This window comes from Choloepus didactylus, chromosome 1, assembly GCF_015220235.1.
Source record: "Choloepus didactylus isolate mChoDid1 chromosome 1, mChoDid1.pri, whole genome shotgun sequence".
NCBI lineage: Eukaryota > Metazoa > Chordata > Mammalia > Pilosa > Megalonychidae > Choloepus > Choloepus didactylus.
This window is the reverse complement of record NC_051307.1, coordinates 182,679,952-182,801,847: the sequence shown is the minus strand read 5'-3', so window position 1 is coordinate 182,801,847 and position 121,896 is coordinate 182,679,952. Positions and strand designations below refer to the sequence as shown.

The 121,896-nt window shown below is 39.5% G+C and overlaps 1 protein-coding gene across 5 annotated transcripts; it reads right to left on the bottom strand.

The window, feature by feature from the left end:
• Positions 1-2,381: 2,381 nt before the first annotated feature.
• TGFBR2 (transforming growth factor beta receptor 2) lies at positions 2,382-99,408 on the bottom strand. Of its 5 annotated transcripts, XR_005218396.1 has the most exons (11): positions 98,939-99,408; positions 85,551-85,625; positions 65,893-66,061; positions 60,987-61,177; positions 28,588-29,384; positions 26,790-26,931; positions 14,808-14,935; positions 5,409-12,402; positions 4,660-4,703; positions 2,811-2,996; positions 2,382-2,716 (listed from the first exon to the last, which is right to left on the bottom strand). XR_005218396.1 is itself a non-coding variant. In XM_037846434.1 (8 exons), exons 1-8 carry the CDS (start codon positions 99,030-99,032, stop codon positions 12,223-12,225), a joined length of 1,776 nt encoding a protein of 591 aa, XP_037702362.1. In that variant the 5' UTR covers positions 99,033-99,408; the 3' UTR covers positions 2,382-12,222. The 5 variants fall into 5 exon arrangements, 1 of the variants encoding a protein (XP_037702362.1); XR_005218392.1 differs by having other exon boundaries at positions 2,382-2,996; XR_005218397.1 differs by lacking the exon at positions 98,939-99,408 and adding an exon at positions 91,986-92,286 and having other exon boundaries at positions 2,382-2,996.
• Between the last annotated feature and the right edge of the window lie 22,488 nt (positions 99,409-121,896).

Below are 121,896 nucleotides of genomic sequence, written 5' to 3'. Positions count from 1 at the left end.
AGTAGTCTAGTCCTGAGCCCCACGGACATCTTCCCTCATCATGGTTTCTTTGTCTCCCTTCAACTGAGGGATCGTAACTGCTGTAGGTGGTTGTGGGACAGTAAGCCTTATTCAGATGCTTCCTGTCTTCCTCCTTACCCTGATTCCCTACAGGGCCTGGAACTTGATATGAAAAAACACAAGCTTCTCAAATTCAAAATGTTTCTTGCTTTTCAACTTTAACAACCCTACCCTGAAACAATAGTTGCCCCTCGATCTAGCCTGAATGGGCAAAAGAACTATCTGTGAATAAGAAATTTACCATTTAATACATATAGATATAGGTCACAAACACTATCCAAAATCCTTGGAGTCAGGTAGGTTTGGAAATCCAGATTTTTTTGGAATTTCAGAAAGATGATATGACGCATACTATGTGACACCCTACAGTGGGGTGTAGGCGACACCACCATGATCAAAAACATTAATATTTCTGCCACAGAACATGTAATACGCAACCAAAAAAGTGATAAATAAAGACTTCAAATAGCCTCATATCAGTTTAGGTCAGATTTAGGAAACGAGTTAGAAAATTTATTTAGATTTTCAGAACATTTGTATTTTTTAACTGAAAATTTTATTGAGATAAATTCGTGTACCATATAATCCATCCAAAGTATACAATCAATGTCTCACAATGTCTTCACCTAGTTGTGCAATCATCATCACATTCAATTCTGAACTGTTTTCAATACTCCAAAAAGAAAAATAACATCGATATAAACAAGAAGAAAACCCAAACACCCCATACACCTTACCCCTTGCATTACTGACCCCTACTATTGATGTGGTACATTTGTTAATGTTGATGAAAGGATATAAAGATATTATTGTTAACTATAGTCCATAGCTTGCAATAGGTACTTTTTTTCCCATATACCAATCTATTATTAACTCTTTGTATAAGTGTCGTACATTTGTACTAGTTCATGAAAGAATTTATTTATATACGTAGTGTTAATCTTAAACAATGTCCACCTCAAGGATCATTGTGTTATACAAGCCCATATTTAACCTCTAGCTTTCCTTCTGGTGACATACATGACTATAAATAACACCTTTCAACCGAATTCACCTACAATTCTGCGCTCTGACTTACAATCCCAATAATGAGCCATCCTCACCTCTATCCATTTCCAAACATTTAAAGAACATTTGAATTTTGAAATGCAGATAAAGAATTTTGGACATATATTACCTCACCTCGATAATAAAGGCCAAGTCTGCCATTTGTTTTCTTTGATATTTCTTCAGTGTTATCAGCCATGAAAGAGACTGGTCATGGGACCCAAGAGATTTGAGAAGCAGTTGAACACAGACTCAAGAAAACTATCAGATGGAAGTGTGATTCCCTTTATTATACTGTGGGATATGCAATGCATATAAATAAGCCTGATGTATTCTTTTGTGGCAGGATGTGAACATTTGCTCTTAATATGGAAAAATAATCATTTGGTTTTTCTTTCACTTCTCTGAAGCACTGGAAAGACAGATGCAAATATTTCCTTCTCCCAGGAAGATTTGAAGATTAAACGAACTAGTTACTTAGTTGCTAACGATTCAGGCTCCAGGATGATAGGCTTCCAAAACCTACTGAAAAAAGGGACAAAGGAGAAGGTGAAGGGTAGGGAATCCCTGGGACTTCAGAAAGCGAGAGTCACGGTGGTGTCTTGAGCAAAGGGCCCTGGCAATACGGTGGGTTTTCAGGGAGTAGCCAGTGGAGAACCAGGAATTATGTCTGGACCTGTGGCACCTAGGCTTTCCAGGGAATGATATCAAGCCCCCAGCAAGGCAATGAACCAAAGGAGAGTCATACCCGAGCAAACCAAGCAAATGAAATAATGGGCATCTCAGGGGAATTAAGGTTTGCTCAGAACTGAGAACCGTAACTTGACCCATCCCTTGCTCCTTGTTCTCACTTCAGGAAACCTGGAACAATGGCACAATCTCAGACATTAGTGGGGAAGGTAGCCCCAAAAACAAAGGGCTGAACTTGCTACCAGTCCAGCAGGATAGAGGTTCAGAGGCAAAATTAAGTAGATTTATAGAAAAATAAAGACACGTCAGCTTTCTTGTACACCTGAGTTTGTAATTGCAAGTTAATAAGCATGGTGATTTAATTAGAGTATTAAAGTTTACTGGTATATAGCATGTTTAGTTATAATGGCAACTGATGGCTCTCAAAAACAAGGTTCCAGGATGTAACTCTGAGAAAAAGATTCCAAAATGATGTGCTGGTTGGTTCACCACACTCATACACACAGACTCACCAACACCTCACACAAACACACATAAAACATAAAGCAATTCTAAAAATATATGCATATAAAAAACTGAGAGAGTACTGAAACAGCCCCTTTTCTGTTTTATTTTTCTTCTGAATTTTATGTGATACAGTCATATAATTTTATAATATAAAAGAGATGGCACATGAATATTGACATAGGTTCTGTATGATAAGATAATTAAAGGAAAGTAATCCATAGACAATACGTACAAGAGAGGCCTTAGAGAGTATGTGGTCAAATTTTACAAATAAGAAAACTGAGGCACCAATAATATAAGGTACCTATGGTGGTTTTAAAACATTGCCCCAAATCCTTTGTCACTTCTCCCATTGAGATGTGGGGGTCTATGTTCTCTTTCTTTGAATTCTGGTGACACATGACTGTTTGATCTGAAAGAATATGGGAGAAGTGATGATAGGTGACTTCCATGTCTTCATCCTAAGTATCCACGCAGTCTCTACATGGTTCTCTTGGTATACTCACCTTAGAGGAAGCCAGAAAGAACTCTATTGCTTTGACACTTCCAGCTGGAGAGGCCACACGTAACTGCTCTAAGTGACAGTCCCAGCAGAGCCCTCAGCTCGCAACCAGAGCTGTGCCTGAGTGAAGCTTCTTGGATGTCCAGCCCAGCTGAGCCATCAGATGATTCCAGACCCAGTCAACATCTGACTGCAATGGCAGAAGACACCCCAAGTGAGAACTGTCCTACCAAGCCCTTCCCAAATTCCTGACCCACAAAAGTTGAGCAATATGAAATGGTTGCTTTAGGCCACAAGTTTTGGAGTAATTTGTATAGTAAGTCAATGATAACTGTATATAGTTAGCAATGGGTACAATGCATCAATAGTAACTGAAATATCCAAATTTATGGAGCTAAAGAACTTAGTAACAGGACTTGGGTTAGAACCCAACTTCCCATTCTCACCCAGTGTATTCCTGTGGGCCAAAGCAATGAGATGGGACATTGGAATAAGGCAAATATTTGCATTCCCATAGTCATAGTTCATTTCTAAGTTAGCTGGTGGTGATCCATTTCATAATATTGTTTGAGGGCCATGAATTGCTCCCCACATTGTGTCAGGAACTGTTGAGGTGGGAAAAGGGTTGCCACCGTCATTTCATCCCCATCCTGTTGGAGGGGGAAAATTATAACTTTCGGAAAAATGAGATATGCCAAAAATATGTGAACTCATCAAAATAAACAGTGATCCTTAACCATTGTTTTAATTATTGTATAATGTAAAAGTCACCATTTTTTTCATTAAAATAGACAATGAAACAAAGTAAACTTTGTGAAGCCATCAGAATCAACTTTGGGAATGTCTCAAGTGGGCAAGGAAGAGTCTTGGGCTTGGAATCTTTTCATCTCAGAAGAATCCAGCCAAGGGAAATTGGCTAAAGCTCTGTAGTAAGTTGAATGGTGGCACTCAAACCATATATCCTACATTCTAACCCTGGAAACTGTGAATGCGACCTTATGTGGAAAAAAGGTCTTTTCTCTGCAGATGTAATTAACTTAAGGATCTCAAGATGAGATCATCCTGGATTCTCTGGGTGTGCCCTATAGCCAGAGTTAAATATCACTAAGAGACCCACAGAGAAGAGGAGCTGTGAAGACAAGGACAGAGATTGGAGTGATGTGGCTACAAGCAAAGAGACACCAAGGACCACCTGGAACCACTAGAAGCTGGAAAAGGCAAGAAATGGATTGTCCCTTGGAGTCTTTGGAGGGCTCCTGGCCCTGCTGACACCTTGATCTCAGACTTTAGGCCTCCACAACTATGAGGTAATAAACTGCTGTTGTTTTAAACCATCAATTTGTAATGGAAGCCCTGGTAAGCTGACACAAGCTCCTTGACAGAGAGAGTTGTAAGAGATTTGTAGGAGAAAGCCATCCTCTCAGGGGCAGTGCTGGTAGCTAGAACACTATGTCCCTTTGGACAGCATGTGGGGCTGCAGTCAGGCTCACACTAAGAGTCTCTTTGCAGAAATAGCCAGGCATTTTCAGCCTCAGGCTGTTTCATTGTAAGAGTCATTACCGACTAGGACATCCTGATCATGTACTGTTTATTTGTATGTGTCTGTCTCCTCAGCTGCATCATGAACTTCTGAAGGCCAAGAGCCTTCATTTCTTTTTTTTCACAAATATTTATTCAAAGACTGTTATATGCTCCATTCTGTGCTAGACGCTAGGATATGATGCTGAGTACAACATAGTTCTTGCTTTCAAGATGCAAGAGTCTTGGTGTGGTTCACCACTTTGCATTAAACTAATGTATATTAGATAAGGAAATAAATAAATATGGACAAAACAGCTTAGAAGAGTGGATACCTTTGTACTGAGAGAGACTTGGGTTGTTTGCTGAATTTCCTGAGCTGTAAAGTGGAGAAAATAACCTTAGTTTGTAAGGTTGCCAGAATGATTAGAATATATGTATACATATACATATATATATAAAACTATATGTCACACATGTAAAATAAATATTGTAAAATGCTTTCATAAGAGGTACTTGATAAATGTTGACAATCATTTTAATTAATCAATGAAGATCTAATATTCCAGCAAAGTTTCAGTATACATATCCATGTCAAAAATCTAATAAATTTTACCTTGCATTAATAATATTTACCTCCATTTTTTTAAAAAAAAATGTGTTTTCACACTTATTGTCTCATTTGATTTTTCTTGAGGGCAAGTGCAGGTAAGATTGTTCAGATGGGGCAAAAGTCATGGAGGAATGGAGTGGCAGGTGGTGGAGCTGGAGTAAAACTCAAGATTTCATTTCTTACAGGGTTCTGCATTTTCCAACACAGCCATGCCACTCACACTGGGTAAAACAGCACACAAGGATAAGGGGTGGCCTGCTTACAATTACAGGATAAACACAACTCATCGTCTTCAAGAGTCAATTTTACCCATAAATTTGTGAACAATACATCTTAAAAATTGTCTTTGATTCTCGGCTGCTAAGACAAATACCATACAATGGGTTGGCTTAACAACAAAAGTGTATTGGTTCATGGTTTGGGAAGCTAGAGGGCTTGCTTCCTCCTGGGGTCAGTAGCATTCTGTCTTACCAGCAATCCTTAGGTTCCTTGGCTTTTCTGTCACATGGTGATGTCCTCTCCTTTCTCTTCTGGTTCCATTGACTTCCAGCTTCTGGCTCCTCCCCATGGGTCTCTCTTTACTAAGGCTTCCATCCATAGGATGAAGACTCATTCTGGTTCAGTTGGCTGCACATTAACTAAAAATGACATCTTTGAAACATCTTATTTACAATACAACCACAGGAAGGGGATTAAGTTTAAGAACATGTTTTTTTTTCCTGGGGGTACATATTCAATTTACCAGAAAAATATTACAACAACACAGCTCCATTTTAGAGTAGAATGTAAAACCTTAATAATAACTACTACTAATGCTTATATGCACCAGTCTCTGCTCTGACCATTTTAAAAAATTAACTCAATTCTTTTAATAATTCTTCCAGGTAGGCCCTATCGTAATCCCCATTTTACACTCTAACAAACTGTATTAGTGTCCCAGAATTGCTGCAACAAAGTACCACAAAGTTGATGGCTTAAAACAACAGAAATTTATTCTTTCACAGTCTGGAGGCTAGAAATCCAAAATCAAGGTGTTTTGGCATGACCATGTTCTCTCTGAAGGTTCTACAGGCGGAATCCTTCTTTGCCTCTCCCTAACTTCTGGTGGTGGCCAGCAATCCTTGGCTTTCCATGGCTTGTAGCTGCACAGTTTCAATCTCTGCCTCCGTCCTCACATGGTCATCTTCTCCCTGTCTCTCCTCCTCTTCTTATAAGATACCAGTCAGATTGGATTAGGGCCCACCCTAATTCAGTGTGACCTCATCTTAACTTGGATACATCTGGAAAGACCCTAATTCAAAATAAACTCATATTCACAGGTATTGAGAGTGTTGGCACTTGAAAATATCTTGCACAAGGTCATGCAAGGTCATACAGCTAATTAGTGGCAGAGCTAGGATTTGAACCCAGGAGTCTTGCTCTGAGGGTCCCAATTTTAATCACTTTGTTATGAATGTTTAGACAAAACATGAGATTTCAAAGAAATTTCATCTTTATTGATGCCCAGTGATGCCAGGACTAGTTTTCTGTGTCTACCATTGTGGGAAGAGGTCAAGGAAGACTTTGAGGATAATTTCAGGAACATTTGTGCTGCTCAGACTGCATGCAGAAGTGATTTGAAGGATCAGCTCTGTGTGTTTGTGTATGTGTGCATGGGGGACAGGGAGTGAGAGAGAAAGAAAACACAAGCGAGAAACCAAGCATTTCACATTCCATGCAATTTTAGCTTAATTAGAACAAGAAGACTATTAACAAGTTATTTTTAAATGCACTGAAGATCAGGAAGTGTATTAGAATTAAATTACACTGGGTGAGGCTGATTGGCAGCCCATGTAATATGAGCAAGTTCATAATCTTATCTTTATCAGCACAGATTGCAAAGTAGGCCTGAAAGCCATGGCTTCAAACCCATATAGTGTGACACCATTATTATCCAAGTAAAAAAAAAAAAAATTATTGGAAATGTGATAAGCAAGGACTAGGTAGCCTATTTCAGGAGGAAATCGAACCAAATGAGCAGATGCCAATTGCGGTGGCTTTTGTGAAAAAGATGGACATACTTGTTTAAATGAAAAGTTCCCTGTCACCTAGGGAAGGGATTTCTCTCAGGACCAGAACATTAGCATGTCATTTGCATAGAGAGCTGGAAAGAAAACAGCCACCACCAAATAGAAACTCCTGGGGGACAAAGAAAGGCTGCATTCCAAAGCTGCTGCTGACTGGTGCAAAGGACCAAGTCCCTGCTGGGGGCACAGGGAGACTTACTGCCAACAGAGAATGCTCCTGACCTTGCAGCAGCAAAAACTGAAATAACCCCCAGCAAAATGGAGCCTGGAAGAGGCATCAGAAGACCTTGGCTCCTGTTTTGGCTGAAATTCTTGGTCTGGAGCCCAGAGTCTATGTGCCTTTGAAGAATAACTTCCTCTCTCTGGGTTCCCTGATTGCCAACCGCTCCCCTCCAGTACAAATGCATTTTCTTCCTATGTATTTTAGACTGGCATCTCAAAACCTCTTGCCCTCCAACTCCACCTTCATCTCTTGTGTTCAGGATAAGAGTGTGTGCTCCAGTCTGACTGCTTGAGTTCAAATCGAATCCTGGTTCTTACAATTGCCAGCTGTGTGACCCTTAAGAAGACCTTGCTTCTGCCTCAGTTTCCTCATCTATAATAGGGAGGTAACACTACTTCACAGATTTGTTGTGAGGGTTAAATAAATAAAGTAAAGCACAGAGAAAAATTTATGGTACTTACTAAGTGCTCAAGAAGTGTTAGTGATTAACATGAATTTGTTTCTTCAGGAGAGGCTCCCTAACTTCAGTCATCCATAGTCACATCTCCTGTAGCTAGCATGGATAAGTACCATTATCTACTTAATCAATTTTAAAAATCAACTCAATTGTTATTTTTGTGGCCTATTTTAAGCAATAATATTTGTGAAACCCCACACTTAAGAGTGTTAATTATTTTTTCTAATACATGTTAAAATACAAACAGATGCATTAAAATAATATTTTAAAAGTTTGGCACAATCCGAAGTCTTCTCAGATACCAGTACACACTGCATTAGGAAACGTTGCTTGCACACATTCACTCATCTTTCCATTGATCTCTCAGCAAAAATTTGACAACACTTATGATGTGAGAAGAGGACAAGATGAGGCAACAGAGGTGAAAGAGCACCTCCCCTGCCCCCACCTGAGCAAACACACTGATAGGGCGAGAGATGAAACCATGGTTCTGACATGTTTTCATCATGGCGTGGTTCTCTTGTCTCACTGGGCAGGTCAGTTCCCTCAGGAGGCTGCGTAAAGTAGAGAAAAGCATTTCAGTCATTCCAAATTCCAGTTCCAGGTCAACTTGGCTTTGCACCCAGATTCTGCCTTCTCTGAGACCCTGGGCTTCTTTCTTGTGCTGAGCATCTGATTCCTCATCTGTAATACAGGTATATCTACCTTGAGGTACGAATGGAGGATTAAATCTGATGACACAGCAGATACTCAGTGAGAGTTCTCCTCAGATTAACAAAACTCACACAGAACAGAAACTTTCTCATCCTTCAGGTCTGTAGTATGTGTCTATTCTCTGTGTTGTAATGCTCACTAGGATTTACCACAAAGTTTGCCTATTTGTGAAAGCAGCCCTTGACAGCAAATAGTAAACTAACTTAATATTGGTCAATATGTACTGAAGTCTTTCCATGTGCAAAACACAACTCCAAAAGCTTTGTGTGTATTCCTTAACACAACAGTATCCTGCATATGATGAGGTCTGTAAAATCCCCATTTTACACATGAATAAACCAAGGCAGAGAGAGGTTGAGTAACTTGCCCAGTCACACAGCTGGTAAATGGAGGAGCAGGTAACCATTAAAATGAGTACCACCAAAATCACCAAGCTACTAGTTAAGACTGGATTATAACTAATGTCCACAATAATACAGGACCACATTATCTAGCTCAGTGATTCTCAACTGAGAATGATCTTTGCCCTCCAGCGGACACTTTCGGTTGTTGCAACTTGAGAGCACTACCGGCATCTAGTGAATCGAGGCCAGGGATGCTGCCAAATACCCTACAATAAACAGGACAGTCCCCCACAATGAACAATTATTCAACACAAAATGTCAGCAGAGCTCAGGTTGAGGAATCCCAATGTGGGCACTCTCTGAGAGTCTTAACTATTCAGACCCAGTTAAGGTCTCAGAAGCCACAGGTTCTCTGCAATTTAAAACAGGTAGCTCAAAGGGCAGAAAAAAAAGGGGCAGAAAAATTGCATACACTATGTTACAAGGAGCTCTCCAAGCAACATCCTGGAGCCAAACCCCTCAGGCTGTTCATCTGATGACACAGATAAGCCGACTGAAAGCACCACGTTGCATGCCATGCCTGAGATGGAAAGGAATAGCAAAGATGAATGCTACACGGCAGGAGTCGAAAAGATGGCCAACAGCCTTGATTGGGACAATCCCCGGAAGAAGCTGCCATGGAGATGGAGGCAGGTCCTGTGGCCATGGGAGGAGGCTAAGATGGCGGCCGCAGCTCCTTGTGCATATGCAGCGGGAAGCCGAGCCGGGATACCCAGATGAGGGAAGGGCAGGCCGCCCACGGCGTCTGCTTCATCTCATATTTTTGGGCTTCTGTGAACATTTATTTTAAAAAGGGACCTGAGACAATAAATATGGAAAAGTTGGAGATTTGTCTTATGACTTTTTTCTGCACAAACTGCAAAATGGATTTTGAGGCAAATGGCTTTAGCTACCATGAATAGGAACGGGAAGCAGGAAGCTGACCTGAGTATTTTTGCTTTATTCAATCTAATAAAACATTTTATTTATATAAAAGACACACATTGGATAGAATGAAAATAAGTGCTTTTGAGACATTTGATATAAAAAGAGTATATAGCATTCACATTCCTATTTTAATACATGAGTATGGCTGAAGTGTTTCCATAAAAGAATAAAACTTTCCCTTTATGTGTAGTAGTAGCAGTAAAAAAAAAAAAAAAAAGTATATTTAGGAACTACAGAATGTTATTCCTTGGTCTTTTACCTTGAATAAGGACAAAAAACAAAAAAACAAAACAGGCCACAGTATCAACTGATACTACATTCCAGTTTATGCTGATAATGACCCAGAAGTGATAAAGCTCTTCTGAAACTATGAAAAGCCCATGAATGGATCAGTATTCTAGAAATCCACCACTAGAGGTCAATGAGCAACAGCTATTGGGACGGCATCAGCAAGCCCTAAAGCGCACATGGATTTTCCTGGCGCTTCCATGATATTGCAGCCAAACTGCCCTTAACTCCCAGCCCACCCCCACTGAACAGGGTGCCTAGAAGTTCCACCTGATCCCAAACTTCAGGGTGTCTCCTAAAACCTCAATGAGATGAGATCTTCCAAAACCCAAATAGAGCTGATTTCCTCACTACTAGTCCTTCTCTAATATTCCTAATTATTTGGCTGAACCTAAGCAGCTTCAAAGCATTTTTAAAACATTACTTGTTTGTGGATTAAGTTTCCAATGGAGTATTAAAGATCATTCTTTGTTCTTGCCCGTGTGAACACAGATTTCCTAACTGCAAATGGGACTCTCGTCTCTCACACTGAAGTCCTCGTTAGCAAATTCTACAAACATTGGAAATGCTGGCATTATGGAGAGACCAATAACCATGACAAAAACTTGCAGTAAAGGGCAGTAATCAGAGGGGAACCCTGTAAGAAAAAAAAGCTTGGGTTAACCAGGACAACAGAGAGGAGGTCCCTCTCAGTACAATAAAAGGCTAACTTCAAATCTTAATACCAGGTCTTGTAGAGGAAAGGGTCAAAATCATATTATGTAGCTACAGACTGACTATGAATGTATGTTTCTTACAAGGGACCTTGGTTAGGTCAAAATTAATTCCCAGATCAGGGTGGGGCTGGTCAGTGTCGATTCAAATGTGTACCATGAGAAGTGATACAGCTTTCTAGGTGTGCACACACCTTTATTTTGTGAATGATGTGGACCGAAGAGAACTGGAAACCACTGCTCTCCTCACCTGGGATCCAGATTTTTGGACAAAAATCTCCAAATATCTAAACACTGGCTCAGTTTTTTTAAATACGAGCTGGCCAAACAAAACATACATTTAGAGTGCCTAAGGAAACTATCCCGAACATGGCAGTATTGTGTAATTCAAACCCTTTCCATCAGGACATGATGTACTTGAGCATTTAGGAGCCCAGGGAAGACAGAATTCACTGGCATTTGTATAGAAATCTGGAGACTAAAACCAGGTGTACTTAAAAATTAAATATGAACCCTAGAGGGGTATTTGGACCCTTTTAGAAAAACGTGAGAGGCCCTTTTAGAAAAAGACTGGAGAATAGTAATACAGTACAGGTGGGCAAATGAAACAAAGAACCTTCTTCCATTAGTTGAAGGTGTGGCAAATACAAGACATCTATCTAATTTCATGGGTTGGGAAATTTGTTCTTCTGATTTTTCTATGGCCTGTGTAGTAAAAGGTGACTCCTTAAACTGTTAACACTATTAGAGATGGGGCAGAGTTTCTGAGCTAGATTGAAGGACATGGTTCACAAACCTCATATGGGGTTTGAAAAGTGAAAAGTCCATGAGAAGCAACTGCACATAGGAACCCCAGGAACACTGGTTCCCAAGCAGTGTGACTGTATTTAGCAACATAGATAGGAGAGAGCCCACTTGGAGGAATTAATATTTTGCAAAAGCGAATACAACATGCCAATAGCAGGCTCTGAGACGTGGAGCCTGTCTCCCTAATGCCAAGCTCCCCCCACCTCCCCTTGCGCGTATGATTGTCAAGTGCTAATGCTGTCACGGATCCCTTCCTTCTCTGCTCCGTTCTGGAGCTTTCCTTTTAAACCAATTTCCTGGGAATATGTGTTCTTTTTCCTTGCCTCTTTTCAGAGTATGGCTGTATACATAGATATAGACATATATAGATATATATAAAACATAGCTATTCCTTATTTATATACAGGCATTAATAAAGTGCAAATGTTATTGGCTATTGTAAAAATCAATCTCATTTCCTGAGGAAGTGCTAACTCAGCTTATCCTATGACAATGTCAAAGGCATAGAATGCTTTTTGTCACCCCTTCCCTGCTGCTGCTGTTTCTGCTCATCCGCAAAGCCCACGGGGAGGGAGTGACCCCCTGGTTTTCCAGGAAGCATCAGTTCAGGGGCAGCTTCCTGCTGCCTCTGTTCTTTGGCGAGAGGGGTGGCCTCTATGGACTTGGCCCAGCCTGCCCTGGAAAAACTATTTGGTAGTGTTCAGTGAGCCATCTTCTGGAATCTTCTCCTCGGAGCAGCTCCTCCCCGAGAGTCTGTCCAGGTACTCCAGCTCACTGAAGCGTTCCGCCACACACTGGGCTGTGAGCCGGGCCTCCGGGTCATGGTCCCAGCACTCGGTGAGGGTCTCACACACCATCTGGATGCCCTGCAGCAGGAGAGAAGCCCAAAGGGCAACGTAAGCGGTGGGCTCTACGGAGAGCCAGGTCGCCTGCTGGACCTTATCCCTGCAATGCTGGTCAGGTGCAAAGGACACTGTGCACTTAGCAAGTTCTGATGAGTGCCCTTGAATGCCATTTTCTAGGCTGGGGCCAGGCAATTCTATATGGAAACAAGGCGGGGGGGGGGGGGTGCTCTGCAGGCGGCAGCTGCCCTGGGACGCTGTAGGACCCATTTGCTTTGGCGCTCTTTGACCACAATAGGGCATGGAACAGAGAGACTCTCCACTAGGCTTCTGGGGTACAATAGCATTCCCAATACCAGAATATTCCTCATGAAGTGGCCCCTACTACTGATTTCACACCTTTCTATCTTAACAGGGCTGAACACCCCAGTCAGAGTGGTATATGAGCATTTGCCTGGTTTCATTTTGTCAAGTCCACATGTTTTGTATAGCTATTCAGTAGTAACTTCCAATAGCTGCCAAGGATGGCCTCTGCTATGCCCCATTACTCTCCAACAACATTAGGATGGACCGTAGGAAATGGCCGTCGTTGTATGTCAGACGTGCTTGACTCTAGTAGTTTCATAGGATTCCACCTAACCTCAAAAAAGGCCCTGTTTCAAAGGGCCCATCCTCGAAATGCTGCCCAGGATGGAGGCAAGAGTCTTCTCTCACTGTCTTAATTTTTATTGTGCATTGCAAGATTTTGTTATCCATTTCAAGTCCTTTTTGGGACTAAGGCAAGCAGGAGTTAAAAAGTTAGACTGATAGGCAGAAAGAGCGGAGTGCTTCTGCCAATTAGTGGATCAGTGTCAGACAAATATCCAACACCAGATTGGAGAGCTGGCACTTTCCCTTTTTGCCCTCTAGTTCCAACTTTCCCAACACACCTAGAAACCTGTCTCTCCCTTCCCAACCCGGGAGCTCATGATGTTGAATTAATTGTATAATTCCCCTAATTGACAGTATTGATTGATGGCCCTGTTAAGAATGGAGTGCTATTGTTGGTATACAAGTAACATTTATTTTTTTCTGGCACTATAATCACAGGCAGTAAATTAAATTAAATATAAAGCATTAACTTGAAATCAATAAGGCAACAAATCTCATTAGGAGAAAAAAATGTATTATGCAAATTCTTCCCAGAATTTTATCATCATGAATAATGGCTTCATTACAAGAACTGTACAGCAGAGAAGGCAACAGACTTTGAATGAACCATAACACCAGGGTCTTCTGATTTCAGAGTTAATGCAAAATAGTCTTACATTTTCAGAGTCAGAGAGTCTTTGCCCCATGCACCGGGGAAGCCCACCCGAGCCTGGTTCCCTCTCTGCTCCCCCTTCATTAGGGTCTGCTCACTGAAGCGGCTCTCGGCTAGGACTGGCAGAGCCCCAGGCTCCTGCTCCATTTGTCTTCCTGATTGCAGCTGATTTGTTGTTTCTGATTCTTATCTGAATTTGCCTTGCCCTTAGGAAAACCTATGACTTAGCCCCAGCCTTCATGGGATGAGAGCGTTTATCCAAAAGAGGCAATAAAAGGTTTCACCCAGTAGGAAGAACAGTTTGGTCAGGGAGCTAAGGGTACACTTCACTCTCTCTTCCTTTCTGGGTGTGTCAGACCCACAGCCAGTCCTCTCCCTTCTTTTCCTATCGTTTTCTTCATTTTCTACGATCTTTGCCCTCATAAAAATGCTCCCCAAATAAAGAATTTGGGCAGACTGCCCTGTAAGTCCAGAGCCACTGCCCTGCTATGAACAGCCTTATCTACCATTTCTTGAAAAGAAAAAATAAGAAGCCATTAGGATGTTCCCAACAGACAGGTTTCTATGCGTTCACTTGAATTTTCCTTTTCTTTTTGCTTGTGTTTATTCTGGAGTGATGAGCCCCCCTTCCCATGCCCACTCACATACCCTTCTCCCGACTCTGTGTGCACCCTCTGCACATAATCTGTGCAAGCTGCAGTCACTTCCCAGTCCAGATGCGCGATAAACCCTGCTATTTCTCACTCTGCTAAGTATTTTCTTCTGGAACTGAAGATCCCGAGATAAAACATTTGGGACCCAGAAGGGAACAAAACTTAAGCTTCCTATGTAAAGGCATGGGGGTGAGTGGCAGAGGCTGCAAATAAAACATTTTAACCTAGAGCCAAGGTGGCTTGGAAAATGTGACAAATGTCCTTTGAAATGACTATTTGTGAATGCTGGTTAGAACTTACAATAACAGGGTCATCCCAGTCTTCTGAAAGTTTCTTTAGAAGCCAAACCTAACAGGGTAACAGAACACAGAAGGAACTACCCTCAGTTTAAGCCTAATATCCCAGAATTATCTCCCTCCTAAGAGGCTGCTTTCCGTGAATATTATCTGCCTTTGAAAATAGTCACTACTTACTTGGTGGTTGAGCCAGGAGCTGGGAATTTCTGGTCGTCCTCGATCCCTCAACACATTGTCCTTCATGCTTTCGACACAGGGATGCTCCCGCACCTTGGAACCAAATGGAGGCTCGTAGTCTTTTACTTCTGTTAAGAAAGCAGGCACACATAGGGCTATTGAGAACGGTGCAGGTGGCTGGTGGAAATGGCTGGCTGGGCAGCATGAAGCACTGAGTGTCAAAATACATGTATAATTAATTTCAGGAGCAATTTTTAATAATAGCAGCCTAAAAAAGAAAAGAGTGGTTGTAGAAGGAGCTTGAGAAGTATTCGTGATTATTGAACGTTTCCTATGTGGTAGGTATTGTGCTAACAATGGGGAAAAGCAAAGAACAAAATGGACAAAGACAGAGCTTACAATTTAATGGATACATTCTCATCATGGGTGCTACTGCCCCTAGAGGTGCAAAAATTGGTTCTTGGGAGGTGGAAAAAATCAAATAGTACAATGAGTTTTGTCCCACCAAAGGGCAACATACATAAACAGATTTAATATTTGGTATTAACTTTTCATGGGGAGGAGTGATTAGGAAAAAATGTCTACAAAGGCTTATAACGATAGTAATAATTTTAAAAATATTGGAAAACACTGTTTTAGTGGGATGAGAAGGAGGACAGTTTAACAATAACATCAACAAACAAAATTTAAAACGATAATTTTCCTTCCATGACACATGGCATAAAGAAAATAATACAGGATTTTGTAACCCTTAAGGTCAATTCCTCCATGAAATTCCTTCAAGCCATTCTTGCTTAGATGGCCTGGGCAGAGCTCTCTTTTAGCACTCATATTTAATATAATTTCCTGTTGATTTGTCTCACCAAACTAGACTATGAGGAGGTAGGGGCAGAGTCATTCTCTTATTCTTGTATCCCTAGCACCAATGGCAGGGTTTCTTAATAAATTGTTTGTTGAATGAATGAATGAATGACTATTAGATTGTCCAAAGTGGCAGTGCATAAACTGGGCAAATATTAAACAACACACTAATCTAAGTGGGTGGACCAATATACATGTTGATGCAGCAGAGGCCAATTTAAAAGACAAAACACTCAAGAACTAAAACATGTATGAACTGAGAAAGGGGAGAGTGGGAGTGGGTTAGATTCAATATTTTTCTCTCCAAGGCAAGTAAGATCTTTGACTGACTGTTAGCTTCAAAATAATCTAAATGAATTAAAAAAAAAAAGGAAAGAAAAACAATCTCAATAATCTGTCCTTCACAGGCTAAGAACTGAAGGGAGCTCTCACGGCAAAATGGCATTTTGAACAGGGATGGCTTCTTCTTGGTTTTGTTTTTTTTTCTTCCCTTTCCCAGAACTTGGATTATTTATCTTCAGCCTTGCTCGGATGGAAGTGTCAGGATATTATCTTTATTTATAGTTTGAAATATAGGGAAATTTGGGATGAAGACTACCCATCATGGTGAGACAAGCACAAACTGTTCTTCTGTTGTCCACTGTTGCCTTCAAATACCCAAATCACTTAATCCATACTGCCCTTGGGGGTGAGATCTGAATTTTGATTTGCATAATATTTATGCATCTTACTTCTTTCTTATTTCGCTCCATTCTCTTATCTTCTACCAGAAAGTGACTGTCTAAGGTCGCAGGCAGGGGCTGAGTTTTGTCTTTAAATTCAGAGGCTAAAGCTATGCCTTATATAGAGTAAGCATTCAATAATGTGACTTTGGTTGATTCAGGAAAAAGCAGAGAACTGGGAATCAGAGAAACTTCTCAGTAGTGGCTCATTCTGACCTACTTTTTGTCTTCTTTAAAATGAACTAAATGACCTCTGTGTTTCCCTCCAGATTTATCCTTAATCCAATCTACTCAAATAATAGGATGCCTTCAAAATACCATGTGTTGAGTTATGTATGATATAATATGATAGGACAGGACATGTAAGGTGCTGCTTAGAAAATGTATGGGTTCACTGACTCTTGATTTCCAAACTTTTTGGCTGCTGTAGCAGATGTGGTTGGTGTGATGCCTAGATCCCCTTTACTGGGCCAAATGCAACTGTCCCCAGCTGTTGTAGATGTGGGGTACTGAGTGCTCACACCTTCACCCTTCTATGGAGGACTGCCCTTGGCTGATGGGAGCAACCTGGCTTGGAGATTCCTAGAACATGACAGTCCCACCCTCAGGGGCAGCTTATAGCCAAAAGACTGATTAATGTGGTAATTTAACGGTCCAGCCCCCTTACCTCTGGCTGGGATAACTCTGAGATGCAATTCATGCTCCTGAGCTTCTTGTGAGATCAGATTGAGGCTAAACCCACCTGTAACTACAGTTTGCTTATCTCCTTCTCCTGCCCCTTCCTGCTTCTCTTACTCCCTTCTCCTGAGAGCTTATCCTCAATAAATCAGAAATAAGAAAGAAATAAGATGCATAAATATTATGCAAATCAAAATTCAGAATCTTTGTGTCAAACTCTGTTACCAGTGAACCTGGCCTAAGACAACTTCCAAGGAAGTTCTTTCTCCTTTGTCCCCAGGTCTATCTCTCAGCTAAAATGCACCATCTGACTTTGGTTGTAAAGCCACACTGTAGAGGCCCTGGTGTAGCCCCTTCTTGGGAAGCCACCAACAATCCCCATCAGGAATTCCCATACCACAGTTAATACAATGTTCGCAAGTGAGGAACACAAAACAACAACAAAAAACATGACCACAATCAGGGAGGGAAACACTGGGATCAGAATCAATCCCAGGTATCTCCCTCATGGCTGATGTTTCTTGAGAAAAAAGAAAAAGTTTCCATAGTTGAGATTACAGCCCAGGACTGATTTATTTCAAGTCCTAATCTTCAAAATCACATAAACAACAGCACTCATTTTACTTTTATAAGGTCTGAGTGAACCAAAGCAGGTTTCTGTGGGGAACGGGGAAGGTGGGTTGGGAGAGCACAGTCCCAGATACGGGAATATTTTTTCCTTGAAGAAAAAGCAATGAATGCTTCTATGGAGAAGATGACACAGGCTATAATACTTTCCCAGAGAAAAGAGGATTGTAACTAGGTCACTTCCTGCTTTCCCTAATACCATGGAAAGCTGTGAGATTCCCCAGTGTTCCTTAGACATAGGAGGCCTGCTTCCCATCTTCGACTTGTGCGAGATCACATAAGGAAAGGAAGTCAGTGGTAGTCCAAAAGTTGCTGGCAAAGAAATGGAGTCCCTGAGCTATACTGGGAGAATCTTTCAAGTATTCTGCTTCCCTCTAAAGAAGACATATCTAGGATTATCCTCATCTGACCCAAACTGGCAAACTCCAGTCCACAGCTAAATATATTTTTCCATTTTGTTTTATTATGAATTTTTCCAATTACCCTTTCTGTGCTCTTATCCCTCATTTTGAACACCCTACACACACACACACACACACACACACACACACACACACACACACACACAAATATAACCTTACTTGTAATAAACACAAAGATTAGTTAATGCTTGGCAGTGTGTATCTATTTGTCTCTCCATCAACAGCTTTATATTTGATTATTTGATTAAGCCAGAATAAAAACCACCCACAGGCAGCACTGCTTTTTTTGGTCAGCTTTCTTGGCCTGTAAGGCAATTCCATTCTCTGGGCCTCCGCTGGGACCTGGAGGATGACTTTTACAGACAGTATATTTGAGGCCATCTACTGGAGGCCGTTGACTGTTCTTCAGTTCTTCTACGAGTCCTACAGAATACCATGGACATTTGCTTTGACTGAGCAGAAGGAGGTGACTACAAACATCTAGGTGGGTTCTGAGCCCTGGGAGAGGAGGTTAGAGGAGTAGAACCCCCTTCCATGGTCCTTCCCAGGGCAAAACTGCGTGCATCTAAACACAGGCAGTCCTGTGGAGTCAAACAGCGCTGGTGACTCACAAGAAGATGATGGCCTGGATGTTTGCACATTACAATATTCTCCGCATGCTTTTGGGCATCTAGAGGCTGAGATGCTTAATCTTACAGTTAGGCAAAATCACTGGGTCCAAACTGCATATCTTTTATCCCTATCTATTTATTTTCACAGAGGTGCTTAAAATATTTTTATTTTAGAAAAGGTGTGTGATTAAAAATATGAAATTACTAAATAAATGCATGTAGAGAAAAGCAACACACTTCCTCATACATAACCCCTGTTTCATTCACAAAAGTAGTGAAGGTTGAATGGTGGGATTAAAGATGATTTAAATTTTTCTCTTATTGCTTATAAATGTGTACTTCTCAATCTCTTTTTTAAATAACAGACCAGATGTTCCCCCCCTCTCCCCTGCCCTTAATCCATCAGGAACTGAGTCTTTGGTAAAACATATTAGAAATGAACTACAAGAAAAATAATATTCCACTTGGGTGCCATAGAAATGTCAAATTGCTATTAAAATTTCTAAACACCTCCTCTCAGTTTCTGGACTTATCAGCTCACAGATCTGGAACAACCAGTTTGAGGACCAGTTATCAGTCCAGAGGCCACATTTTGAGCAGCACTGCTCTAAATGAATTGCATTTTGATGGAATTAAAAGAAAACAACCTATTAAACATATTCTAAGGGTTTCAAATGAATCAGACAGAGAATGTGGAAGAGTCTTTGGAGACATGATCCAAACCCTCATTTTATAATTGAGAAAACTAAGGCCCAAGAAGTGCACTAGATTCCAGGAAGAGCATTCTTTTACTCTGATGAAACTGCTTTGCCTTTTTAGGAAGCGTTCATGCTTTCTCCCCTCTATCAAGCGTTGCATGGAGTTCATTCTACCCCAGCTGGAGCAAGCACAACTGGGGCGGCCTCCGGGAGCAAACATGGCTGTCACAGGCCATGTGTAATTAAATGTGTCTCTTCCTGCCTTGGCTTTGCCCTTCCCACCTTACAAGCCCGTGGCACCTGTTTGATGCTATGGTTTGTAATATCTAAACAAGCTGCTCAAAAAAACATTAATTACAAAGAGTAGTCCTCTCAGCTGCTATTATTTACTGACATTAAATCCAAACGCTCATCTGTTCTGGGGTTTGGGAAGTAGTAGGAATGGTAGTGGCAGAGGTGGGGAAAATATGCAACAATCTCCTTTTATGCTGTAGGCATCATACTCAGGGCATGGCTGGCAAAGTTAAGACAGTATTTTTTAGAGTTCCTCTTTGTGCATTTAATCAAATGATGAACAGCCTCAGACCTCCCTTCTGTGATGAACCGCAGAGAAAGCAAATGTGAAGGTTTGTGTGGGGTTGGTCCATGCAGGCAGAATCCAGAGAGAGTGCAATTCCTGGCTAGCCTATAGTAAGAACCAATAACAACTTAAAACAACAACAACAACAAAAAAACTTTAGAAATGCCTCTAAGGAAAAAAAAAATCAAGGAGCTCAGAGAATAAGATTGAGTTTAACATGTTAAAAAAAAAAAAGTATTGAAAATATGCATCAGGAGTAGGGGTATTGTTAGCTGTTTTTACCCTGGATCCATCATGAACCAGATACAGAACCAAATCTCAAAAAAAGAGATTTCAACACTTTGTGCCTCAATTTCTATATCCACAAAATGAGCTAAATCACATCTGCCCTCCTTCAGTGGGACAGGTTGGGAGTATCGAGGAATTAGCCCTCCCATCCTGTTCCCAAGAGCAGATCCCAACCAAACTAACAGGAGTTGGAAGACGAACACCCTAGTTTCCTTGTGAATCAGCTGTTATGATGCTGAGGTGCATGTTCCACATTGCACCCAGAATTTCCCAAGAGCTTTGTCCCCCAATTGCCCACAGTGGTACCCATTTGATAACATACCACACGTGGGCTTCCTTCCCTTTCCTGTCTTCCTCCTTCCCTTACCAGCATTTCCTGGGATCTCTTTCCAAATCAACTGCTTACACTCAAATTCTTACTCTAGGGTCTGGTAACCAAACCCAAGCAGGTGCCCATACAGCCGAGGTATTTAATCAAACCAAGTTCCTGTCTCACCCTCCCAGACTGCTTCCCAAATAGACGTACTGAGGCTGCACACCTTGGTATTTCCTTGAGTGCCTCAAACAACATCTTTTCTAAGTAACTTCTTTATATCACTGCTGGAGAAAAACTTTCTCTTCCCTCAAACTCTCCTCCCCTGCCTTCCCCCACAGTCTTTTCACTGAAGGAAGCCACTGACAACTCTGGGGCCCTGGTAGCTTCTTTTAATTTCTTTCATGAGGCTCTCCAGAGAAATTACGCTGGCCTCTCTCTTCCCAGTTCTGCAACACTCAGAGGGCAAATCTTTGGGACAGTAATGACATTCCTCTGAAAGTCAGCATCTGGTACACAGCTGTTGTTTTGATTGTAGTTCCAACTTAACAGTGCGGCAAAGTTGTTGACAGTTTTCCACAAAGCAGTACCCCTGAGTTTTTATATCTGCCTTCCAAATCATACTCCTCTGAAATCCAGGAAAATGCAGCGCTTCAATCTTGGTCTCTCCTCAGTCCCTCTCCCCCACCCCAACTCTTCTTTCCTTTCTTTTAGGTTCAATGGCACTTTTTGTTCATCTCACAAGAATGCAGCAGCCTGACAATACACTAAGAAACCATTCTTGGAGTTTAAAGTTACTCCTCTTGTGCAATACTTGCTCAGTTGGCTGCTATGTGTCAGCCTCTATTGAAAGGCTTAAATGGCTAGGGATTTAGAAGTCAGTTTGCTTGTGGGTGAGTTTTGGCTGGGGATGACGTGAATACTGTGCCTGCTGGGTTCACCAAATAGGGCCCTGAAAGGGATCCCGCCTCCGTCTGCCTCCCACACACCACACAAACACTTGCACGAACACCAAACAAACCCAAAGCCTGGGCGGGTGGGACAGAGATTCCTTTGTAAAAAAGAACAAGTCTCTGGATCTGTCCTCACTAAATGGCAATTTCAGTAACACACAATCACCTCCTTCTCAACCCCTCTTCAATCAACTCTGAAAAGTCTGTTTTCTTGGCTCTTCTGTATCCATTCTGATGAACAATGTATCTAAGATAAAATCCCCTGTCATTTTCTATCCTCTAACCTTGTTTTATTTTGCTTTATAAAATCATCATATCCACCTTCCTGGCATTAAGTTATATACCTATTTATTCATTATCCATCTTTCTAGAATGTCAGCTTTTCACTAGACTCTCTGGCCTTAGGGAAAGGAATTGTTTTATTCACTGCTGTATTCTTAGCATTTTGAATAATGCCTGTCACACAATAGATACTCAGTAAATATTTGTTGAGTGAATAAATGAATGAATGAATGAATGTCTCTTTGGTGAAATAAGGAAGTTATCTCAGACTTTATAACTGATGCTGTGACTTCCTACGTAATTTAACAGACTTGGTTTTCTGTTAACAGAGATTCACCCAGAGGAGACAGGGAAATAAATGAATGGAGACCTTTCAGAGTGAGGCAATCACTGAATGTTCCTGAAGTGTGTGATTGTCTCACCAAGGACTTCTAGAAAGGCTTCAAGTTAATACCCAGGGCACTTAGAGTAGCACTGACCTCCTCATCCATCATAATAATTGCAGTTGTAGTTGCCATTTATTAAACACACTCTCCATTAATCAGCCAGCATTATACTAGGAAAGTTAGGGGGTGTAGATTAGAGTTAGGCAACATGGCTTTGGTTCTTGGCTCTTAAATTTCCCACCCTTCTAAGTCTCAGTGTTCTCATCTGTGAAATGAGGCTAATAGCAGTATATACTTCAGAGTTCTTGGTAAGTTTCATGAGTTGATCCTTGAAGCAAGTGCTCAAGCAATGGTAGCTATTATTCCTTTGTGACTATCTTCATCTGGATCAAACCCACTTCTTCCAGAAAGCCTTTCCCTTTTTGACCACACTCTTCAATTACTGCAACCCATCTCCTGTTGTCCCCAGTGGAATTCTGTGCTAAATGGAGCTGTGCCCACTGGCTTCAGAAGGATGCTACTGTCATCTGTTTACATTTTCTTGCCTGATAAGAGTGACACTTCTCTCATGAACTGCTGTATCTTTCCTGTTTCCCCTATGCTGCCCTGAACAGACGAGGGGCTGGCTGATAAACAACAATCTCAAGAGGCAAACTCCCGAGTCTTCCTCTTCATTCAAGAGCTGACCTAACCCTCATTGCCTGACTCTGCACTGGACTCCCTTTAGCCAATCTGGGCATTCAGTCCTCTGCGCATGCTGCCTCACCATCCCTGCAGCACTCACCTGCCTGTTTATAAAGTCTACTTCAGTGTTCCAGTCCCAGTAAATAGCAGGAGGCAAGAGCTAGAGGTGACTCCAAAAAGACATTCATAATTACTGGAGTGGAGAAGAGAGTACCTTGTAGAGATGAGCATAGAAAGGCAAGCAGGGACCAGGTTTTTTCATCAATGTGAAGACTTTGAGCTTAGTCACACGATCAAAGGAGAGTCAATTAAAGGCAGGAGTGCTGGGATTTCACGTTTGCCAACAAGACTGTCTCCTAATGCTTAGTATCCTACTTCATTCAGTTTGAGGTTCTGCTGTTCAGAATAAACTGGATGGAATGTTAGTTCACCTAAGTTGTAAAGTAAAATATGCATCATACCAAGATAAGCAAAAAAGCATATTTCACATCTCTTGTTTTGAAATTAGACTGTCAATGAAAAATAGTAATTATATATATTGTATTTCAAGTCACAGAAAGTCCTTTGACATTCTGCTCTCTTTCTTAGACCTTATGAATTAAAGCCTAACATCAATTAGATGGAGTTATTATTTATTTCATTTTTAAGATAAGAAATGCATTTGCAGGTAGAAATTTCTAAAAAGTAAAGGAGAAAAAAAACCCTATTTCATCAATAGACTACAAGCTTCTTGAGGGAAAGGCTGTGCCTTTCCATTTATGTTTTCACAACAGCTAGCACAATGACAGAACAAGGAAGGATATAGTTGGAGGGAACACATATATTTTCAAACTTTCAAGGGATTGCGTAAAAAGGAAAAGGAAAGTCTCTGAAAGTAGGAATGGGCTAAAAATCTGTCTTTAACATTTCTAAGATGTATCAAACAGAAGCAAAGCAAAACAAAACCTAATCTTTTGGAAAGAAGGGGCTTAATATGTGAGTTCACACACTGAGTCGTGTAAAGAGCTTTCTGTTAGAGGAGCGATAAATAACCCTGATTTTTGCAGCCTGAGCAGAGATGGGAGAAACAGGACTTCGGGCTGAAGATCAAACAAAATGAGAACCGGGATGGCCTGTTTCCTCTTCCCCAAAAGCTTTCTCTTCTTATCCCAAAGGTTACGAAAGGGTTTTTGAGTCTAGCTGAACAAATGAGATGCTGTTCCTTCCTTGGGAAAACTTGTTTATACTGTATCTGTTTTTAGACATTGTAAAAGTTGGTGAACTTGATTCTTCCCCATTAGCTCAAATTCTTCCACACTCAGCAAATATCAACAGGAAAGGGCTTTAGTCACTGATAACAATGAAAGCTGGGAGCTACGTAGGGCCTTAATAATCTGGTGCGCTGACAGAGAGAAAGATAGAGACACAATCTCTAGCTAATGTTTACAGAATAACGGGTTGAAAAGGATAGGAAAAGATAACAAAATCTAGGTAAATTTATTCTGACAGTGACAACAGCATCATCTCTGACAGAACTCACACTGGTCTATGGATTCATTTTGGAACTGTCAAAACTTCAAGCAGAAAATTATTCTCAGTGGCTGAAACTTGGTTAAACAAATTTCACTGTGCAAGGAAAATCCAAGTTACTTTTGGAACTGCTGTAGGGGAAGAAATCGCAGGTGACAAACTGGAAAATAACAGCATCAGCCGCAGAGGAAGTGCCATCCCATCCAGGGACTCGGGAAAACAGGTGATGGGTCAGCAAGCTGCAGAGCATGAGGGGGTGACCCGGTCCCACCCTAGAGAGTCAGCTAAATATGTTCTAAAAGGGACAAAGAATCAGAGCCAGCAATGGGGCCGACTGAATCCTTCTCTGGCAAAATTTGGGGTGGTTTAGCCCAATGACCAAAGTTAGGATAATCTGAGCAACAAAATTAACAATGACAGTATAGGATAATAATCCATGATAGAATAAATATCCATGAATCCATATTGATATAATAGATAATTAAATGAATAAGTAATAGGGAATGGGGATAGAGGCACAGATCTTCCTTAAGTAGAACACCCACTAATAAATGTAGAAGGACTGAGAAAAAAAGAAAACCACCATTAGGCAAACATTACAGTAATAATCACTGCAGGTGAGGAATATAGATGGATCCTAAAATTAGTGGGTGGAATTATGATATGAAACAGGTCTAGTATCTTTATTGCACAGGTGTTTGGTTTCTTTAGAAACAGGTCAAAGTCTCTTCTGACAGGATATATTAAATACAAAGGGAAAAATAGTATCTTTACAGTGGAGAAACAGGCAGACACCTAAACCAGTGATCAAATTTAACATCACCAGTGATAAGACACACTGACATCAGATACACCTAACATGATGCACTGAGAAGGGCACAACTCCAGTTCTGTGCTTTTCTTGCCCAAAATTAACAATCTCAATCTAATCATGAGAAAACAAAACATCAGAGAAACCTAAAGTGACGGACAGTCTACAAAAAAACTGGTCTGAACTCTTCAAAAGCATCAAGGTCATGAAAGACAAAGACAAACTGAGGATCTGTCACAAAGTTAAAGGAGACTATGGTGGCATAGACACTAAATGCAATTATGTGGGATCCTGATTGGATCCTGTTTCAGAAATGGACATTACTGGGAACTTGACATTTTGGACAAGGTTTATAGGTTGGTTCGGAGTGTTGTATCAGTGTTAATTTTATTTTCTATAGCTGTACTATGTTTAAGTAAGATATTACAACTAGGAGAAGCTGGGTGAAGGATAAACAGGAATTCTACGAACTATTTTTGCAACTCTTACGTAAGACTAAAATGACTGAAAAACAAAAAATTAGAAATAATATTGGATTAGCTTGGCTTGATTCAGCATCTAGCTAGTACTAGGTTGGGATGCATAAATTTTGAAGATGAGAACTAGGGTCCTGAAGGAAACCACTGAGAACAGAATCAGAAAAGGCTATAATGGGGTAGACCTCAGTCACTTGTATCCCGGGGAAGGTCAGGGGGCAATACTCCCTAAAACAATGACATCCCTGCTCCAGCCAGGTGTTTGTAACTTCTGCCCATCTTTATCCTGATCCATGATAGCCTCTAACCATGAAAAAGCATCAATATGCCACTTGCAGAGAAGATGCCAGGGAGGGAATCTGAGGAAGCCATGCTCTGTAGTGTGGTGTGTTTAGGGAGAAATGAAACTAAAAGAGAAAAGAGAAGTAAGTGGTTGCACTTGGGAAAAAAGAGCAAGCTGGCTGGACAACCTAGGATTTGCAGAGGAAAAGCAGGAGAAAAACAGGTGTCTGAATCAGACCTAGAAGGCTTCACCAGTGAGAGGATGACATTCCTCAACAACCACTCTTCACTAGACTTTTCAAAACCTAAACAATATACCAAACTGTTCTGCTTGTTTGCCTAAGGAAAAAAAGTCATGTCCCTAGGAGTAAATTTTGAGTCAAATCTAGTTCTCAAATCTTATAGTTCTGACCACTATTAAAATACAAAAAGAAACAAAGATCAGATACTCATTTGAATCATATAACCCATTTAGTAAATAGAAATTATTTATATAAATGTCATTAGAGTTCATGTCTTGCCAGATTTTTAAATATCTATGGTAGTGTATACGAAACGAAAAGCAATTATACGTCAGGCATGGATATACGAAGCTTTATGCTCTAAACACAGTTTTCAGCTCAAAAACTTAGGTTTTTTAGCATAATTCCAAACAGTTCTGGAATGGCTGTCTACCACCAGATCTTGACTAGCTCTTACTGAAGGGAGTAGCTGTTCTGTCGCCTCCTGGGATTAGTCTTAACACGGTACCATCTGGGAGGCGCATCCACCGCTGCATGTGACGGTGGTCCATACGTACCTCCCACTGCATTACAGCGAGACGTCATTTCCCAGAGGACCAAAGCCATGGAGTAAACATCGGTCTGCTTGAAAGACTCAACGTTCTCCAAATTCATCCTGGATTCTAGGACTTCTGGCGCCATGTATCTTGCTGTTCCCACCTAAAGCAAAAACAGACACAGAGGCCCATCATTCAATTTCAGCTGCATTTTTATTTTTAAAACATAGCTGATGTTTATGGCCAACATGTGCAGATGATCTCTAAAAAGTCACAAGATTTTGTTGTTTTTTTAATAATGAGACATAAGCCAAAAAGTACAGCACAGGTGATTATTTTTAAAAATAAGTGTTCTTTCCATGGCAACCCTTTAAAGGCTATAAATGCAGCACATCAAAATAAAGAAACGCCCCTGATATATGACATCACATTATTTGTTAACATCTTTACAAACAATCTGGGAGACAATATTTGTGATTTTTAGATGTTTACTTTTGCTTTTGTGAATTAGTTTTTAATTATTAACTATGTTTTTCCATTCCTGAAACTTCAAGATGATTTATGGTGAAAATAATAACTGCCACCATTTTTTATCACTGAAGAACTTTGTCTTAATCTTCTTTGTTTGCACCATGGCACATTCTAAGGTGCTGAGGATGAAGTATAAATTCATCAACTCGCTACCACTGTAAGTTTTATGAAAGTATTTACACAGTAAGAAATCAAATTTGGATCATTACGTAATTTTGGTGGGCCTGCTGTGTGGTTTTATTTTGACTTTTGGACCTGTGCTAATCTCCATGACTGATGATATGCAAGCACAAATCCATAGGGAAAAGAGAAGAGCATTTTTAGGGAATGAATCACTTAACTTTTACATACTGCAACATGCAGAGCTTGACTAAATAATAACACAGTCCTACCCTCCTAAGGCTCTAAGGAAGGTCAAGTGAGTTGATATTACTAGCCCAGGGAACATTTCTTATTGGTGTGTATCAGAAGACTGCTTTTTTTTTTTCCCTTTTGAACAAGTTATTCCATGATTCATTACCCTGGCATATTAACCTGTCCTTATTTCAACATGTTTATGTCAACGATGCATGTCCTGCATGGACAGAGAGAGATGACTGAACAGTGAGTGCTTCATAAACACATCCCTCCACCTGGAAAGAAAGATGACAGCTCTCTCAATGAACTCCACTCTAAATCACAGCCATGCTTTGGTGTGTGAAAACATGAGTCCCCGTCATTCATAAAGTATGTCTTGGTCATTTCTAACCACTTTACGGTTGCTCCTTAGCCAAAAAGGTTTCCATCTTATTCCACAAGAGTGCTTCAAGAATACTTATTGGTCATTTCAATTGTTCAAGGCATTGGGCTAGATGTCTTGAGTGACCTATTGGACGTGTACTTGGCCTTCAAGGAGACTGTCTTCAAGAATGGAAAAAAGAAGCCCATTTAATTATCAATAATATAGAGTGAAAAGGGCCAAATATAACCATAAGGGAGGAAAAAAGTAAAGTACTAACAGTGCTTGAAGCATAGAAAAATCATTTGCCAATGGAAGAGAAATGAGGATTGAAACAGAAAGAAAAAATAACTTCCCTGGGTTGGGAAGGATTTGAGAAACAGGAGAGAAAATGGTATCTATTACCAGAGGTACTTTGGCAGGAAAGCTTGGGGTAAATTCCCACTTTGACTAGATTCTCCAGACAAAGAGTGTAGGATTGTTTGAGAAGAGAGACATGAGATATGGATGAAAAGGTTAGCGTGGGCCAGGAACACGGGAAGGAGGATCCAGACACCTGCTGTAACTTACCTGCCCACTGTTGGCTAGGTCATCCACAGAAAGAGTGGGGTCCAGGCGCAGAGAAAGCCCAAAGTCACACAGGCAGCAGGTCAGGTCGTTCTTCACGAGGATATTGGAGCTCTTGAGATCCCTGTGCACGATGGGCATCTTGGGCCTCCCGCATGGGGTGTGGTCACTGTGCAGGTGAGCAATGCCCCGGGCGAGGGAGCTGCCCAGCTTGCGCAGGTCCTCCCAGCTGATGACATGCCGTGTAAGATACTCCTGTAGGTTGCCCTTGGTGTGGAAGGCAGTGATCAGCCAGTACTGCTTCCCCATCTCCGTCTTCCGCTCCTCGGCAGTCAGGAACTGGAGTATGTTCTCATGCTTCAGGTTGATGTCTGAAAAGATGTCCTTTTCTGTCTTCCAGGAGGCATACTCCTCGTAGGGGAAGATCTTGACCGCCACGGTCTCGAACTGCTCTGAAGTGTTCTGCTTCAGCTTGGCCTTGTAGACCTCAGCAAAGCGGCCCTTCCCCACTAGGATGTCCAGCTCAATGGGCAGGAGCTCCGTGTTGTGGTTAATGTTGTTGGCGCACGTGGAGCTGATGTCGGAGCGGTCGTCCTCCAGAATGATGGCACAGTGCTCGCTGAACTCCATAAGCTTCCGTGGCTTGCTAGTCTCCCAGGATGGGCTCAGCTTCTGCTGCCGGTGAACGCGGTAGCAGTAGAACGTGATGATCACGGCTATGGCGATTCCCAGAGGTGGAAGGAGGCTGACGCCCGTCACTTGGAATATAACTAACAACAAGTCAGGGCTGCTATTATTTTCTGATGTGGAAACAAAACAAGGGAGACAAGGAGCTGAGTTGAGTAAATTTGCAGTCAGGAAGTGGGTCCAAACCCAGGAATCTCTAGATCTTGCCATCTGTATAGTTTTTGTGGAGAATATATTGTGAATTTTTATTCCAGGGATGCTAGTATGCACTTGTCTGATCCTCCCTGCCTCTGGCCACCCCTTCAGTGTTCCCCTAAACTTCAGCGTAAACATCACTCCCTAAGGAAAGCCCAGGAAGAGCTGGGAAAAAAAATACCTTATTCTATATATTCTTATGACACTATACTTTTCCCATGTAACAATTTAGCACAATTTTAACTAAATGATGATGACTCCACTTCTTGGTTTCATATCAATCTCCTCTGCTCTTCTCACCCCCAACAGACTGGGAACTCCATGCTGGCAGGGACCATGTCTTTTTTCTTCACCACTGTTAACAGCACCCAGCACACAGCAGGTCCTCAATAAATGTGTTACATAAATGGGCACAGTATTTACTGAGTGTTAACTAAGCTCAAGACGTTGCAGGAATGTAGAAAGAATGGCACATCTCTCGCCTCCAAAAAGTTTGCATGTATGGTAGCTAGTAAAAACAGAGACTGACAACAGTTCTGCCGTAGTTTTTGCTCTTTTTCAAACTCCAACTGCCCTGATCTGATCTAACATCTGGGCTACCCTGAAATATTAACTCCAGATCTCTCAGTGGTGGGGAGAGGAATCTGGGGGAAGGGTCTCTTCTGAAGAGACTACAATATCCGCCCAATATGCTGTCTTTAAGAATGCATGTGATTTTTAGTTTCGTAGAATACATGTGTTAAATAGCAATGTTGGAAACATTTCTACAAAGTGTGTTAAAGAAGGAAGTGCAGCCAGTCTCTCTTGGTTGGGAACACGGAAGCCGGCCCCTGCGAGTTGATGGAGCAGCATCCTTAGCACCAGCAAGCAAACTACAATGTCTTGTACATCAAACTATGGTTCGTGTGCTGGCCTTGATTGGCTCTGGTGAAGTAGTTTTCCTCTTGGGAAGGATATGGATGGAAATGTTCAGTGGGCAAGAGAAAAATTAAAGGGTAGTTATAGTTCAGTGAGATTCTTGTACTGGGCTGCCTCCTTTGGGCAAAATGCCAAAATTCTATTGCTTTGCATATCATTTATCCATCTTCAAATGTATCCATTAACAAGCAAGCCTAATGTTCTGATGCTGGATTCACTCCTTAAACATATCGTTACTGATACCTACTATAGGCACAGTGCCAACCTCAACGTGGTTATAATCCAGCAGGAGGCAGGGCATGTATGCAAATGCCTAGCAACATATGGCAGAATGGGATGGGAGCTAAACGTGTGGTGCAATGTAAACAGTGGTGGAGTGGGAAAGCTTAAAGAAACATGGAATGCACAGAGGCAAGGGCTTCCTTTGAGTTGGTCTCTGGAGGACAGGAAAAAGTCAAAGATGCACAGAAGGAATGTTATGAAAGAAGGTGCAGAAGTAATAAAGTATAACCTGAGGAAGAGTAAGTCTCCCAAACTAACTGTTCTACACAGGGGAAAAGATTGGCTGTGCAGGTGGTATGGAACCAGACTGAACATCAGAGAGATTTGTAACTATTCAATTGGCAGTTTGCACTTACTCCAGGTTTTTGAGCAAACAACAAAAAAACAAACAAAAAAAGTGATGTGAATACAGTCCAGGTGGAATGGGAATACCATAGTCTTTTGAAGGGAACTGACCACCTACATCATATTTGATACAAACACTTAACAAAGTAGGAAGATAAATGAAGCTAGTACCATGTTTCTTTGGAATGTTTAGATTTACTGTGATCCACTACCTGTTTTTAAGATATATTCTAAGGGGGAAACACCAACTTCTGAAGGTCTATATATTCTAGATGAAAACCTTAGTCCTCATGATACTGCCAAAAATTGGAAAAGTAATACCAAACATCAGAATTTTAGCAACCAAGAGAGAAAAAAAATCACCATTTTGAGGAAAGATAGAATAATGCATCAAAAGGAATAGAAACGGAGATAAGATTTGGTGATTGATTCATGAAAACCCAAATTCTTATTCATAATGGGAGGCGTGAATAGGGACAAAGGAGAGGTGAAACTAGGGGTGGAAGCAGAGGTAGAACAAAACAATTAAAACAATTGAAACTGCAAAAGAAGAAAAAAAAGCTCTTGCAGAGTAGTATGGACTCTCCCTGTTGTCCAACAAAGAATGAATCTGGAAAACAAAATTAAGAGGACAGACAAAACAACATTCAGGTGCAACTTCAGATCACTATGCCTCTTCCCCTGAAACTCCACCTCTATTATCTGAAGAATCCAATGAATGTGTTGGCTTGAAGCATGCCCACTTGTTTCAGTTCTCCATATCTGCAACTACATGAGATGCCTTATAATCTTAAATATGTTTATCTGTTGTTTCTCTCATGAGACGGTAAGTTCCTCATGGTAAAGGCCAGGTAAAGTTTGAGCACCATTATATACCCAGCACCTGGAGCAGGTCTGAGCACTTTATGATACTCAAAATGTTTGTAATAGAAGGTGTATGAATGATTGGCTTATACAGAAATTCCTCACATTTTTATGTTCTATTCTAGGGGTTGGCCTGTTTCTTTATAGCCTTATGGGATAAGAATGGTTTTTACATTTTTAAACAGTTGTAAAAAACAAAACAAACAAAACAGCTAAGAAGAGCATGCAAACGAGATTGTATTTGGCCAAAAAGCTTAAAATATTTACTATCTGGCCCTTTACAGAACAGGTTTGCTGACTTTTGTTCTATAGATGTTATGTTAATAATTTGTAACACATTGGCAGAATTTTGAGAGATTTAATTTTGGTCCAATGTGAATATTCTTTCACCTATTGGGTAACAATGCAATTAGAAAATTTAAACAAGTAACTGCATGATTACTTAGCTGTGTCTCCAATTCATTAAAGAGTGGAAAGCATCCAATGAACTATTCACTTCTTGCTGATAATTTATTTTATAATTCCTGACCATATATGAAAAGGGTCTTCCATGCAAATTTCAATTCCTTTTCAGGCTAAGGGAAATACAAAAACAGAAATCCCCTAAAGTTTATGTGTGGGCATTGATTCTAGAAGACTAAAAATCCCCAGTTCAAGGTCAGAAACCAAAGTTTTACTTTCCCCTTAAATTTCCTGTGATTTCTTTTTGAAAACCTACATGAAAAATTTTGAGGGGAAATTACTGAATAACATCTGTCAATCTTAAAACTTCAAAGAGATGGTGAAAAAAACTGCAACAATAGCAAACCAGGCTGAAAGGAAGCTTTGGGATGTGGCTTTAACTAAACACAAGCTACCCACACCCTCTCACAGTATTAACCCTTGGGCTGATATTATAAGAACACTAAACTTACAACCTAGCACCCCCTCTATTCAGAGACAAGATGGAAATATTTCTTTTTTTGCCAAACCTCCAAACACAAACACAGATGCATGCGTGCACGTACAAATATACACACACGGAAACTCACAAACTGGACATTTAGGATGTATCTGGCTGTTGTTTAGGGCTTTATATAATATTTATATTTAATTGACTTAAAAACTCTATGAGGCAGATACTGCTATTATCATAAACCCAGTTTTACAGAGAGGGAAGTTAAGGGTCAGGCAGTTTAAGTAATTTCCCAAGATCATAAACTTAGGCAATAGTAAAGCTGATATCTGAAATGAGCTCTGTCTGATCGGACAGACCCCAGCTCTTAACCCCATACCATATCTCTAAATTTCACATTGGTGAGAGACAATTAAGACTTCATGTAATCTCTCAATCTGATATGATGGTTTTCTTCAGTGTGGGCTGGATTAAATGATTTTACAACAGTCCATTAAATGATATCATGCCTAAAGGAGCACATGCTGGTGTACAGACCATTCCCCTTGGTTCTTAAGTACGAATCTGAGTTGAGCAGTGGCTGTACAAATATGGCTCTTTTCCCTTGATGGAAAGAAAAATGTCTTACATGAGGGCAAACCCTAAAATCTTTCTCTTTCTTTTCCCAGGACCTATCGAACATAGGGTGGCTCAAGACACAACTGTCAAACTGTTGGAAACTTACCATGAATTATTTCTACATAGGCAACTGGTAGGTGCTTCATAAAATATGTTCACATTATACTCCCTTGTTATGTAACCAGACATAGTGCTGGGGGGAAGGGCATTACTAATAATTGCCAAATTCCTCCAAGGTTCATAAAAATTGAAGCTCTAAACATAAGAGCACAAATTCTTAGCCTGGGCTCCATAGAATTCAGTGGGTTTGTGAATTTAAATGGGAAGAAATACACATTTTGTTATTTTCACTAATTTTTTACAAAAGCTTGCATTTCCTAGTATTAGCCGTACCTATAACTTTGCACCAATAAAAATCACATATATTTTCATGCAACATTTCATTTGTTACAGATATCTTGGTGTATTGTTTATACTTATCATTAAGTTCATACTTATCAAAAGTTCAATTTTTTTGGATTTGCTGCTTTTAAAGCATTACTATAGAAGCATATATTGCTATGTTGCAAATTTATTTTTAAAAATAGTTGATAACTGCATTTTGAATATGATTGGTTTTCTTTGAAATCCTGTGTATTTTATTTTATGCATTTAAAAACATCACTTTGAGAAGGGGTCAACAGACTTCACCAGACTTCCAATCAAGTCCATAGCTCACACACAGGAAAACATCTAAGAGCTCTCAACATTCAAGCTCCAGTCCCTTTGCCAGGATTTCCTAGAGCAGAGATTCTGAGATTCTTTTGTTTCTTTGGGAAGTTGGTAATGGAGGAAATTTGTGCCAGTGGTAGGCGGATACACTTGGCTCATGTGTTGTATTTCACTTTTGCATTTGTGGATTCTGTCAAAGCTTTTGTCTTGCATGAAGGGAGTTCTGCAGTAAAGAATGAAGGCACACACTGCCCCCCTACCTAGAACTCTCTTAACAATAATTAACATATAATGTGCTTATGAGTTCTTGCTTCAGAAAGAAAATACTTCATCCATAGTATCCAGATTGCTGTCTTGAGATAAAATTTTCAATACAAGAAACCAGAGTTTTCTAGAGAAATGGCCAATTCTAGGTCTGGGGTAGGAAAGAATGCATCTGGAATAGTTGGTTGCACCAGATAACAAGGAAACAATCAAAGACTACTAAGGTCATGGCAAAAGGACTAAGGAGAGGTCTTGAAGTGCCTCCTACTGGCCAAAATAGGACAATTTGATATTTAGTAAAGATAAGAAAAGCAATGCACTGGAATCTATAAAGGATGCTTAAATTGATTTCATAATGATGAAAAAAAAAAAACTTATCGACTTCTGAGGATAATAGGATGTCAATTATTTTATGGAAAACTAGTAAATAAAAGGAAAACATTAAGCATTTATCTTGCCTTTCCCAAAAGAACCAGAACATTGTGTAAACAAGGAGTTGAAGGAAGCATCTACTTATTAAATTATTCTTGCTAGTAAATTAAAATGAATTGATAGAAAAATAGCACATTACCCTTTTGCAACTCCTAATTAAGTAAACAGATCTAGGCAATGGGAATCAATGCCTGCTAATATTTCAAAACAAGAAACAATCAGACATTATTACCTCTTGATGGAGGAACATAACCACACTTACAGACTTGCCAAAGGGATAGAACCTGAGTTTGATCAAGTCTATGGATCCAGCTGCCGATTTGCAGGAAATACAGAGGACAGATTAACACACTGAGCTTCACCAGGAGTGTGCAATCAGCAAAATCCAGACTGCGAAACAATACCTGTAGGGGGGGTTCTTCAATAGATACATTGTGAGGACAAGAAAGGAATGGTGGGGGAAGGGAGTAGCTTAAAAGAAACCTAAAGGATATGAAATTATCAAAATGACAATCATGATGGAGATGATATAGTCTAAACCACAGAGTTCACACATGCACACTTGGGTGATAAAATCATCAAAAAATGCAAGGAAGCAATAACCAAAAGTCAGGAATAGTGGTTACTTTTGGAGGGAGGGAGGGGGCTGCGCTTGGGTTAGGGAACATGAAAGGGCTTCTGGAGAAGCTGGCAAAGTTAACATTTTTTCACCTGGTCAGCGGTTACAAGAGTGTCTGCTTCATACTAATTCACTAAGCTAGACATTTTAAATGTGATTTTTTTTGTGTCTGTGCTATATATTGGAATGAAAAAAAAATTTAAAAGGAAAGAGGAAAATCATAACAATAATTTATGAAGGTCATGCCTAGCTCATGGGCTAACTTTATTCTTTATTGTTTTTTTAATCACCTGTGTGTCAGGAACTTCAGAAATGAAATCTCATCCAATACTCAGAATCCCCCTTCAAAGTATTAGCTCCATTTTAGGGGTTAAGAAATTAAGGGTTAAGGGTGACACATCCCAGGATACCCAACTGACAAGCAGTGGGGCTCCCCTTTCACTCAGGTCTGAGTGACTCCACAGCCTGTGTTCTTTCCATTCCACCAAGGTGTCTCCCTAGCACTGAACCCAGAGCTTCATCGGAAAGTTTCCAATCAAATGTGTCTCACATAGAGGTCAGACTTAGTTGCAAGTAAGGAGCCATTTGCAAAAGTCAGTCAGTGCCTTAAAAAATCATTTTTTTTCCAAAGAAAAGTCAAATTCTTTTATTTTTTTATTTTTTGGTCTCTCAAAGATAAATGCTAGCATGCCACTAAAAAATACAAATTGGCAGAAACCTCAAGAGGAAATCCCCTGGTTAACTTTTGTTTGGAGTGACTGAAAAGTAAACAAGTTGTCTTATAACACACACACCAAGAAATCAACATTGAAAATATAGGTTGCTCCCAGACACTTTTAAATCCTTTGTTATGCCAAATCCAATACTGGTTTCTAAAAGGAACTTAAAACTGAGTCTCTGTAATTTATGATTTTAAATGAAAGTATCATATTCAAAAAAATATTATACTAAGGCCAACATAATGAGAACGTATACGTGGACTGCATAATGTACCTTGATAAAAGCCAAATCAGTTGAGTTGAATTTGAGAAATGGGCTCCTACTTAAAATTTTAAGCTGTTTGGCAATTCCCCCACTCAAAAAAGGAGTTTTGTGCAAAAATTTACTGAGATACTAATTTATCTGAGCAACAGAGTAGGGCACAAAGGATCATTTCCCTCACCTTGGTGCACTGTTATACTAATGGGCATCAAAGAACAAATAGGCAGAATCTTGTGGGCAGTGACACTCTAACCACACATTTTCACACACCAACATGTTCTCTTAAAGCAACAGGAAATATACGTGACTGGCAGGGATCCAAAGAAGGAAACTGTGCTAAAGAGCGATATGCTGGGGGATGAGGAGGGGGTGTAGGGGGAATGGGGGAGGGGGTCCTTCCTGACTCAAGTCAATATGTTAATTATACTATTAAAAAGTTGCCATTCATTTACTGAGCAGCTACTAAATACCAAGAATTGGATTTGACAACGGATTACTTTGAATCCTTGTAGCCACACTGCAACATATGTATTATTATTCCCATTTTATAAAAATGGAAACTGTTAAAATACACATAAAATGAGCTGGGGTCAGAGCAGGGGAGCCTTGCATGGCAGTCAGTGGGGACAGTTGGAGGTTAGGGTTTCCCTGAAGAAGGATTCCTGTGGTGAATGTCAGGATCTTAAGCCAACAAAGGGTTCAACATGAAAAGTGAGAAAAAGGACAAGATTATAGAGCCAATGAAAGTAGGATGAAGGAGACAGTAAAGAAGAAAGGAAAAATCATTGAAATTGGAAACAAAGAAACCAGAGGGGGAATAAACAAAAGCCCCAAACTGGTACTGGAGAAAGACTAACACAACACACAAACCTCTGTGAGACTGATTATGGAACAAGGAGCAAAGGTCCAGAGGGAGCCTAATTACAGGTACAGCAAAGATCCAAAAGACAAGAAAATCTTTTGCTAATACATTTGAAAAAAGATAACAAAGATCAAAGTCCTAAAAATATATGTGCATAACTTACCAAAATTTACACAAGAAAAATTATAAAACCTGAATCATACATGTTTTGAGGAAATTGAGTAGTCAAAAATCTTTCTACAGTATAATATTCTAAATTTTTATCCTTTTTAAAGTCTTTTTCTGTCAAAAAAAAGTTTTCTTGATACTAATGTGACAGAAGGCAGCTGGCAAAATTTCTTTTTTGCAGAACTGTCCAAAATTCTTTTCCTACAATGAAAACACCAATAGAGTCCTTAACAAAAATGTTTAAATGGAATTTAAGCAAGTGGGAACCATCAGGGAAATTTAGAATGCTCCTCTGTAAAATAAATGACCTGGTCTATTCAAAGTCAATGTCTTGGAAAAAAAAAAAAAAAGGCACACTAAACAGGCAAAACAATTGTGGCCCTTGACTGGATCCTGAATTTAAACAACAACAGACCCCTAGTTTGAGGGAAATTTGAATATGGACTGTATAATACATCTATATCTATATCTTGATCTCTCTCTCTCTCTCTATATATATATATATATATAGAGAGAGAGAGAGAGAGAAGCGAGAGAGAGAGAGACTGGTAAAATGTTAACTACAAATGGGGAACCTTAGAGAAAGGGTATACAGGGTTCACTGTACAATTCTTTCAATTTTTCTGAAGGTTTAAAATTGTTTCAAATTAAAAGTTGAAAAAAAAAAGCAACCCAAAGATTTGGCAACACTGTTCCCCCAAAAGCCCCAAACACATACTAGTCCCAGATGAAGTAAAGAGCTACAAACTCCCAAGGATTAGGTTATTTCAATTTCACATATACTCTTCCAGTGAATAGGAAAAGTATACAATGCCAAAATCCATTCCATGAAGACAGTACAACCAAACCAGACAAAAGAATATGAGAAAATTACAGAACAATCTCACTCATGTACAATGATAAAAGAAAAATTCTAAATAAAATAATAGCAAGCTGAATGTAGCAGTGGATTCAAAAAAGATAAAGACAGCAAGATCAGATTACCAGGCAAATGTGTTTTAGCATTAATAAAACAAAAACAAAATTACCAATGTAATTAACCACATTAAATGTTTAAAGGAGAAAACCCATATGATTTATCAATTCAGTAGACACAGAGAAAGTATGGGATAAAGCTAAGCATCCCAATAAGAATATACAACAATCCTCAGCAAATCTTATTTTAATGGGGAAATGTTAGATGAATTCCTTTCAAAAACAGGAAATAGACACTGATGCCAATTATAACTATTTCTATTCAGTAGGAATTGGAGGTCCTCACCAGAACCATAAGACAAATTGGAGGGGCCTGCCCTACCAGATATTTATAAATACATAGTAATTAAGATAATGTGGTAAAGGCACAGGGATGAACAAGTTATAAATGGATCCTTACTTCATTGTACACAGGAGAAAACTAATTCCAAATGGACTCAAGGCCTTAAAAATGAAAAGTGAAAACTATAAAATCTTTAGAAGAAAGTATAACAATATTTTTCTGATTTTTTCAGGATGTTCTAAAAGAAGATAAAAAAGCATTAACCATAACAGAAGAAACTGATATATTTGATTACAATAGAATTAAGAATTTGTCAAAAAAACACAATAAAGTGAAAAGACAAGCTAAATAATTGGACACGATATGTATAAGATATAAAACAGACAAGGATTAGCATCTATAATATATTAAAAACTCATGCAAACCAACGAGAAAAAGACAAGCAGTCCAACAGGGGGTAAAAATAGGCAAAACATTTCAAAACACAGGCATTTCACAACAACCACACAAGGTGGAAGTAATATAAGAAAAAGATGCTCAACCTCATTTGCAGTCAGAAAAATGAGAGGGAACATCACAATGAAATACCATTTAAGCCTACACATATATTACATATAGACTTTTGTATATCTTGAACCCACATTACACATATTCTTTTTCATAGTTCTAATATATTAAAAATAGAAAATAAAGGCAAAGTTAAACCCATATGTTAAGTCACATCTTTACCACAGCCAGAATATCTATGCTGTGAAAAAGAAATAAAGAATAAAAGGATTATGCATTTTAAGTCAACTTCTGCTTGAGAAAACTTGAAAAAATGTCCATCCTTCCATGTTTTAAACATTAACCCATATAAGAATTGTATATTCAACCTGAAGTGTTTCAAGCCAGTGCTACTGGGAAACCCAAATAAGAAATACATATTTAACCTGCAGAATTTTAAGCCAGTGCTACTGGGGATCTAAGATACTCTCTTTTATGTTTTCTAGTTCACTGAATTCACTGAGGAATCCTAGTGTTATTGGTTCATGCTTTGCAGTTGTTAAGATTAAAAACAGAATCTGCTTCAGTCCCATCTAGCCTGCTCCTTGTACAGTCGTTTTCAATGATTCTTAGTCTCCAGATGTCACTGTGCTAGTTCTTCTACTGTATAAACAGATCCACTAATGTGCAGCTTATATTCTGATGTCTGACAATATAATTTATATTTAAAGGATGATCTAGGCATTGGGAAGAAAGAGAGGTTCACATCTATTAAAAGTGATTTTATTTTCAGTCAGAAAGCTATGATTTCCAAAAATAAACACAATGTGTATTTTGTTATAACAGCTTACTTTGAGGACTTTTATTCCTACACACTCCAGAATCTCTGTTTGGCCATGCTGTGTCTGTTGCTTGGGATTTAAGGCCACTTTTACTTCCCTTAAACAACTTAGCAGGACATTCCGCAACAGCAAATACATTTAAAGTCCTGCAGTCCCTTCTCCACTGCTCTAGGAAGGCGATTTCTCTAAGTGATGTACTACCATCTTTTACCTTACCTCACCTTCAGTCCACTATATTTCCAGACACCATATTGAGCTGAGATTCAATTTCATGATTTTTCCAATGCACACCTTCAATCTGCCTTTCTTGACAATTTGAAGAGAAAAAAATATTTTAAAAATAGCTCTAGCCTCAAATTACTAACACTTCATCAGGCAATAAAAATTCCCAAGGATAATCAAAACAGATTCTGAGATTTAAAATTTTACAGGTATTAGTCTCTATATTTAGAGGCAGTATAACTTTGTTTTTGAAAACATGGGTGTGCCAGTTTTGTACATATCATGTCCCCCAGAAAAACCGTATTCTTTGATGCAATCTCGTGGGGGCAGACACATTAGTGTAGATTAGGTTGGAACCTTCTGATTTAGTGTTTCCATGGAGATGTGACCCACCCAACTGTGGGTAATACCTTTGATTGGATTATTTCCATGGAGGTGTGATTCCACCCATTCAGCATGGATTTTGATCAGATACTGGAGTACTTTAAAAAGAGCCACACAGGTCAAGACACTTGCTGTAGCTGAGGGACACATTTTGAAGATGGCCATTGAAAGCTGACACTGACATTTTGAAATACAACCTGGGAGCAAGCAGATGCCAGCCACATGCCTTTCCAGCTAACAGATTTTCTGGATGCCAATGGCCTTTCTCCAGTGAAGGTACCCTATTGTTGATGCCTTACCTTGTACACTTTATGGCCTTAACACTGTAACTTTGTAACCAAATAAGCCCCCTGTATAAAAGCCAACCCATTTCTGGTATTTTGCAAATGGCAGCATTAGCAAACCGAAACGGTTGTGATTTTAGACATGGCTTTGCTATTCCTGACCATGTGATTAGGGGGGCTTAGCTTCCTCATCTGTTTAATGAGGACAACCCAGAATCAACCTCATTGGGTCATTCATAAGGCTTGCAAAAGACAATGTTCGCCAAGCACTTAAGTTTTTATTTTTTGATAGATTTTAACAAAAGATGTTTTTTTTATTAATAACAGTTCACAGATTTCCAACCAGAAAATAAAATCCCCAACCTTGTAAGAAATCATTAAAACATCACAAAGTATATGGCTTGACTGCAGATACTCAGGCAGTTTTGCTTTGCGTCTTTTTGTAACATTACATGATAACACTGCTTCTAAATAAATCACTTCTCCCCATGATTCTCTACATGGCAGGATTCTCTTTCTTGCAAAAATGAAGCATTAAAACATTGTCGGAAATAAATTTAAGATAGCATATATTGAAGTGTTTGACACAGAAAGCAGAAATAAGGTAGAAGGCTATGGAAGTTGTCGATCTGGCTATATTGAGAAAATGGAGCTGTGTGCTTTTTGGTTGTTTAGTTTGATTTTTTGGTTGTTGCTTTTCCAGAAACACAACTCAATTGAACTATATGTCTACTATGTTTAGAACCAGTTATAATAAAGGAAATGATGGAAGTTAAAAAAATACTTATATCTCCTAAATATTTACTGGATATATTCCTAGTCTGTTCATTCATCTTGCAAAGGAACAGTGACTGAGTCCAGCACTGTGCCATGCAGGCAAACATGGTCTCTAAAGAGAAAAACAAAGGATTTCATTTGGAACAAAATCATTACCTCTTTATTCTGTTATCTTCCATATCCTTATCCTTCTGTTTTCTCTTCTATCACATATACATACTCACACACACACAATCAAGCCCCATTATTGACACACTTTTTTTCCTGGGGAGTTCAAAGATCTTGCCAACATTTTCTGCATCTTCAAAAATGCTGGTAGTATGGTACAGAATCTCCTGGTGTCGGCTATTCAAAGGTTGTTCCCCAGGCCAGCAGGACCAGCATCACCTGGGAACTTACTGGAAATAGAAAATTTCAGCCTGGCCCTAAACTTGCTGAATTAGAATCTGCATTTTAAAAATTCCCCAGGTGATGTTCATTTACACACTAAGGTCTGAGAAGCTCTGCTTTAGCAAAAATGGAATATCTTCCTTGATACCCTGCCATAGAGATGTTTCCCTGTTACAAAGAAAATTCTTGGTGGAATTATCTGCAAAGCCCTGACACAGTTGTATTCAGTGGTAGCCAATGAGAAAATGGTCCATGAGAATTTTCTAGTCAATTAACCAGGAGAGGAGTGTAGAATGAGATACGATTCTCCATTCATCATCTCAATAAAAAGCAAACAATTGAATTAAGACAAACAATAAAAATCCTTTTACTTAACCAACAGAAGGACAGTGAGCTCACTGGGAATGAAGGATTTAATTTAACTTCCAGCATATTGGCAGTACTGGTTGACATTCTAGACAGACTTGAGAATAATTTTTTTTTCCCCAAATGACGGAAGAAACGTCTCTCTAATCCATGTGATTTGTTTTATTCCAATTACACATATTTCAAAGCTAAATTTTTCCTCACCTTTTCTCACCCCATTCCACAGTCCACTTTGCATTAGTTCTTCATCCCATATGATAATCTTTCCTGGAGACTGATAACCTTGGTATGACAACCTCCCCTGCAATATTCCTGAGCGGTACAGATAAAACCTCTAGCTGAAAAGTTATAATAGTGGGATCCTACTCCTCTGTAAATCAATGCATCCCATAATCTAAATCTCCAGATATGAATCTAAATATCGAGATATGTAAAAATTTATTCTTAAAATTAAATCAAAGGTGGCTTCTCTGCAAGTTCCAGTTATTGGCCCTGGTGCTGCTCTCTAGAGCAAAAGACAACAAAATGATTCCTTCTTATATGGAATGAGAGCCCTTAAACTCCTCTTAGACATTTAACATGGCTCCCCAAATCATTTCTTTTCCAAGTTGAACATCCCTGGTTTATTCAATCACTCTTCAAAAGACATATTTATCAGACTCTAAAATCTGACATTTTTCAGACACTAAATTCTGCCAGCCCAGCATATAGCACGCGCCCAACAAATACGAGTTCCTTTTTTCTCAGTATAAAGTATGTCTGTTCTCTGAAACCATCCTCGTTATTCAAGGTGCTTCATGTGTTTTGCTAGACCCAGCTACAATACGTGGAAGGTGGTGTAGCCAAGATTATAGTGAGATTCTCACCTTTTCTTCCTCTGAAAGCAGTTTAAGACTATTGCTTATTTGTCTGTTGTGCTGTTGTTTCGATTCTCTCAGTCAGATCAGATTTCATTCAGATTTCAGAATGACCTTACCTTAACTCTGAAGCCCAGGGCTTTATCACATGACTAGACACCAAGCACTTTCTTTGATATGCTGTTTGTTGCAGTCGATCTTTGGAACCTACAGGCCTGACTTTACATTTTTCTGTTAAATGTCATATTACAGGCCATTTCAAGCAAGTAAAACCCTGATTCTGTTTTTGATGGATTAGGCATCCCTTCCAGTTTGCCTATCATCTGTCATCCTCCTCCTCGGGATAAAGATTCTTGCTACTTCTGTTGCAGTGACTGTAGAGGGAAGACAACCAACATTTATCACACGCCTACAATGTGCCAGGCATTGCCCAAAGCACGATGACATGCCTCATGAATGTCGGTCCCTCCTCGGTCGGTCTCAGGCCTGCCATACGTTCTTTGGTGCAGGATTTATTCATTTTCTTCTCCATGCTACAGCCTTCTGACCACTAATCTTCAGTGTTGTTAGGCTCTCCACCCGCCCTGATTCTTTTATCTTTTACTGGCTGCCTGTCTGGCTAATCTCTTCTACTCTAAGGGCCCTTCATATTCTCAGGAAACCCAAAAGGAGAGATATATTTCTTGAGTTATTTTAGTATCTTCTCCAAGAGGGAGACTAGACGGCTTTGGAAAAGCACATTAATTATTCACACTATCAATACTTGTTGGGTCACCGAAACACCCTTCTCTTCTGACTTTCAGTGTGAACTACGGTTCTCTGCAGTTCCATCCCACCTGCATACCTTCACCTTCTAAGACTATGCACCCTGCCTATTCCTAGCCCAGCCTTTGTCTTTGCCAAAAGAGTAGCCATTCTTCAGGTCTGCACCCAAACACTGCCATCCAACCTTTCAGGGACACCTCAAAGTTTAAAATACGGTTTCCCTTAATGTATAATTTCGTTAGTCCTAAAACCTCACATGCCATTGGCCTCATTCTTGAGTAATTGCTTATAAATTGCAGAAAGCACAATAATATTAGTATTAAAAAGTTATATTATTCCTCCAGAATGAAGATAACATAGGTATTGTGTTTGTTTGTTTTTCTTTTCCTCTAACCTTAGGAGGCTGAATTTTGGCTACTTCCTGTGGTTGTTGCCATTCTCTAGTTGTTATTATCCCCTTCCAGATTATATGGGAAAATGATGAAAAATATAAAAAGATTTGGCAGAATAAACTATCTTGAGCTCAGTGGTTCCCAATATTAGCTGCGTATCGAATATCTTGGGGAATTTTTTTTCTAATTCCTGATATCAGACCAATTAAATCAGAAACAGCAGTAGTAAGACCCAGTTATAAGTAGGTTTAAAAGCTCCTCAGGTGTTTCCAATGTGAACACAGAGTTATAAGTATTTTTTAAAGCTTTCAGGTGTTTCCAATGAGTGACCAACGTTGAAAACCACTACTTCAGCCTGACTGGAGAAATTGTTATTTTGAATAGGACGGGGCCTGGAGAACAGAGGGAATTTTAATGACTAAATTTAGAATCAATTGTTTCTTGACATTGGAACCAGCTATATTCTAATGAAGCATCATGAGATATATTAAAAAAAAAAAGTAGAAAAGGAAATATAAATGGTTCCTTTAAAAGTTAATATTTGCTTTTGTTTTAAATTAAGCATAATTATTACTGGTAAAATTAATAATTAACAACATGTAGGATTAATCTAAGGATCAAAAATGGTTTCCCAAATCCAAACTAGCCAGACATCCGATTGCTGGTCAACACACCCTCTGGAGTTTAGCATGGTTGGAAATCAAAGTCAATTTTAGAGTGGTTTGCTAGCTCCCTGGGTGCTTTTCCACTGGAGGGAAATTGGGATACTTGCAACATAGAAAAGAGTCTCTGTTGATCCTTTTCCCCATTCTCCATAGATGTGGAGTTTATGGGACCCTTGGAGGCTACTGCAGGAGGGATGTGAGATTGCCGACATATCTGACACAGCCTGGTGGCAACACCACCCCTACTGGCCCAGTTGTTTTATTGGTATCTCACACCCAGTGCATGGGCTTTGGGATGGTCTGTGTGTACTGAATTCCACTCTGCCATGCTTCATATCAGAATGAGATTCCAGGATATAAACAGACACCACCAACAACCACATCTGTCCTCAGGGCATCTTTGTTTACTTGGCTGCTTAGGAAAAAAAAATCTACAAAAGAGAGTTGCTTTGCTTTAAGTCACTTCAAACACCCTCTAAACTTTGCTTGGCTGAGTCACAATGGCCTGTAGCATGCACCATCTTTACTATTTCCTTGGTCAGACATAGTACTATATTCAGGAATTCGGAGCTTTCTAACCTAAGCGGTTCACAAACAAAGGCTACTTCTGCTCTGAGTCATCACCTTAATTAACCAATTTCTCTTCCCAGGAATGAGAATAGTGACTTTAATCCATAATTTTCTTCCTCTTCTAACAACTTTTCTCAACCATATTTCCCCACTTATTTTTTTCTTCTGCATTTAGACCAGAAAGGAAATCTGGTTTGTTTCTCTCTAAATAGCGAGCCAGCTATTTTGAGGGGTGAGAGCGCACTACTAAAGCAGCATACTCAGAATCCCCCAGGGCTGCCACGGCACCCGTTGTCCTCATTTTCTCATATGCTGGTACTAAGAGCTTCCTCATGAAGCCCGTTTCCTGATGATGCTGTGGAACAAACACAAAATGAGATTTGGAAGAAAGGGGCAGAATTTCTAAGTCTTCCCTTACTCAGAAACCAACTGAAGTCAATAAAGTATGCAAGGCATGTGACCAATGCACAGAATGGGTTAGCTGGATGGAAAGAAGCAACATCAAGATCACAATGGGTTCCAGGGGAACCAGCTGTCTTGAGATGTCCCGCTAGCAAGTTAAACACAGACAGGAAACCGCGTGTCTGATACTGTAGAAAAAATCATTTGTCTTCCTGCCAGAGTTAGGCTTGCAAACCAAAGAAGCTGTTTTCATTTAAAAGAAATTCCACAACAATAAGAGAGGAAGGAATGAAAGTTTATGGCTTCTAGGAGTCCTCTTCTCCCTTCCCTCGTTCTCAGGTTGGAGAGCATGCAGACCCATATAACTGCTGAAGCCTGTGCATAGCTTGCAAGTCAGCAATGAATACACTGCCAGGTGTCAGCTTACATCGCACGGTCTGCTTCCCTGTTTAACCACATATGTTGAACTTTGAGTTAGAAGTGGTTTCTAAAGCCCTAGTTTCTAAGCTAAATTGATATAACTGATATATTTATTATAGCTCTGCCCTCTTCCCAAAAAAATAAAAACAACTTCATTCACCCCACAGAGAGTCACACAAAATAAAACACAGGAGGTGTAATCAAGACAAATGGAATGTAAATATGGGAAAACAAGGCAAGGCAAAGGGACATTAGAATACGAAACGCATGCATGCCTACTTACTTGCTAGAAGCACGGCTCAAATCTGACTCTAACTTTTCTGGTAGTTAATGTTGAAGGGGGAAATAGAAAAAAACACAATTATCTGCATGAGGGGTTGGCAAGAGGCCTGGTTTCATAAATGAATTTTCATTGGGGCATAGCCATGTCCAATCATTTTACATGCCGTCTACGGCTGCTTCAGCTCGAGACTGTATGGCTGGCAAAATGGAAAAACCAAAAATATTTATTACCTGGACCTTTCTCAAATAAGTTTGCTGACCTCTGCTCTGTATCTTTCAAGGTGTTCATAAGAGCAGGAACAAACAGATCATAAGGAGAGCAATCTTTCTAGGACAGAGAACTGAGAAGGTTCTGGCTTCTGCATGAAGATAAGAATACAATGCACGAACAACATCCTCAAAAACATTCTTTCAAGCAAACGTTTCACTCTGATTCACAGGACTGTTGCTTATGATGAATGACATCGAATCGCAATTTGGTTGAAGGAATTTGCAAGGGGGTGGAGGACACAACATGATGCTGGCACAAAGTTCCACACTCATCTGGCTAAATCCAAAAGCAGATATTTACATCTAGGGGAATAATAGTAAGTACTTGCAGCCAAATGCATCAGATGCTTGCACTTTGCCAGGACTGCTCTAAATTCTCCAAATAAATAAATTCATTTATCTTCATAATGATTGTGTTTAAGGTAAGCACCATTTCTACCCCTAATCTTCAGATTGAAAAAAGACAAATAGCTTATCAGGAGATTGAAAGAAAAATAGCTTATTAGTGGCTGAGCTGGGATTTGAACCCACATAACCTCACTGAGAAGACTATGTTCTTAACCACTCCCCTATGCTGTCACATCAAAAGGTGAGTATCTTACCAATCATCATTACAAACACTGTTCCCTCAAACCAATTTCAGATAGGTCTTGAAGAGTGTAAGTTTGAGGTATTTCTTGTCAACCGCCTGCTGAATGGTGAGTGTTGGCCTTGGTCCAGGGAACCGTCATGAGCTCACATGACGGCACCCTCTTAGGTAAGGTGAGCAGCTTTCCATGGGTGTAGGGCTGATAAAAAGCCCCTTACCATCACCCCAAAATGTGGAAGAGTGAGGATATTCCTGGATAGAGAACCCAGATTCTCTGATTCTCCTAAGAACAAAAGGTAGGGAACCAATTCTGAGATCTTGGGAAATTCACATCACTCTCTGGAGCCCCATTTCTTTGTCTGTAAAATGAAAAGTCCAGACAACCTAATTTCATGGTTTCATTTCAGCACAAAAAATTTATGACTGTGAAAAAAGAAATAATATATCTGAAAGTGGTTAATATGGGTTTAGCACATCTCTGGTAGGCTCTCGCTATATGGCAACAACCATCACTACTATTGCTCTGTGTGTTCCCACAGTGCCATCTTGCCTGCATTTTAATTATGGAAGGGAGTGGACCCCAGGCCTTGCAAACAATTTTTTTAATTCATTTTATTGAGATATATTCACACACCATGCAGTCATACAAAAGAAAGCGTACATTCAATTGTTCACAGTACCACCACATAGCTGTGCATTCATCACCAAAATCAATCCCTGACACCTTCATTACCACACACACAAAAATAACAAGAATAAAAATTAAAGCGAAAAAGAGCAATTAAAGTAAAAAAGAACACTGGGTGCCTTTTTCTGTTTGTTTGTTTGTTTTTTTCCTTCCCCCATTTTTCTAATCATCCATCCATAAACTAGACAAAGGGGAGTGTGGTCCATATGGCTTTCCCAATCCCATTGTCATCCCTCATAAGCTACATTTTTATACAATCATCTTCAGGATTCATGGGTTCTGGGTTGTAGTTTGATAGTTTCAGGTATTTACTGCTAGCTACTCCAATTCACTAGAACCTAAAAAGGGTTGTCTATATTGTGCGTAAGAGTGCCCACCAGAGTGACTTCTCGGCTACTTTTGGAATCTCTCTGCCACTGAGGCATATTTCATTTCCTTTCACATCCCCCTTTTGGTCGAGAAGATGTTCTCCATCCCACGATGCCAGGTCTAGATTCCTCCTCAGGAGTCATATTCCACATTGCTAGGGAGATTCACTCCCCTGGGTGTCTGATCCCATGTAGGGGGGAGGGCAGTGATTTCAACTGCCAAGTTGGCTTAGCTAGAGAGAGAGAGCCACATCTGAGCAACAAAGAGGCATTCAGGAGGAGGCTCTTAGGCACAATTATAGGGAAGACTAGCCTCTCCTTTGCAGCGACAGTCTTCCCAAGGGCAAGTCCTGTGGTTGAGGTCTCAAACCATCAAACCACCAGTCCCCTACATCTGTGAGCACATCAGCAACCATTCAGGTGGGGAAGCCCAGAACCCCTGCACTTTCCACCAGCTCCTCAAGGGGGCTCTGCATATTTTTATCATTGTTTGTTTTTTTTTTTTTAATAAACTTTTTTTTTAAATCATCTATATCAAAAAAAAAATTAAAAAAAATACAATAAAAAACCATTTCAAACAAACCATAACAAGGGAGTAAGAAAAAGACAATTAACCTAAGATAACTACTTTACTTCCAACATGTTCCTACTCTACCCCAAGAAAATAACCTAATATAGCAACATTTCTGTGAACTTGTTCCTACCATACCCATTAGAAATTAACAGACCATAGTCATTCCTGAAAATTCCCAGAACGTTAAATTTGCCCACAATAGCTTATCTGTTCTTATTGGGTTATCATTCCCCCTTCCCTAATTGCTCTCTATCACTAGTTCCCCTACATTCTACATTATAAACCATTTGTTTTACATTTTTCAATGTTCATGTTAGTGGTAGCATATAACACTTCTCTTTTTGTGCCTGGCTTATTTTGCTCAGCATTATACCTTCAAGGTTCATCCATGTTGTCATGTTTCACAACATCGTTCCTTCTTACAGTTGCGTAGTATTCCATCATGTATATATACCACATTTTATTTATCCACTCATCTGTTGAAGGACATTTGGGTTGTTTCCATCTCTTGGCAATTGTGAATAATGCTGCTATGAACATTGGTGTGCAGATATCTGTTTGTGTCACTGCTTTCAGATTTTCCAGGTATGTGCCAGTTTGAATGTATTGTGTCCCCCAACTGCCATTATCTTTGTGGTCTTGTGGGACAGACGTTTGAGTTGAGTTGGCTGCCTCTTCACCTTTTTGACAAATTCCTTTGAGGTACAGAAACTTCTAAGCTTGAGGAGTTCCCGTTTATCTATTTTTTCTTTTGTTGCTTGTGCTTTGGGTGTAAAGTCTAGGAAGTGGCCACCTAATACAGGTTTTGAAGATGTTTCCCTATATTATCTTCTAGGAGTTTTATGGTACTGTCTTTTATATTATGGAGATCTTTGATCCACTTTGAGTTAATCTTTGTGTAGGGTGTGAGGTAGGGGTCCTCTTTCATTCTTTTGGATATGGATAGCCAACTCCCCCAGCCCCATTTGTTGAAAAGACTGTTATGTCCAACTTCAGTGACTTTAGGGGTCTTATCAAAGGTCAGTCAGCCGTAGATCTGGAGGTCTATCTCCGAATTCTCAATTCGATTCCATTGATCAATATGTCTATTTTTGTGCCAGTACCATGCTGTTTTGACAACTGTGGATTTATAATAAGCTTCAAAGTCAGGGAGCTTAAGTCTTCCCACTTCATTTTTCTTTTTTAGAGTGTCTTTAGCAATTTGAGGCATTTCCCTTTCCAAATAAATTTCATTACCAGCTTTTCCAAGTCTGCGAAGTAGGTTGTTGGAATTTTGATTGGGATTGCATTGAATCTGTAGATGAGTTTGGGCAGAATTGACATCTTAATGACATTTAGCCTTCCTATCCATGAACATGGAATATTTTTCCATCTTTTAAGGTCCCCTTCTATTTCTTTTAATAGAGTTATGTAGTTTTCTTTGTATAGGTCTTTTACATCTTTGGTTAAGTTTATTCCTAGGTACTTGATTTTTTTAGTTGCTATTGAAAATGGTATCTTTTTCTTGAGTGTCTCTTCAGTTTGTTCATTTCTAGCATATAGAAACCTTACTGACTTATGTGCATTAATCTTGTATCCTGCTACTTTGCTAAATTTGTTTAACTCTAGTAGCTGTATCATCAATTTCTCAGTGATTTCCAGATATAAGATCATACCATCTGCAAACAATGACAGTTTTACTTCTTCCTTTCCAATTTGGATGCCCTTTATTTCTTCGTCTTGCCGGATTGCCCTGGCTAGCACTTCCAGCACAATGTTGAGTAACAGTGGTGACAGCAGGCATCCTTGTCTTGTTCCTGACCTTAGAGGGAAGGCTTTCAGTCTCTCACCATTGAGTACTATGCTGGCTGTGGGTTTTTCATATATGCTTATATGAGGAAGTTATAATATTGAGGAAGTTTCCTTCAATTCCTACCTTTTGAAGTGTTTTTATCAAAAAGGGATGTTGGATTTTGTCAAATGCTTTTTCAGCATCTATTGGGATGATCATTTGATTTATCTCTTTTGATTTGTTAATGTGTTGTAATACATTGATTTTCTTATGTTGAACCATCCTTGCATGCCTGGAATGAACCCTACTTGGTCATGGTGGATGATTTTTTTAATGCATCTTTGGATTCGATTTGCAAGTATTTTGTTGAGAATTTTTGCGTCTATATTCAGTAGGGAGATAGGCCTGTAGTTTTCCTTTTTTGTAGCATCTTTGCCTGGTTTTGGTATTAGATTGATGTTAGCTTCATAAAATGAGTTAGGTAGCGTTCCATTTTCTTTGATGTTTGGAAAGAGTTTAAGTAAGATTGGTGTCAGTTCTTTTTGGAAAGTTTGGTAGAATTCCCCTGTGAAGCCATCTGACCTGGGCATTTATTTGTGGGAAGCTTTTTGATGACTGATTGGATCTCTTTGCTTGTGATTGGTTGGTTGAGGTCCTCTGTTTCTTCTCTGGTCAGTCTAGGTTGTTCACATGTTTCCAGGAAATTGTCCATTTCCTCTACATTATCCAGTTTGCTGGCATATAGTTGTTCATAGTATCCTCTAATAATTTTTTAAATTTCTTTGGGATCCACAGTAATGTCACCTTTCTCATTCATTATTTTGTTTATATGGGTCTTCTCTCTATTTGATTTTGTCAGTCTAGCTAGGGGCTTGTCAATCTTGTTGATCTCCTCAAAGAGCTAACTTTTGGTGTTATTTATCCTTTCTATTTTTTTTTGTTCTCTATGTCATTTATTTCTGCTTTAATCCTTATTATTTCTTTTCTTCTACTTGGTTTAGGACTGGTTTGCTGTTCATTTTCTAGCTTCTTCAGTTGATCCATTAGTTCTTTGATTTTGGCTCTTTCTTCCTTTTTAATATATGCATTTAGTGTTATAAATTTCCCCCTGAGTACCGTTTTTGCTGCATTCCATAGGTTTTGGTATGTTGTGTTTTCATTTTCATTTGTCTCTACATATTTAGCAATTTCTCTTGCTATTTCTTCTTTAACCCACTGATTGTTTAGGAGTGTGTTGTTTAACCTCCAGGTATTTGTGAATTTTCTAAGTCTCTGATGGTTATTGACTTCTAATTGTATTCCATTGTTGTTGGAGAATGTGTTTTGAATAATTCAATTTTTTTAAATTTATTGAGGCTTGTTTTATGTCCCAGTATATGATCTATTTTGGAGAAAGTTCCATGAGCACTAGAGAAGAATGTGTATCCTGTTGATTTGGGATGTAATGCTCTATATATGTCTGTCAAATCCAATTCATTTATCAGATTGTCTAGGTTTTCAGTTTCCTTATTGGTCTTCTGTCTGGTTGATCTATCTATAGGAGAGAGTGATGTGTTGAAGTCTCTCACAATTATTGTGAAAACATCAATTGCTTCCTTTAGTTTTGCCAGTGTTTCTCTCAGGTATTTTGTGGCACCTTGATTGGGTGCATAAACATTTATGATTGTTATCTCTTCTTGTTGAACTGCCTGTTTTATTAGTATGTAGTGGCCTTTTTTGTCTCTTATAATATCCTTGCATTTAAAGTCTATTTTATCTGAGATTAACATTGCTACTCCTGCTTTCTTTTGGCTGTAGCTTGCATGAAATATTTTTTTCCATCCTTTCACTTTCAATTTCTTTGTGTCCCTGTGTCTAAGATGAGTCTCTTGTACGCAACATATTAATGTTTCATTTTTGTTATCCATTCTGCCAATCTATATGTTTTAATTGGGGAGTTTAATCCATTTACATTCAACATTATTATTGTGAAAGCATTTCTTGAATCAGCCATCTTATCCTTTGGTTTATATTTGTCATATATATTTTTACCTCTCTCTCTTAATGTCCTTTAACATACCCATACTGAATCTCTTTAGTACTGAACCTTTCTCCATCCCTCTCTCTCCTTTCTTTGTTTCTCTGCCTGTAGGGCTCCCTTTAGTATCTCCAGTAGGGCAGGTCTCTTGTTAGCAAATTCTCTCAACATTTGTTTGTCTGTGAAAAATTTAAGCTTTCCCTCAAATTTGAAGGAGAGCTTTGCTGGAAAAAGAATTCTTGGTTGGCAATTTTTCTCTCTCAGAATTTTAAATATGTCATGCCACTGCCTTCTCGCCTCCATGGTGGCTGCTGAGTAGTCACTACTTAGTCTTATGCTGTTTCCTTTGTATGTGGTGAATTGTTTTTCTCTTGCTGCTTTCAGAGCTTGCTTCTCTTCTGTATTTGACAGTGTGATCAGAATATGTCTTGGAGGGGGTTTATTTGGGTTTATTCTATTTGGGGTACACTAGGCATTTATGATTTGTGTATTTATGGTGTTTAGAAGATTTGGGAAGTTTTCCCCCACAATTTTTTTGAATACTTTTCCTAGACCTTTACCCTTCTCTTCCCGTTCTGGAATACCAATGAGTCTTATATTTGGACGTTTTATATTATCTATCATATCCCTGAGGTCCATTTCGATTTTTTCAATTTTTTCCATGTTCTTTCTTTTGCTCTTTCATTTTCTGTTCTGTTGTCCTCCAGGACACTGATTCACTGTTCAGCTTACTCTATTGTTGTACTGAGTATCCAGAATCTTTTTAATCCTATCAACAGTTTCTTTTATTTCCATAAGACCGTCTATTTTTTTATTTACTCTTGCAATTTCTTCTTTATGCTCTTTTAGGGTCTTCTTCATGTCCTTTATATCCTGTGCCATGGTCTCATTGTTCATCTTTAGTTCTTTGATTAATTGCTCCAAGTACTGTGTCTCCTCTGATCTTCTGATTTGGGTGCTTGGGCTTGGGTTATCCATATCGTCTGGTTTTTTCATATACTTTAAATTTTTCTGTTGTTTTTGGCCTCTTGGCATTTGCTTAACTTGATTGGGTTCTTTTAGGATTTGTAGACCAATTAAAACTCTTATTTCTAATTTGTCAGATCTACAGCTTCGTGGAGTACACTTTCTCTAACTAACCAGCAGGTGGCATCCACGAGCCACCTATTCCCCTCAAGCCAGTTCTCCCCCACTTTGTCTCTGTGGTGAGTGGAGGCATGAGTCTTGTGGAGTCCAATTGGTGCACCAAGCTTGCATGTGTAGTTGGTGTTGCCTACCCTGTATATGGGGTGTGTGTCTGAGTGGTTAGGGAGCAGGAGCGGCTTTAATAATCAAATCTCCCTGGTGTTCCTGGAGATTTAAAGTGTTGCAATAGTCTAATCCTTCAGTTCAGTCTTCCCACAGTTTGTCTCTGCCCCTGACCCACAAGTCTTTGGTACTGGCATATGGTCCCTGGGACTTGCAAGTGGGTCCTTCTTCCAAGCTGTGCACTTCTAGGTCCTCTATTGAGAGATGATTGTGTTATGTCATAGGTGAGCGCTGTCCTCCTGGGGTGGTTCTGGGTTGCAGGACTGTGTAGGGGTGTTCCCAGTTTGCTGAAAGGATGGCTGAATCAGGGGCATGTTAATTTCCCCTTTTCACACAGCTCTGCCCTCCCAACTCTGGGACAATTAGTTGAGGGTGCGAGAAAGGCTAATGTCCATGTCCAATTTTGTGGTGTGTGCGTGTATTGTTAGAAACACTTCCTGTCACACTGGGTTGTTTGGGGCAGCTCTGGGTTGTGGAGCTGGTGCTGGGCAGGAGTGTTCCCTGCCCACCAGGAAGATGGCTGTAAGGGGATGCCCCCCTTTTCTTGGGAAGTTGTGGTGTTCAGCGAATTTACTCAGCTACTGGACTTATTGCCTTGTGTCTCAGAGCTCTCTTAGCTCTGCTCTTGTCTGGGCCCAAACTGCAAGTCTTTGAGGCTTTCTGTAATGGGCTTCTTAGAGTAATTGTTTTAGAAAAAGAGGAAAAAAAAAAAAAGGAAGGGCCATCCTTGCAGATCTAATGGGCTATTGAAATGCTAAGAGACAAGGAGATTAGGGCCATTAAGGAATGATCAAGGGAGCAGAGAGAATGGCTCTTCAAAGAAACTCACCTTCTGGATTTGCATATGAGCCTGACTCTGCCTGAGCCCTGCCCTTCCCCATTCTATGTTCACCAGAACTCCAAAAAGTCTCTGTTTTTATTTTTGGGTTTTCCTTGCTGTTTTTACTATCCCTATCTCCTCTCCGCCGGGCTGACTGCTCCGGATTCTCCGGTGTCTGGTCTCAGTCTATCTATGACAAACAATTTTTTAAAAGTCCATGATGCGAGTCTAAAGCTAATTCCCTTTCCTGCATGGCCATGGTAGCTCTCCATTTCAAGCAGCAGTTCAACTCCCAGTTTGGAGGACAGGTAGGATGATCAGTTATCTAGGCATCTGGGAGCCAGAAGCCATCCACAAGCATGCCTCCCTTATTCCCTCATGGGTTACCATCTTGCTTTCACGTACTCACCTCCAGAAGATGATCATAAAAACTGAAGAACAAACTGATTCAGGCAAACTCTTATTTAATGCCTAGTATTACTTCTCTAGGGCTTCCCGGAGCTACCAGACATCTCCCTTGCAGATCTAATTCAGAATGTAACAATACATCTTGGAAACATTCCTAAAATTGGGAAACATTAAGGAGCAATCCCACAAATAAACTAACTTGAACATTATCATGAAAGCCAAAGAAATGTTTATTGAAGATATGTCTGACCTTCTCTATATCTGGATTCATATTAGAACAAAGTTGTGGAGCATAAAAAAAATGAATTTTATAGGATAAATGGAACATGGTATATACATAAATAGAATATTATTCAACCATAAAAAGCAATGAACTTTTGATACATGCTACAACATGGACAAACCTTGAAAACATGCTCAGTGAAAAAAGCCAGACACAAAAGGACAAACATTGTATGGTTCTACTTTTATGAAATAAATCAAATGGACAGATTCACAGAGACAGAAAGTAGATTACAAGTTAGCAAGGGATGAGGAGACAGGGGCATAGGGAGTTACTGCGTAATGAGAATAGCATTTCTGTTTAGAGTGATGGAAAAGATTGGGTAATGGATGGTGGTAATGGAAGCAAAATGTTGTAAAAGAAATTAATGCCACTGAATTGTACATTGAGGTGCTCTGTTACACCAACAGAGTCAATAAGTATATTTAGCTCATTCCCAAATGACCAGGTTGAAGAACAAATGTATTCCTCTTGGGCCACTTAGCTCAGCAAGTTAGTAGAATAGAGTTAACAAGGCACACGTCTCTGGTTCCATCTCTACCTGCATTAGTTCACACAGCATGCTTCTCACACTTCAATGTGCAGACAAATCACAGGGGGACCTTGTTGCAATGCAGGTGCTGATGCAATAAGTCTGAGAGGGTCCCAAGATTCTGAATTTCTAACAAGCTCTCCTGTGATGCTGATTTGCCAGACTGTGAACAATTTTTTATAACATTCACAGATGTGTGTTCCTTGGCATAGAGTGTTCTCCTTACCCAAGGGGAGAATGAGTAAGGAAGGCACCTACTATATGCCAATTCCTGTGCTGGGCACTCACAAGCATCAGCTCATTAAATTCCCTCAACAATCCCTGGCCATGAATACCACTGTCATTTAGTCAACAGTGGCACTGCCATTCAAAGAGAAGTCCACATGGGCCTAAAGCAAGCTTTCCTCTGAAAGAGAAGGGGGAATGGCTCCCTCTGGCAAGTGCAGAATTGTGATGACCCTAATCGCTGATCTGAAAGCACTTGTGAGTCATCCCAATTTTATTTAGCTGCCTCCTGCCGTGATTCTGAGTCAAAACAGGAACAATATGCCTAATTTGTAATATTATCCAACCATGTCAGGGATGTGGTTAGCTTCGACTAGAAATCCTAGACTCAGCATGCTCCCCTCTCCATTGTGAAGGCATGTGGAGAAGAAGAGAAACTGAATGAGGTAGGGATAAAGCAGAACAACCCCCTCCAAAAAGATGTGATACCCAGAGGCGTCCTAATACTCTGCTCACTTGCCAAGGTCAGAACTAAACTACAAACCTCAAAGCTGGAAGCACAAAACAAGCCTGCTTCCAGTCTTTCAGACAAGCAAAAGGCCCAAAACCTCTATAAAAGGCCCAAGTAGTTATACTAAGAACTAACTGTGCCAGGCACTATTGTAAACATTTTACATGAGTAAATTTATTAATTAATTTAATCCGCACAACCACCACCCACTTTTGATTTCCATTTTGCAGATGAGGAAACTGAAGCATACAGATGTCAGGTAACTGGCCCCAGGTGGCAAATCTAATAAGTGGTAGATTCAGCCTTAACCCAGGAAACGTGGCTCCATCTCCACTCTTACCCATTACACTAATGACTATTTCTCTCTGGTCTAAAATAGCAGAAATCGTGTCCTTTCCCAGTGCTCTTCATTGAAAATACTTGTCTCTACTGCACTTGGCAACCACTGATGGAATGATTAAAACTGTGAGTGGTTGTTCGATTCTTAAAGGTTTGGAGATGAATAATCACATGTGGTCTTTGCCATATTCTGCCCTGAGGGTGAAAGTAGGTGTCATTTGCAAGTAAACAGGGCAGCTGGTCGCTCAGGATGGCTTCCCCCACAGCTTCCGCTCTCTTCTGTCCTGGAGCCTGGTGGGTCTTGTCTGACTGACATTTGTTACCCGGTCGTCAATAAAGACCAGGACAAATCTCCTCTCTTCTCATTGGAATTAACGTTCTAATGAGCACAGGGGTAGAACCTAACATCACTGGAAATATACACAAAATCTCATGGCCAGAGGGTATCTTCAGAGACAGGACTGGGAGACATGACTGACAGGAACAGGTGTGAAGAACAGGGTCCTGCCTCCTTCTGGTTAGTCTTCTACTCCTGCCTGCCCTTGGCCACTTTAGTGAGCAGGAAAACCACTGGGCAGGGCACAATGCTCAATGGGGGCAGTCTCAGGGTAAAGGAGGGAGAAGGGAAGGAGATAGAAAGGAAGGCAGGCTTTCACAGGTTTTCGTGCCATACAAAGCCCATTATAAATCCTAGCTCTGCCACACATTAGCTCTTTGATACTGGACAAATGGTTGAACTTCTCTAAGCTTGGTTTTCCCATCCATAAAGTGGCTGTTTCATGGGATGGCTATGAGGATGAATGGAGCCATGCCATGGAGAGGGCTTAGCACCCCACACAGCAAACACACATTCTCACTGTGAGACAGCCATCGATAATAACAGCAATGAAAATAAAGACCTACATTTAAAAAGAAAAATCTTGTATCTCAACATTTTTTCTTTATATATTTAAGAAAAATGGAAGATGGAAGTAATTACTGTGGATTTGTAGATGAGAAATCTGGCAACAAGAACGGGGTACTGTACAAATAATAAGACAGTGTAAAACACTTTTGTTTTCACTATCTTCCTTGACTTGGGGGGACAGTAATTGGAGTGGAGAAATAAAAATTGCTTCCGGAGTTTCATTCCTTGGTATAAAGAAGTGGATGTGGTAATAAGAAGAGAAATGGATCCTAAAATGTTGCTCCTAACATCCGTCATATTTCAAGTGGGGGAAACACCCACCACAGAGAAGAGTGATGTTTAAAGCAACCCCCACCCCCAGCACTTTCTAGAAGACTCTAATAAGCACCCTGACATCTGAGTCATCAGCTGTGCTGGGTTTTGTGAGTCGTAGAATGAGAAATTGCCTTTATGCTGATTATCTCAACTCACAAGGAAAGAAATAGCAGTCTGATAATGAATAAGAGGAAAAATGTAAATGGAAACCCATGATTATCACCTGAGTTGAAATACACTGAAAACTAAAGTCATTAACATCTTAAGGATTTCTAGTAAAATGTATATATAACATGACTTGCAGACCATTTATCAACATTTGCCCTTTGGGATGAAATAAACTTTTCCACTGTGGGCAAGCCAATATGCAGAAATAGGTAAGTTTCATAGATGGTAGTAAACATGCCTGGATGTTCTACATTAGAGATTAATGCCTTTGACTTAATCTAGGTCTTCTTTTAAAAGATGAGCTGCCTGGAGAAACTTGACATGTTAATCCAGGATTTCAGGTGTTACCATGTTTCAGTGTGATTTAATCTATTTATATTTTCCCTTCCTAAATCAACTCATACCAGGAAAATGAGAGAAATGGAAGGCTTATAGGATGAGAAAATAGGAGGCAGGAGTGATTTTGGAAAGTGGTGCATGCCTGCCATCAGTGCACTGAGAAGCAGACATAGGTGAGGAGCTGGACAGGAAGAGAGAGAAAGTGGAGGTAGGTGAAGGCAGAGAGAGAAGAGATAGGTCTGCACTGCTGCTGAGCACCATGCACAGAAATGTGAGAACATATTTGCATAGGTGAGACACACAGGGATGGGGGTAGAGTCAGATCTTGTGTTCCAAGAGGATTTTTTTTTTAATTGAATCATACTTATTCGAGGACCAAGAAATTTAGGGCTAAAATAAACTTCCCCACTCGGAATTTATATTCCTAAAACCAAGAGAAGATTATTTTAATTAGCAGATTGGCAAAATTAAAAGACTTGTCATGGCCAATTTTGGAAAGGGCCTATGGAAATCCATATGTTCAGAAATCTTTTCTTTTAGAGAGAAAAATTTAATAGCAGTTATCCAGATTTAAATGTATGGAACGTTTGAGCCAAAAACTTAAATTCTGGTACTCTATCTTCCAGAAATACTATTACATATATACAAGATATGTATACAAAGATATTCAATGTGGCAATAAGTGGAAAACTGGAGACAACTAATTAATCCATCAAAACAGAGTGGTTAAATCAGTCATGGAAGACAAATACATATTATGAAATTCTGGATAATGATTAAAAGGTATGCAGTGTATCTCTATGTACTGACTTCTTTAGAATGAGGTGTAAAAGTAGCTGAGTAATAAAAAGGTAGCAAATGTTTGTACTGAAAGGATAGTGGATAGAATGGATGGATGGAATGGAGAAAGAGAGGGGAAGAGGGAAGGAGAGAGAGAAAATATGAATGAATGAGGGAGACACGTGCATCCAGCAAACTGTCAATACTGATCATCTGTTGGGTTAGGAGTGAAGGGATAAAGGAAATGTATTTTCATTTTTTAATTGTTACACACTGTTGGATTGTTTGAATTTCTATAAGGCACAAATACTATATTTGTAATTAAAAATCACTGAATAATTTTTCAATTGAGGGAATAGTGTTTGCCTTTCTTTCCAACTGAGCAAGCACTGGACTTTGAGAATGGGTTTTAGTTTCTAATCTATTTTTTTCCTGGTTTGATGGGTTTGAATTTTTCTCTCAAAGGAGACCAATGGTAAGTACCCTTTAGTCAAATCCTAGGAATACGTACAAGAAAACACTTGAATTGATTCAAGGATAGTTCCCTTCCTCCTGGATGAAACAACTCCCTCCAAATCTCTAAACCATTAGTTCTAAAATTTTGGATGCATCAGAATCTCCTGGAGGGCTTGTTAAGACACAGATTGTTCCTGATTTCATAGTTGGGATGGGTCCCGAGAATTTGCATTTCTAGGTTCCTGCTGGTTCAGGAACTTTGAGAACCACTGCTCTATGTGAAAGAAACTATTAGTCAAAGATAAACAAAAATGTGGGCCCAGATGAGCCAGATTTGAAAAGGACCAGAACCAACCCAGTGCCCTCCTAAGCACCTCTTCCCACCAGGTGAATGGATTCCCAATCCACAGAACCTAAGCTCACTCTCCAGCATCAGCTCCAGGAGGATGTGCTCTGAGAGACTGCAGATCAGGGATACCAGACATCAACACAGAGGAGGATAGGCCAGGTCCTTGAGAGAAGAAAACTCACCTTCCGAGAAAATGATGTGGTCATTGCACTCCTCAGAGCTGCAGGAACACATAAAGAAGGTCTCACCAGACTTTTTCTTTTCCTTCATAATACACTTTGAAGAAGCAGCATCGTCCAGAAAAAATCCATGGTAGACAACTGCAGGGTCATGGCAAACCGTCTCTAGGGTTATGTTCTCATCGTTCTTTCTCCTAAGGCACAGCATTTCATGGAGAGAGAGGAGGGTAGAAAATGCTTTCAGCAAACACAAAGGCAATCTGGACTGTGCTTCCTCCATGCACTTGTCTCTAACAATGGCAGCTAGTTCCAGTTCTCCAATATTATTAGCAGGCTGCCCTATACTGTCCTGTGCTTTTTTCTACTTACTTCAGTGTTTCCTTTGCTTAGTCTGAGAACCCACTTATGATTATAAAGATGTGGCCTTCCCTTGGGGACTATTCTGTTGAAGAATTTTACACATTAACTTTTAACTAAATCATTAAAGGAGAGTGGCTAGAAAAAGAAAGGTTTCCTAGCTACCGAGGACAATTTAAACCTTCCATCTTAAATGTGCTGGAAAGTTCACACTGCATCCCTAGTTTATTTGGCAGAATCAGGTTTATGTCTAACTAACCTGTCCTCAAAGAGTGTGCCTGCCAAAACAGTCACATTTCCTCTGTGTTGTCTTATTTTGTATTTTGCTGGGCCCCAGAGCACAGTGTGAGACATATTCCGTGTCAACAACTAGCTCTGCTGAGAAAAAGGGAAGGAGCTTCCTAGATGAAAAACTAAAGCTTCCTGAATTCCAGGAGGGAACAATAGAGAAAAAAAGAATTAAAACTCATGGGAAAGAATTGCAGGGTGTTCTCCATTGACAGCTTGGTGAAATATTTTATGTTATCACAAACTAATTACTTCTACATTTATTACCTCTTCATATGACACATTTGGACCCTAATTGAGCTAAGGGCTCAGAGAATCTCTCAAGTGGCATTTTACCTTGGCCCTAGAAAATGCTCAGTTGGCTGTAAGTGTACATTACATTAAAAATGACATGATTAATGTTCAGCATTATAATTGGAAATGCCAAAATAAAAATCTGGCATCCTGAGAAAAGTGCATTACTTCTCTGCCTACTTTCCTCTGCTCCCCTCACAAACTTTCCATCTTGGATAACTCTGTTCAGTAGCAAGATGGGCTTGACAGCCTCCCTCCCATCTCTGCCATTTTCAGATGCCTGCTGACCTGAGTGGTATTCTCTACAACTAGAGGCAGAGCATAGGGAGGGGCTAATTAGTCCTTAAATGACATGATAGATTCAATCTGTTTTGAAGTGTAAACTTCCTAGGGGAAGGATTCTGAGTACATGCAGGAGTGCATACATGTGCCAACACGTGTGTGCACACACACATACACTCACTGCTCACAGCAAGAAAATGGAAGGTAGGCTGGGAGCAAAGAGCATCTAAGATATAGCTGCCATCTGGAAAGGGGGCAGGGTCATACCCACAAGGGAAGGAGCAACTTTGACTAGTCCCACCTTCTCGGTGCCCAATTCAAGGACACTAAAGAACAAAATGTTAACAAGGGGATTGGGTTTGGGGGTGAGGATAGAACAGCCTAACCAGGAATAGAGTCCGTGTTTATGACATCCATGCTGCCCAGAGTTGACTCAGGCATGTGTGCCCCTCAGTGAAAGAGCTCAAGGGTCAAGGGCTGCAGCTAAAACTCGAGCCAGCTCAGGAAGAGAAACTTCTTGCTGAGCAGGCCCCTACTGTTAAAGGAAGAGTGACAATCAGAATCCAACTTTAGGGTGGTTAACGGGGAACTAAATGAAATTTACATAGACATCATCACTCAACAAAAGCTGTATATTTAAAAACCTACCTCCTTAATCCGAAAGCTGTCATACTTCCTTTGTAAAACCTGTGGCTGTGGTCCAAGAGTGTCCTCCCTTATTGCCCCGATAGTAGTGTGTGGTGTGTGTGTGTGCGTGCGCGCGCGTAGGTGTGTATGACAATGAATTAGGGTTGTTTGTTTTGTTTTTGATGACAAAATGAAGGCATACTGAATCCTCTATGCTCCCAGGGAAAAGCATGAGGCCTTTCATGAAGCTTCTAGAGGCCAAGGACTGGGATTAGGAAAGAATTGTGAGCCATGAAGAAAAGCTGTTCCATAATCATTCAGCAGCTCTTGCAGAGGCTGAGACACACAAAGGCTCTCCTGCCCTCTTGCCTTCTACTTCCCAGCTGCATAGAGAACTAAATTCACACAGAGCAACTCAACAATAATATTCAGGTCTCCATAAAGCCCTTAAGTGCTTTCTCCACTCACTCCTGTAACAGCGCCCCCTGCCAGGCAGAGCTAACTTCACAAAATATCTTTGGATATAAAATAATGAAATCAATTCAGACTTTACTTTTGCCCTGCTCTAAGTCACTGAAGAAGTCATCAAAAACCACAGTAATGAAATTAATTTTGGTTTCAAAATATTTCTATCCTTGGAAAGAACTTAAGCATTTTACATGGAATGGGTATATAACAGACAGTCGAGTGAATGAATGGAGGAGTGAATGAATGAATTGGTGTATGAATGAAAAGAACACTAAAAGTACTATCACGGTAGAGCTTCTCAGTTTCCACAATTGGTGATTATCTTAAAAATAGCCTACTATCTTAGTTTGGGTACTGAGTTAGAGGTTCTGAGGTTTCTATGCAGGAAGATTTTTGGAGATGAACCTGTAAGGGATTGAAAAATGCAGAAATGCACAGAGGGAGAAGTTGAACTGCAGTGCAAATTGCAACAGATGCCTCAGCTGATCCTACAGAAGCTCTGAAACTGGGATGGCCTTTCAAGGTTGTCTCAAATTGAGGCAAAGTGGTCAGGCTTTTGTACCTCTGCATCAACCAGTCATGGGGTGCTGGCTGCCCCTGAGGAGAGGGCAACATTGAATGAAGCAGCTTCCTTCAGTGGAGGGACTTGGGGTGAGCCTTCAGAAGCCAGCGTTCCCACTCCCAGCAGCTGGGGGAGTGAATACTTTGCTTGGAAGGAGGATCTGGGAGGCACACCAGTGCATCCACTCCACTTCTCTTACTCATTATCTACGCTCCCACAACACAGGAGTGTTTGTTTTTGCCAAAACTGGTAAAAGTAGCATTCACTATATTTACTCTTTAGAGTGGGGATACAGGGGATGGGGAGGTTTCCTCTCCTATACATGATCACATTTTTTGAGAGTAGCAAAGACTCTATTCCAGAGAGATGTGATTCACATTCAATAATTTGGACTTGTATTATGAGTCAGGGAGAAAAACGTCTTAATTAAAGAGTCTCTTTTCTGTAGCAGAAGTAAGCTCTCACGTAACACTTGGTGTTTAAGTAAAGACATCAGTGGAGAACAGAACCATAGAAGGAAGTCATTGAGGTCATCTGGTCTGGTGTTAATCTTTCCTGAACTTTTCTGAACTCATCCAGTCTTTACTGAACCTTACTTGACTCTTCCAGAGAAGGAAGCCTGTTCCACTGTTGGGAAACTATGATTGTGGAAATGTTTCAAGTTCTACCGAGAAAAAATCTGTCGCACAGGTTTTATGACCTCTTCTTCTGCCCTTTGGAGTTATGAAGAACAAGTTTATCATATTTTCCATCAAAGAGCCCCTCAAGTATCTGTCATCAAATCTTGTGTCCTCTCTTCTAGCAGACTACCCATGTCTACTTGCCTCAGCTGTTCCTCAGATGGCATGTGTTCCAAACCTCTACCCACACTAGCCCCTTTCCTCTGAACACACTGTCTGTCAAAACCTTTCTTCAAAAGCATCTCCCAGAACTAGACGTGAATGAGGCAAGCTGTCGTGACAAGTCTTTGTTGTTAATTTTCCTTTAGTTCTTAAGAAACCAGTTCTGCAAGGCTCTCAGAACTATCAAGGCTAACTATATGTGGTCTGCAGGAAGTCTCAAAAGACTTGTTCCCAACAAAAAGGGGAAAGAGAAGATATTCAGATTTATATTTTTGTTTGCCAGCTGGCCAGGAGACATATAGGTTTTTTGTTTTTTTTTTAAAAGAACCGATATGTTCAAAATATCAGAACAAGTCTGCAAAATGTTACATCTCATTAATCTACTGAAAGAGATAAATTCATATATTTTCATAAAATTGGAAATCTTTTCAAGATATTTTTCTTTTATCTCTTGCCCATGCACCCAATCTGTAACTGTAAGTTAACTGGATGTTTCATGAGTGCCGATTGTGTATATATAAAGAACTATATTAGGGCTGAGCGTGTGGTGGCGGTGGGGCATAAGAGAGAAAGAGAAAGACTGAGAATAAGAGTGAGAGTGAGATAAAGAGGGTGGGGGGAGAGAAAGAGAGAAAGAGAGAGAGAGGAGACTTTGATCCAAGAAAAAGATGTAGTGTGAAGCCAAATGGATACACAAGTCATGTAACCAGAGCTTCTGACTAAGGAATGAGTTCTTTCTCTGGTTCCCCAAGTGCTTCCCCTTTCTTGCCAAGTGTGTTTGCCCTTTCCAACAGCCCACCCTTCATCTCCTCTCCTTCTCCACAATAGAACCGAGACTGTCTCAGGAGAGAAAAGCTCCCAGTGTCACTATGGGGCACTGAGAAGGTGTCAGTTAAGTGACTAGAAAGTAGCAAAATCCCTCTTCTTGATGTAAGGAAAGGTCCCCAGATTTGTCACACGTATGAAAAGGTCACCTTACATACTGTTACACAACCCACATAGGTGTGCATTTGAGAATTCAGATCATCCTTGGAAAGCTACATTTAATAATTGAAAGTGCGATGGTCTGAAAGAAGGGAAATGGGATGGGTATCCATGCTTAGGAGATGGAGACACACTTTATGCACCATGAGCATGCATTACTTATAAAAAGGGGAAAAGAGAGAAAGGTTTCTTAAAAGGCTCTTACCATACAGCCACGCAGACCTCGTGTGGTTTCTCACAGATGGATGTGATGCTGCAGTTACTCATGCAGGACTTCTGGTTGGTACAGGTGGAAGATCTCACATCACAGAATTTACACAGTTGCCGCAACCTGACTGCACCATTGTTGTCAGTGACCATCATGTCATTGTTAACTGGGGGGAAGAGAAAGATTCATTAAATAATTATACAACCATTATGCAGCCTGCCAATGAATTCCTGAAGATGTTACAAAATTCCAAATGAACTTGATGCCAAGAATACAGAAAAAGAAAAAAAAGAAAAAAAAAAAAACAACCCTTCCCATCAGATTAGAAATTTCTCTCATGTATGTAATTTGTAATGAAAGACATTGTACAGTGGTGATGGGGAAGTGGTATTGGGGGGTTGAGTAACTTCTTGCTTTTGTCAATGATTATCATAGGGTCCTCTTCCTACAAAAATCTTTTCAAGAAACATATATAGGCCCAATGAATCGTACTGGTGCTGGGAACACAATGAAAATTACCCTTAAGGAAACTGTAGATTAACTGGCTGAACAGACAAGAAAACACAACAGGACAGGGTAATCTAAAATAGAGGGAAACATAGGGGATGTGGGAGGCAGACAAGAGCCATTGCCCAGATGGGCAGATAGAGTTCTTGATGAAGCAGAGTCATAAAGCACAAAAAGGAGTTGGCCAGCTCAATGGAGAAACCATCAGAGAGGCAAGATGTTGCCATCATTTTCCTGACTTAACACCCAAAAGAGCTATAAGGGTCTTCTTGGTAAGGGGCTGGCTCTACTGACTCCTCTCCATTGCATTAAAGTAAACAGTATATTAACCAACACTTACTGAGTGTCTTCTAGACCCAATACCAAGCCAGTGCTTGGTATTGTGGGATTATGAAGGCAAAGCAAAGCTGAGTCCCATCTCAAGGACTTGCCTCCTGCTCCTCTCTACCACATCCCTTTCACTCCTCCTTTACTCCTTACTCATTACCTTTTAGAACACATGGGCCTTTCCTGGAGAAAGCCAAGTTCCTTCCTTCCTCAGCCTTTTACTTGCTATTCCCTTTGTTTGATTTTGCTTACTTTTCTGGTCTTTGGTTAAATGTCACCTCTTCATTCTTGAGTAACCAACAACTAACTACCACAGGACTGTTTTATCTTCCACACAATCTCAATCACTTAGTTTCTTATAGTTCATCCACCAAAATGCAAGCCCATGAGACTATCTCCTCAAGACTTTATCCACCTGGTTTATACACTCTATCTTCAGTGCCCAGAAGAGGATCTGTCACATAGAAAGAGTCCAAAAATATTTGTTGCATGAATGAGTAAATGGATGAACAAATAAAGGAATAAATGCAATTAGTTCAGATTTGGCCCTTTATAGCAAGTGAGAAAGGATATAGGACTTCTTTGCCCAAATTAACAGGGGAGTATGATCATGAAGGCAATACTCATACACATTCATTCAAATAAAATACTGAAGATAGACTATTCATTGCAACACACATGCTGCATGCTGAGGCAATAAAAAAGGCTTAATATTCCTTTCCCCATCCTTTTCCTCAGTGAGATCCCATTTCCACTGGCAATGGTGGTAATTAAAGGCATGCATTTGTAGAGTCAAGTGAATTAAGATGAGGCTACTATGCAGTCAATCAACAAACATGAAAAACTTGCATTTATACACTAGATGAAGAAAAATTAAGCATCACAGGTGGCCTGCAACCAGTGTTTCACTGTTAGGAAGTTGGGAGGTGTGCTGTTGGAGGCACCAGTGTTGGAGGACACAGGAGAGAACCTCTTCATCTTTGCACAGGGTTAAGAGTGCTCCTCCCTAAAGCCAGGGGAACTGCCCAATGCCTTCTACAGTCGCTCCCTGTTCTGTGAATTTTAGATTTCTGTCATGGATAGTTTACTGTGCCACACAACTCTCTTTGTTACTTGGGCACAACACCTGTTTCCTGGGTGTCTAAAAATATAAACACACATAAATTTAAGATTTGCTTTCTTGTGGCAACATTAAATATAGAAGAAAAAAATAAACCCATTCATCCCGCCCAGGCCTGAAGTTCATTTCAGGAAGTGTATTTTTAGGTAACAAACTATTTTGAAATTCTCAGTGTCTCCCAGGCCAAGAGCTCTATGCTTAGCTAAAAATACAGACAGAAATGCTCTCTGAACCTTGCGTTAAATTTGGGACTAACACAAAAATGCATATATATTTTTTTCCACAATGGTTAGATTTGGATCGATTTGCAAAACAACCAAATTTAACTTTTAGTTTTCCCTATATTTGACATAGCAAAAAGAAATTGGGCTGCCTTTTTTATTTGACCTTTATGTGCATGTGTCTATGTGTGTGTGTGTGTGTGTGTGTGTGTGTATGGTATGTGTCAGACAAACATCTATTTGCTTGTTAGACAGCTTTACTGTTCTCAAACTTTTCAAACTTTCATGACTTGAAATTCAGCCTTCCAGCATTTTAGGATTTTAGGCTAAATGAGTGGTTCTCAACTTTGGTGGCATGTTGGAATATATTGGGTGATTAGTTAAAAAATAGTGTAGCTTGTTTCCCACCCCAGATATTTTGATTTAATTATTCTGGAGGGTGCCCTGGGCATCAAGGTATTTAGAAGCACCACAGATGATTCTAATGTGCAACAAAGGTTGAGAACCTTGACCTGAAATCAGTTGAAAAAACACAAGCACAAAACAAAACAAAACCACACACACACACACACACACACACACACACACACACACACACAATGTATTTGACGGTGCAGGGCAGCCAAGAATGTCCTTGAGGAAACATGCACCTAAAGAAATGTGATTAACTGTTTCATGTCTCAGATAGAAAGAAGCCATTTCCAGACCAGTCAGTGTTTTTCTAGCAAAAGCTATGAAGTGTGAGAGAAGCGACACAAGTCAGGAGTGATAGGAAAGAAAGAAAAACTGATGAGACTGGTGCTGGAAGCAGCAGTGGCAGACCCAGTTGTGGTAGCAAGTATAAGTGATTTTGGTCTGATGCCTGCCAAAGACAAAGAATCAATAGAGAAGAGAAAAAAGAGGGCCACACACACACACATACACACACGAAAGGGCTAATGAGTTGCACACCTAAGGGGGCACCATTCATGCTCCTGTTTGTGCAAAAGATGCCCCTGGAGATGTGCAGGTGTACAAAGTGTGCTGACTTACAGAGAGGTCCTGGAAGAGAACACGTGTCCATTGAATTTTTAGGAAAAAGGCAAACAGCCAAGTATACTCTGTACTTCTGCATATGAGGGAGGGAAAAGGGGAGTGTACAAAGGGAATTTACCCTCATGGAGCACTTACTTGTGACTGTTTGCTTATATAACCTCAAAAGTACCCAGTGAGGAAGGTCTCATTTTTTTTCCCTCATTACAGCAAAAGTTACCACTGCTAAGGCCAACAGACTTTTTAGCATTTTTATTTTAATTGGAAAGCCTTTTAATCTCACTACAATTCACCATCAGCCAGCCACTCCCTATTAGCTGACCCCAAGAGGCTCCCCAGCTTAACAATTCCTGCTGGCCCTGAAGGCACATGCATTTTCCTCCGGCTTTAAGCCCCCGGTGCTCTTTGCACTACACAATATGGGCCCCCAAGAATGTTGTAAATACATACATAGAGAGAGATGGAGTTACCTTCAGAGGACAAAGTGACTTAACCTTTTTGGGGGTGTCTCTCCTCACTAATTTTGCTAAAAATCTTTATGAACCTGCTTCACAAAAACGCAAATACAAAATTTTGCTCATAATTTCACAGGGTTCACAGATGCCTTAAAGGCCCATAAGTCCCAGCTGAAAAATTTCAAGCAGCTGCCAGAGTCCTCAAGAGTCACTGATAACATGCTAAGCAGTATACTGCTAATCATAGTGGGGTGGAGGGCTGGGGAGCTGGGGGAGAAAGGGGATGATGGTCATTCACTGTATGCACAATTACTCTGTGCATTTCATTCCACAGGGAAAGATGAGCCCAGTTATGAACCCCAGGTATCGAACAACATCTCCGTATGTTCAGTTAATGTTGGTGAAGCCAAAGGAAAGGAAAGGGAAGTAAATGCATATATGTGAATAGGGAGGAATAAAGATATTATTTTAATACTTCTAGAATGTGATAGCACAACCAACTATAGCAAACCCTAACCCAACTTCAAAATTACTTTCAATTTAGGTTGTTAAATTACTGTCCCCCGTGTCTTTAGCTAAGGTGTTCTCATGTTAAGGCAATGTGTTTTAATGCCTGTAGATCCTCTGTGAGCAGATGATGATCCTTAGAGAATTCTCTACCCATAACAGTCAAATTGCCTATCCATAAAGTTCTCTAGAAAGGGTTTCCAGCAAGAATGCCTCTCACCTAGAAATTCATTCCCTAAAGGAAGTGAACATGGTCAGCTCCTTCCAGCGTATGATAGTATCACATGGCCCATCATATTTCACTTCTCTTCACCATGAGTAATATCGGGACCGTCAGTCTAGGTCATACTGCCTTCCTCATTTTGACACATTTCCCCCAAACTCATCAGCTGGGGACAGAGGTTCCAGGTCTTGAGCATATAAATTAAGAGCTTAGCAGTGTCTATTTTTGGAACTGTACTGTTACCTTTGTTTGAAGATCAGAGATGAACAACCTAATAAGCTTTAGAGTTACTGCAAATAAATATGAGGAATCTGGGGTACCAATTCATAGCCCCTATCTTTGGAGTGGTGTCTACCTTTAGCTGAACTGTTAGACAAAATCTCAAGATTTCACAAATAATCCTGAACACTTTGCTAGAAATAGATGCATGTATCTTTGAATTCATGCATCTATCTACTGTTGTTTTGTGGTATAATTTGGGGACCACTTAAGAATTCATTTATCCTACAAACACCCATGGATGTCTTGCTTAATACCATGTATTTCACAGCAGAACCATTAAAATTGATACAACTAAATGTAGGTGCTCAGAGAACAATAAATGGTAACTGATGACTAGAACCACCAATGCCTTAGAGAAGTGCAACTCAAATGGTAATGTGTACAACAATCCCTCAGGAATATTGTTAACCTGACAGGCCCCGGGTGGAAGCTGACATTCTGTTCCCAGGGGATATCAATGCTTTAGTCCATCACACACTGAGTAGGAGGGCTTTGGAGAACCCAGTTTTGACTTGCCATTATTTCTCTTTCTCCACTCATTTTGAATCTAGAAAAATTCAATACCTATTTCTCACGTTTTTACAGGCATTTCTCATCTTACGATTTTTTCCATCTGCTTTTCTCTTGAATTTAGCCCCTCAGACAATCAAGGGCCCTGAGGCGCTGGCCACCATATGGACCCGGAATTGAAAGACATGTTCTCTGAAAGAAGGTTTTAATTGCAGTTGGCATTTTGGAGCCAGACACTGCAGCAACCATCTGGCAGAGAACCGCCTTGGTCTGTGATGCTGGCAAAAAAATACCCCACGGCCCTCGAGACCAGGTGGGACAAGTCTACTGGCCTGTCACACACATGCTCCCTGTCAGAAAAGAGAAGCAAGTCAAGCAACCTAAGAGGATACTCTGCGTTACAATTCACGAAAGACATTCCCAAGCAATTGCCTCCCTCATCAAATACTTTGGACAATTACAAACAACAAAAAATACCTCATGATTATGTCAAAGAGCATTGACATTTTAGGAATATTCCCTGCTTCAACATCTATTGCATAATTGAAACTCATAAAGAACCTGCCTTATAAATCCTGATTTGTATACAGTAAGTGCTCAATAAATGCCAGAAGAATTAATGCCATTTTATGAAATCAATGTCAATGCTTGCTGGAAACAAATGGTATATCCTACAAGTTCTCTATGCTGTTGTGTAGTTCCCTTACAAATCACTAAAGAATAAAGACTTTAAAACCAAAGGCATGTCAACCTCATTGCTAATAAGAGAAATGCAGGTTAAAAATGCAGATCATTTTTCACCAGTCTCAGACTAGTAAAGAGCAACAAGTCCGATAATACAGTGGGTTAGGCAAGGTGTGGGGAAACAGACCCTCACAAAGCTGGTGCGGTGTAAACTGGTATAACTTCTCTAGGGTATATGCCAAAACTACAAATGCAAATAGCATTTTGCCTAGCACTTTCCCTTCTAAGAATAAATGACATTCACTGGTAAATTAATTGCAGCATTGTTTGTAAGGGTGAAAGATTGCAAACAACCTAAATGTTCATCAATAGAGAACTGCTAAAAACAAATTACGCAATATCCAAAAGCAGAACACAAAGAAATGGTTAAAAAGTGGGAGGCAGCTCCATATGGATATCTTTATAAGGGTTGGTATCCAAGCTATAGCATTCAATGAAACAAGCAAGGTGCAAACCATGCTAGCACTGGATAGCTTCTATTGCCCCTCAAGATCTGCTCTTTGTCACCTACCTCTCTGCCCCAGAAGACTGAACTTGACAGCCTACATCAACTGGCTGCCTCACCCTCAAGTTTTTGTTAGGTTTGGCCAATGAGGAGAACCAGCAGTATATAAGAGGAGAGGGCATTTGAGGTATTGGCTACTCTGGTTACCTTCCTGTGGGGTTTTATCCAGCCAGCTGTGTCCTTCAACTAAAGGGCCTGTCAACTAAGGGACATTCCACTGCAGATGGAGGCCCTGTCCTTGCCCCTTTGGGCCTAGAGGGTCAAGACAGCTATCATTAGTCCCAGGGAACTGCACTGTCACCTGAGGTTTCCTCACACCCTTTCCACGCCTTTGTAAATAGTCCCTGAGCTAAACCCTCCTCAAATCATCCTAACTTGAGTGTGCCATCTGTGTGCTGCTGGAACTCTGGCTGACACAGCCTGTTTGTGTATTTGTGTGTGCATGTTTTATGTAGAGCATATTCTTGTATATACACTCTATCTCTGGGAGGAGATGCCAAAAAGTGGGAATGTTGTTTGACTGTATATGGAAAATGAACCAGGAAACAGAAACGGAGAAGAAACATCTTACTTCATGCCCTTCTGTCATTTTTAAATTCTCTACCATGTAAATGTACTACTTAATAAAAAAATTAACAAGTGTTAAAAACCTTGTTTTCACTATTTTGTAGGTAATTGAGAATGAACTGGAGGAGGGGTATGTGCATGTGTTGATGTGGCTGTTTTCCCACTAATTTGACTTTGTCCAGCTGAGGGACCTTAGCTTTGGGGATTAGGTTTCAGTACCCTTTCTGGCACGACTTTGTTTTCATAGTTTACTATGCATTGCTTTAGGCAAGCTGGGTAAACAAAAATGTATATTCACCAAACAGGTAAATTAAGGATTAAAGGATGATTATTCATGTTTCAAAGGGATTTATCCAACAAGGTGCTTCAAATTGGAAACTTGACTTTGCCTTAAAACTATGACTTTAAAAAAATTGATTTGCAAGGACATTTTAAAGAAACTGTTTACAGAATGAAACAAGTTGTAGCTGAAGGGAAAAGTAATTGGCTTTTTTCAGTGACAAACATAAAATAACTGAGCTGGAGTTTCAATTACATCATTCCCTATTTAACATTCCCAACCCAAATACATCCAAATAACTCCCAAATATACCCATTCTGCTTTCTTGCTTATTCCTGAATTTCTTGGACCACTGAGGAATGAAGTGCAGTTTGAGTTCTCCAAACACTTGCTGAGTTTGTCTTTTCTGGGGGGCCTATGTCCCAGAATCAGGTCACATACTAAGAGACAAAAACCAAACATTTAAAATGGCTCTTGCAGTTGGAAATATCTGTATTTTTGCCAAAGGGAGTAGTTCAAATTCTAGCACTTTTGCCATATTCAAAAAACTGAAAGGATTTTAGCTCTCTCAGTCACCTTCCTTCATCTTTAATAGGGACCATGTGGAAAAAATTCACTTCTGAAAGCTAGGAAGACAGGAACAGTTTGTAGAGAATGCCCTCATCAATGCTTGTCAATTTTAATTTCTTATAAACAAAGTACATGTAAATAGTGCATTTATCTAGCAAATCCTAACTTTAGAGACTGCAAGAGGAGCCAAGAACCAGGAGCATGTAGGGTCTGAGACAAAGGAAAAGAGGAAATCAGTTGAAAAAACTGGTTCATATCAATGCAAATGGGATGGTAAATCAGGTTGGGTAGTATGTAGCACTATTTTACGAACTTTCAAAATAATAACTTCTGCTGGGAAATGCTTTTAAAGTTGGTATTTTACATAAAGAGATATCAACTGAGAAAACAATGCTCTCTCAGTTGGTATGAGAGGGACAGTGTGCTGTAGCAACAAGGAAAATACCCAAAGATTAATACAATTAATCTCTCTTGGTAACAGTCAAACACTGTAAATGACACAGTCTGATATAGACAAGATAATGAGTGCACAATTTATGGAGTTTTATAACATTCTAATGAGGCTAAAATAATTTGTTACTTACCAGAAAAATTAGTTTACATAAACAAATATGTATTATTCATCTGCTTTGTGAGGGGCTTCATATTAAACCTTTGTGGAAAGGGTGGCCAGTGAAAGACACAGTTCCTTTCCTCAAGATGCATACATTCTTACAGGGAATGAAAGACTTGTACAAAAATAATTCTTATCCAAAGAGTTCTGGAAATGGAGAAGGTCTAAATGAAGTTGTGGTTTTGTAAATAAGTTATTCAGTTACGATTTAAACAAGACTTTATCTTATAGTGTTGAGATAGCTTAACGCAAAATGTAAAAAATAAAAATAAAACAAACAAAATCTAATAATAAATAAGGGATTTTTTTAAAGGTAGCAACTATTAGAGAATCAGAAAACAGGCACCTGAAATAAACCATTTGCTGCAACTAAACACAGAATTTGGTCTGAATTATCAATTGCCCATGAGATCAGGCTTTTCACTGTTCAACTTCTCTTTAGAGGCTTTTCTCTCTTTCTTCAGTGCTACAAGTGTCCGGAGCTATGCAAAGTGCCTGGAAGGTTATTTATTCACTTAGAGTTTTGTTATAAATATGTGAAAACATTGGTCAAAGCAGATGATTCCCATAGTCCCCCTTTCTAACAGGGCCAGAATACTACTGCACTCATGTGAGGTAGCTCTTTAAGGGTTGACACCATGAGGTTCAAGATGCTTGGTTGCGTTTAACTTAGGAGTAGATCCAGCTGGGACAAGCTAAAGCAGGGACTGCTCTGTGGGTGCATGAGCCAGTAATGCCAATGGATGTGTTCTGTTTGGCCTAAACTTTGTTTTTCAAATGTGAATCAAGTTTTAAAATTAAAAGATTTCACATGAAAACCTGGATTTCCAACTTCGCTTAAGAAAATAAAAAGTCAGCTGGAGGTGAGGTTTGGTGGCTCCATTCAGCTGGTGGACATATCCTCAAGTTTGCCTCAGCGTTGCCACTTCTTCTGGTCTCCTACCCACTGCCTGGCCCTGGGGCCATCTGAATTTTTAACATTAATACTTAATTAACCCATCCATTCAATTCTCTTTTCCACCATTGGAGTTTAACTGGAATGTAAAAATTCATGATTTAATTCTCTAATATGAGTATTTTTCTAATATAGATTTAATTTTCTAATGTGATTTTTCACATTTCAGTTCAAGGAAAAGAGCTGCTTAAAAATCACATGCATGTGGGATAATAATAGTAATTCCTGTTATTATTATCACCATTTATTGAATGGAGACAAAATGCCTGGTCTAGTACTAAGCGTTGTGATGATTATTTCACGTGCTCATCACAAGAAGCATGTAATTTTGTCATCAATGTTTTACAGATGGAGAAATTTAGGGCCAAAGAGGTGAAATAATTTATCCAAGGTCAGTGAGATTCAGCTAAAGAGAGACCGAGCCATATATCACACATTAGCTCCCAGCCTTCCTGATACTCAACAACAAAATAGGTATCTCCATTGTGAAAGTTTAAGAGCAGAGCTTTACAGGCATTCAAGTAGAATGCAAAGGCATTAGGCATAGCCTGTAGGAATGGAGGGGAGTGTGGAGGGGGCAAGGGAGCAGTAAGTTTCTTAAAAAAGTGGTTTGGTTTTGTGTGATTTCTTCACTTAGTGTAGGAGACATGCATAAGGAGGACAGCTTGAAATCTAAGAGTTTTGGTGTCAAAGACTTGAGTCTGAGTCCAGCTCGGCCAGGTGTTAGCTGTGTCTCTATGGACAAGCCACTTAACTTCTCAGAGCCTTCACTTCCTGATCTATGAAATGGTACCTCTTAGGAGCAAACATGCTTGCAATGCATGTAAAAACCATCTAGACGATACAAAGTGCCATGCGAGCACGCTCTTGTTAGAAAATTAACACAATGCAATGCTCTCTCCCACAAAGAAAATTACAGGAAAGGCATGACAAGAAAATCAAGAGTTTGGTATATCTATTCCTATTCAGAAGTTTGATGACTTCTCAAAAACCTTTCAGGAGATTTGAGAGGATAGCCAAATTGAAATATAATAATTATTTTTTATTAACACTCTGCTTCAAAGCTTTCAAAGAGATATAATGGAATAAATCATTGTTAAAATAAAAATCCCAAGAATGCTTAGGATGCTTAAATAATTTTAACCAACAAATAATTTAGTTTTAAAATATTGTTCAGAACCAGCTTAGGTTTGGCAAATAGACAGTAACTTGAGGATCAAATTCAATTTTCAAATCCTCTGCTGACTCCTGCCCAACATGTTATCAGGCAAGAGCTGATCTGCCCTGGCTTTGAGACACCTATTTGGCAACATGCTAATAAAATTAGTGAATTTGACATGCAGAGAAGGGGAGGCAATGAGGCGCCTTAGAATGTTGAAATAAAGTCATGTTTGGCTTTCTTTGCCGATGAGATAATCCCAGTACATTTCGATTGAGCTGAATGACAGAATTGGAGTATGTGAGCAACAATTTCATTATATTTTTAAAAAATTATCTAGTTAATAAGTGTCATGTGACATCTATATACATATATCTGTAAAGCAACGTTCTTTAATCTCCCCTCCTTGAGTCATTTCCTCATGTAAAAATTAATTCTGTAATACTGCTCTATGATTTGTACTGGAGGAGAATTCAGAGGTTGGAAGCAGAAACAAGTTGCAGGAGAAAAGGCTCTGTCTGGACCCACAGTGAGCTGGCTGTGTGCTCATGGCCAGTTCTGCAACCACTGTTTTCTGAACAGTCAAATGGGTGGGCTGAACATGCCGATCTTGAAGGTTTCTTTCATTTTTGAAAAATATTCACAATTCAACCCCTAAAAGGTCAAGAAAGCTGAATAATTCAAATATGCCCCAGCTTAGACCTGTCAGCCCTGGTTAAATAGAATGAGAACCTCTTCAGCTTATAAGAAAAACAGCTTCAGGACCATCAAGTATGTGCTACTTCATATTTTGTTTTGCTTGTTTGCTTTCCCTGCTAATTAGGAAACCCACTGTTTGAAACTTCTTAGTATGCTGTTTAGGTTCTACACCTCACATCCCCCCACCTCCACACACACACAAACCTAAACCTGATCACTGCAGCTGACTAGTCTTGCAAGAGCAAAGCTACACAGCATCATTTGCGCATCACATGGTCAGAAGGAAGGAAAATTATGGCAGGTGATGAAGGACCACTTTCCGTATAGCCCTTGTAGGCATTTCCTCTAATTTTACCAGGGATGTAGAGGAAATTCTGTTTGGGGGCAGAGACATTTACTGTAACAGTTTAAAACAACAACCTTTAGCATTAGAAGTGTTTATGTCTACTCAATGCATTCTCTAGGCTCAGCTTGAGTGATAAGTAATAATAAAAACAGTATTTTTTATCACTGCATACAAACATTCTAGTGCTTCATCAGTCTTGATTATGTCTGATGAATAGCTATGTAAGATTAGGATTATTGTTCACATTTTACAGAAGAGGAAACCACGTATGGAGGTTGGCACAGACAGCAGGCTATGAGCTGCATGAGGGCAGGACTGTCATCTTTCTTGCTCCCTCACAGATATTCCCAGATGAGGGTCTGGTCATTATAAGGGCTCACGAAATGCTGGTTGAAGAACTAAAAGCCAAATTTAAAGGTAGGCTCTTTCCACTATGACATCTATTCAAGGCTAATTTTCATCCCCCCAAATGCAAATGAAGGAAAAGAGGCATGGCCCATTTTAAGGAAATGAAAGTGGAAACCACTCCTAGTGTAGTTTCAGTGTTATATTAAAACAGTGATCCACTTCTAAAAGAATTTGGAGAGGTTTTAAATTCATTTGTAGCAGCCAAACTACCCCTGACTGGTGGGCGTAAGAGACGAAATAAAGGCACGTTCAGACTCACTTTGGTTTCTGAGATAACTCCAAAACCTACCCCTTCTTGTTTTTCAAGCAGAGGAAGTAAAATAAAAAAGAAACAAGTTTCAAGCATTGTTAAGGCTTTAAGAAAGGACAACAAAGGGCAGGAAATTTGAAACGAAATCTGAGAATCTGCCCTTAAACTGGGCAATTTTGCTTGTTTTCTCACACTGTGGTTGAGTGAGAAAGTGTGAGGCTGCTCTTTGCCCTTCCCGGGCATTACTCATTGCTGTGATGACCTTATTATTTGCAGTAAACAGCATAAAGGGTTCTGGTGAGATACGTAGCTGCAGTTTGTAGGATGTTACCTTCCAATGAGTGAAAAATCACTCCCTTCCAAGCCCTAAAAATCCCACTAAAATTGCTGAGAAGCAAAAGCAGCATTTACACAATGACGTTATTTGATTGTCACTGGGCTGTGGTAGAGTTAAGACAGATTCCAGCAGTCATTTTAATATGGAAAATGAGAACACAGAGCCCTTGAAATGTGTTCTTCTAACACAGTACTTGAATACAGTGGGCCCCTTCGATCTATGGGGAATGGTCACATTTGTGTACTGAAATAACAGCACCAAGGGAAAGACTGTAATAAATTATATACACTTTGAAACATTTTGAAATACCTTAGACTGGGAAGTCAAATTACAATGCTTTCTGCTCCTTAAGAAGAAGAGTTTATATGCAAGCTCTAACTTTGGCCCTTTCAATTTGTTCTCCCCTCAAAGAATTTTATTTATTCAACTATGAAATTAAGCCTACCTGGAGCTAGGGTGAGAAGAGAGATATATTAAATGCTGCATAACCCCAGAGGTGACGGAGAAAGTACATGCTCACTACAATTCACAAACTCTTATCCATCCTAGCATAGTCTTTTTGCCAACACCAATGGAGTTGCAGACTGGCCGTATTTCTTATGGATTCCAATGTAAAAGTATGTATCTAAAAATTATGACTCTTTTAAAGAGAGAAGTCAGGCTCGTGAGAGTCCATGGAGTTGGGGAAAGAGAAGAAGAGATGAAAAGCACACACTGGTTTTAGAGCATTTGTATTTACTGTCCCCTCTAGCTAGAATGTTCTCACCCCCAATATCCCCTAACTTACTCATCCCCTAACTTCATTGCAGTCTGTCCTCAAATAGCCCATCCTTGACCACTGTTTCTAAAATTACAAACACCTAGCATCCCACTCTGCCACTTAGTCCTCACAATAGTAGTCTAATCCTGTTTGTTGATTTGTGTACACGGACTTCTCTTAGCTCCCCTCTGTACTCCCAGAACCGGGAACACTGCCTGGCACATGGCAGTTGGTAAGCAGAAAATTCTCGCTGTTGCTGATAGCTTTCCATTTCCCTAAACCCTCCGAAGCCACAAATCACATCCCATCTCTTCAGTTCCATGAGAAACCTTCTACTCTTCTGATAAACCCTCCTTGTTTGTAAAATATTAATGCATATCTGCAGTTACAGAATAAGCAACAGGATATGCTCACAGAGGAAACAGGACAATAATAATAATAATAATAAAAAGACCTGTTGATCCCAAGTATGAGGTAGGGTGTGAAGAGTCAGGGAAGACTTTAAAAAAGGAAAATAAAAAAGCCCAAGGCTTAGTTAGTCAAAACTATCAGTAAAAGGAAGTCAGTTCAGATGCCAAGGAAGTTTCTTTCATGGGCATAGCTTGTTCCTGGAGGTGGAGGTCCATGGATCAGCCAAGAGAAGGCATTCCCTCAGGACACCGCACTGAAATCAAGCACCCCATCTGGAACCACTGTTTTTAATAAGACAGTCACTAGCACATATGGAGCTTTACAAACTTAAATTTAGATTAAACTTAATTTAAATTAGTAGAATCACAAATTCAGTTATAAGTTGCACAAGCCACATTTCAAATGCTTACTAGCTACATGTGGCCAGGGCAGATAGAAAACTTGAGCATCACAGAAAGTTCTATTGGACAACATTTACCTAAAGAAATCCAAAAAGACCTGGGTTCCTCAGCTTCCAGGTTATCTGAAAAAGAAGGCTACAAAGGACCCAGAAGGAGAAACAGGGCAGAGCTAGAAAGGAAATCACATTGGGAAGGGATTTGCCTACCGGCTTGTAACCAAAGTTCCATCCCAACTTCTTAAGGACGATGTATTGTAGTGTCATTGCTGAAGGAGAGACAGAAGACAGTTGGGGACAAGGACTAGAGTTCCACGGTGAACCCTCAAGCCGTGAGAGGCAGCAGCAGAAGCTCCCAGAAATGAAAGAAATGGACCAAAGCAGGGCTTGAACAAGTTGAAACCTGTAAAGGCTCAAGTCAGCTGGCACAGACTCTCAAAATGCAAATCCCTGTGCCTAAGATAAAAGACTGCTTAAAAGAAAAAAAAGTAAGGCTTATCTGCTTCCTAAGGTATCAAGTAATTCTTATTAAGCCTGATTTCAATGACTGAAATATAATGTAGAATTGAGGCACACAGATTGAGTTTCTAGCCAGAGCCCATATAAGCCTAAAGGAAGGAAATGTACATTTCAGGAAAAATATTGGTCTTTTTCTTTTTCTTTTCTTTTCTTTTTTTTTTTTTTTTTTTTTGAAGGATTTAAGTCACAGTATGCAAACCAAGGTGAGTTTCTAGATGAACATAGCAGAGAAGTGACCAATGGGAGAATTATTCACAGGGGAAAATCCCTCAGGAGGGCCCCTTCTGCTGGACTCTTTTGAGGGAAACTGAACCCAATTAAAAACATTCCTCCAGGGCAGATTTCCTCCAGGAGACTCCTACCTACCCCTTAAATTTCCTTTACCCACTATTTCCAGGAGGAATTGGAAGATTTTATAATCCCTGCCTTTCCAGGTGAAGATTAATGTTAGCATAGACCTTACACAAATTGCTCATGCACAAAATACTCTTTCCATAGCCCCTTAAGATTAAAATTAAAAACACAGTCCACAAACGAGGCCTGGCTGGATCCTCCTAGAACAAAGTATTACAATTACAGTGCATCACCAAAAAGCATTTCCATAATTATCAGAATATCATGTACCAGTACCGAAAGAGCCTATAATTTCAAACTACAGGAATGGAGGGGTACAAACAATTTAATCTGCCCACTATGATTAAAGATATTAAGAAATAACTCGAGTGTGCCTCTTTGAAGGACTTGAAAAGGGGAATTTTAGAGATGCTCTATAACTGTTCTGTCCAATACGGTAGCCAACAGACATATGTGACTATTTAAATTTAAATTAATTGAAATAAAATATTTTAAATTCATTTCCTTAGTAATACCTGCCACATTTCAAGTACTCTATCGTGATTAGTGGTTAGCACATTGGACAGCACAGACATAGGACATTTCCTGGCAGAAAGTTCTATTTAACAGCTCTGCTCTCTAAAATGACTACATCATTTGTCCTAATATCATCATGCAGAATATGAGGCAGGACACTCTTTAAATGTCGAGTTCCTTTGCTATTTGCAACCTTCTTCACTCTGATGAATTCCTTGTGGTGGTTTATAAACATCATCCAACGATCCCCCACCCTCTCCTGTCTCAAGCCCATTAAAATGGCATTAGATGTAATAAAACTATCCCACTGTGGTTCCAAATGACATTCTAGATTCACTGAAATTCCAAAACTAGGATATCTGAGATAGGAACATATCAGGTAAGTGTCTATGAGAGGGTCCCACGAAGGGGGTTAAAAAGGCACTCTGAAATTAATTGGTTTCCTTTTCTTTTTCTTTCCACACCTTGGTCCAGAAGAGACAGCAGGCTCTCTTGTGTAGAGTGAGGTCTAGAAAGAACCTCAGATAAGCTGGGAGATACAGAAGGTTCTGGGATGCTAAAGAGCTTCCCCTTATATCTTTTTAAGTGAGATGAAGGAACTATTATTTTAAGACATCATCATCAAGTGCTGACACCAACGTGGGATCAGAATCCAGGAGGCCTGGGTCTCCCCGACACACTGGAGAGGCAAGAAGGTTGAGATGGGCATGAGGAGAAAAAATGAAAGGGATTCACTACTCTCGCAATACATATTGCTGGTCAAACAATGGTTTTATTATGCATATGTTATTATTTATTCTCCTCCTTATAATTTTTCAGTGACTCAGAGAATTAAGCCTAACGTATGTTACCTGGCATTTAAAGCCATCATAATCTGATTACCTTTCTGCCAAATAACCCCCTTTTCAGAAACCCTTCCGTTAATTTTTTCTGCCTTCCTCATCCCCAGCATTTTGACCTCCCCACAAGATCATCCAGGGGGACTACAAAGCCAAGGAGATTGTCCCAATACAGCCTGCCCAGACCCTGGAAAGACTTCAGTGCCTACACTATCAGCTGGAAGGTCTACACGACCAGGAAAGAAGCTCAGAGAATGGTGTCTCCAATGACATCTGAGTGTACAACACTGCGCATGAGAAGAGGTCCAAGGTGTCCTGTGCTGATTGTCTGCTTTAGCCATGGTTTGGACGAGCTGGAGAACTGCCTCTGCATGGTGGGTGAGCACACATTCCTGGCAGGCATCTTCCCAGCCTCTCCTGTTTCCTTGAAGCAATTGGAGAAGTATGACCCGGATGCTAACAAGTGGACAATGGTGTCCCAATGAATCCAGCGCAGCCTTTCAGACCCTGGTCACCTGTTACCTCCTTTGGAAAGTTGTCCTTACCACCCACCTCCAACCCACAGTGCTCTGCCTCCTTTGGCCTTGATTTTAAACCACTTTTATTGTGCTGTAGCCTTTTATGTGGACCTGTATTTACCATGAATCTGCAGGTGAGTTTCTAGCAGTAAAGGGATTTTGGTTGTCCCATAGCTTACTCCCAAAACCTTGTTCATATTTGTTACACTAGATTTAAAGTCAGTAAGCAGGAGTTTTTAAATCCAGTAACTGGTACCTTTTCACTGTGGAGCATCGCGTAAGTCCCTTGTCCTCTCTGCTACAGTTTCCTCATTTGTAACCTAGCTCAGTTGGGTTAGATCACTGTTTCTCAACCTGGATTTCTCATTAGAATCATCTGGCAAACTTGTAAAACAAAACTGAAGTTCTGAGACAGGCTGCACTGTGGACGAACCTTGAAAACATTACAGTGAATGAAATAAGCAAGTCACATAAGGACAAACACTGCATGATTTCACTTATATGAAAAGTCTAGGAATAGCAAATTTGTAGAGGTTACCAGAGAATGAAGGGAGAAGGGGGAGCTGTTGCTTGGTGGACATGGAGTGTTTGTAAATTTTGGAAACTTTTAAATAATAATAATAATTAAAAAAATCAAAAAGGACAAAATTGATGCCTGGGCCCCCTACCCCAGGGCAAATGTATCAGAACTTCTGGGGATTTGGCTCAGGTACCATTACTGTTTTAAAGCTCCCCAAATGATTCTAATTGAAACCAGAGTTGATAAAATAAATACAGTGTATGTAAGAATTTATTCTATATGGAATGGAGAACTCAATAGGAACAAATATAACATTTAGAGAAGGGGGACATGGCAGTACCGGATAAAGGTGGGTGGGCAGGCTTACAAGCAGATGCTTCCCAATTTTGCCTCAAGCTGGCTGCTCAGAAAATTGCAAAATGCATTATAACAGAATCTCATTATTAATGTATACAGGTAGGGTCAAGCCCAACTCAGATAATGTTCTTATGTGACTCACACTCTAATAATGTTCTGGGGATGAGGCAGGGATCATAAACATAATTGCCCCCAAGGCACTTTGCTGCCATTGTATAAATTCTTCCTGGAAGATCATTCTTAGATTAAATTTTAAGTAGAAATTTCACAAGTTCATATCTTTTTAAAGGGTGAAAATCTTTTGCCAATCACCAAGAGAAAAATAAAGCTTAAAGAAGATCTGTTTGAAAGACCTGAAGAGCAGCTTTCCTGAGAAAGCTGAATTTCTAAAGTATTTTGACCCCACAAGGCACCCTGAATGATAAATTCAAGGAAACCAAGGTGAGAAAGCTTATTTCCCTTAAGATAATCTAGAAAAGGAGTTAATATGGTAAATAGTTCCTTAGATAGGAGTTAACCCCTGTCAATAGGTTTTCCCATCAGAAAATCACAACGCTAAATACAAATACAAATAACACAAACAAGATAACTTTTAACTCAATATATTCCTACAATTTAATATCTCTTCCTTGTCTGTTTTCTCCATTAAACATATATCTCTATATATTTATATAGACAGATAGAGCACCATTTATATACCAATCTGAATTAGGACCATTTCTAAAATGTTTGAAACTTGAATTTTTTCTTGGTACAATTTTATTTGCCTTAACAGGAACCAGCATGCAAAAATTATAAATTTTTAAAAGATTACATAAAAGGTATTATTACAGAAGATTTGCTATGGAATCCTTTTCAAAAAGAAAATTCCATAAAAAGGGAAAAGTGGAATCTATTAGAGGTTGAAGAGTATCTCTCAAATTATCATATAAATTCAGAAACCGGGTCAATGTTTAATGAAATTCATCTTTGTGGAAAATCTTCACAGCTGAGTATGGCTCAGAATGACCCTCGGTCCCAAGTCCACTGGAAAAATCATCTTAATGAACACTGGTGGAAAAGAAGAGAAAAAGGTCCACAGTATAGAGTGGGAACTGAATTAATGAATATCCTTAACCAAAATCAAGTAGAACTACCTCATGACTCAACTTCCCTTTTTATGTTGTGGGAAAAATAACATATAGAGAGGTCAAGTTGCAGAAAAATAGGAATATAAATGAGCTTTGTGTACTGGCAAACACCAGAAGCAGTATTTGCTGTTTCTAATCAAGATAATTTTTATCAAGCCCTTTGAGAATTCCACTTAAGTAGTTCCATGCCTGTATGGTGAAAAACGAGTCCTTCCTATGTAAAGATGCCCATATCCCTGATTATCTTAAGCACCCAGAAGCTCTGGTGAAGAGCAAAACCACAGGACTGTAGCAACTGGAGTAGCCTTTTATAAATGGCAACATTTGTCTACTGACAATTGTGACATAACCATCTAGAAGGCAGACCAGATGATGTTTAAAAGAGAAGCTGTCTCCATAAGAAAAAGGAAAAAGAAAAATGACTCATTACACAGTTTGAACTCTAGTAAGACTGGTGGACAAAACCTTTAAAGAAGTGTGTCTTGGAAGGGGAAATTCTCCAGTCCTAACAATGGCTTTTAATGTGAGCTTTTCCAGGCAAAGAATAAGGCTCCTGAGATCAACCCTTCTGTCTCTTCTTCTATACTTTGGTTACAAAATTATGAAAATATGCTGGAACCACAGTCTTATATTAGATTTGCTTACAAATTAAACAGGAAGGGAACATGATGACTAAAAATGATAATATAATAAAAAGATAAACCCATGATACTTTACAATGTCTCAGTGGATGGATGGTCCTATTACAGCTTGGGCAGATGGTTTCATTTCTCTGGACCTCCATTTCCACATCTGTAAAACAGGATCATTATACCCATCTCAGAGGGCTGTTTCAAAAATTAAAAAATAACATGCAAGTGAAACCGTTTTACAAATTTAAAAGTAAGGGATTATTAGAAGATTATTTTAGCTGGGTATGATCAATATGTTTTCTTCAAAGTTATCAAACTAGACTTTTTTTTTCACTAGTGCCTATTTCCCATATGCCTCAGTGAAAATAAAATTATTTATCACTACTCTTACCCACTTTCACGGTACAAGTTTTTGTCTCCATGTGCAAGTAGGAAAATGGCTGTTTGCAAGATTTTTTTTTTTTTTTTTTTTTTTGCTTTTACTATTCATTTAGCAGCTGCTTTAACAATGAAAGACAGCTTATATGTTTCAAGTGGGCATGCACCAAAGAGAGCTGTGGAAAGAAATGGTGCTAAAAGTAGGACCTTCTGCTGCAGCCTTGTTCACCACTGGTTAAGCCCACACAAGTCCCTAAGTGAACTGAGGTTTAAGCAGCTGCTTTCAACCAACACTGTCACCTCCTGGCTACTCTAATCCCTCTGTTTCCTTATAACTTCTTGACATTTCAGTTTAGAGAACACACGAGGAAGAGTAAGGTGGGAAAGTGATTTAAGAAAAGCGACACTGGATCAATCAGACTTTCCCAAGATTTTCAGGGACTCACTCCAAAGCCACTCTTGACCATAAATTTTATTAAAGTATTGATCACAACAAAAACAGTAACTGTATTCAAGGTCAAGTATTGTCTTTGGCTTCCTTTCCCAGAACTTCTTAAAGTCTGAATAAAGATACAAAGAAAAAAACTGTTTTGACTAGCAAAACTTGAGTAAAATAAACATCTAATATTTAGTCAAATTGCTTTTATGTAAAAGAAATTATACCTTGAGGAGAACCGAGCCAACAGGTAGTAACATGGCACAGAGGGGGTTAAAATTAATTGTAGCCACAACAGTTATTCAAGAAGTTATAATGAACTGTTAAGAAACCTTATTCCCTCCTGTGCACTCAAGATTCCATAGGCATCTCATTAACAAAACTGGTTAACATGCAACACTCTAAGTTTATGAAAATGCTTTGTAAAGTGCTGAATAGATGTTAGGGATTATTTAATTATCACAAACATTCTTACCAACATCAACATCAAATTCTTGGAAGATAACTCTTTGTGGTGGTTTTGAAAAAGCAGTCAATGGAATCCCGTTCAAAGAATTCTATTTCAACTGTTCCCAATAATTGCCAGAAAATATTAAGACATAACATTCTTATTTCATATCCCATAGGTAGACAGGACATTCTTAGTCCATGTCTGTGCCAGTTTGACTGTATTATGTCCCCCAAACACCATTATCTTTGATGTAATCTTGTGTGGGCAGACCTATCAGTGTTAATTAGATTATAATTCTTTGAGTGTTTCCATGGAGATGTGCCCTACCCAACTGTAGGTGATGACTCTGATTGGATCATTTCAATGGAGGTGTTACTCCACCCATTCAGGGTGGATCTAAATTAAATCACTGGAGCCATATAAATGAGGTGGCAAACAGAAGGGACTCAGTGCAGCTGTGAGTGACATTTTGAAGAGGAGCTACAGTCAAGAGGGACATTTCGAGGAATGCACAGAAGCTGAGAGAGTAGCTGCAGATGAGAGACAGTTTGAAGACGGCCATTAAAAGCAGACTATTGCTCCAGAGAAGCTAAGAGAAGACAAACGCCACAAGAGCAACCGAGAGTGACATTTTTGAGGAACTGCAGTCTAGAGAGGAATGTCCTGGGAGAAAGCCATTTTGAACCCAGAACTTTGGAGCAGATGCCAGCCACATGCCTTCCCAGCTAACAGAAGTTTTCCAGACACCACTGGCCATCCTCCAGTGAAGGTACCCGATTGTTGATGTGTTACCTTTGACACTTCAGGGCCTTAAGACTGTATAACTGGGTAACCAAATAAACCCCCTTTTATAAAAGCCAATCCATCTCTGGTGTTTTCCATTCTGGCAGCATTAGCAAACCAGAACGATGTGTATATAATATTATGAAGTCAGTGGTGCCTCCATGATTTCCAAAGAGAAGGCTCCAGAATTCCAAGGGTGCAGATCATGAAAGGAAGTGGAAGATTTCCATGAAGCTCTGTTTGCATGGGAAACACACTACTGTTAGTGGCTAGATAAACTGCATGTTTATTCAGGGTTGCTTTGCAGGTAGCTGATGGAGACTAGGGTAAAGGAGAGGGCTACAGACCTGCAAGACCCTTCTTTTCTAAGCTCCCATTGAAAGAATATTTCATATTTAATTCTACATAGAACATGCCATTTTAATAGGGCTTTCCAAAAGGTGCAACAGGGATCATATGGAATGCTTGTTCTCAACCAGCAAGAGTGCCTTTGGGCATTCTCCACTGCATCAAGACCCTGCCAGCTTCCCCTTCCCAACCATCTCAATGAGAGGAGATAACCTATGATTCATAAAAATGAAAGGCAGGAAGCAGCAACAATCTGTCCTGAGTCAGACAGTATAATTGAGTTTATGAGCTTTTCTGACCTCTAAAGTCATAATGCATTGGGGCCCTCTACAAAAGATTAACACATGAGAGGATAAATGAATCAAAGGCAGTCTGTGACGGATGGAAAAACAACAGCCCTCAACTCCCATGACCACAGCTCCCCCAAATTCAGAGAAACTAAGCACTGCAAAGAGAGCAAAGCTCCACTGTACAGAGCAAATTACCAACAGCAGATCAATCGAGAATTACCACAAGCCTACAGTTCTCTCAAATGATAATACAGGTAGCTACATACATCAAAGTTAGTGACACACTGAGTGGTAAGAAGGTAAGCAGTCTCTCTCTCTCTCTCTCTCTCTCTCTCTCTGTCATAGACATACACACACACACACACACACACACACACACACACACACACACACACAGAGTTATCTCCAGTCTTGGAACTACAGAGCAACAACCTTTTAATGAGAACATATGCAGGGTGCTGGGGAAGAATCAGAAATTTCTCCTTCAAAGAGTTTTCACTCTAGTAAGGGAGTTAAACACACACAGATAATCACAGGTAGCTTTGTGAACAAAGCCATGTGAGTGAGCAAGACCTGATAAAGATGCTGTGAGAAGAGAAGGAGGGATAGTAACAGAAGACCCAATCGAAGAAGTGGCATTCAAATTAGGGTTTATTTTAAAGGGTGGAGGTATTTTTGGTGTTGGGCATGAGGACAGAACAGGCAAATCTGGGGGAGGAAAATGGACATATACTAGGAAATAAAGCAAAAGGATGTGTGAGGAAGCCTGTTCTAGTGGAGCCAGGGCCTGAAGCATACAGAGAGATAGAATGGGCAGTGGTGGAGACGCTTGACTGCACCCATGCACACACACACCAAACCAGCCCTGAGTCCCACCTACATGCAAGGCACTATCTTAGGAGCCACAGATACCGATGTACCCTTTGAACTCAAGGAAGAAGCCAGGACCATGAAATCACCAAGAATCCATGGAAGGTTTTTTTTTTTTTTCTTCTTAAGCAGGGAGCCACATATTCAAAATGATGCCCAGAGATAACATATAACATGGCAACATACGTGGGTTGAAGAGATAAGAAACAAGGGAAGTCCACAGGCAGAAACCAGTTAGGAAATTCTTACAGATCACAGAAAATAAGAGTTCAGACTTGCATTCTGATAGCATAATTTAAGAGCAAAAATGAAACCAAACGGTTATGTATTTCACGTAACTAGGTTCCTGTTGTAAATAAATATCTGATTAAGATGTTCTAGATATTAACATTCAAAAATCATTCTGATGAATAAGTTGCGATTTGGTGCAACAGGAAGCAACATGAAATATAAGCTGCAATGGAAAGCTTTTCTTTTTTGCCAAGGGAAGTTCAGATGTCAAAAGCAAAGGAACAAAGGCAGGCAATGAAATTATTTGGAACAATTGGAAAGTACTTGTGAGAACTGGTTATTGTGGCCACATGTTACCAAAGGGTATCAGTGATGGACAGGGACCTATAATTCTAGAGGACAAAAGTAACTGAGGTGCAAATAACTGCCTCATATGAATAATTACAGAAGCCAATCAATGAAACAGCTAATAGCAGTGTTCACAGAACAGTCTAAACTAATGTTGAGAGAGTCAAGAAACATTTAGTGAGTCCTCACCGAGCATCGACCAAGTAAGTTTCTCATGACCAAGGGGGGAGATTTTAAAAAATGTTGAAGAGTAGAATCACTTCTTGAAAACACCTAAGTCACTAAGTCATTAACTTATTGGGTATATACATTGCATAGAGCCACGTGCTACATATTTTAAGAAATAAGAAGGTATAATAGTTCCAGAATTAATCAAGGCCCAGATATGTCAAGGAGGTCTGTGGTTAAGTGCCTAATGAGGTAAACATGATTTACTTCGTGAGTTCAGAGGAGTAAAGGATCCTTGGGTTCTACAGTTCATGGTTAAGGGTCAACAGGCAGAGGAAAGATCCATGAAGGATGCTTTGGGGCAGCAACGGGTTAAAAACTGCAACTCATTTCAGTGGCTTGCCACCAGCATGCTCTCTCTTCTGCTAGCCTTAGGATGTTAGTTACAATTAAAACAGGCCTTATAGCTTGGGAGGAGTTAAAAGACTCAAAAATAGAAGCAAGCATTCCTTCAATTCACCTCTTCCTGACAGAAACAAGTCTGGCCTGATCCACTCAAATCACTGCAGGCCATTTGCATGGAAAAATGCTTTAATGCTATTAGAACATTGCTTCTCAAACTTCAACAGGCACACGAATTGAATGCAGATCTTATAAAAATGCAGATTATGATGCAGGTCTGGGGCAGGGCCCAAGATTCTGCATTTCCAATAAATTTGTGGTGATACTAATGCTGCTCTCCAGACCACCTTTTGAATAGCAGTGTGGTGGTTAGGTTCATGTGCCAACTTGGTCAGGTGATGGTGCCCAGTTGTCTGGTCAAGCAAGCACTGACCTAACCCATACTGTAATACATTTGTAGCTGGTTAATAAACCAGAAGGCTGGTTTATTAAATCATCAATCAACTGATTACATTTCTGGTTGATTATATCAACGAAGGGAGTGTCTTCCACAATGAGAGAATTCAATCAGCTGGATTTGATCCAATCAGCTGAAGACTTTTAAGGGAGAAGAGAGAGAGCTTTCACTTCTTCTTCAGCCAGCTATCCTCTCCCGGGGAGTTCACTGAAGGTACTCATCTGAATGCTGGCTCGTAGCCTTTCCTATGGAACTTCTGTTCTTCAACCAGCCAGCCTCTCCTGGGTAGTTCATCAAATACCTTCATCAGAATTATGGCCTGCCCTATGGAATTTGGACTGGTGCATCTCCACAGTTGCCTGAGACACTTTTATGAAACTCATATTTACAGCTATCTCTTGTTGGTTCTGTTTCCCTAAAGAACCCCGCCTAATACAAGCAGCAAGGTATTAAAACATCGTTAGTTGCTGTTATGAGGGGATGATGGAAAAAACCATCATTTTCAGGGTCAGAATGTTCAGCTCATGACTCGAGGACTTAAAATAGCTGGGCCTCAATGCGGATTGTAACTCATGAAATCTAAATGTTCAGAGAAGAAAGAGGCTCCTGAAGGAGTGGGAAAGAAGAAGGAGAAGGGCCCCAAGATGGAGGTGATGGAGAACAGAAGTTTGCAACAAAAGAAGGGACTGGCCCATTGCTCATTAGAATAAATAAATGAAAAGACTGGCAACAAAAAATAAGATTAATTATAATAGAAGTTAAAAGAATAAAAAGTGAGATGATGAGAAATTATTTTACAAAAATATAATTTTAGGTATTCCAGAAAAGTGAATGCAAAACATGTTACTATTGGGGGTGTGAATTTTTTTTCACATATTTGAAAGATGAATGATACCATATTGCCTTTTTTCACCCAACACTATGGGTTTTAGAGGACAAAACCTGATTGAGATGTGTAGTAATGAAAGAGTAACTTAAAACAGTAAAGGATTCCTCCTCTGTGCGACTATAACGAAACGCAATTATGTTACCAGCAGCTACTCCCCTGCCTAAAACAGCAGTCTGAAAACTGCCAATCTGTAGCAAATTCTGTCTTTTCTGAGAATATTTTAAGAAAAGTGGTGAAGACATCTTTGAAAGGCAACAGAACACTAATTATATCCAGACAAGTTTCCCTTCTTTTCAAAAAGAACATAGAAGCTCCTTTAGGGCTTTATTTCTTTTCCTAGATATAACAAAGCAAATATGGCAAACTTTTATAATTTTACATCTTAAGAACAACCCTGGTAAACACCTTTATTAATTCAGGGAAATGGCAAATGAAAATGGCATAATTAACCAAAGAAAAATGATAGTACCTCCAAAACCAAGTAAGTTTTTTCTTCGTAAGAAGGAGTGTGTTCTAGCTGAAGTAAACATGCTATTTAGTCAGGATGTATGCTCAGACACCTGCGGTAGGAGATTTTCAAAATAATTTTTTTTGCTTTCTTCTTCTTCTTTTTTTAATAGCGGTCGTCTCCAATGGACTCCAAATGATATATGTGATATTTGTCAATTCTGACAAATTTTCTATTCTTATTAGTTAAGGACTATGCAAAGTTTCTTAATCAACTTCGATGATTTCCTCTGCTAACTTATAGAATGAAACTTTTCAGAATAGAAAAGAATTGAAAAACTCATCTTGTCCAATTCTTTTCACTGTACATAGAAGGAAAATGAGATCCTGAGGGACAAAGAGACTTAACCTGGTCACCAGACATGAGGATTACAGTATATTGTGCTTTAGTCTTCACCAGCTCTCTCCAAGCCAGAGTCTTTCTTAATCTCAACGTAAGGGTCATGTCTAGGTTACCTTTCATTCAAGATCAACATTTTGTGGCAATTATATCTTTGCAACTTCTTTTCACATGAGTTCTCTAAACTAGGAAAATGATGAAGGGTTTGGCTAAATCTGAAAAAAAAAAAAAAAAGATTTGGCTTGGTGATGTAACATTGCAGATGTTAGTCTCTGTTTATAATCGAGGGGGCATTTTTTACTTCCTAAGCCATCAAGCAAATCCTACCATTAGGTATAGACCCAGGGCTTGTGAAGGCTGAAGGTTATAAATTTCAGAGCACTATGTAAGAAAACAAATACAAAATTATGCCTAGAAATATAGGTATGAAAGTGAATATTTATTTAGACTTAAAAATGGCAGCATAACAAGTTACAAATTTTTAAAAACTGCAAATACCACAAATATAAAATTTTTTTAAAACCAAGTATGTGTATTAATTAACTGCCTGGCACACTTCTGAAATATTTTTCCAACTCTTTTACTGCATATTCTTGATCACCTCTTCCAGTGATATTTTGCAATATTCTCTACAGAGAGAACAGAAAAACAATTTAGTCTTTCCTCTAGCACAGTTGATCAGAATTTACAATTTATTATTGAATAATTTGTTAAAGTTTCTTTCAGGTTCATAACACATTATAGGTATTGGCATGTAAGTTTTTTTAGATTGTATCCAAATTTGGGAAAACCTCTATTGAGTTTCTCAAGAAGCTCTAAGATTTGGGGCATTTCAAATTTTCTTAAATATTCTTCAACTGGATGACATTCATTAACCACATTGCCAGGACCCCTTCCAGGGAGAGGCCTGGAAGTCCAGGTTTCATTTGTTTCATGGTAAATGTGGATTGAGGTACCATCAGATTTCCTCTACATGTTTGATGTATCCTTGAACTCCCCCACTCCTTCCAAATAAACTGCCTATTTTCCTCAGAATGCCTAAACTCCTTGATGGTATAAATGTTCCATGATTCAGCCAAGACTCTATCATTTGATGTATATACTTCTTTTCCCACTGACAAATGAGATTTGAATCTCACCAGTCTTAGACTCTTGCCCTGCAGCTAAATCTATTCTGAGGATCTATAGTTCTGACCCTGTAAAGAACACAGATGCTAGAGAACACTTAAGAACTTAAAGGTCTGTAATCAAGAGGCCATGTGTTAACCACACCCAAAGAGACAGGTGCTCCATGTTGGGTGCTGAGATCTAAAAAGCTGATCACCTACAAGTTTTCAAATTAGTTGACTTCCAAAGCTAAACCATCCTTCTCCTTTAGTCATGTTGGATAAATCCAGCTCCTCCTGCCTTCACCAGAAGTTGTTTGAGGCCTGTACAAGATGATGGTCTTAGTGCCCAGAATTGGGTGTTGACAAGACACATCTTTGAAAACAGTGCATGTCCAACTGCTGTAAAAGGTCACATCATGGGATGCCCACTACGAGTCTCACCATTAAGACACTATTATCAGACTAGAAACAGTAGAATTTTCTCATGCAAAGAAACCTTATCCTATCTTGATTTCTTTTAGTGGAAAGATGATCAGGAAGGAGACAGATCATGCAAACCAATGAAATCAACTAAGTCAGGAGCATTGGGTTGATGATATAAAAAGTCAGATGATAAGTTTCTCCTCTCTCTTACTTGACATACTTTTACCCCCTCCTCAAATCCCCTAACACACAGGTGCACACACATCCCCACTCCATGAAACACAGCCTAGAAGACTGCAAGCAGGACAAGCTTTGAATGCACACGCACCGCCACAAACTAAAGAGGCAAACCTCAAGTGACCTCAAGCAGACTCTATTTTCCCCATTTATAAAATAAAGATGATAAAACTTATCTTGTCAGTTTCTTTTGAAGATTAAGTAAGTAATGTCAAGTAGCTGGCTCAGAATAGATTCTCAATAAATGCTAGCTCTTTCTCCCTCTCTCCCTTCACACTACTTCTCCCTGAGCTAAGCCAATTTGCCTGCACAGTATTCCACACCCTTCTGATGTGCCAGGCAAAGAAGTATAGTAAACATTATCTTGCTCCAGTTGGAAGCAACAAGTGAGATGTTACAAGGAAAGGAGGAGGTGCAAAATAAGCAGTGTGCATTCTTGCTGCTAATGCTTATCTGCTAAGACACTTCCACTGAAAATCATAACTTAAATCCGCTGCAGCCATATAGGAGGATCTGAAGGGCAAAGGCTAACAAAGTGGTAGAGTTGCTCTTCTATGTGGAAATCGGCTAAATAACGACATGCTGTAGCCAGGAAGCATGTTTCCTCTGCAGCTTATTTTAAACTGCTTTGGTGGTTTGCATCAGACCTAAATAATACCCACACTGCTGTTCAGCAGACAGTGGCTGCTATGGGACCACATTTCCCTTAGATCAATTCTGCTTCACTGCTTATAGATCAAAACATAAAACCCTGATGAGAAAAAAGAAACTTGTAATCTAAATTTAGATTTTAGCATTTCATTTTAATGAAAGAGTCCTTTCGACTACACTCTAGGAAAAAAGAAAAGAATTCTGTATTTACTGGATAATTTCTTCAATGAAACTTCTGAAAAGTTCTGTAATGGCTTTAAAGGCCATTCAAAATGTTTAGCCAAAGGCATTGGATGAAAACTCCTAGCAGCTCTCCGTTATGTTTGTCAGAAGTTGAAACATCTTTTTTTCTATATCTCATCAGAATAAAAGAACCAATACTGTACTGTAAACAAAGCCAAATTGCCTATTTAGATCAGAGCCAAAACGATTCTCACTGAAAGTAAAGATTTTATCATTCAGCTAAAACACTCAAGACACAGTGATTTCTTGGTTGCTAAAACGCCAGACCTCAGTTGCACTACCCCCAGTAGGAAGAGGTGGAGGCTCAGTTCAGCATTTCCTGGGTGCTCAGTGATGTGCCAGGCACTGGGGGAGACTCTGGGGATAGAGAAGTGAATAAGACACACCCCTTGCTTTTGAGACCAAATGGACAAGGGAGTCAGGTAAAGATATAATTTCAGCTTACTGCTATTAAGAGCTGAGAGAGGCTTGTACACAGAAGGGAACACTTACCCCAACCTGGGTCATTCATAGCAGGTTTCTTTAAGAAGATGTCACTTGACTTAAGTCTTGAATGAAAATTAGCCAGGTGGCAGTTGTTCCAGACAGAGGTGAGAGTTTAAGCAAGGGCACAGCCGCCTAAACCACTGGCAGTATGTATGCATGCTGATAGAAGTGGATTGGGAATATTACTAGTAAGAGGGGAAACTGTCGGGCTTGGTGGGGTGTGGAGCTGCAGAGTCAGATGGGAACCAGGTCACTGAGGGCCTTGTTAGGCCAGATTAAGGAGTTACTAACAATAATAGAAGCTAATATTTATTGATCACTTACTATGTTGCAGGCATTATGTTAAGCACTTTAAAGCATTATTTCATTTAATACTCAAGAGTATTCCCTGAAGTAAATTCCATAATCCCCTCAATGGATGAGGGCACTAAGAGTTACAAAGATAAAGTACTTTGCAACAAGTTACACAGCCAGTAATGGGAGATGAATTTGGAACTCAAGATAGCCTGATTTCAAAGCTTGTACCTTACACACTCCTACCTCTAGCCTATCATTAAATAGAAAGTTGGGTCCATCATGCTGGATACAGAATGGAGACTGGAATTTAAGGTGGCCCATCTGGGCCCTGGAACAAGGGAGAGGCAGAAAGTGAGAAATGGTCAATGAAAAATATTTTCAGAGGGACTGAGAAGGAAATATTCAACATGCACACCATCCCACTGGTTTCAACAAAGTGTGGGCTTTGGGAAAAAAGGTCTAGAAAATAAAACACTAGTATTCAATTATTCTTCCAAGTTAAAATGTGTATCCTTCTCTTTGCTTGCAACATTCTCCTTCATGTTAAACTCAATGAGGGCAAAAACCATGCCAGTCTTATTCATTCAGGATAGTGTCTCCAGGGCTGTGCATCCTGTATGGCCCAAGGAGACAATAAATATTGCCGAGAAAGAATGAGTAATGGCCACTTTTTGTAAAGACACAGAGATGTCATTCTTAATTGGAAAAATAGGGTTAAAATGAACTTAAAGAAAAATTTTAAAAGTCATTTTGATAACTGAGCAACTGAGTAAACAGTCAACTGAAATGGAAAGCATTTAGCAGCTATGCTGACTACACAGACAATAATGTGGAGTTATCACCATGGGATGCTAGGTCGAAAAGTTGGCAGTGGATTAAAAATGTGACTAGTATTTTGTTTAAACCATAACTGGTTAAAAATAAGATGTTACTAAAGGAAGTAGCCTGTTTAGAGAAATGTGCTTTATGGGAATGAAACAAATAGAACAAAGATCAAATTCTGGGCCTAGTGACTTTTAGTGTCTGATCCTGACAAAATAACAATGTTGTTAATGTGATTAAAGGAATCAGAAAGAAATTCAATCCTATGACACTTTTACCAATGTTTAATCCTCAACAAGAATCTTTTAGGTATGTGAAAAATAAAGGAGGCTATAAACAAACTCATTTCCTCACACCTTATCTTACTCTAAGATATTTTGAAAAATGTTTTGACAGTTAACCAATAATGTTAGAAAAAAATCCTGAAACTATTTTCTGACATGGCAAATGCAAGTAGAATTAGGTTTCTCATCTTCACTATCTCCATCTCAAATCTTCAACCATCTTTGAAAATTTAATTTGAATCAAATGAATACAAATTAAAAATGATTTCTTAGTTCAACTAATTTGAAACTTTAATTTCATAAAAATATGAAAACTGTGGTTTTTGTTAAAAAACCCAAATAAAAAACTACCAGGCTTTTAAACTAATTGTTTAAAAGTGTGTGTATAGATGAAATGAAACTGACTCATGAACTATTGGGTCCAGAATTTGCAAATCATAAATCTTATCCTTGTAAACAAAGCCTAACCCATGTAGACAAACAAAATCAGGGCGCACTAATTTTCTTCTTTCATAATCTGAAACAAAAGTTTTAACGATTGTTAATGTACGCAGAAAATTAAGGGTGTCACTTTTAATTATTTATTAGTAAAAGATAGCTCAGTTCTTAAGAGTCTAGAGTAAAATAAGAGACCCTTGAATATCCTGGTAACTGCAGTGTAGGAAAACATCCAAAAACAAAACAGTGAGATTTTATTAAACCCCCTAGAACTCAAATTTGTGTTAGGATTTTTTTTTTTTTTTTGCTTACTACAGTGCTTCCTCATTCCATTAAAAACTTCCACCCCCAGGCTACCTTTGCACTACTTCAAACAGGCAGTGTGTGAAATTTACCACCTTGACCTGGTGCAGATTCCTTCCACACAAACCTAAAGGTAAGTATGCCTGTGCACCCTGGTAAATAAGCCTTGTGTCTCCCTGTGATGTGGACTGTCAACATCCTCTAAATTTCACCCAAAATCTACACAGGGCATCTCCAAGTCATCAAAAGAAGTAAAAGAACCCACAAGATGTTAAAGATGAAGGCGGCATAAAGTTATTTATATCCAACTGTGTCATTTTACAGGTGAGAAAACTGAGGCCCAGAAAGGTTATATGACTTGCCCAAATATTCAGTTACTTAGACTACAGCTGCAGATACTGTTATGCGGACCATACCTGCAAAAGTGTGTGTATAGCAGTTTCAGGGATTCTGCACTTTGCATAACAAATCCTTAGGAACTCAAATCCTGCTTCTTTTTTTTTTTTTTTTTTTTTTTTTTGCAAAAAGCTCTAGAGATCAAGATTAGGTGGGCAGCCAGGCACAATTTAACCCGTTCGTTTCCACAGAAACAGGAATTGCAGAGAATCACCAACCGCCTGAAGGCAGGACTGTCTTGCTCTAGGCAGCCTTCCACCTGACCATCCCCAATCCCCATCCCCCATCTACGCCAAGATGTCAGTGGAGCCAGATAACTTTTCTTTGAAAATCGCTTCTTTACTTGAAACTTTTAACCAATAGCCCAGAAGCCCGCCTGGGGGAATGCATTTCCACTCTTAAGAGCTAAGGAGGGAGCAACTGGCCATTTAAAGGGGTGTCCCGGCAAAAGAGAAGAGGGTGAGTGAGCAGCATCGCCACGGCCCGCAGTGGCCCCAGGTGTGCGAGCTGGCTAGGAGGCCTCGGTGGCTGCAGCTCCGGGCCGCTGCTCCCCAGCCTCCTTCAGATAAACCAACTTCTCAAACTTCCCTTTCCGGGGGTGGGGGCTCGCCTCGGATGCGGCCAACACAACGCCTTTCCTGCTCGCACAAAGCGGGCCAAACGTGTCCTATGCCCCCTCGCACTTCAACTTTCCTCCTCTATTAAAGAAACACTCACACATCCCTGCGGCCACGAGAGTCGGGCTGCGTGAGTAAAGCGAGAGGAAACTTTCCTCGTTTCCGCCCGAGCGCTAGGTTTCCCGGGGTCGCCTGTCAAGCGCGGCGAAGGGGCGGGGAGCCCAGGAGACCCCAGTCACCCCGCCAAGCGCCGGCTGGGGGTCACTCACCCGACTTCTGAACGTGCGGCGGGATCGTGCTGGCGATGCGCGTCCACAGGACGATATGCAGCGGCCACAGGCCCCGGAGCAGTCCCCGACCCATGGCAGACCCCGCTGCTCGTCATAGACCGAGCCCCGAGCGCAGCGGACGGCGCCTCCCTCGACCCCTGGCTGCGCCTCCGCGCGGCGACCTCTCCGGACCCCGCGCCCTGCCGGCCGGGCTAATGTGCGGGCCAGATGTGGCGCCCGCGAGCGAGCGAGGAGGGGGCCTGAAGGCTGGCGGGGCGCGGGGAGGCCCCCGGTGGCCGAGGGGAGTTGCGCAGGAGGCCGGCTCCTGCCCCGGGCGTGTGCGCGCACTGAGGAGTCGTCGGTCGGTGCGGCGAGTGACTCACTCAACTTCACCCGGGCGCTGCGGGGGAAACAGGAAACTACTCGCCAACAGCTGGGCAGGACCTCTCGCTGCCGGAGAGGAGAGCCTTCTCGCTCGCCTAGGCTTTCAGTCCTAGCTCTCTCTCATAAGCTGTCAATCATGTCCCCTAGACCAGCCCCTCTGAGGGTTTTGGCAAACTTTCAGCTGCCCCTCACCGCCCTCCCACACCACTGTCCAAGTATTTACTCAAAAGTGACTAAGGGCAAACGTTTCAGAAAAGCAACTGAACTTAGGAAGTGTCCACACTTTGTACAGTCCCCCTACGGAGCCCACTCTCCGAAATCCTAACCTTTGATTTGTTCCTGGGTGCTTGGAGAGTCATATTTTTCTTACCATAAGTCGGCACCGATGAGTGAATCCTGAAATCTATTTTGTGAGTCGTGACCAATTTTTTTTTTTTTTTTTTTTTTTTTTTTGCTAATCAAATAGTAAAGATAAGTATTGCTTCATTAAAATTATGTTCAGTTATGTATATAGTATGGGTGTACATGGCCACATTGTGAAAATGTCTTCTTACTAGTATAGATCAAAGTCCATCAGGTTCTCTCACACTTGAATGTGTTTATGGACCACCTGGGAATCTTCTGATTCAGTTGCTCTGGGGGCCTGAGATTCAACATTTCTAATGTGCTCCTTGGAGATGAATCCCATTTTGAGTAGCAAGGCTATATAATTGCCTCTTCCTGAGGGTGATTCCATGCATAATTTTAGAGGATCAGCCATCAGAGAATGATAAGGAGAAATATTATTTTCAGAATGTATGAAGTATGGCAGAAAATGTAAAAATGAAAGTGGCCAGGGAATCAGCTAAATGCCTGACTTTGCATTCCAGTGTTGCCCATGAAGAGAGAAATACTTAGTGTCTCATCTGCAAAAGGGGTGTTAGTGGAAGCAGGATAGGACCTTTCAAGTTTCCCTTCTTGCTAGGGCAACCAGGTTTGCCCAAGGTAATCTTGGTTTACATCTGTTTTCACAGTTTAATTATAATTAGAACCACATTTCTCTTTCAGATGTGTCCTGGTTGGATAATGAATTATATGATCACCCTACTTCCAGTTTTCACTCTGGTCAGGAAATCTTCTAGCAGGCTATACAATGAATTCCTTTATCTGAGAAAAAAGATTGTTTGCAGAGGCAGGTGGCCAGTTTTACTGGGAATAAAAGCAAATAATCCACCAAACTGAACTTCTGAAGTCTCCCATGTCAAAGAATTAATTTGTTTGATCCTAGAACCTTAAGTCTTGTCACTGTTGTTCCAACCAGCACTGAAGCTGCCTCTGGACGTGTCTTTTAGAAAAATACCACTTCTCAGATCTTTTGTTTAGTATGCAGGAAATGGGTGAGATCATGGAGGCTGGACATCTTGCCCACCAAGAGCCTTGCCAAAGCTAGAATCATTCTAGCATGGAGGAAGGTTGAATTCCAAATCAAACTTTCCACATTTCCTCTACAGCCACCCCACATCTGCCACTACTATTCCTTACCTGGAGTTACCTGAGAATCTCCTAACCAGTTGTCCTCAGGGTCATTCTGGGATTTTTGTACCCAATTCCTCAAACCAAAGCTGGAGTCCCTTCAAACTGAAAACCTGATATACCAACCCTCTGATTAAAATAATTAAACAGCTTCCCACTGCCCTAAAGATAAAGAAAAGATAGAAACTAAAATTTTTAATGTGTTTTCAAACCCTCACGTCTCCTGTAAACTTCCGTTTTCTCCTTCCCCTCACATGCTGGAAGCCTTCTCTAAACTTCTTGAGCATGCCCTGTATCTCCCATATAGGACCTTCCTCAGTGAGGACTTCCCTCTCTCTTTCCTTCCCTTCCCCTTCACACAGCCAACTCTTGGCCTTCCTTGGTGAATCATAACTTCCTTGATGGGCAAGTTTTCCCTGACACCCCTAAGTACATTTTAAAAATAGTTTCTCTTGACACCATATGCCTTGTTTTTACCATTACTACAACTCTAATTTTACAATTATATTTGTCATTCTTTAATTTCTATTCCTATTCCCCAGTCAACTGCAAATTTCCTGAGGGCAGGGATCACATCTTTCCCTCCACTCACTATTGTATTCCCAGCACCTAGCACATAATAGGTTTTAAATAAATATTTGTTGATGAATAGATGTTAACGGGTTGAATTGTATACCCCAGAGAGAAGTGTTCAAATCCTAAATCCCTATTCTGTGAATGTTAGCCTTTTTGGAAATAGGGTCTCTGAATATGTGACTAGTTAAAATGAGGCCAAACTGGATTAGAGTGGGCCCTAATCCAATATGACTGGTGTCCTTATGAGAAGAAATTTGGACCCAGGAGCACCCAGAAGCTGGGAGGAACACCATCTGATGATAGAGGCAGAGACTGGAGTGCTGTGGCTGCAAGCCAAGGAAAACCAAGAATTGTGCCAAACCACCAGCAGCTAAGCAGGGGCAAGGAAGTTCTCTCCCCTGTATTTCTGAGGGAGCGTGGCTTTGCCAACACCTTGATTTTGGACATCTAGCCTTCAGAACTGTGAGACAATATGTTTCTGTTATATATGCCACCCAATTTGTTACGGCAGCCCTAGGAAGCTAATATAATGAATGAATGAAGTTTAAAAAAAAGATTCAGAATAAAATTGTATGTAATCATCCTAGTTATTTCATAACTCAGAAGAAGGCAGTCTATTACCTAATAATTTCAGATGTAAACAGTCTAGATTTTAGCTGGAGGGCGATGTCACCACTACTTCTGTTTCCTAAGAATGGAGAAGTATGTGAGTTATTTTCCTTTTTCTTTTTTTTTTTTTTCTAAATTTGCACAAGTCCCTCTGGACAGCATACATGTACTTCCTTACTCCCCAGATCACACTGAAGCAAATAAATGCCCATCAATTCCAAAGGCTTTTTTCTCTGAGGTTCCAGAAAGGCAGATGTTTTACATCATTAGAGGCCAGGTTTGAGATATTTGATTCCATGGTGTAATGTTTAACTGATGGCCTTTGTTATATATTATATCACTAATATTGATTTACTTTTGTTTGCCTTTATATTTCTGATTTAATGATCAATCTTCTGTGAAATTGAAAAAAGTATGAATTCAGCATTGCCAATTACAAATTAGTCTTTTAGAAACTATCACAATGAAATCATTGACGTAGACACACATGCACATTACAATGTGACAATCATAAAAATCTGTCAATATTCCCTTCCATTAGAGGTTACCACTGAAAGAGAAATCTGATAACCTTGGTTCAAGGCCCTTTTTTCATATACAATTGTGTATTATTTGGCTTAATATAATTCTGTGTGTATTTTCATGGGCGGCTAATATACATATGCATAAAGTGAGCCATTTGCAGGTGGAAACAGAAAAAAATTAAAGTTTGACTCAGGATTTAAAAAACATGGAAGGAAAAAAAAACAAGGAAGGTAATTTTTATGCCTAGAACATTGGAAAATGATAAAAACCACCTTGACATGAAATTAAAAAACAGCTTGACAGTCTTCATTTTCCAGTTTTACAAACTCTGCACACATACAAACAGTTGAACTGAATCAAAATATCATTAATTCCATATCCTGCATTTTCCAGTTATAATGAGGCAAGAATTGTTTTTTTCCTTGAACTTTCTGACATGCAGCTATTGAGGTTATCAGCAGCTATAGCAGATGACAGGGAAATTCTTCTTCATGCACATCATTGGTCTGCAATCTCAGCTATTATATCTTGATCAATTTTCCTTCTATTGAGAAGCAAACCAATAAGTGCTGAGATGAGAATGAATTTATGATCCTTACCTTTTAAGGATCATCCATATTGCTAGCTCCTCCAGGAAACTTTTCCTGATTTCCACCAACCTAATTTGATCTTTCTTCTCCCAGGGAGCATTTATTTTATATTACCTATTTTTTTGTTGTTGTTGCTTATTTGTCCCATTCTGACTTGGAGTGCATTATGCTTATTTGCCTATTTGTTGGAATTCTATCCCACCAATTTGTAAAGTCCTTTTTTAGCATAGATTATTCCTTTTGCAACTTTGAACCCCACTCTGCACCCTGCAAATAATAAGTACTCAATGGGTGTTTCTTGTCTTCAATAGAGGGAAAAACAGGAATAAAATATTTGTTTCCCTACTCCTTTCTCTTGTTTGTAGCTCATGGATATTAACAGAATATTCACAGACATTAACAGAATCTGAAATTATGCCACATGTTTCCAGAAGCATTAATAGTGCCTTTTTAAAAACTGTTAATTTTTTTAAATTGCAAGATAATATGTGTCAATTGTAGGTAAAAGAAATCTGAAATACAGTTAAGCAAAAGGCAAAAAATGAAAAGGATCCTGAATCCCAACACTTTAAGATAATTGCTGTAAATATTTTGGAGCATGACTTACTGCACTGTTCTAATCTTCACTGTGAAGAACTTGAGGATTCAATGGATTAAGTATGCGGTAAAGGTCACATACTAATACATTATAGAGCCTAGACTTGAACCCAGACCTGTTGAGCTCCAGAGTCTACACACCAGCTAGTTCTTCTTAGGTTCATCCTAACCACCTGACGGATCTGGGTACCACAGTATTTTAGAGTGACTTTGGAGTGATCAACAACAATCCTGGACCTTCACATGATTCTGTCTTCTGCAGACTTGCTGATTAATCTTCTAGACCCTGCACAGGTTTTGAGGTTACATCAAAGAGAATACATGTCATAGCCCTGAAAACTCAGAAATGTCCCTGAGAGAAAGAGCAGAGCTCCTACAGGTAAAGAATTAGCAAACAGAGAAAAAGCTGGCTAAAGGAAGATAATAAACAAGCTCCTCTGGTTGGTGTCCATAGACAAAGGCCAGTTATCTGGGTAATTCAGTAAACAACCTGCTCTCTCAGAGAACTCAACATTTAGTGCTCTGGGAAAGGCTAAGAACATTAAGAGGAATTTCCAGTGCGCTCTAAGGGATTCAACATGTGACTCATCACTCTGGACAAATTCTGTGTGTGTGTGTGCCTCACACTCCCAGTGCCTAGCCTTAATGAGCTGACACATGACCACCCCAGCGACTTTATGTCTACCCCACTTCATGCTCTCTCCTGTAAGGCCTCATTCTGAGCATATCATCTTCCAGAACTGATTCATCAAGTCCCTTGAATTCCTCCACATAATCCTATTCCATCCAACCATGCTTCACATCTTTCAGCATGAAGTAAAAAATTCCTCATGCTATCTAGGACAAAGTTCTAAATTCTGGCTGCATGTCAGAATCAACTGTGAAGGCTTTTACACCCCAGATTTAACTTTTTCCCTGCTCTTTCCCTCCCACCCCTGTAAATGAGATGTTCTTTCTCTGTTCCGATGCCACAAAACTCTTATTCAATCAATTGTCCCATCTTTTCTCCTGGTCATCTGATCCTCCCTATTTATTCATGTAAATTTATTCATTGGTTTTTATCTTAAAACAAAGTAAAACCATTGTAAACCCTCTCTCCCATTCTCTTTCTCTTTCCTGCTCTCCTTTCTCTTTCTTCTTCACAGTAAAGTTTGTTAAAATAGTAGCGATACTTTGCTGTTACTATTTCTTCCCCTCTTACTCTTTAATTAAGCCACTGCAGTCACCTCTCTAATGGAAACTCCTTTGCTTGGCTCATACTTTGTCTCAACTGGCATAACCAGTGGGCACTTTTAGTGCTTACCTGACTTCTCTATTTCCTTGAACACTAGATTGTTCATCTCTCTCTGTTGGCATCTTCTCTCTCTTGTTGCTTCCATGAAGCAATATGACTTCGATGTTGCTACCGTAGCCTCATTTCCTGCCTGCTTGTCCAGCTGCTCCTTCTCAATATCTTCTCAGGTTTCCTTCCCTCCACTCATTGGAGAAATGCTGGTGTTTGCTAATTCTGTCCTCTGCCCCTTCTCTCACTCCTCCTGGGAAATGCAATCACTTCTATGGTTTCATTGAAATGTTATGATTTCCAGATCTAAAGATTGAGCTCTGATTTCTCACCTAAGGTTCAATTAATCCAATTGCCTACTCAACTCTTTATAGATGTCCTACTGGCATCACACACATATTATTTCTAAAATGACTCAAAAAATGTATGTCCCCTTTGTTTGTACCCCATGTCAAAGAAAGGTTATATCTCCACTGGTAACCCATGCTATAAATATAAAAATAAGCTAAAAGTGTACCTCTAGTTTACCCTTCAGATCCAAAGATGCATTGAATTCTGTTTACTTTCTAAATATCTATAAAATCTGTTCTGTTTTCATCCCTGTCACTGACTTTCATAGTTATAGTCTTTATTTCTGGCCATTACTTCAATTTCCTCATCTTCTTTTCTATTAGTCTCTCCCCATTCTACTATATCCTCCCTCTTATCAGAATGATCCTTTCCAAAAATACAAGATAACAATCACATTTCAAAGTCTTCAATGGCTTCCCATTGCTTTCAGAATAGAATTTCAACCTACCATCTTCCATTTATTCATCCAGCCAGCATTTGATTCTCTTCTGTTAATCCAATACTGTGCTAGGCTCTGAAGACATGAAGACTCAGAAAAATGTAATAATTCCTGTCTTAATTCAAGAGCATTAGGCTGTACTTTGGTGTTAATGTGAAACATAGATAAGTAACCAAATATGATGTGATATATGATAAATGTCAAAATGGTGATAAGCTCAGGATACCACAGGAGCAGACAGGAGAGGCCACTAATCCACCTGAGAGTTAAGAGACAGCTTAGGGGATGCCTTCTGAGCTGAGTCCTGAAGCATGTGTAGAAGTTGACCAGGTGAAGATACAGATACACAGATCAGCAGTGTAAAGACAAGGAGATGTGCAAGCTTGGAGTGGTTAAGGAAATGTTAAGATTTCAGAATGCCTAGAGTATAGATTTGAAGGAATTTTATATTGAATTATTGGCTCCATTTCTGCACCCATTCCTGAATCCATGATCTTTCTTTTGTGACTGTGTCGTTCCCCCCACTAAAGCCAAAGGGTATATCTCTGCCTTGTGTCCCGAGACTTGGCCATGTCATTGCTTTAGTCAATAGGATGTTAATAGACATGAAGCAAGCAGAGGCTTGGCATATTACTGCAGAGTTGGGATTGCCCTTCCACCATCACCATGAGAAGAGTGAGCTGCTGGTCCCAGGAGAATGAGCGACACGTGGAAGAGACCTACACCACGCCTCAGTCTCCCTCACTAGATCCCGATCTTCTTGAGGCAGGGACTGTGTCTTTCACAGCTCAACTTTGTCTCTTATCCATACTTGCTGCTCAATAAATATCTGTGAATGAGAAGATGAATCAATGAATAAACTCTATAATTTTTCATATTCAAGAACTGGGATTCTGAAGGTTGTGAATTTGGGAAATAAAAATCTGCATTGCTCCAAATGCCTGACTACAAAATGAGGCTGATAATGCTTGTCATGAAATTCGGACACCAGCACAAACTTCCTCTCAAAGACATTGTAAATATCGAGTACAGAGAAACACTTCTTAAAAAAAGAAAGTGATACAGAGAAATGAGGATAAATTTCACCTCAAGAGAGAGAATTTATGTCCTTGACAGTTACAGTAATCAATCTCATCCTGATACAATGTTCATCTCTAATTCTTAATTTTTTTTTGTAAAAGGAAAATTAGAGTAAAAACATTTTGAATCTTTTTTCTGACTCAATAGCTGCCTTCTAGGAAAGGCTGGTCAACTTCACTCTCATTTTGACAGTATTTTCCAAGCTCCATAGTCATTCAGTTTGTTTAATAAGTAATTATTGACCAAATTATAGCACAAAGCCTTGAAAGTTAGACACTTAAATAAATAGTTATTGCTTTATTTACAATACATGGTTTTAATTGCTCATGTCACAAAAGTACACTCTAATTTAACAATACAGATTCATTGGCTTGAAAAATTTTTCTTAAGGAGAAGCTATTTACTTGGTGTCAGTAATATGATGATAGAAATCATTTAAGAGTTATATTGAATTTGTACTTCAAATTCATGTTATTACACACTTTAGAGCAGATTTTATAATATATATAAATACATATATATTTGTGTTTGTGTGTATATGTGTGTGTTTTAAGTAGATTTAATGAATACCTGAGATTTTTTAGTAAAAATTGTGTACCCTAATCAAAGATAAATATTTTAGGAGTGGAAGCAACATTTGGAAAGCTCTTATCAAAAGGCTGCACCCTGGGAGAATCTTCTGCCATTATCTCTGCCATGTTTATGCTCGATCAACTCCAGAGGGTTTGTTAGTTGGCACGAAGAATGTCAGAAATGACTTTTCTTTGGTGAAATAATTAGTGCTCAGGATTTGTGGATTGGATTAAAAGATTGGGCAGGCATTCCTGTCCTGGCATGGATAGGGTATAAGAAGCCGGAATCCTTTGAAGGGGAGTTGTAGGCTGAGGTACCCATTCCTGTATTTAGCCATTTTTGGAGGATTCTGACACTTGAGCTCAAAAAACCTGAATCCTGCTGCTACAAAATTGTTACATTTTCCTGGAGTGACCATTTCCTGCAAAATGGTCTTGGAGCATGTCAAAGGGATGGAACCAGAGACTTCACCTTGTTTACAGAAGAGGTCAATGACCATGTTCTAGTCTGCTAATAAATGTTTGTATGTACAACAAAATTCAAGCTGAGACTTACTTGCATTGTTAAATGTTACCTAGCAGTAAGGAAGTGTAAAGGAGACCTTGATCCCTTACCCATTTCTCACTTCTCCCATCCACCAATCATAACCAAATATTTGTCAATGACAAATTGACTTTGGTTAATTCACAGCAGCTTTATACAGGCAGAAATTTTAGATTAACTGCCAAGAATGATTCCAAAGAATATTTGGTAACAAAACACTATGCTTTAGTGTATCAGAGGTGAAGAATGCTCAGTGTGGTACGTGCTCTTGCATAATTGTTTGCACAAGTCTCAAGTTATTAATTATTAACTCGATGAATCATCAGGAAAGCATGTGTCACTTGGACCTTCAGGCATTTCAAAGGGTTGCCTCTTTCCCGAAGTTGACAATAGACTCACTAGATTTTGTTTAGAATTGCCATGGTAAATGCTTATCTCCAAGTCATAATAAAATTAAACCATCTGCACCCTGTAGTCATTCCTCACCCAAAGGCTACCCGTTCTTTAGGATGCCAGAGGAAGTAGTTCAGAGAGGCTGCCTTCGAAATTTATTGTTATCATTTTGCCTCCACACACAAAACAAATTCCTGAAAGACTATTAAAACATTGGGCTATTTTCACAACACTTAATGTTTTATTTGACTGCTTTTATAGATACCTTTATTATGCTCTACTTTATTCCCTCTCAGCCATCTGCTCCACGAAATGTATTTGTTTCTTTTATGGGAAGCACCCATGATCCTGGGACATTTTCCTCTAAGAAAGGAAAACTAAACCATGGCTTTCCTAGAGAACTTTTATAGGTTTTCAAATAACGTCCTTTAAGTAAATATCTCTCATGGAAAAAAATAACAATTCTCTACATAAAAGTCTACTTCTGAGTGAATTGTACCATCTCCAGTCAGACCTAAAAATAATAGGAAATATTGGTGTAACATTTTTCATTTTACAGAGTCTTCACATACGTTATGCTATTCACTTCTTGTGAAATCCACATGCAGTAAACAGGACAGGTGTTATTACCTAATTCTTCAGATAAAAAACCTGAGATTCCAAGATATTAATGACTTACCCAAGGCTACTGAGCTACTGAAAGCCAAACACAAATTGGTTACCTGACTACAAATTATTCTTGCTCCTATTCTCCATGAACTTCTTAACCTCTTTCTTCTCTTGGCTTACACATCTCTAACTCTAAGTTGGATTTTAACCTCTGTCTCTGGCTTAGGGTAACATGGAGATGAGTAAGCCCATCCCCAAAGTCGAACCACTACAATTTTCTTCCTATCCAATAGGTGCCCAGAGTCCTCTGAAGCAGAGTTCCTTGGGGTACTGCTACAGTGCATCCAGCATGGTGACCAACAATTAGCAGACAGTCTCTCCTTGAGGATACAGGAGACCCCAGTGGAGCTGTCTGCCCAGGAGAGTTATCCCAGGCAGAGGATAGGGGAAATGGTAGATTCCTGATTGGTGGGGAGGTAGGTGGTTGTGATGTCAACTTGGCTAAGTTATGGTGTCCAGTTGTTTGGTCAAGCAAGTACTGGCCAGATTGTTACTATGAGGATATTTCATGGATATAAATCATCAATAGGTTGATTGCATCTATGGCTGATTAATGGCTTATTACATCTAAAATCAACAAAGGAGATTTCCTTCATCAGTGAGAGAAGTTTCATCTAATCAGTTGAAGGCCTTAAAGGGAGAACTAATGATTTCAGCAGTCGATAGGAAGAATTCCCATGTCTGCTTAAGCCAGCCAGCTTCTCCCAGGGAATTTATGAATACCATCGGAGTTCCCAATTTGTGTCCCATGCTATGGAACTCGGACTTGCCAAAACCCCAGGTCACATGAAACAATTCCTATAATAAATCTCATGATGTTTACCATATACATATACATATACATATGTACATATGCATATGTATACATATCCTGTCAATTCTGTTTTCCTAGAGAAACCTATACAGTGGTCTTCTAGTCTGGCCACTGTTCTTGCTCCTGGGCAACCCCATGATGTCCCCTATGGCTGTCTTTTCCTCACTGCATGGCCTCAGAACCTCTTGATCCTGAAGATCAACTCTTGAACCAGTGAATGATTGTTCAGAATGTGATTCTCTGCTGTATTTTCATGAAAGTGGCCTCTTTCTTCCCTACATTTAGGCCTACAACATGCTTTTCTCCAATAGCAGTAATTCTAACCTGGAATTGTGGAATTTACCCAATATTGTGCAAACTTTTGAGTGTATTTACGTGAATATATTTTTAAGGAAGGATATCCTAGCTTTCATAAAATTCTCAAAAGGGTCTATGACGAAGACAAGAAATTTACCAATAATTTTTATAGTGAGTGGTAGATCTGGGAGCCAAACCCAAGCAGTCTGGCTTTAGGCTCTTTGCTGATTTTTCACCTTCTAATTGGGTGACCTCAAGTGACTTATCCAACATTTCTGAGCCCTACTTATTTCAAGATTAAAATAAAGATCATCAAAATCATGTCAGATTTCCACTTCCAGGAAGATAGAGTATATCTGCTTTTCCCCATTTCTTCTGATAGTTACAATTAAAAATCCTAGACATTATATATAAAACAAACATAAGTAAATTCTGAAAGGTGGAGAGAAGACATACCAGCTAAGTACCTCAGGACTTTAGGAACAACTCTGTGGTGAATTCTCTGGGTTTTCTTATTGCCTCATATGTCTCAGGCATGGAGCTAAAGAAGCCAGCAACCTAGAAACACTGAGTGGTGCAGACAAAACAAACAAAAAAGCAAAAGCCTTCTTTCTCTAGTCAAAAGAGTAGGAAAGAAGCAGCCTAGTAAAAGAAAATTTTTCAGACGATAACCACTCTACTCCAGCCAAACACCACACAAAAAACCATAGTCCAACCCCCACCCATGCCAGCAAAGGCTGAATGAAAAGCCTATTCCTCCACCCCTGCGCAGCTGCAGTGAGGAGTCACAACATCTCCTCTGGAGTTGTGTCAGAAAAAGCCAAGCAGAGAGACAAGAACTTCATTCCCCACTGGCTCCTAATGAGCTCCCCACTTCTGTGCCCCTCTCCCCCCATCCTGTTCTTTGTGTCACTGGAGACCATGTGGGAAACCTGGACCTCCATCTCCATCCAGCAGTAATGAGGTACTCCTGCCCCTCCCCACTGGGTGGTATCAGAGGAGGCTTAGAGAAGGATCAGGACTTGAACCATTGCCCAGGAAAATGTGGCCACTTTCACTGTGGTGTCAGTGGAGACCACCTGGGAGCCAGAATGCCCACACCTGCCTAGCAATAATGAGGAGCTGCCCAACTCAGGTGTCAATGAAGACCAAGTAAGGTACCTAGACTTCTACCCCCACTTAGTGGTAATAAGGCAGTGCCCTCCCCACTTCCCGTGCCAGAGTGAGTCAGAGAAAGACAGCTAAAAGACAAGGTTTAAATAAGATCCAATATCTCATAACGTAATAGGAAAATGTCCAAGTTTTGATAGAATATGGCTCATCATACCAAGAACCAGGAAGACCTCAACTAAATGAAAAAAGACAAACAATATATGCCAGCACTGAAATGACAAAGATTTTAGAATCATCTGCCTAAGATTTTAAAGCAGCCATGATAAAAATGCTTCAAAGAGCAATTGAAACCTGCTCTAAACAAATGAAAAATAGACAGCCTCAGCAAAGATATAGCAGATATAAACAGGAACTAAATAGAAATTTCTGCTGTAAAAAAAATAAGATAAAAAGCTCAAAGTATGGGCTCAACAGCAGAATGGATATGACAGAAGAAATAATCAGTGAATTGGAAGATAAAATAGAATTACCAATCTGAACAATAGAGAGAAAATAGAATGGAAAAAAAAATGAAGAAGCTCAGGGATCTGTGAGACTATTAAAAAAAAAAAGAGCTAACGTTCATGTCATCAGAGTCTGCAAGGAGAGGAGAAAGAGGGAAGGCTGAAAAAAAATACTTGAAGAAATAATGTCTGAAATTTCCCAAATTTGGCAGGAGACATAAAACTACAGTTTCAAAAAGCTGAAACCCAAACATAATAAAGCCAAAATAATCCATGCCAAGATACATCAAAATTCCAAAAACTAAAGACAAAGAAAAATCTTGAAAGCAGCCAGAGAAAAATAACACTTTAACTTTAGAGAAAAAGCAATTAGAATGACGTGGATTTCTCTTCAGAAACCATGTAGACTGGAAGGAAATGGCACTATATTTCTCAGGTACTGAAAGAAAAGAACTGTCAACCCTAAATTTTATACTGTTGTTGGTTTATTGGCACCCACCAAAGATATGCCCACCTAGAACCATGAACATGAACTTATTTGGAAATAGATTCTTTGCAGATGTAATCAAGTTAAGGATCTCTAGATGAGCTCTTCCTGGATTATCTGTGTATGCCCTAAATACAATAATAAATGTCATGAAAAAAGGCACAGAAGATTCGAGACACACAGAGGCAAAGGTGATGGGAAGGCACAGGCAGAGACTGGAGTTATGCATCCACAAGTCCAGGAACACCCAGAGTCACCAAAAGCTAGATGCGGCAAGGAAGAACTCTCACCGAGAGCATTTGGAGGGAGCACAGCCCTGCAAACACCTTGATTTTGGACCTCTGGTCTCCAGAACTGTGTGAAAAAAACATCTTCTGTTGTTGTAAGCCAGCCAGTCTGTGTAATTTGTTATGGCAGCCTGTTCCAGTTTGCTAGTGATGCCTTTATGCAAAATACCAGAAATGGATTGGCTTTTATAAAGGGGCTTTATTAAGTTACAAATTTACAGTTCTAAGGTCATAAAAGTGTCCAGATGAAGGCATCAGCAAGAGGATACCTTCACTGAAGAATGGCTGATGGCGTCTGGAAAACCTCTGTCAGCTGGGAAGTCACATGGCTGGCATCTGCTGATCATTTGCTCCAGGGTTCTTGTTTCAAAATGGCTTTCTCCAAAATGTCTCTGGGCTTGTCTCTCTTAGCTTCTCCAGAGCCAACTCTGGGCTACCATCTGTTAGCTAAGCATCTCCAAATGTCCTTCTGGCTGCATCTTCAAGCATCTCTAAGCATCAGCAAGCATCTGGGTTTGGGTCAGCTCTTTCTAAAGGACTCCAGAAAACTAATCAAGACCCACCCTGACTGGACAGGGTCAAATCTCCATGGAAACATTTAATCAAGAGGTCATACCCTAATCAAAAGTATTAATAAGTCTGCCCACAAGATTGCATTAAAGAATATGGCTTTTGAGAGGATATAATACATCCAAACCAGCACACAGCCCTAGGATCTAATACATATATCCAGAAAACATATCCTTCAGGACAAAAGGGGAATCAATACATTTTCAGATGAAGGAAAACCAAGAGACTTTGTCACCAGACTAATACTTAAAAGTTTGAACAGAAAGAAAATAGTTTGAAAACAAAACAAAAAAGGAATCTGAGAAATCAGAAAGTAAGAAAGAAAGTGGAAGGGGTAAAAATATGGGAAAATGCAATGCATTTTCCTTCTCCTTTTAGGGTCTCTAAATGATATTAGATGGTATAACACTGTGTGGTGTGACTCTAAATGTGTACATAGTGGAAATATTTAAGTCACAGTTACTATAAATTACAGAAGGCATAAAAGATGTAAAGAGAGTAATATTCCTATATGTCACTTGAACTGAATTAGTAAAATGATGACAACAGTAGGTTGTAAGAAGTGTGTATTTAATGTGCAAAAACTGAAGAAGCTACACAAAGAGATATACTAAAAAACAGTATGATAAATCAAAATAGAATCCTAAAAAGTGTTAAAGTAACCCACAGAAAGGCAGGAAAAAGTAAACAGAAACAAAAAAAACATAGAAAGAACAAACAGAAAACAAAAAATAAAATGGTAGACTTAAGCCCTATCCTATCTATAATTGCATTAAATGGAAGTCATCTAAATACACCAATTTAAGCACAAAGATTGGAAGAATGCATTAAAGAACATGACCTAACTGTATGTTGTCTATAAGAAACTCACTTCAAGCATAATGACATAGGCAAATTGAAAGTAAAAGTATAGAAAAATATATATTATGGAAACATTAATCAAAGAAAAGCAGAAGTAGCTATATTAGTATCAGAACAAGGAAGGAAATAAAAGGCATACAGATTACAAAGGAAGAGGTAAACATGTACAGAACTTGTATACTGAAAACCACATCATGCTAATGAAAAATCAAGGATAATCTAAAGAAATGGAGAGACATTCCATGTCCATGGATTGTAAGACTCAAAATAGTAAAGACGTCAATTCTCCTCAAATTGATATACAGGTTTAACACAGTTCCTATCAAAATCCCAGCAAGAATTTTTGTAGATGTTTTAGTTTGTTAAGCTCCTCAAAGCAGATGCCATGAAATGTTTTGGCTTCATCTATGGAAATTTATTAGCTTGTAAATTTACAGTTAATTATCTTGGGAATTTAGTTTTGAAGCCATGAAAATGTCCAAATCTAGGCATCATCACGGTGATGCATTCTTCCTGAAGATCAGCTGTCGGCAATACTGGACTCCTCTGTCACATGGCAAGGCACATGGCAGTGTCTGCTGGTCTCTCCCTTCTCTTTTGAGTTTTATTGCTTTCAGCTTCTTGCTTCCATGGGAGTCTCTCTCTCTCTGTCTGTATTCATCCCATTTATAAAGGACTCCTGTAAGAGGATTAAGACCCACACTAGGCTATGCCTCATCTGAAGTAACCTAATCAAAAGGTCCTACTTACAATAAGTTTACACCCACAGAAATGGATTAGCTTTAAGAACTTGATTTTCCAAGTCACCACAGTAGATACAGACAAGTTATTCTAAAATTTACATGGCAAGGCAAAGGAACTGAATTAGCTAAAACAATTTTGAAAAATAAGGTGAAAGTGGAAGGAATCAATCTGATTCTAAGACTTGGGCATCCGTAGGCAAAAAAATAAACTTTGACCTAACATTCAGGCCTTATAAAAAATTAACTCAAAATGAATAATGGACTTAAATGCACAAAATAAAACTGCAAAACTTTTAGGGAAAAATATAGAAGAAAATCTTTGGAATCTAGGGTTAGATAAAGAGTTCTTGAGTGCTCTGATTTGGATATACTATGTCCCTCCAAAAACCATATTCTTTAATGCAATCTTGTGAGGTCAGACATTAATCTTTTGATTGAGTGTTTCCATGGACATGTGACTCAATCAGCTGTGGGCTAGGCTTTGATTAAATTATCTCCATGGAGATATGGGCCCTGCCCATTCAGGGTATGTCAAAATTAAATCACTGGAGTCCTATAAGAGAGACTTCTGGAAAGACGCTACCAGATCTTTGAGAAGCTAGCTCAGAGTTTGCTCTGGAGAAGCTAAGAGAGGACAAAAGACAAAATACCCCTAGAGCAGCTGAGAGAGACTTTTGGAGAGACCAAGACGCTTGCTGATGCTTGCAGATGCAGACAGAAGGACATTCGGAGAGCTAAGTTAAGGGAAACCTAGAGACATTTTGGAGAATGACATTTTGAAACAACCTGGAACCAGCAGATGCCAGCCATGTGCCTTCCCAGCTGACAGAGGTGTTCTGGATGCCTTCGGCCATTCTTCATTGAAGGTATCCTCTTGCTGATGCCTTAGTTTGGATTCTTTTATGGCCTTAGGACCATAAATCTGTAACTAAATAAACCCCTTTTGTAAAAGCCAACTCATTTCTAGTGTTTCGTACAATGGCAGCCTTAGTAAACCGAACATTGAACTTGAGAATAAAAACAACCTATAAAAGAAAAAATAATAAATTGGACTTGAGCAAAATTAAAAATGTATGTTGTTTTAGCTCTTGGCTGCTAAACAAATACCATACAATGGGTTGGCTTAACAGGTATTTATTGGCCCATAGTTTCTAGGGCTAGAAGGCTTGCTTCCTCTCGTGGTCAGTATCTTCTGGCTTGCTTGCAATCTTTGGGTCCCCTTAGATTTTCCGTAACATGGACATGCACATAGTAGCATGTTCTTTCTCTTTCAGGTTCTGTTGACTTCCAGCTTCTGGCTGCTCCCTGTGGTTTCTCTCTCCCTCTGTCTAAATTACATTCTGCTTATATAGGACTGCAGTAATTTGGATTAAAGTCCAATTGATTCAGTTAAGCCACACCTTAACTGAAGTAGCATGTTAAAGAGATCCTATTTCAAATGGGTCCATATCCACAGGATGAGACGTTGGGGCCTGAATATGCCATTTGTGGGGGACATGATTCAATCATCAACATTTGTTCTGCAAAAGACCATGTTAAGAAGATGAAAAGAAAAGCTTCAGAATGAGAGATATTATTTGGAAGTCACATATTCAACAAAGGACTGGTATCTAGAGTATATAAAGAACTCTCAAAACAGAACAGTACAAAAGGAAACAGTCCAGTTAGAACACGGGCAAAAGAATGAAGAGACATTTCACGAAGAAGATATAAAGATGGTAAATAAGTACAGTAAAAGATGCTTGACATCATTAGCCATTAAGGAAATGCAAATTAAAACCACAATGAGATATCACTACCCACCTATCAGAATGGCTACAATAAAAAATAGTGGCAATTCCAAATGCTGATGAGGATGCAGAGAAACTGAATCACTCATACATTGCTAGTGTGAATGTAAAGTGGTTAATCTGGAAAACAGTTTGACAATTTCTTAAATAAACAAACATGCAACTACCACCCAACCCTGAAATTGCATCCTGGGCATTTATCCCAGAGAAATAAAGACGTATGTTCAAACAAAAATGTATACACAGCTCTTTATGGTAACTGTAATGGTAATAGCCCCAAACTGGTAAAAACACAGATGTCCTTCAATGGGTGAATGTTAAAACATACTATATACATCTATATGGAATACTACTTGGCCATAAAAAGGAAAAGTATTGATACACACAATAACTTGGATGAAGCTCCAGAGAATTATTCTAAGTGATAAAAGCTGATTGCAAAAGGTTAAATACTGCATGGTTTAATTTAAATAACATTTTTGTTTGCTTGTTATTTGCTTTTTTAAAACTCAATTTTACTGAGATATATTCACCTACCATATAATCATCTAAAGTGTACAGTCAGTTATTCACAGTACCATCATACAGTTATGCATTCATCACCACAATTAATTTTTGAACATTTTCATTACTCCCCCCAAAATAAAAATAAGAATAAATATCAAAGTAAAAAAGAACACTCAAAACATCCCATCCTCTCAATCCCCCTATTATTCGTTTAATTTTTGTCCCCATTTTTCTACTCATCTGTCCATACATTGGATATAGGGAATGTGGGCCACAAGATTTTCACAATCACACAGTCACACCATGTAAGCTGTATAATTATACAATCATCTTCAAGAAACAAGGTTACCAGGTTGCAGTTCAACAGTTTCAGGTAATTCCTTCTAGCTATTCTAATAAACTAAAAACTAAAAAGGGATATATATATATATATATATATATATATATATATATATATATAGTGCATAAAAACAACCTCCAAAATGACCTCTCGACTCCATTTGAAATCTCTCAGCCCCTGAGACTTTATTTTATTTCATTTCTCTTCCCCCTTTTGGTCAAGAAGGCTATCTCAAACCCATGATGCTGGGTCCAGGTTCATCCCTGGGGGCCATGTCCCGTGTAGGAAGGCAGTGGTTTACCTGCAGAGTTGACTTAGAGAGAGAGGCCACATCTGAACAACAAAAGAAGTTCTCTGGGGTGACTCTTAGACAGGATTATCAATAGGCTTAGCCTCTCCTTTGCAGTAAAAAGCTTCATAAGGGCAAGCCCCAAGATTGAGGGCATGGCCTTCTAAATTGGCCATCCCTGATGCTTGTGAGAATATCATACTTCCCAAGGTGTGGAAGTTTAATATTTACACATTTTCCCCCCATCCCTCAAGGGTCCTTTGCAAATACATTTTTATTCTCTGACCGAATTACTCTGGGATGTACACTAACCTGTACAAATCAACCAGATCTCACTCCCTATTCAAAGTGCCCTGTAATTATGGTGTTTGAATAAACTAACTAGACTATATAAGTTAAATTATATAGTGTGCTACAGAAAATATAGATTTTGTACCAAATGACCATCTCTTTCTTTGGTCTCAAACAGAAGTTGAAGCTTTAAAACACCATCAATATAGTCCTTTACCCTTTACTCTGATTTTACTTGGTCATAACCAGGTCAGCTTCATTCGTGTCTCTAACTGAACTCTGAATTCTTTTTCAGAACCAAGTCCATCTCCTTCATATCTCTAATTGAAGTCTTATCTCTTTCTCAGCTTCTTTAACATTTGCAGTATAGGGTAATACTGACATTCATAGCTGTGGAACTCTGGATCTGAGTCTCAGGTGTCACACAGATACCCAAGGTCGCAGGGACCAACCAGGTTATACACAAAGAGCTCAGCATCTAAATGGTTATTATAACCATTACAACTCAGGAATAGATGTAACTTCTGTAAGAGCTTACAATCTAGGAGCCTTTACCGTAAGCCTTCCCCTGATAGCCTGTGTTTTCAGATTCAATTCTCAGAGTTTGCACATTTTAGTTAGTCCATTTTAGTGAGGCATTGTAATATTTGTCTTTTCATTTCTGGTTTATTTCACTCAACATACTGTCCTCAAGTATCATTCACATGGTTGCATACCTCACAACTTCATTCCTTCTTGTAGCCACTCAATATTCCATTGTGTGTATACACCACAGTTTGCAATTCTGTTCACCAGGTGATGTACCCTTAGGCCACCTCCATCAATTGCAAATCGTGAATACTGCCACAATACACATCAGTGTGCAAATGTCCATTTACACCCCTGCTCTCAGTTCTTCCAAGTATATACCCAATAACGGGGTTGCAGGACCATATGGCAACCCTACTTAGCTTCCCATGGAACCACCACACTGCCCTCCAGATGGGCTGCACCATTCTACTTCCCCACCAACATTGACTAGGTATTTCCCTCTCTCCACATTGTCTCCAGCACTTGTATCCCTCTATTTATTTTTTAAACAGTTTTATTCACACACTATGGTGTGAGTAAACAAGTGGTTCCCATTATAATCACAGTTATGCATTCACCACCACAATCTATAAGAGGACATTTATTCCACAAAGAAAGAGGAAGAGGAGAAAAAAGAAAAAAGAGAAAAGAAAGAAAAAGAAAAAAAAATGGCAAATAAAAAATTAAAATAAAATAAAATACAGTAAAAAGGGCAGACAACAACACCACTGCCAAGAATCCCATACCCCTTCCCTATATCCCCCCCCTTATAGACATTTAGCTTTGGTATATTGCTTTTGTTACAGTTAGTGGAGGCATATTACAGTGTTACTATTAACTGTAGACTCTAGTTTGCATTGATTGTATTTTTTACCCAATATCATCCCATTTTCAACACCTTTCAAATTTGACATTCATTTGTTCTCCATCATTTAAGAACATTCTTAACTTGGTACATTTAATCACTGTCATAGACCACTCTAGGTTTCACTAAGTTGTACAGTCCCAGTCTTTATTTTCTATCTTTCCTTCTGGTGTCATACATGCCCCTAGCCTTCCTCTTTCAACCATACTCACAGTCCTTTTTGTTCAGTGTACTTACAATACCGTGCTGCTATCACACAGTGTTGTGCTATCCATTTTGGTATCTATACAATCAATCCTGCTGAACATTCTAAACTCGTTCAGCATCAAATTCTCAACCTCTACCCTCTTCCTATCTCCTGATAACCTGTGTTCTCAGCTTTAACTCTCAAAGTTTGCTCATTAATATTAGTTCATATTGGTGAGACCATACAGTATTTGACCTTTTATTTCTGGCTAACTTCACTCAACATAATGTCCTCAAGGTTCATTCACATTGTTATATGCTTCATGACTTTATTCTGTCTTAAAGCTGTGTAATATTCCATCATATGCGTATACCACACTTTGTTTATCCATTCATCCATTGATGGACATTTGGGCTATTTTAAACTTTTGGCAATCGTGAACAGTGCTGCTATAAACATCGGTTTACAAATCTACATTCATGTCCCTGCTTTCAGTTCCTCCAAGTATATACTTAGTAATGGGATTGCTGTATCATATGGCAATTCTATACATAGTTTCCTGAGGAAATATCACACTGCCTTCCAGAGTGGTTGCAACATTCTACATTCCCACCAACAGTGAAAAAAATGTGCCTCTTTCTCCACATCCTTTCCGGCACTTGTAATTTTTTTTTTTTTTTTTTGACAATGGCCATTCTAGTAGGTGTGAGATATCTCATTGCAGTTTCGATTTGCATTTCCTTAATAGCCAGTGAAGTTGAGCATCTTTTCATATGTTTTTGAGCCATTTGTGATTCCTCTTCAGAGAAGTGTCTGTCCATGTCCTTTGCCCATTTTTAAATTGGGTTGTTTGTCTTTTTGTTGTTGAGTTGTAGAATCTCTTTATATGTTCTGGATATTAAACCCTTATATGATACATGATTTCCAAATATTGTTTTCCATTGCATAGGCTGCCTTTTTACTTTCCTGTCAAAGTCATTTGATGCACAAAAGTGTTCAGTTCTGAGGAGATCCCATTTATCTATGTCTTCTTTCATTGCCTGCACTTTGGTATAAGGTCTAGGAAACCACTTCTTGTTACACGATCGTTAAGACATTTCCCTACATTTTCTTCTAAAAGTTTTATGGACTTAGCTCTAGTGTTTAGGTCTTCGATACATTTTGAGTTAGTTTTTGTATAAGGTGTGAGATAGGAGTCCTTTTTCATTCTTTTGGATATTGATATACAATTCTCCAAACACCATTTATTGAAGAGGCTGCATTGTCCCAGTTGCATTGGCATAACCACCTTATCAAATATCAATTGTCTGTAGATGAGATGGTCTATTTCTTAACACTCAATTAGTTCCCACTTCATTCCTTTTTCTCAAGATATTTTTGGCTATTTGGGGCATGCTGCCCGTCCAAATAAATTTGGTTATTGGTTTTTCTATTTCTGCAAGTAAGTTGTTGGGATTTAATTGGTATTGCATTGAATCTATAAATCAATTTAGGTAGAACTGTCATCTTAACTGTATTCAGTCTTCCAATCTATGAACGCGGTATGTCCTTCCATTTATTTAGGTCCTCTGTGATTTCTTTTAGCAATTTCTTATATTTTTTGTGTATAGGTCTTTGGTGGCTTGGTTAAGTCTATTCCTAAATAATTCCTAAATGATTCTTTTGGCTGTTATTGTGAATAGAATTTTTCTTGATTTCCTCCTTGTGTTGCTCGTTACTAGTGTATAGGAGCACTACTAATTTTTACATGATGATCTTGTACCCTGCCGCTTTGCTGTATTCATTTATTAGCTCTAACAACTTTACTGTAGATTTTTCAGGATTTTCTACATGTAGGATCCTGTCATCTGCAAACAGTGAAAGTTTTACTCCTTCTTCTCCAATTTCTTTTCTTGCATAATTGTTCTAGCTAGAACTTCCAGCACAATGTTGAATAACAATGGTAACAGAAAGCATCCTTAGTTTGTTGCTGATCTTAGAGGAAAAGCTTTCAGTCTTTCCCCATTAAGTAATGTTTGTTGGGGGTTTTTCATGTATTGCCTCTACCATATTGAAGAAGGTCCCTTCTATTCCTATCCTTTTGAGTGTTTTCATCAAGAAAGGATGTTGAGTTTTATCAAATGTCTTTTCTGCATCAATTAAGATGATCATGTGTTTCTTCCATTTTGATTTATTGATGTGGAGTATTACATTAATTTTCTTGTGTTGAACCAGCTTTGTATACCTGGAATAAATCCCACTTGGTCATAGTGTATAGTTCTTTTACATTCTGCTAATCAATTTGCAAGTTTTTTTTTTTTTTTTTTTTTTTGAGGACTTTT

Bases quoted from the DNA above. Each gene is read 5' to 3' on its own strand.
- TGFBR2 (XM_037846434.1), bottom strand. From the start codon at position 99,032: ATGGGTCGGGGACTGCTCCGGGGCCTGTGGCCGCTGCATATCGTCCTG. The intron at 29,385-60,986 runs GTGAGTTTTCTT...TTTCCACATCAG, and splicing joins CCACATCATTTTCTCGGAAG to AAAATAATAGCAGCCCTGAC. The intron at 14,936-26,789 runs GTACGTATGGAC...CTTTCTTAACAG, and splicing joins TCGCTGTAATGCAGTGGGAG to AAGTAAAAGACTACGAGCCT.